The 115,858-nt window shown below is 45.2% G+C and overlaps 2 protein-coding genes across 9 annotated transcripts; one reads left to right on the top strand and one right to left on the bottom strand.

Annotated features, from left to right (window-relative positions):
- The first annotated feature begins 13,045 nt into the window (after window positions 1–13,045).
- On the top strand, window positions 13,046–46,386 carry INAVA (innate immunity activator). Of its 4 annotated transcripts, XM_081010530.1 has the most exons (11): window positions 13,046–13,163; window positions 18,758–18,922; window positions 29,064–29,176; window positions 31,334–31,458; window positions 33,290–33,412; window positions 35,651–35,879; window positions 37,958–38,011; window positions 38,979–39,213; window positions 39,749–39,922; window positions 40,762–41,479; window positions 44,662–46,386. In XM_081010530.1, the coding sequence occupies exons 3-11, from the start codon at window positions 29,122–29,124 to the stop codon at window positions 44,752–44,754; spliced, it is 1,806 nt and encodes a 601-aa protein (XP_080866656.1). In that variant the 5' UTR covers window positions 13,046–13,163; window positions 18,758–18,922; window positions 29,064–29,121; the 3' UTR covers window positions 44,755–46,386. The 4 variants fall into 4 exon arrangements, with proteins under 4 accessions (XP_080866656.1, XP_080866658.1, XP_080866657.1 ...); XM_081010532.1 differs by lacking the exon at window positions 13,046–13,163 and having other exon boundaries at window positions 18,654–18,922; window positions 39,752–39,922; XM_081010531.1 differs by lacking the exon at window positions 13,046–13,163 and having other exon boundaries at window positions 18,657–18,922; window positions 29,061–29,176.
- Window positions 46,387–48,838: 2,452 nt separating this feature from the next.
- KIF21B (kinesin family member 21B) lies at window positions 48,839–112,641 on the bottom strand. 5 transcript variants are annotated; one of them, XM_081010508.1, is made up of 36 exons: window positions 112,273–112,641; window positions 87,448–87,670; window positions 81,253–81,435; window positions 80,243–80,392; window positions 76,726–76,860; window positions 76,457–76,624; window positions 75,378–75,493; window positions 74,473–74,668; window positions 73,495–73,684; window positions 73,120–73,183; window positions 71,364–71,585; window positions 70,832–70,916; window positions 69,569–69,683; window positions 69,010–69,201; window positions 68,456–68,655; window positions 68,153–68,260; window positions 67,592–67,660; window positions 66,810–67,039; window positions 66,321–66,468; window positions 66,004–66,198; window positions 64,907–65,008; window positions 64,465–64,630; window positions 64,244–64,304; window positions 63,842–63,899; window positions 62,687–62,892; window positions 61,681–61,755; window positions 61,414–61,527; window positions 60,102–60,140; window positions 56,727–56,863; window positions 55,713–55,893; window positions 54,741–54,905; window positions 54,394–54,511; window positions 53,640–53,810; window positions 51,779–51,978; window positions 50,863–51,077; window positions 48,839–49,997 (listed from the first exon to the last, which is right to left on the bottom strand). In XM_081010508.1, exons 1-35 carry the CDS (start codon window positions 112,314–112,316, stop codon window positions 50,978–50,980), a joined length of 4,926 nt encoding a protein of 1,641 aa, XP_080866634.1. In that variant the 5' UTR covers window positions 112,317–112,641; the 3' UTR covers window positions 48,839–49,997; window positions 50,863–50,977. The 5 variants fall into 5 exon arrangements, with proteins under 5 accessions (XP_080866634.1, XP_080866635.1, XP_080866637.1 ...); XM_081010509.1 differs by having other exon boundaries at window positions 69,010–69,198; XM_081010511.1 differs by lacking the exon at window positions 50,863–51,077.
- Between the last annotated feature and the right edge of the window lie 3,217 nt (window positions 112,642–115,858).

Genomic DNA, 115,858 nt, shown 5'->3' with positions numbered 1-115,858 from the left:
ATCAGCTGGAAACTGCTGAATTCCATTCATTTCAGCAGCAGAACCAAGGAGTGTAGAAGCTGGAACAGATTCATGTGTGTGTGTATCAGCAGCAGACTTCCAGTTTGAAGTCTGAAGCTCCAACAACTTTTATAGAGTGTGATTTGGTTGTGCCACCCATAACTGTGTTTGACATAATTAGTGCTGATCAGCAGACAGCATTTGGGAGAGTTGGCCCAGGGGTGTTGGGATCAGTTGGGGATTCATACCAGGAGCCTCCTGGTCTGTACCCCTTGAGCCTACAGAGTGGAGGAAGCAGCAACAGTATAGTATAGTTCTCTTGGGTCCCAGCATGGTTTTACCTAGGCAGCACACTGGTTCCTTCTGACTTGACCTGGCTGTAAATGCTTCCAGGTCAGGGATGATCAATGCCAGACTTGCTAATTTGGTGGTCTAATCGAGGTTCATATTTTCAGTGCAATGGGGAGCAAAACACAGTTAGTGGGAAAAGATAAGCACCCACTCAAGGTAGTAACTTAAAACGAATTCATCGCTTTGGTGATGTATAATTCTTCATCCAAAGTACAATACCCAACTGACCTGAAGATTTGGCCTCCTCCTAGCATCCTCCAGCCCATATAATTACTGAACAGAATTTGTAAGTTCCCTAGCATGACCTAACTTCTAAGTCACCTAGCATCCGAGCACTTAGAAATAAAAGACATAGTTACTTACAGTTGTGGGCCAGGATCCTGTGGCCTTCAGCTGGGTAGGAGCATGTGAAGGACAGACAGACAGACAGACAGACAGACAGACAGACAGACAGACAAAGATTCTTGAAATACATTTATATTTATCAGGAACTGGACCAGGAAGATGGAACTTCCCAGTTTTTACAACTATTTCATTATTTCTGTAGGCAAACTCACATAAGATAAGGACCAGCCTGCCTCAAGCTGGCACCTTCCAGGTGTTTTGGACTACAACTCCCATTAACCCTACCCAGCATGCCCAATGCTAAAGCAGGTCTGGACTTGGTCAGTGTCTGGATAGGTGACTACCTGGGAACATAGCTGTCAACCGTCCCTTATTTGGCGGGAAACTCCCTTATCCCAGCGCTGTGTCCCACTGCTGTCCCTTATTGATGATGTCCCTTAAATTCCCGGGTTTCAAAGGAAGCAGCTCCTCTCCCTCCCTCCCTCCCTGCCGGCCAGGGAGGAGGGAGGCTCCAACTGTGTTGCTTGGCTGCCCAGCCCGCCCCCCTCCTGCCTCCTCTCACCAGCCTTGGCCCCCGGGAGTCCCTCCCCGCCAAAACTGGCTGGACCCTCGGGCCCTTCCGCTGCCATCCTCCTTGTGGCCGCTGAACTCAGCGTCTCTGCCTGGGGCCTCCCCTCTGCCCGCCGCCGCCGCTAGGCCGTACTGTGGCTGCACCACCAAAGGACCCAGATGAGATGGGCAGCCTGGCGTGGCCTATGAATTGCTGAGGAGCCTTGAGAGGAGAGCGAGGGCAACCATAGAGAAAGCAGTTCAGAGAGAGGAGGAGGAGGAGGAGGAGGAGGAGGAGGCGCGGGCAGGTGTTCTAAGGGCTAACCATAGAGGGGGAAAGCGGAGGAAGGACCGAAAGCGCTTCTCCCATAGATTTGTAGTGGTAGACTAGCATAGATGGTCTGATCTGCGGGTTTACTTTGGGTGCTATTTCCCCCCCCCCACTTCCTCCCGCCCCGCCTGATGGAACTGAGAGCTGCAGATGGAGCACGAGAGAAAAGATACAGAACTGCAGCAGCATCTTCGTAGCTTGGACTTCGTTTTGCGCGAAAAGTGGTTGCTGCTTGTAGTTATTTAATTGCAGTGTTTCATCAGCTGGTGTCTTGAGCAGCAACCTCTGGAAACGATGGGCTAAAAACTGGCGCTGTTCTCCAAAATTATCTGGTCCCTTTTAATTTCATATTTCAGCTGGTTGTCTAAAATCCCTTATTTTGGCTGCTGATCCCTTATTTTCAAGGCTGCTGGTCCCTTATTTTCAAATCTGTAAGTTGACAGCTATGCCTGGGAACCACATATATGTTGCCTTGGGGGTCCATGCTGGAAGGAAGGCAGGATATAATAAGCAAGTTTTTAAGACAAACTTTGCAAGAGGTTGGTTGTCAAAATTAAAGGTTTAGAATTTACAGCCACACAGAACCAAGTTGTTAAAATAGGCATCTAATCAAAATTGTAAGTCAGTACACAGTGTGTGTAAGATAGTGGAGCATGTTTACCCGCTTTACTTTATCAGATGTTGTTAGTACCCCAAGGCGGTACTCTGGAAGGCTAGCACAGGAAGACAAGACACAGGCAACTATTTTTTTCATTCTAGGTTGAAATTAAGCTAGATTTTTAAAGTGCCAGCTTTTCACTAGTTTTGGTCTTATCAGTGCTGTCATCATGTTACACAAATGGACACATGTCTCTATATATGGCAGGGTTGGAAACCCCCATGTCATGCATAAACACTACAGTTGTATATGTGGTCAATGCACTCTAGACAGCTACATAAACCAGCCTAAAACACTTACACCACCAGCACAAGCTGAGTATATTTTTCAGACACCGCAAAAACCTTCTGCAGAGGTTTACTGTTTCCTTATGTGAGCTAACATCCATTCTTCTAACCATTACACAAATCCCTAGTAAATGACAGGTTGTTCTTCAAAGACATTGTGTTCCACAAATAGGATTAAGAAAGCTGAAAAGGATATGGACTAGCACCAGGCAGCAGATTAGCGGCAGAAAGAAGAACAAAAATGTTTGTAATTTTGCAGAATCAGCAGCTCCGATTATGAATTTGCTGAGCTGGGATCCATTTCAAGGCCTTTTCGTACATAGCGAAAAAACCTCTCCCCATGTTTTGCTGCTGTTGTGTGGGAGACATGGCACATCTGGAAAATTTGCAGTGGCATAACTGCTTTTTAAAAAGTGGGTTAAAATTTATGTATGCAAGTTCCTCTTATCCCACACCTCACTGAGCTTCTCCTGTTGTAAGAGTGGTATTGGCAAGTGCACACCTTCCATTAAACAGCCACACGAAAAATAAAAGCTACGTCAAGAACTCCCTATTTGTCCCTGCCCTGAGTAAGCATCTCTACTCTGCCGCCATGGGCATTGGTGCAGGATAAAACACAACCCTTGAAAGTGGAAAACAAACAAAATCTCTACACAAAACCAAGATTCTCACTAAAGAAGAAAAAGTCAGCAGGAAAAAAGAGTTCTAAGCTGCCCTTCTTTGTACGGTACTGGGTAGTATATTTAGGAGCAAGAGTCTCCTGACTAGTAGCCAGACTGAACATCTGCCTTCTAGCAGAGCTCTCTGGGTAGTCATAGAATCAGAGAATTGTAGAGTTGGAAGAGACCATGAAGGTCATATAGTCCAAACCCTTGCAATGGAGGAACCTTTCTTGTTTTTTTATTTTGTTTTTGCATGTACAGTATTTAGTGCTGTGAGAATGAAGGAACTCTGGAAGTTAATCAGGGAAGCAGTACGAAGATAAATCCATACAGGGTGGAAAGCCTAACAAAGTGAGGTAACTGAAAGTGCTGCATTACATTTTACACACACACACACACACACACACACACATATGCATTTAGTGCATTGGCTGCCTGTATCTCATACAGTACACTGGTCAAGAAGCAATAATCAGTGGGGGTCTCTATTAGAGGTGACCTTTCCATTAAGCAGGAGACAACCACCTGGACAGCAAGATGCCTCCAGCTGTTCCTTCTGAGTGCCTCAGCTATTCTCCTCTGCTGCCTCAGGTGTGGCGGAAGATGCTATCCTGTCACCAGGGTTGAAGGAAGATTCGACTGCCCTTCTTGCTGGCTTCTGTGCACAGGAGGGAAGGCAGTGCCATCTTGACTTTCATCTCAGGCAGGAAAAAAATATTGGGCCAGCCCTGATCCCTATTAAGTGTAAATCATCTTGAGATGCTTGTTTAGAAGGGGGTTAAAAACAGATAATAATGCTAATAATAATAATAATAATAATAATAATAATAATAATAAACAAGTGTAAACTCAATGGCCACAGCAGCAGGTGTGTTTGTTTGCTACCATGTAATATTGAAACGGTCCTTAAATCTAGCATAGTGCTTTACTTGTGGGGTTGCTTTTAAAACAACAATAACACGCAGGCCTCCTGTGTCTTAGTAACTGGATGAATGCAGAAATTCACTAGATAAAAGCTTTCTTATCCTGGGAATTCAGTGATGGAAAAGCTTCACCTGTTGCATTTCTGCTCGCAGCTTTGCTGGTCCTCACTTGGTCCACAGACAGAGATTTTAGAGATAAAGCCCTTCCTGTAATGGGTATTCAATGACGGATAAAGCTTCACCTGTTGGATTTCTGCCTGATCACTGATCCACACCTGGTTCATGGGCCGACTCAACCCATAAAGCTTCTGACAGCTTCACCGGCTGAATTCCTGCTTGTTGCTTCGCTGGTCTACAGCTGGATCTGCAACCTTCCTCGGGCCAGACCATTTATTTAGCGACCCGTGTCAACTAGCTACTTGGAGGGTTTAAAAAGGATTCGGTGTGGTTGTTTTTAGAGGGTTCAAAGATAGATCTCAGGTGGGTGACATCTGCCATCGCACACCAGCAGGGCTTTCCAGAGAAATGCAAACGAAAGCGCCTTGGCGCCACAGAGCAATAACATGAAATATCTCTTGCTTCGCAGGGCCTCCTCTCAGTGTCAACCTTTCCTGGCTACCTTCTCGCGGGGAGGCGCCCCCCGCCCCTGCCCACTAACTTCTTGTTAGTTTGCCTTTGTGTGTTGGGCCGAGAGTGCTGCTAATCCATCACTAATGCGACATTAATAGCCAGCTGCCGCGCACACTTTCCTTCTGGGCTGCCCTGAGGGAGAAGCGCCGCTCTCTCCCCGCGGCCATTCTTTCGCACGTTCGCCCCGGGTCTCCCCGCAGAAAAGCAACCACAGGGGGGTCATTGTGTGGCTTGGAAGAAGCGCTTTGATTCAGCAAATGACTCTTTCCTACCGCCAGGGCCGAGGCAATCCTGGCTGTGGAAAAGGGGGTCCCTGAAGGGAGGCTGTTCCCTCAAAGGGCGAAATTAATCAAAACCACCAACCTAGCAAACAAAAACTCGGTCGGGTCTGCCGTGTTGTTGTTTTTTTACGCCGCATTTCAGAGAGACGCTCTCGGGGATTTCACATCCCGGTTGGAAAAGGAGAAGGGCAAGCAAGGCATTCACCCCTCTTTCCTTGGAGGGAGTGGTATGCCCCAGGGACAGATGTCTTCAGATCTTTTTAACATTTGGGATGCCGCCGATGCCGAAGTTAAATGAAATACCGCAAGGGGGGTGGAGAATTTAAGCAAGCGCACCAGAAGCATGGCAGCGGAGAAGCTCGCGCTCCCGGGGGGTAACGGGGAAACTCAAATAAACTGAGCAAATCTCACACACACACACACGGTAAGTGGAAACAGAGCAGAACTTTTTGTAAATGTAAAATTTAGAACTTCTAGCAGCTCACACCAGGTGAGTAAGCGTGCATTCCTTGGAGCTAAAGAGAAATAAGCAAAGAGCACTGCTGAATTAGCTGGTTCCTGGAAGTAATCTGCGACTGCCCAATTGTCGTTTTCTGCCCGGTTGTAGTTTCCTGAAATTTTCTGATTGGCGCTGCAGTTAATGGAAAGAGCAGACTAAAGCTTCTGCGGGGTTTCTTTGGCTTCCAGAGATTTAGGACTTGAACAAATGAATGCCTTAGCTCTGCAGGAAATGTTTTCAGGTTTATGGTTGGGGAGGGGGCGGGAATAGGCACCGTGATTTCAAATTACTACTTGTAAGATACATGTTTAGGTGAGCAGCTTGTCTGAAATTGCCTCTTCATTTAGATCAGAGGTGGGTGAACTTTGGGTTTGTTGGGTCTACTTTGTTTATTGTTGCGGGTTTTCCTAGATCTCTCCAATATCAACCAACCAGAGCCAGATGCAAAAGACATACAACTTAGTATTAAAGAACAGGGTACCTCTGAGCCTTGGGATTTCATTTATGTTGGGGTTTGAATTGCACTTACAGCCCTTTCCCACAGAAGTTCAGTCCTAGTTAGCTTTTTAAATTTATTTCAGCAGTCTAAATTGGGGGGGGGGGGAGTTGTTATTATTGTTAAATGATTGGGTGTCAGAGACACTTGCCAATCTCTTGCAAATCAGTTGGCGGTCTCCCAATAGATCCTGATCTATCTACTGCCTTCTCCTGATTTAAATCAGCTGCCCTGTATTTGACTGCTCCTCCTGAATAGAACTGTGGCCTAGTGGTAGCTTGCATGGTTCCTTTGTTTTAAGAAAGAAAATTATTGTTTCTGACCACAAAAGGCTTCTTAAGGGGGCAAATCTCAAGGACATATTTTTCCTTGTTTGTTTTTTACTGTGTTCTGCTTTCCATGTGAGTTAAAAGTTCTGAGGGTTGAATCTTCAGGTGGTTGCTATAACATTTTTGGCACATAGCAACAAACACAGAAGTTAAGGACTATTACTGAGAAGCATGTGTGAGGCTTAATTTGATCCAGGGCTGAATGGCAGAACCTAACTGGATAATGGGGCACAGCCTAAGTACATGTACAAAACTAACTTAAAAGTCCCTGTAAGCATGTGCAGAATGCACATCCTTACCACAATGCAATGTCAAGAAGCCCCCACACATCTGGGAGTAGGGCAGGAAATACTTCTAGTCCTGAGCTATATGATCTCTCACACTTACCACACACAGCATTTTTGTTCCTTGCATTAAGGTTACATGTTGTAAAGTTGGGCCAGAACTGTAGCATTGGATCTCTGATTTCTCACCCTGCTTGTCATTCCTTGCTCTAACATCTCACTAAGTGATGGAAAGGGTTCCTTTAAACAGTGCACTTTTACTTTTTAAAATGGATTTGCATAGTAACTTTGCACAAGGTAATTTTGGGGTGTATTTTTCTAGTGCTGTGCTTCTATGACCTGTGACCCTGGGCTGTTGCTTGGTCTGTTTGCCTGCATCAGGGGCTCAATGCAGTTGCAAGTCGGCAGAGCATGAGACTTAATCTCTGGATCATAGACCCCATGTTCAGCAAAAGATTCCTGCATTGCAGAGGGTTGGACTAGATGACCCTTGTGGCCGCTTCCAACCCTACAATTCTATGATCATTTTTTAATGCACCTGTTTATGAAGAGGTTGAAGGACCTTAGTGATAGAGTCCTCAGCATTTTATTCAGAATTAAATCCAATGGATCTCAGTGGGCTTTTACTGTACTTCCTAGTAAGCATGCTTAAAGGGACGCGGGTGGCGCTGTGGGTAAAACCTCAGCGCCTAGGACTTGCCGATCGCATGGTCGGCGGTTCGAATCCCTGCGGCGGGGTGCGCTCCTGTCGTTCGGTCCCAGCGCCTGCCAACCTAGCAGTTCAAAAGCACCCCCGGGTGCAAGTAGATAAATAGGGACCGCTTACCAGTGGGAAGGTAAACGGCGTTTCTGTGTGCTGCTCTGGTGCCGGTTCGCCAGAGCAGCTTCGTCACGCTGGCCACGTGACCCGGAAGTGTCTGCGGACAGTGCTGGCTCCCGGCCTATAGAGTGAGATGAGCGCACAACCCTAGAGTCTGTCAAGACTGGCCCGTACGGGCAGGGGTACCTTTACCTTTTAAGCATGCTTAAAGTTACAGCTTAGGTATACTGTGTTGCTGACTATGGTACATGCTATAGCTAATGTATGTGGAATTCACAATGAGGTGGCTTAGGCTGCAATTAGGCAGCCTAAAGTCTGCTGAGTCCCATAGACTTCGGAGGTTGGGAAACAGGTTGGCATAGCAGTTCACCCACAAAACAGTTTTGCAAGAGATGAGACTTGAAACCCAGATTTCTCAGATCAGACCACCACCTTCACTTCATAACCTTTTCGCACCCTATCCCAGCTTTTCCACCCTGTATCATGCACACAGAAGCCTTTGCCTACAGAGCACTGGAGCATTGGCACCAAGGCGAAGTATGACAGTTCCTTGAGATCCATGTGCAGACTGAGGCTTCTCTCCCCACCCCCTCAGTTGCTGAAAGTCTTCACCATCAGTTCTGAAGCTCCCGTTGCATGGGGGACAGCAATTCATCAAAGCCTCTGCTAGTGTGAAATTGGCTTGGTTGGTGGGTGGAATATTGCAGGTTCCATGCAGGATGGGAAGTAGGCAACTGCAGTGGCCTTTATCTCTCTGGAGCAGAGAAGTTGGCCTCTCCTCCCGGCCTTGATGGGATGATGGATGGCTTGCATGCAGGGGGCACTAAAAGGGCATTTGTCCTTCAGTGTTCTTTATTTTCGGAGGGCACGTCTGGCAGCCAGCGGAGAGAGCGAAATGAATCCCTTCAGTGTTGTGGCGTTCCCTCCTGCGTGGCTGTCGAAGCCGACAGAGCCTGGGAGAAGGGAAGATGGGACATGGCTCTTTGGGAGGAGAGCCAAGAGGGATGATTGGAGTATTTATGATAAACTTCCTCCTCATAGTGTGGCTGGGAAGCCTCTCCGGAAAGCGCAGTGTAACACAGGTTATTTTGTACAGTGCTTCCTTTGGCAAGGGGAAGCTTGAAAGGGAGGGGAGGAATAGCTGGCTTAGAAGCCAGCCCAATTCTCAGAGACAGGCATACAAAGCTCAAAAGAAGAGGTCGCTGTTTGCAGATCAACAGATTCTTTATCCAGTGGCACCTCCACAGAGTGTTCAAAACAGAATGTTTCACATGCATCCTCCAACGCTCATTTGTGGTTGCTGGATAAATACCCCAACAAAGAGCCAAAGGAGCAAGCAAGCGGGGCCTTCTATTTATTTTAACAGGCCCTGTAATATATGATTCCTAATTTTCATAATGACTGTTGCCCTTTCATTGAGTGAGTTAGGGAATTAAAAAAAAATGGTTTCCCATTGATAGAAGTATTGGGGAAAGTTCAGAGTGTTCTTTGTCCTACATCCCAGAGTCATGAGGTACACATATGACCATGCTGACAAGGAGAAGTATAATGTGTGAACTGTGGGTGGCAGATGGAGTTGGCTGGTGGCCATTTCCGTTCTTATACTGGGTGCACAGTTATGTTGTACTTTGTGAACCCCCACATTGTTAAAATAACTACAGAGTCCCCTTTTTAAAGTACAAACGAAAACATCACCATTCCACTTCTCTCAGCAGCCCCTACAGTAACTCTCACAGGGCCAAACGACACATTACGTTAAATGTGTGGCACTTAAAATGAACCCAGCATCCAAAGGAGGCTCGATCAAGATTGGTACCACAGCACAGAGGGAGAAGTTGTTATTATCTTTAAATTTATTACCTGCCCTTCACCAGCAGGTCCCAGGGTGGGTTATAACAATTTAATATTCAGAATTAAAAACAATTAAAACAGATTATGCTCCCCCCTAAACATACCATGCTCCCAATTAAAATATTGCTGCCTCCCAGGGTTGCCACCTTTGGTCGGGCAAAATAAGACACAGGTTGGGGGGTTGAGGTCCGCACAGAGGCCACATCCTCCACCACTTTGGGAAGGGGGCTCCCTGCATTCACCTTCCCTCACCACCCTGGCCCCGCTCTTTCCCTCAACTCACATAGATGGGCAGGGGCCAGGGATAGCCGGCCAGCTCCCATGGGCAATTTGAGCCACAGCTCCAGCTTTTCGCCCATGCTGGCATCGGAAGAGACTTGAGCGCAGAGGAAGAGGAGAGGTCAGGTTGGGGTGGGGGAGGGGGCCAAGCAGCGGCAGACCCACACCATGCTAGACTGTCAGGTGGGGGCTGAGGAGAACCAGTGAGAGGGAAGGAAGGGGAGAGGGAGGAAGAGGAAGGTCACTCTGTCCCTCTTCTTCTGTTGTCACTCTCACTGGTCTGGGCTCCTCATCAGCCGCCATTTTGGGCCGGCTGAGCTTAAATATGGGGAAAAGGCTTGAAGTCCAAACAGGACAAGGACACTTTTTAAATATATATAATAATTTTTATTAAATTTTCCAAATATTTTTAAACATGACATACATCTTACATATAATACATAAAGACCAATTGACCATCTCGGCCTTAGACTTCCCTCCTCCTCGACTAATGGTTTTCTTATTTATGCTCCAATATTGCATTTTGTTATTATTATCCTTAAATCCTATTCTTAAATAAATCAATTAAAAATCATACTTGATAATAATTGATAAATTTGACCCTACAAAACTTCTTGTAGCCCTACTTAGCGTTGTTAATTGTTTACAATTGTCTTTCAAATACAACATAAATTTATTCCAGTCTTTCAGAAAGGTCCGGTCCTGCTGGTTCCGAATCTTCCCAGTTAATTTTGCCAATTCGACATAGTCCATTATCTTCATCTGCCACTCTTCTTTCATTGGAATTTCTTCCTGCTTCCATCTTTGGGCCAATAATATTCTTGCTGCAGTTGTTGCATAAAGAAACTATGTTTTATCTTGCTTAAGCAAGACAGGACAAGGATGTCCTTGTCCAAAAATGGGGCGATTCCCTTTTTCTAGGGATGGGTGGCAACCCTACTCCCTCCCTCCCCTGCCAAAATATTATTTACTGTAGGAAGTAAGCTGCTCTTGGGACTGGCTTAGAGAGGAAAGGCTTTAAAATCCCTTCGCCTTACAATCTTCATGGAAGACGCCCGGAATTGCTATTTTTGAAATACATCAAATGCAGTCGCACATTTAATGTAATGTGTAATTTGGCCTATCAGTTCACCAAGATTCTGTTCTCTTAAAAGTAAGTGGAATGAATATATTGGTCAGACCAATAGAAAAGTCTACCAAATTGCAAGGAGCAATTGCCACTCCCAGCCTCCCTCACCCTCCCACCCACTCCAAGGCCAAAACATATAGGTTATCATCACAGTAGAAGGCATTCACCACCTGTCCAGGAGTAATAAAGGTAAAGGGACCCCTGACCATTAGGTCCAGTCGCGGATAACTCTGGGGTTGCGGCGCTCATCTCACTTTATTAGCTGAGGGAGCCGGTGTACAACTTCCGGGTCAGCATGACTAAGCCACTTCTGGCGAACCAGAGCAGCACACGGAAACGCCATTTACCTTCCTACTGGAGCGGTACCTATTTATCTACTTGCACTTTGATGTGCTGGAGCTCACCCCGTCGCGGGGATTCGAACCGCCGACCTTCTGATCGGCAAGCCCTAGACCAGGGGTCAGCAAACTTTTTCAGCAGGTGGCCAGTCCACTGTCCCTCAGGCCTTGTGGGGAGCTGGACTATATTTTGAAGGGGGGGGGGGAGAATGAATTCCTATGCCCCACAAATAACCCAGAGATGCATTTTAAATAAAAGCACACATTCTACTCATGTAAAAACACGATGATTCCTGGACTGTGCATGGGCCAGATTTAGAAGGCAATTAGGCCAGATGCGGCCCCCAGGCTTTAGTTTGCCTACCCATGCCCTAGGCTCTGTGGCTTAACCCACAGCCCCACCCTCACTGGAGTAATAAGCATAATCTAACCCCGCATTTCTTACTTGCTGGGGACAGGGCGGGAGGAATGGAAGATGCTGCATACTAGCGACCTCTACTGGCAGAAGTATAATCATTCAAATAATGCAAATACAGTAGTAGAAACAGAAAGTGCTTGAGGATTTCAGTCTGCAGATTTTTTTACCTGATCTGTATCTCTTGACTTAATATGCAGATTGGAGTTTAGCTCTCCACCAAATATTGGAATAAATATTTGTGCTGATGAGTGTTTCATTTATTTATTAAATAGATTTCTGGACTGACATTCACCAAAAATGACCACAGGACCGTTTGCAACAAAAGAAAAGCAATATGAAACATAATACTGTACATTATAAGCAGAAACATTAAAAATAATTATCATACAGCACATAAAAAAACATTAGCAGCATCACAACATAAAAAAATGACATCAGCCTTTAAATACCTTTTTTTTAACGTGAGTTTTTACCTGGTTTCTGGTAATATAAAGTGGATCCTCCAGTGTCCAAGATATTTGGAGTCTACACGTTGAGGAAGGTTGGTTTAAACATTTTTAAAAATGCATTTAGATACATATTTTGAAATGAACCTGTATATATACGTTTAAATCGTATTTTGAGAGAAAATACACATTTAAATATGCATCAAAGTATGTATTTACATACCTGCTTTTGAGAGGAAGTTAAAAAGAAATTTGCAGATCGTTGCAACGTGCAAAAATGTCCTGGACTGGAAATACACGTATAAACCCATCCCTACTATATACACTGCACTCCTGTCTGTTTATTTGCCATGGATCAAATAGAAGTTCTCTAGCTTGTTTGTTGCACAACCTTGCCTATTTATTCTTTGAGAAGAATCAAAGAGAAGAAGCAGAGTTGGAGGTTATCTAAGTCATTTTCAGAAGACCTTGGTTTCATCAGGAGGTGGTTAGATCCCAGACATTGTTTCTAGATGCTCCTTTAAGCACTTGGGAAGTGAAAATTGCCAGGGGCGGATCAGCTTATCAGTACATATTGGACAAACAGTTTACTTCTGGGGCCCTTTCTTGCATATGCTTGCCACCTTTTTCCTGCAGAAACTCCTTTGCCTTTAACACCTGCGTTCCCAGCAAACATTTAAGAGAGTGAAGCATTTCTAGAAATGGCTAGCCAGGTGAGGTGGAGCTGCCATGCTAAGTTCCTGGCAGGAGGGTCTCTATTATTTACCTGTGCGAAGGGTGGATTGGTACAAATGCACCTGCTGGAATGCCAAATTGGTGGCATTGATGTGCTTGCCAGGCAAAGGGCCTTCTTGGTTGTGGCACCCACCCTGTGGAACGCCCTCCCATCAGATGTCAAGGAAATGAACAACTATCTGACTTTTAGAAGACATCTGAAGGCATCCTTGTTTAGGGAAGTTTTTAATGTTTGATGTTTTATTGTGTTTTTAATATTCTGCTGGGCGCTGCCTAGAGTGGCTAGGGAAACCCAGCAAGTTGGGCGGGGTATAAATATTATTATTATTATTATTATTATTATTATTATTAATTTTATTTATTTATTTGAACTCTACTGACCTCCTCACCTCTCTTCTTCCCAGTAAGCCAAGAGCATCCCACCTGCCAGGAATCTAGCATAATCAATCCACTTCACCCAGCAAGCTGCTTTTGAGCATTTCTCATCACTACATCTTGGAAAAAACTTTGCCTGTGTTGCAGGTCAGTTTTATTTATTTATTATTATGTCTGTATCCCGCCTTTACTCCAAGGAAGTCATTTTATCCCCGCAGCAACCCTGTGAGGTAGGCTAGGTTAAGTGATAGGGAAGGGCCCAAGGTTTCACCGCTGAGTAGAGATTTGAACCCTGGTCTCCCAGGTTCAACGTTCTAACTGCTGCACCACACTGACGCTCTCATCAAAAGAAAACAATTTGGTAGTGTTCGAAAACAGTTGCTCCCTTGTTGCCCCGCCGTAACCCCCCCCCCACTCAAATATTAAATATAAAGAAACAGATTAGGGCCAGAGAGCAGATGATCCTGCGCTGTGTTTGTAAGGTGCTTCCAGACATGGGGGTGTTGTCTGATGGGTGCTACACATGCATGCATTTTTTTTCAAAACACACGTTGTTGGCATCAAAATGCTGGCCTGTATTTCCCCCCATTTAATCTTTAGTTATCCTTTTCAAGGGAAATCCGAGGGTGCTGGAAAACCTGTTTCCAGTGACTCATTTGTGATACCTAAACAGCCTGTTTGCAACATAAAACTGCTCTTTTTTAGATTAAGTAGCTAAGTCAGAAGGAAGAAAATACAAGAAAATGAGAAATCTAAAGGAGAAAGCAAGAAAAAACTAAAGAAAGATAGAGGGTAAAATAAAAGGACTTCTGGCTCTCTGCAGCTACCTGTACATATGATATTCATTCTTTAAGATCCAACCATTCTATATTCTATAAACCAGTATTTTTTCAATCTTCAAATCCAGATATTACAAGGTCATTTTCTCTTTCACGCAAAAAATCCATAAGAAATTTCCAATCCTTAGCAAACATTAGTAATTATTTTTCTCTAATTAAACATGTTGGCAATTGTGTTTTCTATGGATTGCTGTTTGCTCCGATTCAGCGGTAAAGCATGGGATTTCACAGAGAAAGAGCCAAGGCAAACAAAAACAAAAACCCTGCTCAAATATGGAGCTTTAAAGTGCAGACCTGTGCCTGGAAAGCGCAGCGCAGAAGGAAGTCTGGATGAGCCCTGCGTTCAAGAGGCGCTTATTTGGTAGTTCCTCATTAAAGTGCTTTTGAAAAATTATTTGTCCTCCATCCCTAGCAAACACTTATAAAAGTCTTGCTGTGCCCTCCAGACACCAGTTCCAGATTTTAGTGGTCACCCCCACCTCCCATGATGCTGTCTGAACACACATCACCCTGCTGTGTGGCAGGGCCAGTCCAGTTTTGCACCTAGACAAAACTTTCAAATTCTGTCTGGGAAAAAGATGATGATCCATCCCTGGCCATGTGCTGGGCCTTTCTTTCTGTGCTTGCTGTCTGCATCTGTCTGCGTGATCCAGGAAATCTTCACACCATCACCAGAAAAGGCAAAAGTCATGCATCAGTCACTGTCTCTAAATAGGTACACAATGGGTGATTAGATTAGTCGCTGACTGTTTCTTTGAAATGATGCGTTCTGTTGGCTGGCACTTTCGGAACTTGGTTTGCACACTGACTTTAGAGCATCCGAGTGGAATAGCCTCTTCGGATGCTATATATCAAATTGTGTGGCCTTGTCCATTGGAGATGTAATACTCTCTGGTAAAGAAAGAACATACTACACCTTCCGTAAACGTTTGAAAGTTCTTAGTCACCCTGCAGCCTTGTCTGTAAAGGTAAAGGGACCCCTGACCATTAGGTCCAGTCGTGACCGACTCTGGGGTTGCGGCGCTCATCTCGCTTTATTGGCCAAGGGAGCCGGCATACAGTTTCTGGGTCATGTGGCCAGCATGACTAAGCCGCTTCTGGCGAACCAGAGCAGCACACAGAAACGCCGTTTACCTTCCTGCCGGAGCGGTACCTATTTATCTACTTGTACTTTGATGTGCCTTTGAACTGCTAGGTTGGCAGGAGCAGGGACCGAGCAATGGGAGCTCACCCCATCACAGGGATTCGAACTGCCGACCTTCTCATCAGCAAGCCCTAGGCTCTGTGTTTTAACCCACAGCGCCATCTGCGTCCCTTGTCTGTATCTGCAGCCAAATACCTAGCTGGCTGGTGGCATCCACTGTTTCCTCAAAAAAGTGCAGTTAGGGGGACGTATGCATGAATTAGGGTGTTTGAGGTAGAAAGATAATGGGGCAATTGGGTGCAGCATGTTGCAAATGAGCAAAATATGTGAGATTGTAGTATGTGTTTGCTGCTTATTTCAGGCCCAGGGGCCAAATGTGGTAATCTGGGTCCCTCCATCTGCCCTTAGGGCTCTTTTCAGGCAATACCACCCACCGGCTTTACCTCACACCCTCCTTGAGTGTTTTTTGGCTGGGCTGCAATGTGCCCTTGAGCTCTCAGACTGATTATCGCTTGCCTAAATGGAGGAGAGAGGGAGATGTGTATGTCGAAACTAGCGTACTGTACAAAGGTAAAAACTACATTCATTGTTCTGCCCACTTTGCCAGAGCTAAGGCTCCTGCTAGTGCAATGAGGCTTCCCCCACTTCCCCCCAAATCCACTCTGGAGAGTCATGAGAACCCCCCAGAACAGAACGTAGGGAGAAGAGAAACAGAATAGTTCTGTCTGGCAATTACAAATGCTTATGCTGATCTGCCTCAGCAAGGCAGCGCCATGTAAAGTGTGTTACATTAGTCTAGTACGTGTGACTGTGGCAAAGTCTGCTTTCCTCAGGACAATTTGCAGCTGGCACATCCCCGATATTGTGGAAAAGCACCCTTGGCCACAGCTGTCACTTGTCAATTCAGAAGCCGCAGTGGACTCGGACGTGCTTCCAAGTTGCAAATTTGCTCCTTAAGAGGGGACTGCAACTCCATTCAGAATGGGCTGGATTCTGTGAAAAGCTGCTCTGCCAGAACCTCCATCTTGCCTTGATTGAGCTTCAGTTTGTCTGTTACATTATACCCCTTGTGAGACAGATTCTTCACACTTACAATGAGCAGAATTTTCAGGCTTTATAATGATATAATATGGAAAAAGCCAGCTGCCTTAACTCTACAGCTGCTCCCACAACTCCATAGTATATAGATAGATTACTGATAAGCCTAATCAGTGGCCGTATTGTATGACGGTCAGAGTTGAAGGGAAGATTACCACAAATATACTTTGGCATTTTACCTTGAAGTGTGGTAAACAAGCCCAAGGAGTTTCTTCCTCTGAATAAACACCACACATTTCTTCAGTAACCCATAGAGCAGAGTGAGTAAAGTTTCCAGGGTAAGATTTTTGAGCTGTTCTGCGTGTTTGCCTGAACTGCAAATTAGTTGCTCAGAGCGGACTAAGAGGAAGCAGTTGTTATGACTGATAATCTTAATTAAAATAAATTAATTTATACCATGCCTAAGTGGCAATCATTTTGCAAGCACCATCTTATTCACCCAACACTATAGTACAGGTTATTCCTGCTTTGCAGATGGGGGATGGGGGCAGAGAAGCAAAATTTGCTCAGGGGAGCCCATTGGCTGAATTTTTGAAGTCTTCAAAAGTTCCAAGGTTCACGTTTTATCCAGTGTGGTCTTGCAAGGGCTGAGCCAAGAGCAGCAGTCTGAGGTGGGAATCAAGAACTGTAGAACTAAATCGTCAGAACCAAAGGACAAACTGGGAATCAGGGTTCAGGAACAAGACGGGAAATTGGCTGGATCAAGAAGGAGCCATACCTTAGGGCTGAAAAGCAAGTCAGGACTGTAGGAAAAACAGGGAGGCAGAATCAACAAGCAAGCCAGAACCAAAGAGCAACCAAGATATCAAAAGCATGCAAAGACTAGGAAGGTATTGTTTCTCAAACAAGTTTCAGCTGCAACAGGAAGCCTTCTTATACTGGAGTTTCCAATAACTAGCCTGGGTAAGCCTTTATTGAGCACCCAGGGCCTGAGAATACTTACTGTGAACCTCCCCCTGGAGTTCAGCTACCACTATGGAACATCTACCCGCAGATCCCACTAGTGGTTAAGTGTTGGGTATGAAAACAAGGAGCCCAGACTGTAATAGCAGCTTGTTTCCAAAGGGCAGTATGGGGAATCTATGCTCAAATAACTGTATTTGTTGTTTCTGGTGTTTGGTTGGGAACGAGTGAGGAAACAGCTGCACAGAGAGCGACTGGGTCTTGGCAATATAGGAAACAACTTGATTTTCTGCGCCCTATTCTGAAGTACACTAATGGAGCAGGTGTCTTAAAAATCATCTCCAAGCAACGTCTCTTCATCAACGCTTCACTTTCTCCATGTCAGCACAGGCTGCAAGGCAGCTTCTGTGTAGAAGTAGTGAGACCTTTGAGACTGACTGGGGACGGTATAACCAGTGGGTTTGAAAAATGATAGGAAATGCCCTCCTCTTTTTGCCTTTGGATTAGCTGTCACCCACCCACCCACACCCCCCTCTTGTTTGCAGTGGTGTCCAAAGGGAAATGCAGCTGGACCCACACAGCTTCTGGCCTCAGTCCCACCTTGAGCAGGCTGGATCAGGCCAGTGCCCCATCTAAGTCAGCATCCTAATGGCCAGCCATATGCTTGTGGGAAACGAGCAGGACCTGAGCACAAGAGCACTCTGTGCCCCCCCCCCGAAGTTTGAAACAGCTGTGGGAGGAAGGGGGGCTTGACCCTTCCCCGCCTATTTCTTTCTCACTGCAATTTCTGTCCAAAGGCTGTTTTCCTTGCTGGCAAAGGTAAACATGATCAGGAAGAAAAAACATTGGAGAGGAAAATGTATTGCAGGGAAAGGGAAGGAGGGGCAGTGAAATAATGGCAGATGTGGGGAGAGGACAGCACCCCTCCTTCGCTGCTGCAGATCACCATCTTCCCTAAGTTGTTTTTCCTTAATACAGTGGTACCTCAGGTTACAGACGCCTCAGGTTACAGACGCTTCAGGTTACAGTCTCCGCTAACCCAGAAATAGTATCTCGAGTTAAGAACTTTGCTTCAGGATGAGAACAGAAATTGTGCTTCGGCAGCGCAGCGGCAGCAGGAAGCCCCATTAACTCAAGTGGTGCTTCAGGTTAAGAACAGTTTCAGGTTAAGAACGGACCTCCGGAACGAATTAAGTACTTAACCCAAGGTACCATTGTAGTAGCAGTAGTAGTAGTAGCAGCAGCAGCAGCTGTCAGGGTATTGTTAAATGTGTTTGAATGTAATGCATAGTAGTTTTACCCTCAGTACCAAGTACAAAACAGTGTTATAAAAAGTGGCCCCTGAGCTTTCTGAAGTGTAGCAACATCTGGTATCCAAATACTAATGATCTCATTACTTATCATCGGAGGGCTCAGAGTATGTTTATATTGCAATGAGTTATAAGTGTGGAATCAAATTAATTTTGGGTATGCAATGCCTGTGTGTTGGTCTGGAGCTGGCTGAGGTGAAAGCAAACATACTGCTGCTTTCTCTTTTTCTTAAGGATCAGTTCAGGGGCGAGGGAGGGATTCCTGGTAACCTTTTGCAAGAAAGAGGCTGTCCCTCTAGTCCCTCCCCTTTGGTGCCATGTGTTGGCTTGTCCTTCTGTGCCTGGAAGGATTTGGCTGTGCTGATTCCACTGTGGCTGAAAAGGTATTGCTCACCTGCCCCTCCCCTCTGACTCAAGTCAAAACAAGTAACACAGTTTCTTTGGCAGAGCAAGACAGTGCCTGGAAGAGGGAAGCAGCCGAGGGGTCGGAAGTGTGAACTCAACGAAAAATCCAGCAGCTTTGGAGATTGGAACACCAGGGCAGAACTGGCTTCCTCTCGCTCATTTTTCTCCTGATACCAGCTATTCTGAATCAGAGACCGAGCCCAGCAGGTAAGGGAGTCCTGTTGCTTTCTGATTCGAAAAGGGAGAGAGGGCTGTTGTTTATTGATGATCAATATTTCCAAATCATTAGAAAATGTTGTGGAGTATTTATTTTTCGGAATGTAAGTATCCAGCTTTCTGGTGTTCATGAGATAATTAGACATAGAATGGGAACTGCTACTTTATTGGGGTGAATCCATTAATACTTGGTTACATTAAAAAAAAACAGAGCTCTGGTGAAATCAGCAATTCTCTTCCTCTTCTCTATGGGTTATTTCACATGTTGCAGATTCCCTGCTTAAAGGAAGTCACAACTATAGCATTAAAATCCACAGATGGGTTGCCATGTGTTACATGTGCAAGCTTTTTGTCCTGGTTGTGGCTTCTGAGTGTATGCGGTTACATCTACATGCTGCCTGCCTGTGATTTCTTACATGGAAGTTGCCTTTGTATTGGAAATCCATAATATGAGGTGCAGCTCTTGGTCTGCTGGGACCCTGGGCGCTGCCCTGTTGTTCTCTCTCTCTCAGTCCTCCCTGTTTCTGCGGGACAATACAGAGGAAGCTCTCCTGGGCTAAAAGGTGGGAAGGCAGCCCGGTGACTAGAGGCAGAACAGAGACAGAAAGGGCCTCAAGACAAAATCACTTTCCGTGCTGATTATCTTGCCTGGTGGGAGTAAGCAGCATTTGAGGTCTTTGGCAGGGACTGTATGCACATAGGAATGTAGGGTCCTGCAAAACTGAGGTTATTTCACGAGGCTTTTATCCAGCCAGTAGTAACTGGATGTATTGGGAAGTAAGAGGCTGCCACTAATGAGGGATTACCAAAGGGCTGGTGTGCTAGGTGCCTTTACCAGAGGGATGTGGCAGCAGAGATATAGGGGCTGCTAGGTCTGCAGGCATATGGCAGCTGACTAGCTGGCACCCCCCAAGTGTGGGCATGAGCTATGATACCAGCAGCCAACAATGGGTGTCAAATACCGTCGTACCTTGGATCCTGAATGCCCTGGAACTCGGACGTTTTGGCTCCTGAACGCCGCATACCCAGAAGTGATCGTTCCACTTTTTGGAACCCGAACGTCCAACGGGGCTTTTGCAGCTTCTGGTTGGCTGCAGGAAGATTTGATTTTCGAACATTTTGGAAGTCGAATGGACTTCCGGAACGGATTCTGTTCAACTTCCAAGGTATTGCTGTACCTGCAAGGTGCTGACTTAGCACCCTCACATGCCCCGGGCACTAATTTGTCAGATAGGGGCCCCTTACCCCTTGGCCACCATTCAATGTCCTCAGTGCACTGAGCGCCCCTTTTAAGCGCACTGCCTCATCTGCTGCCAGCTGCTTCAGGCAATCTCCTGGTCCTACACATTTGCTGGCCAACTGCACATTATGGAACTGGGCTGGGGATAGTCTTGGTATGGCTGGGGTTAGTGGTGGTGTTCTTCATTTGTAGGAAGTGTTTCCTTGAGCAGCGCAAATGGGGAACACACAGCCTTCAGTGGCAGTGGGATTGTGGGGAGGATCCCTAAACATTGGGGGGGGGGGAGGGCGTGTACATATAAGCCATTTCAAAATGGCACAGGGAGTAACTTGACAACTAGTATTGTTGCTAAAGGCACTATTCGCTTGCTATCCAGGACACCAGACCTCCTCTTCCCTGTACTGAAGGAAGTGTAGCAGCCATTCTTGTTGGAGGCAGGCAGGGCCTGCCCTGCCATTGCACAGAGTAGGGCCACCACCTCAGCCAGCTGGTTGTGTATGTCATAGAATCATAGAATCATAGAACGGTAGAGTTGGAAGGGACCCTGAGGATCATCTAGTCCAACCCCCTGCAATGCAGGAATATGCAGCTGTCCCAGACGGGGGCAGCAAATTCTCAAATTTTGTTTTTCCCATTATTATATTTTTCCTGCTATAGGGGTTGCTTTTGGGATTTGCTGCCTCGGGTGTAAACATAACATTTCCAGCCTGGGATGCAGTGTGGCTTGAGGTGGGACGGGTGCCACTTGCTGCTTCACCTCGGGCAGCAAAATATATTGTGCCAACTCTGGGCTGGTGTTGCTGCTTCCCAGCAATTGGGGTTTGGTGGTTTCGCAGCTGCAACGCCACAGAATTCATTTTTGGTGCAATCATTTTTCTGGTTTTCTGAAGTCTGTGGTATTCTTCCAGGCAAACAGATACATTTTGAAGATACGCTTCAGTGCTGAGTATATTTTAGCCGCACGTTGGCAGCTGATACAAACAGGGAGAATATAGCAAAAGAGGTATAATGGGAAGGTATTGAATTGTGGGAGCTCCCACCTGGCTATGTGGAACCCTTCCTTCAGTGGAGGCAAAATAGACAGCCAAGCTTTTCAGGGTGTGGGGTATCTGGGAGGCTCCTTGGGGGAAAGGTGGTGATAATTATTGCTTAGTATTGAGATTTTAATCTCTTAATTGTTCAATTAATCAATTAAAACTGCACAGTTAATTAAAAATAATAATTCAGCCAGTTGGCAGCCCTGTTTCTGCCTTGGTGTGTAGAAGACAAACGAAAAATAGCTCACTCAGCATGAGTTACTTTTAAAACTGCCCAGGGGGTTGTTTAAACATCTCTGTGACTATGGTGGGGGCAGGAGGAGGGCTTTGACTCACAGTCTGGGATTGGGCACCTGGAAGACTTTTCCGGATTATTGGTTTATTGCACGATAAACACACAGTTGTCCATATTATGGTGTTAAATGTCTGACATGTCTTTCCTGAAGTAGGGGGTCTGTTCTGGCCAGGGATATTGTGTTTTCTGAGCACACAAATTGCTGTGATGTGGAATTGTAACACACTTGTCATAGCTCGCCCATCTATTTGTAGCGTTCAGCTCTGTCTGGACTATGATACTGTTTTGTCTCTATTGCAGAGATGGGTAGAGAAACTGTGGCCTTCCAGGTGTTGTCATGGGACTCCCACTCCCATCATCCCCAAGCTAGTACGTCCAATAGTCAGGAATGATGGGAGATGAAGTCCAACAAGGAGGGTCATAGGTACACTGTCTATTGTTTTTGACATTGCTGGTGGCAAGCAGCATTCGTCATAGGGACATGGGAGGCTTCCTGAGCCCAACAACTGGTGTGCTTAGCTCATTACTGTCTACACGGACTGGCAGCAGCTCTCCAGGGTTTCAGGGCTCTCTCCTAGTCCTACCTAGAGATGCTGGGATTGAATTTGGAACCTTTTACATGTCAAGTGTGTGCCACTGAGCCACAACTCTGAGATTATGTCTCAGTAACACTGCCACACATTTCCCTTCCCAGTCTTGCACAATTCTATAAACTGGTGTGTGTGGGTGGGTGGGTGGTGTGTTTTGTTGCTGCTGCTGTACTTATTTCTCTGGAGTAGAATGTGCCCTTGCTGTATTATTCCAGCACAAGAGAGCTTCATCACACCCATGTCCCACCAGTTTGTTAATCTTACCACCACCAGTCTTTTCCCCCCCAGTTCCAGGCTGCGCACTTATTTTCTTCAGCCCTGGAACATCTTGTGTTCAAAAACAAAAGTAGTGTTCTAAGTACAGGGGGAAAGGTAGGGGGCTTTCGGTGAAACCACACCTGCCTGCATTTTAGCTAAATCACAGTTTCGCTGCCACTTCTAAAAATGATAGCTATTTGGCCTCCAGGCCTGAGGCTCACCATCATCCCCTCTGGCCACCCTGAAATTTGAGCATGGAGAGCAGGGAGTAGGACTAAGGATGGATGGATCTGCCAATGTCCGTTTCCCAGAGTTTCTCATTATTCTGTGCTTCTTCCTTCAAATTCTTCAAATTCCTCAAGTCCTCATAAATGTTCATCAGCGTTTTAGTGCAAATCTCCCCTGCTAAACACATTTTTGTGGGAAGCAATTATCCCTAACATAATGCATTTTGTATGTAGTTTTCACATGTATATGCATTTCATGCACACTGTTCCCTGATGTACCCATTTTTGGATACATTCTTTGGCTTGACAACTGCTTCGCAAAATCTGGAGAAATCCAAATTTCTAAGGATAACTGTGTTTCAGTTTGCATGTTTTAGGAAGTGTGGAACAGGGAGTTACGGATTAAAATGTGAACCAAACGTAATTTCTCTCAAACCCTTAGGCAGGACATTGCTCCACTGAGTCCAACTAATAACCCCTCTTATTTAAACAAGCAAACCAAACTTTATTCATTGCTGTTATCTGGAAAGCCCCTGAGTATGTGTCAGTAGGTCAAAGCTGCAAACATATCCCGGAGGGAGTTTTGTCAGGCTGAGTAGTTGGGCAAGAAATTCGTAGAAGATATTTTCTTTGCAGAGCTGCAGGTGAGACACCACCAGCCCTTTGGAATTTTGGCTCCGATGCTTGATGGTGAATGTGCTTCCCCTGAGTAGGCATGTCCAGCATTTCTAATCTTCCAATGGGGATTCTGCAGACATAGAAGGATACGGAGGCTGATTCCCATAACCATTAGCCTCATATTGGTTACTGCAACTCCACATGAAATTGATTCATGCGCTGAGCTGGTTGTGTGCAGGCCACCAATTAGGTGGGAAAGTCACCTGCAATTAGCCTCACCCACATGGTTCTTCTGGTGCCAACACCCATGTGCATCAGCATGGGACATCAAGCCAAAGGAAAGTGACTCCCACATCACACATGAATGTGAAGAGGGGCAGGCACTTAGATGTTGACTGCATGTTACGCACAAGTGAGCCCTGGTGCTATATTCCTCTTCTTCTTTTTTTGGAAAAGCCACTTTCCCAGCTATTTGCAGCAGTGAAACAACAGGCAGGGAGATGTTTTGGCATGTCGCCTCCCACTACTCCTCTGAAATGCTTTTCTTTAATGATAATGATGGTGGTGGGGCTCTAATAGATGCATTTGATTATAATGAGTTGGCATTCCCTCCGTCTAGCTGACTTCCAACCCTGAGATTTCCCTTCCTTGAGGAGGGGGAGTCATGTGGTTCCATTGCAACACGGCGGAGGTTTGAGTACTCAATTATAAAACATCTTGTTTTGGTTCAAGACGCCAAGGTTTATGGCATGAGCACGGTTTCTCTACAGGAGCATGCAGACACACCTTTGGGTGCTAAAGTTTTCAGAGGGCACACAACTGCCTTCCAGATTTTGCTGGGAAATGCTTGGAGTTTGCCAGTGATTCCTGCTAGTTAGAGCGGAACTCAGGAAGAGGGTAACCTGGACGAGAGCAGACCACCGAGACAACTTTTACAATACTTCCTATTCCAATCTTGCTCTTTTACAAGGAGCCTGGAATTCCACAGTCTGCTTCCCAGCTTGATATATTTGATATTACGTACATGCTCAGGAGTTAAATAAAAACTGGGCTCTGTGCCCAGGGAAACTAGTTCTTCTCTGGTAGAAAGGTTTATGCATCTACTCAGCGGCTGCCTGAAGCAAACTTCCTCTTGGCTAGCAAACAGGCAGCGTGAGTCTAATCCACAGGCGAGATAAGCTTATTTGGCACAGAGGACCACACTGGAAATGTTGTTTGCCATCACATATCCACACTTTTCTCTACAACCATGAGTGTTAGAAATGTGCTGGTGTTTTTTAAAATGAAAACTGGGAAGTCTCGGGATTCTAACAAGTCCATAGGTTGCCTAAGGGACCTTGCCTTATATGTTGCACAACCCTCTTCTCGTCTTTCCCAGGCATTGAGAGCTGTTTGTGCAGCTTTAAAGAGGCCAAGTCAGCAGGGTAATAGCCCAGTGCGGGCAGAACAAAAGAGAGGGTGTAGACTTGGAATATTTGGATAGGAATTGGGCAGCTGAATATATTCAGGAGGGGTGTGTGTGAATTGTTGGAACTAAACTTGCTTAGCTGCCTAGCATCTCTGCTTATTTTTGCAATCAAACAGGGAATAACCTACTTAAGGGCTGCATGGATTCCTGGTAACGTAATGTCTCTTCAGAAGAGAATGGGTCTCTTCAGTTTTGGTGGTGCTTTAACATGCTTGGACATGTCATTAGGATGGGATTGGAGGCAGGAAGGACCAGTTAGAAGTATGTAGCCTTATCGTGTACATGGATGATCATGTCATTCTTTGAATTCAGAATAGGAGAGAATGGAAACTGACTTGAATGAATGTTTCCTTCAGAAGCCCCTTGACTTGAAAACTTTGTTGACTGAAAAATTGCAGCCAGTTCACCTTACAGAGCAGATTTGGATTCAGGGGTTGTGGCTTTATTGCTCGCTTGGATGTTATTCCTACACGTCAGTTTATTACGCTGTGTTATGTTTGTATTTTCAGTGGACTGCAAAAGTTTCAATATGCAAAGGTTGCATCTCTTTGTTCAAGTAGAATTGCATTCTGGATTTTATGCTGATCTTTGGGGCCTCCCACAGGGCTCTTCAAGTTTGGATTATCATCCTTTTCATTGGGGCTTGCAAAACACTGTGCCTTTGCCTGTGCAGTTTGATTAAAAACCACGTGGACTAAAACAGGTCACCTGGTGTCATTGTGATGTCATAGGAATATAAGGGTCTAACCCATGGGTAGGCAAACTAAGGCCTGGGGGCCAGATCCGGCCCAATCGTCTTCTAAATCCGGCCCACAGAAGGTCCAGGAATCAGTGTGTTTTTACATGAGTAGAATGTGTCCTTTTATTTAAAATGCATCTCTGGGTTATTTGTGGGGCATAGGAATTCGTTCATTCACACACACACCCAAAAAATATAGTCCGGCCCCCCACAAGGTCTGAGGGACAGTGGACCGGCCCCCTGCTGAAAATGTTTGCTGACCCCTGGACTAACCTAACAGCCAGATCCAGTTCCCCACTCTGGATTTTGGCTTGGATATTTCTCTTTATTCATGCCACTTGATCCCTTAGCAATACAGTAGAGTTTGGAATGGCTGTCCTTTTTGTTTGTTTGGAGTGTCACTCTCCAGTCATGCCTATAATCATAGACCATAGGTAGGCTTCATCATCAGTGAACGTTGCAAATAGGAAACAGGCAGTTCATGGTACTGCTTCAGCCACCCCTTCCTTGGTGGCTCTTGTCTTTCTGCTTGTCCATGTTAACTAACTTCTGCTTTGTTTCATGGTGATATCTGTCTGAATGTGTGAAATTGTGGGTGTATGAACTGCACAACTTTGGTGAAGGAACACTTTGAAGCTTAATCAGAGTAATGGCAAAGGAGTGTTGGCACATGTTCACAGGGCAGGATCAAGTCCTGCTGGTTTGACACCTGTTTGGCCTATGTAAGGATGCTGGACTAGATGGTCAGATCCAGCAGGGCTCTTAATACATGCTTATGTGCTTATCTCAAAGTGCAGTAAGTGATATCTGCAAAATTGATGGAGGCAGCAAGGGTGTGTTCCTTGTCTGCTGTTCATCTGACCTGGCCCTGCAATTTCCCATGTCTGCCCATTTTTTTATCCGCATTGATCAGATGTGGAGATTTAGCACATGTGAGCCTTGACAAACCCCATGTGAGCATGCACACTCACATTCATTTTGAAAAGAGATACGTAGCATTGTTTCTTTCCTCCCCACCTTTTTTTAAAAAAGCTAGACTGAAAAGCTTGACCATCTTGGCACCAGTCTTACTGTGGATCTTTGAAATATAATAGGTTTTGCTATGAAAGCCAAAGTCAAAACCCAACCTTGTTGAATTGTGAGTGCTGTGAATAGACAGCTCTGAAATGAACAATACTTTATTAGCGTTCATGGGAAGCTTATGGAGGCATATTCACTGTTACAGGAATCCCCGGTAAGGTGCCTACAGGCACAATTGTGCCCTTTAGGACTTTCCCTGGCCCCCCAAAAACCTCTGACCCCTACTGCCTCCTTTGTCAGTTGTAAGCAACCCCATAACAGGAACCCTGATTCACGGAACCTGACATTCAGCATGCCTCCCTAGGCAGCTTTGGTAGAAGAGGGAATTTTTGCAGGTAGAGGATGTCCACGACAACCTTCTGATGGACTCTCCTCCTTGACATAATTACTGAACGTGCAGCAGCCCTGTCCCCTTTTGCTTCTGGCCACTTTCCCGTAGCTGCATTGGGATCAGCTGCAGAGTTGTGGCATTTTGTAGTTCTGAGGGGAGTACACTCTGCCATTGCAACTGTGCCGCTTAACTCAGTTTTATGGATGGGAGTACCATGGCAGGCAGAGGAACAAATTCGCATCCACACAATCTCCTGATTGGAGCGAGGAATAATCTACAAAGATCTGAAGCAGTGTCACCCTATAGCAGATCTCTTTTCAGTGCTGTGAACCTTGTCCACCCAGGCCCAGCCCCCTTTGCGTTTTGTTTACCAGGAGACTGATAGGGCCAGGATAAGCTCCAGACAGAAACTCAGTGTGACTCTCAAATTGACTCACCCAGGTTGGGGCAGGGGAGTGGCGTGTAAACACCAGGGGTTTGCTGCAGGAGGTAGGATTGGAGCCACCCCCAGCTGTAGGGAAAGTGAGAGACTATCCCTGCTGAATGACATGCCCCAACATCTGCAATGGGACCTTGAGCAGCTCTTCTGTTACTGGAGCTTGGGCTGGAGGATGGAGGAGTATTCTTGGCATGGGGAAGCTCATTTCATTCATTGCCAGAGCTGAGGAGCTGCTTGCTTAGCACACCCTGCCAGGATTAAGAGGAGGCTCCCCACGACTTTTCCCCTCCCAGCCTAGCAGGAAAGAGAAGAGTAGCAGGTGAACTAGTCAAGCACATGGGGAGCTGAGAATTGCCAATCAGGTTTCCTTCTGGAAGCCCTCATAAATTGCAGTTAACTGTGACAGAACACAGCATGAATATTTGCTTCAAGGACTATGTAGTGCTGGTAAGACATGGACCTGAGGCCAAAGAATAAATCTGCCCCTGCCTCCCCACAACTTTCCCCAAACCAGAAAATCTGCTTTCTGGTGTAGATATAAAGAGCTGGTGGCGCCTAGAGGCCAAGCTACAAACCAGGATGTCCCCAGTTTGCTTCTCACTCTGCCATGAATTCACTCTGCAGCCTTAGGCAAGTCTCTTTCTCTGAGGCCAAGCCCTTCGCCTCCCTCCCATCTGCCATACAGAATAATAGCACTGACCTACTTTATAGGGTTGCTGTGTGATGTGCAACAACAAAAAATGTAAGTGAAGTGTTTTGAAAACTAGGAAAATGCTATATCAATTCTAAATTATTATCAAGTGTCTGTTACAGTCCATGCTCTGTGTGCTGCTACACTTGAATTGGGTTGTAATATGAATGTCCAACTTTGTATGCATCGAATAAATATTACCTGTGCAGTGGGGTTACAGACAAAGATTGATAATTCTGCGTGTTCGTGTGCAGAAGTTTATGGGTGTTTCTGAACAGGAGCTTTCCCTGCCTTTGTTTGGGTGCCCCAAACAAAGTGTCAAGACATCTGCTGTTGTTTTGCTGTGTGGGCCAATTTTGGTCTCACATAGTGCATTGGATTGCACAACAGCCAGGCTGTAGTGGCCCAGATGAGCTTTTATATTTTATCTTTGCTGAATAGATTGATAGATAACCAGCATGGAATGCTGGGTTTGGGTTTGCCAAAGGCCCAGTTTACACAGGAGCCCTAAAGTGAGGCTCCACGTGGTCAGATGCTTCTAGGTAACTATTTCATGTATCACTTATGACAGCTGCTGCAGTAATTGATAGAGAGCCCATATCTTGCATTCTCTCAGCCCTGTTATTGCCACTTGCCTGCTCCCTTCTTCCAGGACCTGAATTTCCTCCTTGTAGTAGTCGGAACCAAGGAAATCATTATAGGAATTTCTGCAGCACTGGGCTAAGGCATTTTGTTCCCCAAGATGTAGCCATGAAAGCCCCTCCCACCGTCATGGTGCACAGTATTCAAGGATTGTGGGGTGAGGGGAACAGCCACAAGCACTTCTCTCCCTGCTTTCTGGCAGTCAAAATACAACGGTCAGAAATTAAATAGCTAATAATTTGCTGCCCTTTCATGACGGCCAAGTTCAGCTGCTTGAGGCAGTTGCCCCACTATACCTAAGCGTAGAGCCGGCCCTGAATTTTGGAACTGTTAGGTCCTTTAGCAACATGGAAGCTCTGACCGTGTGGAAGCTCTATAGAGGGGTCGTATGTGAACTGGAGTGAAGATGTGGCATAATTATATAAATAAATAATGTGTGTGTTGCACACCTCAGTCTTTGCCTTATTGTGTTAGCAGGAGACATCACGGCACTTTCCAGGTGTGATCCTACTGCCTCCCTCTGTAGAGCTCGGCCATGAAGAGTAAGGATGAGACCAGTGACACAGACAGTGGGATCATAGTACAGTCAGGTGAGTGACGGATGGGGAAATTCCTGCTCATTATCATGTAGTGCCAGCATCGTCTCCTGGATTTGTTCCTGTGTCAACAGGTTTAAGCAAGAATGACTGCACTGTTTGGGGTGGGTGGGGGGCCTTCTTTCTGCCCCAAGCCTGTAAACTTACCCTAGAAGATTAGACTAGAAGGTATCACCACAGCTGCACGGAGATCAAAGCACAGCTGTGAAAAGAACCCTCTGAATCATTAGTCATGGCTGGCTCCTTGTTGATTCTATTTCAGTCCAGCTTCCTCCTAGCCGGGCTATGATGTAGCCCAAAGTGTTCAGCTGGGGATGCCCAGGATACCAGAAAAGAGTGTGATCTTGCGTGGACACACGGAGACAGGAGCAAGGGCTATCAAGGGTGGTCTTGGATTTTGGGGACTGGTGTTACATGGTGGAATCCTAGTGCTTTAAAAGCAGGAGTGGGGAACCTGTGACATGTCAAATGTTGTTGGACTCCCATTAAGTGCAGCCAACTTGGCCAGTGTTAAGGGATTATGAGAATTGTAGTCCAGCAATATCCGAAAGACCACAGTTTCCCCCCTCCCCCAACCAGTTTAAAGTACCGTGCTTCTCAGCTGGTAGAGCATGAGACTCTTAATCTCAGGGTTGTGGGTTCGAGCCCCACATTGGGTAAAAGATTCCTCCATTGCAGGGGGTTGGACTAGATGATCCTTGTGGTCCCTTTCCAACTCTACAATTCTATGATTCTATCTTGTGATATAACTGGTTCCTCATCATAAAAGATTTCTTTTAAAAAACCTTAGTAGCATTGAAATACAGGCAGAGGGTAGTGTTCAGCTTACTCAGGGTAGACCCATTGAAATTAATGGACCTAAATTAGTCATGCTCATTGATTTCATTGGGATTACTCTGAGTAAAACTTAGTTGAATACCATCTGGGGTGTTGCAAAGTGGACGTTATCCCTACCGAAGGCTCCGTAGGAGACTATTTCACTAAAATCCTTCAGTCGCCCGGTATGTGGCATACTTTCTGCATGAGTAATACCCGATCATTGTACTTACTTAGTTATATATAAACTTTAGAAACAGCTTCCATGAACAATTAGCGTAAAAGTGCTGAACAACATACCGGCACTTGTGGTAGAAGTAAATAATCGGGCCACACTTAAGATGCGATGTTGTAATTACAACAAGATTCTCTCTCATGTAGGAAGCTATGGCATATGATGCATCTCTTAATGGTTTTGAACTATCTGTGTGTACAGAGGAGGAATGGTAATCTTTTTTCATAGGGTGGGCTCATGCCAATGCACAGCACTACTTTGGGATCTATAGTGCAAGGCAGTTCTTAGCAAGAGTTGCAGCGGGGGATCCAGACAAGCAAAATAATAAGCGAGTTCAGCATCCACTTCCTAGTCTGATTCCTTTTGTAACCCCAAGTGCTTCTTTAGATATCTCAGGGCACATCTGAATAGAAACTGCTCCCAGTTTAGCAAGTTAGTTCTAAACTGGAGACGTTTCTTCTACCATCACCACTCAGAAAGTGTTGTATAGTTTCACACAACCCTGCACCCACCCCTACACTTATGAGGGGATGGTCTCCTATTGTCCTGTATGAATGAGCTAGTGTGGGTTGAGATCTGACCTTTATGTGGCTTGTGAGGAGTCAACAATCTGGCCGAGTGCCTCTGATCTGTGGAAGAAGCAGCATGAGCTAAAATCTTCTGGAACTGCTGTCTTAAGGCTTACAAATATCAAAGACTCCTTTTTGTTCCGGTCTGTGAGCAGAGCAGCAAATCTGTTTGCTTAGTTCTGTAATAAACTTAATGATCAGGAATATCACCATGGAGTCTCCTCCTTATCTGATCTGCGATGACCTTGAGGTGCCTGCAGCTTGGAAGTAAGAGCTAATCAGTCCTGGCTGTTGTACACATTCCATACCCCACCTGATGAGCTGTCAGGACAGCCTCTCCTTTGATGTCCCATGCCATTTTTATGATAACTGCTAATGACACCGGTCTTTAAGATGCATTCGCAAGACCTGCAGCTGGCTCCAGAAAGTTGCCCAAGGGCATCTCTGTATGGGTCATTAAATATTGCTGCTTCCCCTCCCACCCGTAGCACCTGACAAGTCATCAGTCTGTGTCTGTCTCAATCCTTCCAGGACTAGACAGCCCCATGTCTCCAATGAAGGATCTAACGCAAGCTATGAGGAAGCAGCAGAAGGCGCTGGAGGAGCGACTAGAGGCCTGTGTGCAGGAGCTGCGAAGGCTGTGTTTGCGTGAAGCGGTAAGGGGCCAGGAAGTCTGCAGGGTTGCCACACACCCTTTGGGCTGCATGAGGTGTCCTGCGAAAGTAAAGAGGGCCCATCTTTAAGGGCTGTAGTTCTTTGGACTCGGACGCTCACAGAAACTGGAGAGGCTTTCCTCAAAGATCAAAGACACTCGGACATGAGGGAGGGGCAATGTAATCCAAAGGTAGTACTAGGAGAAAATATCTGGGGGCGAAGAAAGGGCAAAGACTATATCAAGAACACTTTCCCCATTGGAGAGTTGCTCCTGCATTATTCAAGACGTTAACTTCTAAAGCATCCCATAATTAACAAGCTTAATTAAGTGAGCCTAGCCATATGCTGCAAGTGAATCTGATGAGGTAACTTTTCCCTCCTGACCTGAGATACCGCAAATAGTTAAAAATTGAACATGGATGTTTATTCCCAGAGAAAATTTTCTGGGCCCCCTGGATCAGAACGTACCCATCAAACCAACCACTATTAGTTGTGGTATTTTAATGTGTCAAGGAGAAAATAATTAAAACAATAAACTATGCTTTCTAGCCTATTGCTATTACCCTCAGTTAAAAGAGTACAAAACAAATGGGTTTTTGTTTGTTTGGTTGGTTTTGCAGGACACCAGAACTGTACCTTGCTCTCTTGAATGTTTAGGGAATATTTTCCGGAACTTTCTATTACTTCCAAAGCCTACCGTATTTTTCGCTCTATAAGACGCACCAGACCACAAGGCGCACCTAGTTTTTGGAGGAGGAAAACAAGAAAAAAAATATTCTGAATCTCAGAAGCCAGAACAGCAAGAGGGATCACTGCACAGTGAAAGCAGCAATCCCTCTTGCTGTTCTGGCTTCTGGGATAGCTGCGCAGGCTGCATTTGCTCCATAAGACGCACACACATTTCCCCTTACTTTTTAGGAGGGAAAAAGTGAGTCTTATAGAGCAAAAAATACGGTATTTCCGATCTAACACTACCTCTTCATGTGCCTTGCCATTAGTTTTCAGGGGGGGCACTGGAAATAATTGGATTTGTAAATAAGTTTAGGGAAAATGTTTTTTAAAGGGAAATTTAGAGCTGCCCAGTGGTTTGCCATTGTAATTGGAGCACAAAGCACACACTGCTACAACACGCCTGTGCATCTTCTGTGTGTGTGTGTGTGCGCACGCGTGTGTGCGCATACATACTCTCTTGCTTAGAGACACATTTCATGACATTTGGAAGCCTACAAAGAGTGGGGGGAAATCCTCAGAACTGGGAATCTGGCAGCACTAATGCAGAAGTGTGTTATAGTCAAACTTCACACAAGAGGCATCTTGAACTCCCAGCTAGCAGTGGAATGAGGGGCATGTCTTTGGCAAAGGGAAGAGAAATGGGTATGATTGAACAGGACTTGGTCTGTGGGAGTCTGGACTACTTAAATTACTTTTCATATTTTTATCAGTCACTTTTTCATCACCTAACATAATACAACTTTTGCATAATTTGAATTTTTGAACTGCCCACCTCCCCCCACCCAGTAACTGTCCATTTTGGGTCTGGCTGCACTTAAAAAAAAGAAGAACCTTTGGTTTGGAATGAACTCAGGCCTGGTTATTTTGTGTGGCATCTATCTATGGCTGTCTTCTGTGCCTGAGGTTCACTTGATGTCATGGGACACTGAAGAAATAGAAGAAACTGCCAAGCTAACAAAATAATGGCATGAGATCTTATTTAGAGAGAGAGAGAGAGAGATTGATAGACAGGTATTTTGTAAGCTGCTCTGAAGACCCAGGGTGTGACTGAAAGTACACAGTTCTAGGAACTGAACCTTCCCTTTGCTGTTTTCTTGACAGGAACTGACAGGATTGCTTCCTTCAGAGTATCCTCTAAAACCAGGAGAAGTGGCCCCAAAGGTCCGACGTCGAATTGGTGCTGCTTTCAGACTGGATGAGAAGGCCTTTCTCTCCAGAGGAGTGGTAAGAGGAATATTGCTGAGGTGCTTGTCCTCCTGAGTTTAGGGAATATGGGCAGAAACAACATTTTCAATTATCCAGGGCGCTGCTTGGAAATCTGCTTGTGGTGGGAGTCACTATCAGCTGTCATGGCAACCCTGGCTGCGAGCACAGAAGTGTCCAGAATGAGATGGGAAGAAAAAGGTTATGCTGCTGATACTAGAGTCACTAGACCATTTTTTTCTGGCAGATGAAGCTGTAATTCAAAAGCAACTTCCCCTCTATACTGGCAATCGCCAGCAAACCACCTCACTGAGAATCAAACTGGTTTCTTCTGAGAGTCTTTACAGCCAGAGATAACAAAAAGCCACGCAATTTCAATTTGCACAGTAAAAGAGTTCTCTGTGTCAAGTGCAAGAGGGTGAAAAGCAAGTTTCCCCCTGGTGAGGGCTTGTACATGCCCATGTAATTTTCCATCTGTAATCCCTTTCACCAATTGCCTACATAAACCTGCAGTTCTTAACAGGCAGGCAGCCTTTATAGAAGTGGGGAATTTTTTTGTTTTCACCATTTTTGAAACCAAGTTAAACTAATCCAGGAAAAAACCAAACACGTTTCTTTGTTGAGAAGGGGTGGCTTGCATTAGGATTATGCTGTGAATTCCCACTGAAGACGATACAGTGCCAGGAAGCAGCTGTCAGCTAAAAGAGGACTTTTGGGAATGATGAGGTTGTTCGGGTTCAGCATCCTGTTAGAAACTCCCAAAGGGACAGAGACGCTTCAGGCTCCAAACACACAGAGGGAGTTAGGCCTCATTTCCATCAAAGGTGTGGGATCTGTTGACTCTTCAGCTATGCAGTCTCACTCTCTCTTTCTCTCCCCTGTCGTGTGTTTTAATAATCATCTTAGTAGGAGGCGGCCTAGGTGTGGTGCTGCTTATTATTTTTTTGCTGTGTGCCCATAGTGGGTGGCACAGGGTGTGGGCTCCAAGTACAGTTGTGTGTGTTTTGTACAAGTGTTCTTGCTTACCATAGCTTCTTTCTCTCACACACACTTAGCGTAACTTTGGAAAGCTTTTCATTTCACCTTCACCTTGCCGAATGTTGCCTACTGACCTGCCTTTTTGCTCCCTTTCCCCAGACATTGGGAAGCTCTTGCCCCAAAAACATAGAACATTTCCTCTTAGTCTGTGGATAGTTTTCCTCCTTCAGAAGCCTGCTGGGCAGGGCAGACAGCTGGGAACTGGGCCCAGGACATCAGTCCTATGGCTCATACAGAAGAACACACCCCTACGGATTTCTTAAATCCAGAATAATTACCATCCCTGGCTCAGGATTCGCAAATCCCTAAACTGGATTAGAATCTCCATTCTGCTCATAAGCAGGCATTGAAGGAGTGGGAAATCACCCGTCTATTGTTATTTAATTATCCTGACTGTGAGTGAGACAGGAAGATTTAGTTCAGCCTGTGATGCCTTTCTACACTAGTTGAATGCACTGGGGTGCTCAGATGCAAAAGAAGACATTTGGGCTCGTGTGCTTTTAATAGTTGAATTGCAGCTGGTGTCATGCAAGCTACATTTACTGAGGTTCCCACTTCTATGCAGCTATTAAAAATGCAAGAACCCTGCTATCTTTTCATCCGACCACTCTAGAATGCACATGGAATGTAACTGGGAGATGCATGAAAGTCATACTCAGTATCTGTTTTGATCTACCAAAGGACGTAAGGAAGGAGCCTATGATTTATGAGTTGAAGCAGGGGATGGGGTAATGGTAGTAATGTCTTGGAAGCATCCAGCTGCCAAGAGTGCCCTAGAAATACAAGAAGCTGCCTAATGCCCAATCGGACCATTGGTCCATCTAGTTCAGTATTGTCTACACCCGTGTTTCTCAAAACTGGGTCTCTAGCTGTTTTTGGACTACAGTTCCCATTATCCCTGACCACTGATGCCTGTTAGCTAGGGATGATGGGAGTTGTAGTCCAAAAACAGCTAGAGACCCATGTTTGGGAAACCCTGGTCTATTACAAACTGGCAGGCAGCAGACTTTCCCAGCCCTAGCTGAAGATGCTGGAAATTGAACCTAGGATCTCTTGCAAGCTCTTCCACTGAGCTGTACAGCCTTTCCCCAGGCTTCTCCATTGCTGTGATTTTGGATTCTGCCACTTTAGTCCTTGCGTGCCCCCTTTTGAAACGCTGGGTCGCTCCATCCTTTCCGAAGAGTTTCATAGTTTGGAATCCATGTCTGTTCTCCTCCGCAGGATCCTCTGAGCATGTTGGAGAGAGACCTAGCTCTGCAGCTGCAAATTGCTGAAGCAGCACGATGTCTGTCCCGGGAAGAGAATCTCACCAAGCAGGTTCGGAAGCGCCGCAAAAGTGCTGTGCTGAAGGAGGAAAAGAAGCTGAAGGAGCTGGAGCAGTCTGTCACAGAGTGCCGCCAGGCAGCCAGGCATTCGTCACAGCTGAGGGCCAGTGCGCCAGCCTTACAAGGTGAGCTGGAGCTTAGAGTGGCAGGTCTGAGAAATGGGTCCTTTGCGTGTGGTGATAATGACAATAAAAATATACAAAGGGAGGTACAGTGGTACCTCGGATTACATACGCTTCAGGTTACAGACTCCGCTAACCCAGAAATAGTGCTTCAGGTTAAGAACTTTGCTTCAGGATGAGAACAGAAATTGTGCTCTGGCGGCACGGCGGCAGCGGCAGCAGGAGGCCCCATTAGCTAAAGTGATGCTTCAGGTTAAGAACAGTTTCAGGTTAAGAACGGACCTCCGGAACAAATTAAGTACTTAACCTGAGGTACCACTGTATAGTAAAATTGTTCTTTGTGGCCACTGTACAGCAGGACAAAACTGAATGGTGATAAATTGAAATGAGTAAGTATAAGGAAGAGGGTTTATTAATTAAAAAAAAAACCCCAACCAAAAAACCTTGAGTTGTCAGGAAATGAAGACAGAGTCTGGGATTAAATATCTGTCCCTAGAAATCAGAAGTAGGTCAGACAGGCTTCTGACAGGCGTGGTTTAGTTGGAATTCATCCCAGTTCAGGGGAGGAAACTGACCTTTTATGGCTTCTTCCTGCCCCTGTAATCTACGCAAACTGCAGTTTTCTGTCAGCGGTTGCCAAAGTGAGCTCAATCAAGAACAGGGAGAGCCAGCTGGAGGAGGAAGCATGTAGAAACCTGCAGCGAATGACGCAAAGACCTGCAGTGCCAGATTAACCCTTAGGAAGGCGTAGAAAGTTAGATAGCTCTGGATCCAAATCTCTTGGTTTTATAGGGACTTGGGGAAGTTTGCTGCATAGGGTGCAGTGGGAAATAAGCATGCAGGGGATGGCATTGTAACATTCTACCCCCCCCCCCGACCTATAGATCCACTCTCATAACACTAGAAACTGCAGGCACTCAATGAAGCTGAACATTGGAAGATGAAGGACCATGCACTGCACTTCACACAGTGCATCGTTAAACTATGGAATTTGCTCCAACAGGAGGCAGTAATGGCTCCCAGTTTGGATGGCTTTGTTAGAGGATTGGACAAATTCGTGGAGGGCAAGGCTATCTAGCCATGGTTGCTATTTTCTGCCTCTGCTGTCAGAGGCACCATGACTCTGAATACCAGTTCCTGGGACCCACAGGTGGGCAGGCTGCTCATGTTCTGGCTTGCAGGCTTCCCTTGTGTGTCTGGTTGGCCACTGTGAGAACAGGATGCTGGACAAGGTGGGCCATTGGCCACTGGCCCGATCCAGCAGACTCGTCTTACATTCTGATGGTTCTTGCCCAGGTATTCCATTAAGGAAGCATCTATATTGATAATAGGTCCACTGGTGTGGGTGGGCAGTTGCTTATATTCTCTGTCCAGCGTTTTTTGCGCAAGACTGCAGGAAGATGCATGTTTGCACGTGAGAAATTGCTGCTTCCCTCCTCTGCCGCTTGCCTGAGGAATCCCACAACTGCCCTGCTGATGGACAAGATGTCTAGGCAGATTGGGCAAGAGGTCTCAGCTTCTGAATGAGGCCATCTGACCCTCCCGTTGGCCACAGAATCGCCTGGGGGCAGGCAGTAAAAGAAACTCAGTGGCTGGCAGCTGCATTTCAACACAGAGTTAAGCATGCTTAAGGCCTCCGAAAATCAATCAGCTTGAGGGCACTTAACTCTGCATTGGATTACGGCCAGTTTATAGCATCCACACTGCATTTGAAGAGTGAAAGAATTTTTAAAATATTAATTCATAATTAAGTGTTTTGCCTGTTTGGGAAGAAGATTCCCAAAATATGACTCTAAATCCCCCCCAATTACTATTAATTCACTGCATCAGGGAATATCTCTTTGAGGAGCTTAAGTGTGTGTGAATGCAGGGCTTTGAATGATGTGGTTTGAGGCTCTGGGAATTAGCTCAGAACTAAGAAGTGTGTGAGAGAGGGAGAGGGAGCTTTTATTTCCCCTTTCTAGAAGCTCAGTGGGATTTATGAGCACATATTTCTAGGGAGCATCAGAGGGTTCTAATAACTGCTTGAAAATCTGATCATTGTTCCTCCTTGTCTGTGCCAATTCTTGTGTCTTCCCCAGGGTTCAGTGCCTCTGATGAGAACTCCTTGTTGGATGCTGTTGCGGTAGAAGAAGGTAAACTAGATAACTGTGATCTCTGCACTGTCATTACCGTGTGCTTGTGACTTTCCTTCACCTAGCGTAAAGTGGTAGTTAAGCCTTTGAAGAGACAAACTGTATCTGATCACTGCTCTGACATCTTGTCGAGGTTTGGCCCTGATTCATACCACATGACTAAGAATTAGGCCACAGCAGCCAGCTAGACTTGCAAGACAGAGAAGAGAGTTAGTGAATGGATCTCATCTAAATTTTCAAAAGATTCAAGTACAAAGGTGACTGATAAGTGGGTCTTTTATGACTGTGGATATCTGCTAAATTCCACATCCTGTTTTGGTTTAATCTAGAGTGATAAGAGTCTGTGATAAGTGATTTGGTATATTTTGAATGATATAGCCTAAACCAGTGGTTATTCATGCTTTTTAAAAAAATCTATTATTAGATATCTTACTTGCCTTTTACTATAAGGTGCCAGGGTAGACTACAGCAATAAAATAAACAGTTTTGAAACAAGCAAAATAGTCACAACTATAAAACAAGAAAAGTGTAAAACAGTTAAAAACAGTTCCGTACATAAAACAATTACAAACAATTCCACATATGAAAACTGTTAAAAGTAGTTCCAGTATAGATGCAGTTTGGGATGAAGTCCTCCATTTAAATGGCTTGTTGGAACTGGAAAGTCTTCACAGTTGCTGAAAACACAACAGAGGGGATTCCAAGGGGCAGATTCCAGCACACTAAAGGCCCGATTCCTGTATTGTGCAGGGTTGACCCCATTACAATATGGTATTTGCAGGAGGCCCTCACCTGTAGAGTGCAGTGATTGAGTGGGTTTGTAAGGGGTGAGATGATATTTTAGGTCCCCTGGTCCCAAGATGCATGGGGACCAGTTCCAGCCCCTTGAATGTAACTCAGTAGATAATGCTACCATCCAGGTTTTAGCGTTGGAATGCTGCAGTTCTTTCCTTTTCCTTTTCTGAAGAATCCCAGGTGCTGAGCGCCCATCTTCCGCCAATGCTCACAGCTTCAGCTCGCCTCCAACCCCCGCCTGGTTCTTCGGCTCAGCCTCTGCGTTCTGCGCTACTAGAAGGGCAAACCCACTACCAAGCCAGTGACGTGGAGTGCTCTCCCATCCAAAACAGCCCATGGAAAGAGACCAGTCTGGACAAGCCCTATGAAAAGCCAAAGAAATCCACTGAGCCCAGCAGTGTGCCAAGGTCAAGACCTTTCTTCTCTCTCTCTCCTTTGGATATGCTTGCGTGGTCTTGAGATCAGCCTCTGTTAATGTTTGTTTGCATGCATGTAATATGGAAGCTACTGTAGAGTCTGTCCGTTACTTCACTTTAAGAACAATAAGCATTGTATTGTTTTGCTGCTTTATTGTGATTGTGCAATGTTTCCATTTTTTTATTTCCACAAATCCACCTTAAAGTTGCTTAATTTAATAACATGAAATGAAATTGCATGTAAATCCCAGCCAATATAGGCTTCACAATTGCATTGGGGAAAGTGTCGTTTGAGAACCACTGACCTAGAAACTTAGTAGTCCAATCAACTAAGCCAGAACAGCGGGTTTTGTGGACCCACTTGAGTCTTGCTTTCTCTTTTTACTCCTGTTTTTCACTCTTAGGGGAGATGAAAGGGAGGGGGATTTGACCCCTGACCAGAGCCTCTCACTCCTTTGCACACAAAGAAAGATGACAGGACTGCAGGCAGTTTCTTACTTGATGTTCTTATTGTGTTCTGTTACAGCAGTCCAGGCCTGCTGTCTCAACCGTCACCCAGCCGTACCCCTCAGACAACTGCTGAGGCATCGCCATGCCACTTTGTTCCTCCCAGGAAGCTGGAAGTAAGGAAACAGGCTGGTTCCAGTGCCCCACAGACACCTGAGTTCCTGGGAAGGAGAGGACAACCTCAACTCATGAGGTACTCTATGGACTTAGGGTCAATTCACGTACTCAAGCAGGTGGCCCTGCCTGTTGTTACCTAATCACTCTTTGAAGTTTGAACATGTCAGATACCTTGGGGTGAGGCTATATGTACGTTGTGCTTCTATTATCAGGCCTCACAAATGCAAAATTTAAAATTCAGCGTTTTGGGAATCTCAGCTCTCGGTTATTTTTGTTGTTATTATTATTATTATTATTTTGCAAAAAGGGTTTTCTAGTCCTCCTAGCTATGAAAATAGGCTTGAAGGCAAATGAGCAATTTTTGGGAATATGTTGGAAGCTAGAGGAAGGGCAAACAGGATTTCCAGCAGTTAAGGGTTGGGGCTTCAGTGCCCTGCATTTTTTCATGACCCTCCTTTTTCCAGTTGCATGCAGAATAAACTATACAAAGGAAGCATGTAATAATGCAAAGTAGCTCTAAGGAGATTGCTGTGGCAGTGTAAGCATTTCTCCTTTCTCCTCCCCACATCTGACATAATGTTCTTGGAGTTCTCCTGGCAATTCCTAGAGTGGTTTAACCAGTGCTGTTTTTTCTAAACTGCTCCCTTGTTCTCTTGTAATGGCAATGGCGCCCACCTGAGAGGTGCCATCACTGAGTTCCGGATGAAAAAAGCCCTGGATTTAACAATCAATCCTTCCTTGTAGGGAACTCTAAGAACTGTAGGTGTGTGAGGGGAAGGGGGCCTCCTAACGACTCTCAGTGCCCTGAATGAACTACACCTCCCATAATCCTTAGGGGGAAGTGCTTCAAAGGTGTTAAGGTGGCCATTGCGAGCTCCTGATAGATGGTCTTAACTCTCTCCTTCTGGCCTCCAGGGTGTGTTCAACCCGGGAAGGCTTCGAGTCCCGTGGAAGAAGCGCATTGCCAAGGCGGCGTCCCACCTACTACACTGTCACCGTCCCCGAGTACTGCTTCTCTGTGCCCAAGGCCAACCCAGCCGCCAAGCCCACCTACCACTCCGCCTCAGAAGACAGCAATTCGGATGTCTCCAGCATCTCCTATACCACCTCTGCCGGTAGCAGCAGCCCCGACATCTCCTTCCTGAAGCCAAGCTCCTCGGTCCCCGTGGAGGAGCCCCTGCAGCCGTTTCAGAACCAGACCTCCAAGGGGAATGGACCCGAATACCACTGCCAGTGTCCTCAGAAGCTGCTCTCACCGCTGGGCTACTTCTCTGCCGTAGAATATGACAACCACCTGCCGGCTGGGCGGGAGCTCGGCCACAGCCGGCCGCCCTTCCTGTCTGTAAGCTCCGGCCATTTTGCCTACAAGGAAGAGGCGGTGCCTGTGCGGTTCCACCGGTCGGTTGTTTCTCACAGCAGGGTGGTGCGCACCCCATCTCTGAAGGACTGCTCCCCGATGGGGCCCCGAGTCCTCTCCAAGTCGACCGTGACAGAAGAGCTAAAATCGTGGCACGAACGGACTCGGCTGCGTAATGCGCGGCCACATTCCCTGGACAGACAAGGGGCCTTTCGCATGCGCAGCGGGCCCGGCCGAGAGTTGCGCCCCTCCTGTTCCATGGGGCAGCAAATTCAGGTGAGGATCTTTGGGCAGGAAGGTGTCTTGGGGAGAGAGGAGCCAGCCTCTTATTTACTGTTTCGGCAAGAGTTTCCTAAATATTCCAGCTAGACCTGATTAAGGAGAACATGCTAATGTGTCATGTTCATAGATAAGCTCATTTTCTATAAACAAATTAGTGCTGAAGCCTCTTAACGGGTGTGGGGAATCTGGAATCTGCAGCCCCCAGATGTTACTGGGACTCCCTCCCATCAGCCCCAGCCAGCAGGGCTAATAGTCAGCATGATGGATCTTGTAGCTCTCCAGATGTTGCTAGACTACAGGTTTCCCTTCCTACTTTACAGGCTGTTAGTATCTGGGCACACAAGGAATTGAAAACTCTGTGTGTGCGCGCCCATGTGAATAGGAAAAATAGAGGAAGGCTTTCATGAGTACTAGCAGATCTGTAGAAGCATGCTATAGTGCTGCCTCCTGTAAGATGAAGGCAGGTGCCTCTCAGGTGCGATTCACTTCACTGCTCAGGTTGTTATGTTTCTTTTCAGTTTTTTGCGGCCTGCTATGGCTACCAAAATGTCGACTGTCTTACATATTCATGGGCAAAAGCTGCTGTTTTGGCACACCACCAGAATGTGTGTTGGTGGAAGCAGTATTCGCTCATGGCAACCAAGAAACATGGCCTGCTCTCCGTGAGTTGGAGAGCCATCCACAGGCTCAGGGAAAAGCAGATTCCACAGACTGCTGTCGCCTCACAAAGGCACACTGCACTGCTGGGCCGTTTTATAGCTTAAGGGCTTGGGGGGGGGGCAGCACTGGAGAAACATACACAGCTAGTGGGTTTGGCTGCTTCTTTTGTGCTATTTTCTAGCAATGTTGTGAAAAGCTTTTTTATTATTATTTTAAAAGTGCATTTACAGGTCCACTGAAAGCACTATGCTTTGGAACAGACATTTGGCACAGCCCTACGACTAATTAGAAGTTAAGCACAAATGCATGCAACACTACCACAAATTCAATTTAAAGTAATAAGATAGTGCTTTGGGATGGATTGGGATGGGGACTTGAGAACGGTAGATCATGGGAGGGGTGCCTAAGCCTTTTCCCAAGGGCCATTCAGCTGCTTAAAATCACCACCCCAGTTTCAGATGTTTGTTTGCACTGAGAGCTGTTTGAGTGTTCCAAATTACTCATGAAGAGGAGTCTTCTGGCTCAGAGCCTATAAGAGTTGACTCATGTTTGTGGCAGAGGGGAAATTTCCAAGTTCTCTGCCCAGGTAATTTTAAAAATAATAGAGTTGGATCCAGTGTTAATCCTACTCAGGAGTAGACCCATTGAAGTTACTGGACAAGACTAACAGGCTCCTTAATGGCGGTAGGTCAACTCTAAGTAGGACTAGCACTCAATACAACACATTAAGTAGTATCCACTTCCTTGAACCTCAGTAAAGTCCAGTAGTCCTTAAGCTTGTTCTAGTTCTTGGTTCTGAAAGTGAGATGAGCGCCGCATCCCATAGTCGCCTTTGACTGGACTTAACTGTCCACGGGTCCTTTACTTTATTTTTTACTGTATGCTTGTTGGGCAGTTTGTTAGATAGGAAAAGGTTATGTTGCTGCTCCTTTGTTCTGATGGTTGGTGACAACGGCATTGCCTTCTGGCAACTCTGCACGCTGTTCCTTGAGAAACATAGTCAGTGAGAGAAATTCTGAAAGATACGAATCCTGGTTTGGGGGGGGTGGTTCTGCTTGGAGAATTATGTTCTTTCGATGTGCAAAACTGTTGCACAATGAAGCACAGTTCTCTCCTCCTTGGGCATCTCCCTCGCCTGCAGCACAGGGCAGAAGCCCACAACCATGCGAGCAAGAGCTTGCCCTTGGCTTCCTCCCATCCTCTTCAATGCATGCCTCCCCTCACCTGGAAACAGAGCTGTGAAATTTTAATCAGACAACTCTTTGCTGTGCTAGGAAGCATTCGCATGAGCAAGAGAAGACAGCGGCCATAGATTGCACGTTACGTGTTTGTCTAATCCATCTTCAGCACAAGGAAACCACCCAACAACGCAGCATCAAATAAATCCCTGGCAATTCTATGCCCATCAGTTGGGGCACATGTGCATTTTCAGGTAGTTTTATTTGTGAGTCCTAGAGGCCAGTTACACTGTTTCAAAACCTCCTTTGGCCAGTTCATTTAAATCTGTGGTCCCCATTCAAGAGATAGGGGAGCTTTACTCACCTGAAAGGAGGAGCCATGAGGACAATCTCCTTGTATAAGCATCGGTTGAAATAGACTCCAGTCCACAAAAGCTCCTTACTTTATTAAGTCTTTAAGATGCCAGTTTGCTGCAACAGACTAAAATAGCCACCCCTCTGAGAGTGAGCTCACACTTCACGTTTGCAAGTGGGTTCTCCTCTGGACATGCCTGTGAATAATGGGTAGAAACCGTGGAAGCTTCACGTTGATTAATAGTTAGAAGCTGTTTTGGTTTTGCACCCATGCATGGCACTATAAATATAAGAAGCTGCTTTGTAGTCAGTTAGACCATCTTATGCCAATATTGCTACTTTTAAGAGCCTCTTTTAGTCCTTCTTAATGCATAAAGCTATGGCAAGCTCTGTTTATTTGCCTGCAGGGGCTCAGCTTTTTCCGTGTATTCTTTAGGATCCTCTAGACACCTAGTTGTTTTACAGCAGGGATGGGGAGCTTGTGGTCTTCCATTTGTTGCTGGATCCTTGGCCATGCCAGCTGGGGCTGCTGGGAGTCCCAGCCTCTTTGGAAGGGCCACAGGTCCCGCAGCCCTGTTGAAAAGTGCCAGAGCACCACCTTTCCATGACTCTCTATGTGGTGGGTCCTCTAGTCCAACCCCCAAAGGTGAAAGCATGAATGGTAATCATGGCTGGAAAACATCACAGCATTTTAAAGACACTTAATTTAATGGCACTGAATGGAAAGAATAGGAAAGATTGCCCTGGAAACTTTATTTTTACACTGCGCTTAATGGTGGGGGAGGAATTGATTTTATAGGCATGGAGAAATATAATGGGCCACATTTTCTTAAGGCAATCAAGATAGGAAGTGACCATCAGCTGCAACAAATGCGTTTATGTTTGATGAAGGAAATTGTATTTGGTGGTGGTGGGGTTGCTGCTACTGGGGAGATGTGCTGGTGCGGCAGTTCCATTAAGAGGCTCCTTTTTTTAACCTTCCAGGTTCCCCGTGTCCATATCCTGAAACGGTCTCCTGAGGGAGCCCCTGTGCAGGTCTACGTGCCAGAAAATGGAGAAATCATTACTCAGGTGTAGAGACTGCTGAATCACCGTGACTTCCTGCAATTCGGCAATGTCAGCAGGCTGGCTGCCTAGACTGACCTGTCTCCCCATTCCAGGTTGGAAAGACGAGGCTTGTGTCAAACTTTGGTGCGTTCTTCGACCATCTGATCCTGCTTTATTAAAGAGAACACTTTAGGGGCTATTCTGCAACCTATGTGAGACTATATAGCTCAGTCTCTTCCTTTGTTCCTGTGATGAACTGATGCAATAGACTACTGTAACAGACAGCTAGGTTTTCTGTCCAGTGTGGAATACAGAGCACAGCAAGATCCCTCACCCCTCTTAACTAGTGTTTGCTTGTCTGCCTATTTATTCATGTCTGTCTGTGGTGGAAAGATCTTGGGAGCCGGCTGTAGGTTATGAAAGCAAGAACTTGAGAACTTTTTATAGCTTTTCAGAAAAGAGCCAAGCCTGACTACATGAATTTTCTTTCCCCCACGGAAGCAGAATCTGCCTGCCCTCACATGTGCTAGATGTGGAGCCTCTGTTGTCTTCTTTATTCTTGCATAAAGTAGTGTGATGTAGCAAACAGGCAATGGAGGCAAGCAAGCTTCCCCAAGTGTAGTTTGGTGTACATGCCCTTTCCCTATTGTTTTCCCTTCACAACTGCTTTTCACAGCATTTGCCATGTTCTTGGTTCTGTATCTACATCACAACGATTCTTAAAAGGAGCCCTTTTCATGTGTGGCTCTATCTTTGTATGAAACCCATCACTTCGTGGAAGGGGTTTCTCATTATACAAGCATGTCACAAGGAACTGAGAGTGACTCTGTTTGGTCTCAGCCCAGATCCTTTTCAACTTACAAGACATGGCAAAAGAAATGGGCATAAGCCTTCGTGCTTTTAAGGCTAGAAATGTCAGTTTTGAAAAAGAAAAGCAGATTCTCCGGATGCCAGGTTTGTACTTAATTTGTTGTGCAATCCTAGACTGGACAAAGACAAGATGTTTTGCTTAACCTCTACTACTTTCTATGGGGTCTTTTCTAAGTACCCGTCTCTCTTTAATACTGGTCTTTGCTTCTGGGGTAACCTAGGGATGTTAAAGCACTAATTATGGTATCATGATGATCAAGTGTGTGTGGTATTTGCAACCAACACTGTTCTTAATATTAACTTATTTGTACAAGGTTTGCCAGTGGAGGGAGAGGGAATATGTATGATGTGCAACTATTAAAGTTACCTGGACTCAGCTCAAAACAGTGTTAAATCTACCTGAACATTTTTATATTGAATAGGATGCTTTTTCTGAGTCCTTGTGTGTTCTAATCCTTGCAAGTCATCATTTGGGAATTGCCTCTGCTTTAATTACTTCTTTAGAAACAGTCAAAAACAATGTTTTGTTGTTGCCCCAAAGTGTGCTGTTAATTAAGTACAGAAAAGGCAAAAAGCCAGGTCATGAAGATACAGTTATCAGATGACACTTAAATTCTGGCCAGGCTTGTTGCTTCTGGGTTTGTTTGTTTTCAACTTCCTAGATCAGAGCCACTTGCTCATACCTATATCGATATCCATTTCCTCATCAGCTCAGTCTTCATACCACTGAAAGAGCCTTTTGAACTTACACTTAATGGCCTGTTTTATTTTTATTAAAAATCATTATTCTCAGATCTTGTTTTGATGTTTATTTATTAAGAGGAGGAACAAACACATTCATTGGAAAACCATGTACAGCGGGAGCTTTAAATAACTTACACTATTTACATAGCGGTATAAAATAATTACACACCTTATCATGTGCACACGCACACACACATACATACATGTGACCATTTTGCCTGATGGTACAAAACCCCCAAAGAAGCCCTGAACACACACGCCAGCCTTGAGGGGGAGAAAACACCTTTCAGGGCAAGAAAAGGCACCTGTCAATTGAAACATGATTATATATGTATACATAAACCAAGAGGTGGAGCAAACGGGCCTATGGTGTTGATGCACTTTAGGGGGCGTCTTTCACCCCAGCTCCTTTCTTGGAATGCAGGGATGGTGCATGTTATCCTACCATCAGGAGCAAAGCCTTAAGAACACCAGGAGAACCTGGCAGAGATTTTCCCAGGGCTGCTAGATGAATCAAGCAGGTTGTGCAAACCCACTTTTGAATCTCGTTAATGACAGTGTCCTCTTAATGAACATGCACATTTACTCCCAAGGGCTACTCAAAGCAGACGATGTTTTCAGCTTGCTTATTCTGACCCTTCCCACCTTGTGCTTCACCTAACTGTTCATAGGAGGTAAAATGGCTCTCCTGGTTTGCACCCAATTTCATTTGCAGGGTTTTGCACTTTGTCACGTTGCTTGGATCAGGACTATTAAAAAATAAAGAGAAGGGGGTAGCTTCTTCAATATGAGAAAATATAATCCCATACCTAAAAAGCTAGCAATAGCACTGAGGCACATGGGACTATATGGCAATATGGTCAATAATTTAACAGTTAAGCAGAGTGCTGTCAGGCACAGTGCTTTCAGGTATATCAAGTAATACTTTACAAGACATTTCATATTTCTTGTACTAAACAGACTTCCTCCAAGGAAGAATGGAGGAAGTTTTAGGTGAACTGTGTGCAGCTAATTCACAATGTATTCCTAGAATATATTTTTTTACAGGCAACTACATTCACAGGTGGACTACAAGCTTCTGAAAATATCGGACAAGATAGCTCGTGTAGCCATGTGAAGGCGTGAGGATTGTGCTGATTTCATTACCGATGGAAGATGGTCCCTCTTCCAAGGCTTGAATCACTTGGACCTCTCTGTTATTCTCAGTTGAGAATGCTAAGTCACGAGAAGACTGCAAAGGACACAGTGATTCAATAAATATCAGTCTTAACATTTAAGAAGAGCTTATTAAAATTGGTGCTGCTGGTGGACACAGTACAAGCTGTGAGCTTGAATGTAAATTAGTCAACAGCGAAGGCAAAGCACACTTGCTTTCACCTTGTCTTCATCTCACTTTTGGGACTTAGGGGTCAGTGGTAATGTGCGTTCCCCAGACTAATTCAAGTTTTATTAACATAAAAAACCCCCGAAGAGTAGAACTAGACACCTTGGACCATGAGGTAGGTTAACTCAAAACAAGCCCTCACCCTTTTTAAATTTCACTCATGCGCGTGCACATACACACAACCCTCTCCCTCCTGCTCCCCCAGCCCCAAATAATGCACAAGACAATACACAGAACCTTTTGAACACCCATACAGAATTACAGTACAATAACCTACTCCCCAGGGAAGAATCTGCAGCTTCACTGCATGGAGTGGATGAAGTTCACACCCAAACCCAGTTTATTAGAGCAGAAGACTCCTATAAACCAGGGGGCAGAGCTGTGGAATGGTCCACCAGTGTGCTGCTTACCCCAAGTCTGCTGGTTGAGGCATGAACTTGGTCCTTGGTCAGGAGAGCACAATGCATGTCAAAAGTCCATTTATACCACATATTAACAACCAAGTGAGGAAACGAAGGTTTTGAGGAGTGCTCTGCGACTCTCCAGTGAGGGCTGGGACAGCCCTGCTGTGTTACACACAAACAGAAAGCTTCATCTCTTGCAAAGTGATGCTCACACAGGGTCCATGAGAACACTTAAGTGGGCTGAAACGCCACCAGTGAAAATTCAAGTTGATTGAAGCACAGAGAGAGAAGCTTCTCCTGCTTATTCGTTGCAGAGTCTATTATAAAGACATGAGTATTGACGTGAACGGATGCCAAGCAGGTGTAAGTAAACAGGTGATGGGGCAAGACTAAGAGGGCAAGTCTCATCATCCCACATCTGGGGAAATGTGAATACAGGAACGCATCACCACACGCTTGTTCAAGTGTTTCTTACCCTGTTAAAAATCTAAAGAAAAAACTCACACATTTCTGTTCCAATACTTAAAAGGGTCCTTTCTCCACCTGAGGGGAGAGAGTTTCTGTTGCCATTATTATTTTCTCGTATTGGAACAGGACAATGTAAACAGCTTCACAGATTGAAATAATGCATGTTTTCCCCCAGGCTGCCTGTGAAGACTTTCCCAGGGAGAATCCAAAAACATATTCCAGTAGCTCACATCTTTTTTTCCCCCTCCTGGGATATCTAGCACTATGAAAAAAGGGACCAGCATTACAATTTCAAGTCTGAAGCTGGAACACAGAAAGCAACCATTCTTCCAAACTAACAGAAATCTTGATTCCACAGTTGAAGAAAAAGTGATAATCCAAATCCCATATTATCCATCACCCATTTGACAGGCCTCACTTATACAGTAGAGATTTTTCTTTTTTATGTTCTCTTGGTAGGGCTCTAAGCATTTGAAAATGAAAACCTTTGGTGATTCTACTTTTGGAGTGAAAACTGAGAAATATCACATGTGCTTAACATTTAAAAAAAGGTGGCTAACTTTGCCACCCACCCTTCCCCCCCTTCATAAAATCACACACACACACACATACACACAGCCCATCAGTGGTGGAAATAAGAGAAAGGAAGCCAGCGCATTAACACTCATGAAAGATCTAACTAGAACAAGAAATACCCTCTAAAACACAACAATCAACTATGCAGGAAACACATCCAGGAAGCAGCTGGCATATTTAGATTTCCTCTGGTCAGTTTCACTGTTAAGCTCTGAAGGAATGCCATAAGCAGGGCACAGGCGGCCACAGGAGTCGATGGGTATGGATTGCTCAGGCGTGATGGAGTGAGGAATGAGGTTTCTTGAATCTTTCCTTGATAAACCTCCTTGGTCTATGAACACCTAAAACCACCTATTTTGCAGAGCTTCTCACATAGCCTGGGGGGGTGTGCCTGTTTGGGTGGCATGTGGATTCTGATGGGAGAAATGCTCTCAAATGCCTCAGCTTGACCTTCCTCCTTGGCTGGCAATGCCATGGTGGGAGTTTCACAGTTCAGTGTCATTGCAAAATCCTACCAAGCAAAGAGACATGGAGCATGGAAACTGGAAAGGAAAGAAGGCTCCCTCACACCATCCAACCAACTCACTCACTGGGGCACATGGTACCAAAAAGCCAGGGTGCCATCTTTTCCTGAAGCCCTGAGTGTGTGAGATTCTGGTGGGAAGCTAAGCACGTCCTACCCTTGCAAGCCAGGCTCAACAAGAGCGCCACATCTTGTCTTCTCGTGACCTCCACCACAGTCACCATGTCCAAGTAGTTCCCCAGGTTCTATCTAAGTTGTGCTGTTCAGTAGCTTCCTTGCACTCCAGAGTTTCACTGTCCAGTCACTGGGGAATGAAGAGGAAAAGGTGGGAATATACGTTTAGAAAGTCAAGAACAAAACACCGAACAAGCTCAGATAAAGGGAAAACGGAGGTGCAAATCACAGATTACATAAATAACATGCTTGTAAAAAGTGTGCTTAGTAGATAGGTGACTTTTATTTTGAAGGAAAGGCAGCCACATGGGCTCCCAATCTGGACCACACTCCTTAATCTGGGCACTGTGCTGATTTCCCACCCAAAATCCTTCCCCTCCTGCCTTTCACTCTCTTGCAATGCCCAAGGACACCATGAAGGCACATGGGCTACTCCAGAACAAATGCCCTGTTTAAAGCAAGAGAGAAAGAATTCAAACACCTTCACTTATTGCAAAACCAGAATTCAAATTGGGACCTGCCTTGGGGGTTGTAGTCCCCCACCCCCTACATGATCCCCATTGACATTTACACAAACAAAACACACACATACACACAATTTTATTTGTATGCCACCTTTCCACAGTTCAAACCATGCTCAACGTGGCTTACAAGATGAAAGGAAATGCGTAACTGCAACATAACAAAATTAGTCATAAACAATAAATAAAACATTAAAAAACACACAATCAAACTGAACAATTTCCACATAAATCACGCCAACCCTAAACATAGTTTATTAGAGGTTAGCTTCATTGATTTCAGTGGGACAGGCTTCCAAGTGAAGCATGCAGCCTTAATAGTGCAACCAAGCAGGCATGTCAGGGAGGAAAGTGAGATGGGGTGGTTTTTTTTGCATGCCCACTTTGGAGGTGAACTGGGAAGTAATGTCTCCCTTGGAAAACACCTCCACTTACTGCCCTAAAGGGAAAGAAAAGCAAGTAAGCATTGCATACCGTTAAGAAGCAGCTGAGATCAGCTCGCAGAGAAAGGGGTTAGGGACGAGAAAGAGGGGAAGGGGGAACACAGCAAGAAAAAGTGAGCAGGAGAGTAGAGAAGACAGGAGGAGGGTCAAGGCAGACTGGTAGCACGGCCCTTGATGGCAAGGACGCGTCGTGGAAGGCAGGGGGTGAGCCCAGGCACGTAATTCCATAACTTTACCCGGCAGTCACTGTGGCACATAGAAACAGAGAGAGAGAAGAGAGACAGAGAGAGGAAGAGAGAAAAGGAAAAAAGAAACATGGTCGGAAAAGAGGAGATTAGAGACTCCAAAGGGGAAGAGAGTGAGTGGTGGGGCCTGCGTTGCCCTCCCTGGGGAAGCCCTCTTGCCAAGTCTTTGGCCCTTGCTCTGCCAGAATCTCCATGGGACCGTGATGGGTTACCAAGAGCCCCCGCGGCTCAGTTCAGTTCGTGACTGCTGGGACAAACCAGCTTGTTGTGCCTCAGTTGAGGAGCTATGTCCTTAGGTGCTAATCACTGGCTTCTACAGCAAGGCACCCTTTCATAAGGGGCAGTGCCAGAAATCAACCTTAGCTACAAACAAGGAAGCACCATGCAGAATCTCACTGGAGATGTGATGAGGAAGAGGTGAACTAAAGAACCATGAAAAAGCTGTCCCTTGGTCTCAAGGATGCACAGTAAGCGACTCTGGGAGATCGGTGTTGAGATGGACACCACTGCACTATGGCTCTGTGAGCACGGCAGCCACAGAAGCAATGGCTTCCTCTGGCTCCTCCGTCAACCAGGTGCTTGGGCCTGTAACCAGTTCATCTCTGGTGGCACCTCATTTTCCTGAGCAGCTTGACTACACATGATGGGATGCAGCGGGCAAAGAGTTCATGGTAAAGAGAAGCCCTTGCCCTCAACACTCACCTGGAAGCTGTGAATATGTGCTTAGAATTGGTGCAGATGGCATTGATGGGGCTGTCATGCCCCTTGATGTCCCCAACGGGGGTGAAGTTATCGACATTCCAGACCTTCACTGTCCCACCACGGCAGGCACTCAGCAGCATGGGCCGGCTAGGCACAAAGGCCAACGCACAAACCCAGTCTTTGTGTGCGTTTGGGATTTGCTAGAAACAGGAGTCACAATGAGCTGAGTTAGCAAGGGCCTGTTGCCACACCCCAAAAACGTTTCCACCCACGGATTTCTGAATGAGATGACTTGGGAGTTAAAACAAAGCCCAAGGGAGTGGACTAGATACTAAAGAAGAACTGGAATAACACTGCCATTCATTGTAGGTGTTGGTTGTGCCATAAAAATAATGCTACCATGCCATTAATTTGTCCTGAAGGTTATGGCACAGTGGCAGCTAAAACCCAATTGGCCCACACACCAATCTTGCAAATGCAGGGGAATTCTTTCATTGGGCTTGTTCCTAATAATGCAAACAGTCTTAAAATGAGGACACCTAGCTGACACACCTCAGAAACCTGAACAAATGTTTGCAGATCAATATCACCACCTGAAATTGAGGCTAAATTTGAAATGGGGAACTGGCTATGCAAAAGCAAGGCCACACACTTGAAAACTGTGAAGACTGCAGCAACAAGAGGAGAATTCTGCATGAGCAGGGCCAACCCTTTCAACAGGGATTCCAATCCTTAACTAAGCCAAGACAACTTCCTTTCTTTGGTTCTTATGTGACACATTTGGCGAAGACAGAAGTTACTGGATTGCACTCAGAATGGCTGTTGGCTTGGCCTTCCCATGGCTCTTGCCAATGGCCACCCATTATAAGATCCACACAGAGGCTAAGAAGATTAGGATAACACCAGAGGTACTTGTCCTCTATAAGCAATCTTATCCATTTGCACCAAAGGGCATAGATCAGCAGTGGAATATCTGTGGCTTGCTTGATGTTTTTAGACCCCCAACTCCCATTGGCACCAGTCAGCATGGCCAATGGCTAGGGATTATGGGAGTTGCCCCAAGCTCCCCAAACTTGGCACACACATGCCTTGGGACTAATTGTGCTTGTTACCAGTAGTAAACTAGATAACCAAGTCAAGGACCACTAAATAGCTAGAATAATAAATAATACGACACATAGGCAATAAATAAGACCCCCAACAAGACTTTGAGGGCCAATGTTGTTTGACTGCTGGGAAAATATACAATGAAAATATTAACTTTTTAAAGGAAGATAGTAGGATTCTTTTACAGCTGCTTTCCCTAATCTGGTAGCTCTAAACATCTGGAGAACACCAGGTTCTACTAGATACTGCTAGCAAGTCAGTGTTCCAAGAGATTTGGTCCTTGCTCACCCTCTCTCTAGAACAGGCATAGGCAAACTCTGGCCCTCCAGATGCTTGGGACTACAATTCCCATCATCCCTGACCACTGGTCCTGTTAGCTAGGGATGATGGGAATTGTAGTCCCAAACATCTGGAGGGCCAAAGTTTGCCTATGCCTGTTCTAGCATAACCACCCTGCTTTTTCGAAGAGGCTTACTGAGCTCAATACAATCATGGCTGGTACGCATATGCAGAGGCCATACTTGCTGCAAATAAATTTAATGTGTATGGGGTACGTGCACTATCTGAATTTCAGCATCTAAAATTTCCACTGGCCTCATGGTCCGCCCTCTTCAGGGATGTCAGCATGGGGCCTTCTTACCCCTGCACTACAGGAGGAATTTATGCACCAACTGTATATTGACACCCTCAGCATAATTCACACCACACAAATGGTATACTGCCTCTGTCTTTGAAAACCCAGCATCCTTCATACCTGGATGAGCTCCTGCTGGTCCAGGTCCCATTTCTTGATTCCGTTGTCCCTGGAACCGCTGAAGAGAACATCTCCCTGAATAGCTAGGCACTCAATGCCATCATAATGTGGGGGTTCAAAGTTGTGAGTGGGGCCGATGTTCCCAACAAAGCCTTCTGCAATCTCGAACATCTGCAAAATGAGAAGTGGCAAAATAAGAATCCACAGCCTGGGTTCAACCTGCACTTAAACCTGGGCTCAGTGTTCCCCACTTTCAGAAAAGTAGGCATTGTGCTAGATAGTCCTATAGCTTTCCCTGCTCCAGAGTAACTCTTAAAAATAAGGGAATGGATTCAACCAATGAGTCTTTCTAGTGGAAGGCTGTGCAATGACTTCTACTGGTGAAACAGGGCTTTTCTCCCCCTTCTCTGCCCATGCACCCCACCCAATTTACTTTATTGGGGAGAATAGCCCCTGGAATGGCATATGGTGGGAGGAGAGGAGAACTCATTCCCTCTATCAAGCTGAAATCCTTGCACTGATGGAACAACTGACATAGCGCTACTCTGAATTCTTCCCTGTGTTTGGTTATGTGGAACAAAATGTCTGGAAACTGAAGCGTGTATTGGGGGGGGGGGAGGGTTTGGGCCTTGAGTATTTTGTAGGGCTCTGTAAATACAAGAGACACAGTTGGGCTGCTAAAAGGGGGGGGGGGGGGAGACTAAGGATGCTGCCAACAGTGAACTCAGCAAAATGTAATTATTATGTCCAATACCTTGACATAGTGATCTTTAGATCCCGTGATGACTAGGTCATGGTTGCTTGCAGTCCTGTTCACCGTGAGACACATCACTGGCCCAATATGGCCTGTCAGCTTCCCAATAGGCTGCAACCTAATCAAAAAAGCGGAAAGGGTAGTGTTGAGAAATTAACAGCAGGAACACCCCCCCCAGGCTAAATGCTCCCCAAGTAATGCTCAAATACTAAATGTTGAGTTTCAAGTTCTTCAGTGTGAGTAATTGAGGAGTTTGGGTCATGGCAACAGTCTCTTGCCATTCTCTTCTGGGCGTTTTTGCAGATTTCCAAACAGTTTGGAATTGTAGGCAGTTCACCCCCTCTCACCTGTTTAGCTCCCAGATGCGGACAGAATTGCCAGTGGCTGCATAGAGCATGGTGCCTGTGGGGTTAAGGGCAATTTGGTTGATCTGGTGCTCTCCTTGCACACTGGTGATGGTGCGGGTGGAGGTGCCAGCACAGGCATCCCCGGCAATCACCTGGCCTGATGAACTAATAGAGGGAGAGAAAGAGGAAAAGAGATATGAAGGGGAGTCTCACAGAAGCAGGAATGGAGTTCAGCTGCAGGGCAAGAAAGAGACTGCAGATTTGCCTTTGCCTTTCGGAGGAGGCTACTCAGACAAAAGCAGCTCCAAAATAAAGAGCAAGGAAAGGTTCAACTCCATGAGGGCCAGGAACGGCAATATGTTTTCAAACCCACAGATCACCTGGAAGGAATTATTCTTCAGAGGAACAGTTCTAGCAGATTGAAAGGAGAGCCTACTGAGGGTTTGTCACAGGATTAGACCTGGTGTGCCATTTTTTATTCTTAAGAATAGTCAGTGCAGGAGCTCCTTGACTGGGACTGTCCTGATGTGACTTTGCTATGTTCATCCTTGCACATTGCACAGTAGGACTAAGCATGTGACAAATGACATGCATAATTTGGCTTGCAGATGTTGGAGGAAGCAAGTTTGGTGGGTAGAGAGATGGCCCTGTGTCAGATGTCAAGGCAAAGGAGCTGTGCCCTGTGGAGCATTGCGTTCCACTGCAAAACAGGACATAGTAGACCAGCAAGCAGGTGAAGAGCACCTGCAGATACAATGCTATCCAAACATCAGCAATCAGAAGCAGCTTGTGGGATCTCACAGTTCACTTTCCCCTGCCTTATGGTGCAATGGATGATTTGGCACAATGTTGTGTGACCATGGATAGCAATGGCTTATGCTCTTAAAACCCACTTTGTTAAACCTTACAAGGCCACAAATGAAGCTTCGAAAAACTCAAAAGCAGCAAAACAGAAAACTGCCAAGCACTTACGTGAGAGTACGAATACACTTTGCAGAATCCCGGATGTCCCACACTTTGATGTAAGAGGTAGAGACTGTGAACACCAGGCCAGAGTGGTTACTGTACTTTATGGAAACCACATTGTTTGGGTGGCCTTTCAAGGAGGCAATTTCCTGGCCAGTCACCAAGTTCCACATTTTGCAACTCCGATCTTTGGAAAGAAGAGAGAACTTCAGTTGTGCCAGCAGTGTCCTATTTTCCCATCTGAGAGCAGAAACCACCACTCTCTCCTAAGCAACATATTTCTTCAGTGATTCTAAGATGTGACTAATATTTTAAAATGTGGACATACAGCAGATAAGATGGAAAGCAGCTGGTTTTAATTCAAATTTGAAAGATTCAGCAGTAGCAGAAATTTCTTTTTTTTTTCTGGGGACAGCCATTGTCTTGTCTTTATAGTCATCCTTAACTTTTTTGCCTCCCACTGCACTTATCGGAAAGAGACATGACACTTGTTATGCCCATGTTTGTGAGCAGGCACACGCATGCTTGACTTGCCAAGGAAAATAGTGGGAGTGCAATATATTTAGAGGGCACTTGTCACATGATATACCATACAGACTGAGCCTGCTCAAAACTGTCTCCATGCAGCGGCTACTCCACATGTGAAGCACTTTAATGTCACTGCTCTGCTTGCAGGGGTGGGGAGAATGGCTGTCCCAATTGCAGCCATGGGGGCAGCTTAGTTCCGTCAACCATGTCCCTGGGGTGATGCAGCTACATCATGACACAGAGTCCTTCAAACAGAGGTACTGGGGCAGGGGGGAAGGTTGCTGGGCAACTTGCTTCAGCAGCAAAACTAGGGGAAAAAAGGCGGGGAAGGCAATAGTATACCTTTTTTTCCACCATCCCTGAAAATGCTAAATTTCCCCCCCTTTCTGAACATTGTTAGAAAAGCTCCAATTAGAACTTCTGGCTCAGTGTTCATTCATACCAGGCTTAAGCCACCAAAAGCAGCTCCTACCCCCTCTCTCAAACACACACCTTTGGATCCAGAGAACAACAATTCATCTGTAGCATCCAGGCACAGGACAGGCTTGGTGTGTCCTTCTGCCACAGAGATGCATTGCAGTGGAGCTGTCCGGGCACTCCTGGACCCTCCCACAGGGTTGATAATGCCCCTTGCATGGGAGAAAAAGAGAAATGCTTTGAGAGACGGTTCCTGCAGCTGCAGCAATCAGGCATCCTTAGAGTAACCGATCATGCACCTGGGAATCACACTGCTCAGGAGACACTGGCGTGCCAGAAGGACCAGACCCACATTAAGCTTAAAAGGGGGGGGGGGAAGGGGGGAGCGACAGGCAGGCAAGCACATGCAGAATCAAGCTGAAGAGTATGTCACAAAGTTCTGGGCACAAACATCTTCAAGTTACAGAAAGGGTGAGATGCTCCATCATTGGTTATATACTGGTGTCAGTATTATGCTGAAAGCTGATCCACTCAAATGCTCTTCAAGTGTCTTTTCCCCAAGGGGCAACATAGGTAAGAGCAGGGCTACAGGACACATGTTTAGGCCCCTTTCCGAGCACAATTCAAAGTGCTGGTGCTGACCATTAAAGCCTTAAACAGCATCGGCCCTGTATACCTGAAGGAGCATCTCCACCTCTAGCCTGGACACTGAGGTCCTCCTCCGAGGGTCTTCTGCTTCTTCCCTCATTGTGAAGCTTTAGGGGAAAAGGCAGAGGGCCTTCTTGGTAGTTGCGCCTGCCCTGTGGAATGCCCTTCCATCAGATGTCAAGGAAATAAACAGTGATTTGTCTTTTAGAAGACATCTGAAGGCCGCCCTGTATCAGGAAGATTTTAATGCTTGATGTTTAGTTGTGTTTTTATATTATGTTGGAAGCTGCCCGTAGTAGGTGGGGCGTAAATAAACTATTAGTTGTTGCTATATTAAAGCCAACTATTGTTTTGTGTATTCATAGAAGTTCTTAATGGAATTGAAAGCTGCAATGCACAACCCTGAGCTCCAGAATGTGTGTATTTACATACAGCTTTGAATGGAAACACAAGAAGCTACTTTATGCTATCTGTTGTTAGCCGCTCTGAGCCTGGCTTTGGCTGGGGAGGGCGGGATATAAATAAATAAATAAATAAATAAATAAATAAATAAATAAATAATAACTACTATTATTATTATTATTATTATTATTATTAATCCATCCAGCTCAGAACATTGACTGAAAGTGGTTCTCCAGGGTTTCAGGCAGGAATATTTGCCAGCCTCACCTGGAGATATCATTGAACATGGAATCTGATGCATGCAAAGCATCCATAGAGTGACAGCCCCTTCCTCATCAACAGCTCCATGTTACTGCATTGGCTGCTTTGTTTTTGAAAGATTATTTCAAATTTCAGCCTCCAACTCTCTTTGTGCAAGAGCAAGGTGCAACGTAACTAATATAGTTTTGTTACCACATGCCAAGAGAGGCACTGACCCTTTGTAAGTAACAAAAATCTCCTTTATTTTTTGCTCTGAAATGAACACATGGGTCCAAATGATTGTAATTATTTTAATAATCCAATTGGCCCCATCTAGCATCATGTCATGTTATTCTAGACCTATAATCTTTGTAACTTTGACAACTCAAACTCCTCTTCTCCAGAATGTCTCCATCCGAGTCCGGCATGGAATCGGTGCACCACCTTGTGGTCAACATGGAGACACTTCAAACCTTCCCAGCAACAAGCTTTGTAACAGCTCTGAAAGTTGGCAGCAGTTTCTTATTTGAATACATGGGATCACCAAGACACAAAGTTTAAAAAAGGAATGGAGCCCCTTCCCCAAAAATAAATCACATAAGAGTGAGTTAGAGGCTTGAACACGTCACACAAAACTTTTCTCCTGGATCAAAGTTGAGAAGCGGTAGTGTACAATACAGTTAAAATACATATCAAATATAGAAATGTAATGCAGTGAAAAAGTAGGGCAGAATTAAAGTGATAATATACTGAAACCAAGCTCCAGCTTGGGAGTACAAGTGAGTTTTTAAAAGATGCCTGATCAGCATCGATAGGGGCACTCACCTAAACTCAGAGGGAAAGTGGTTCTATAATAAGGGTGCCACTGCAGAAAAGGCCCTCCCGTTCTAATGGCCACTACCTGTATTTCAAAAGGCTGTAGCACAAGCACGAAGGCCTCATCAGACAAGTGTACTGATTATGCAGGGTAGCCTTTGCTGGGGCTGAAGGAAATGGTAGCCCTAAACACCAGGAGGACACTAGGTTGGCAAAGGCTGGTGGTAGGTCAACAGGGAGAAAAGGTGATTTCCTTGGGTATTCTAGTCCCAAGTTGTTCATGGATTTATGAGTCAACACCAAAATCTTAAACTTGGTCCAGTAGTTTATTGCCATTTTCAAAAAGTACGCATTCTTGGTTATTAGGACAGAAATAAACATAACAGATTACATTTCCCTTACACGTGTGCACCCCTCCATCTTCAGTGGGGTTGGCTAACGTCTTGAAAGTTTATTTTACACCCAGAAATAAGGGAAAGGCATTGCCGCTTGCTGGAGTACCGCTTTAACACGAAATCCAGTGACCAGAATCAGCATTCAGGACCTCCTATGTATTCACAGTATGAGGCTGGACGCCATTATGCAAATTTAAAAACCACCATCCATCCATTTTAGCAACTATGGCAAAAATAACTCGCCCCGGATAAAAAGAAAACAGGGGCTGGACTTCTGGGCTGTAGTGGCAGATGGAAAAGACATGGGGTGCTCCCATAGGCTTCATGAGAGCAGGACTGCCAAGAACTGGAAGCAAATGGGAAGTGTGGGGGAGGCAGGGAGCTGTGCCTGAAGGGCATGGAAATGTTCTCAACTCAAATGACTCCAAGACTCTGAGCCTGAAGGGGAGCTGCCTGGACATTTCCCGATATTCTCTCCACCACGAGGCCTAGAAACTACTCAAAAGCCACATTCGTGAAATCATGGCGCAATTACGACACATGCAAATGGTTAGCTCCTAACTCCAGGTTATAGACATGCACTACCTGCAGGTGTATGCTTGGTCCATTCCAAACAAAAACATGCCACAGGATGGCGTCTATTAAGTGCCGGGGGAAAGAGACTTGAGATTTTCAGATACACGTGCGTGTTGGTGGATTAACCGCAGGATGTGTCCTAGTGAAGCATGCTGAGTGGGGTGAGCCCTACTGTTTCAGTTAACATAGGAAGGGGTCCCAATGGAGCACTCTAATCAGCTGGGAAGGCAAATCTACCAGCAAGTAGAAGCAGCACAAGGAAAGAAACATCACACCGGGTTCAGTTACAAGCAGGTTTCAAATGCAGGGAGGGGAAAAGAATGAGAAAAGAGGAAAGCAAGAAGAGTTATATAATAAATAGTAAGTTTTATACCTCAGCACCTCCGAGACAGAGGAGTCACTGTCATCAGACCTAGGGACAGAAAATTAGCAGGATTATGGGTAATTAAAACCAGGAGAAGGAAAAGCAGCAGCATAGTCAGAAAAGGAAGGGTTGTTATTGCATCCAAGCTAGCAGGGCGGGCAGACATAGGAGAGCAGACCACAGACAGAAGGGATCAGGAACAGGGGGTGGGTGGGTGCGTAGCAGAAACCATCATGAGTTTTTAACTAGGTGCTTCACCACACACTTGCAAGCCTGTCATCGCAGCCATAAGGCTCGGAGCTTGGATTAAGAACAAAAAGGAAGTGGAGATTCTCAGGATGCTGAGTTATTGTGCATGTGTGGTTCTTCTGCAAAAAAAGGGAATGTGCACACATCTGGGAATGCCTGCCCAAGGCTCCTACATAGCTATGGGTGGGCCAGCTTCTGAGAATGTTGGCGGTGACTCCCATGCCACCTCCAAATGGGAATATGGACCCAATGGTCACAGAGGTCACTCTAATGCCAGCTTAGCCCCAATAGGTTCCTTTGTTCCTTTGTTCATTTATTTATTGGGCTGCTGTTCTGTGTTTTGAAAATTCAGCATCATCCCTGTGTCCTTGAAGATCAAGGCAGCCCATGTTAGAGGAATCCCATTGTGTTAACTGAAGCTCTGTCAATGCTGCCACCAGCTGTCGTTCAGGAGGCTTGTGGAACACACTCCAGAAAGGGGTGGGGAACCCAAAGCTGACATGCTGGTATTTAGAAAGCAGGACTCACATGACCTTGTTTTCCAATATCTTTCCAGTATGAAGACATATCTGGAAGGCTTAACTTACACCTGTGCTGGAAAAAGCATACCAATTCCTCCCCCACACTAAAACAGAGGTAACCTGTTAATAAAGGGGCACCAGAGCAGATGGCCCCTATAGGTTGCAGACAGGGTTGGAAAGAGATTCAGAACTGCTACCCATAACATATGGGGAGAATAGGGTGCTTTTGAGCTTAAAGCACCGACTCAGGTACTTGGCCTCAGAGACCAAGGACTTTGATTCACATGCCTCCACAACAGCGCATAAGAGGCTCCCTGAACGATTTGGCAGGTTTCACAGTAATTGCACCTAAGTGTCTAGCACCTAAGAGGCATGGTGCTAATTCCAGTGCAAATAGGCCCAAACCTGGAAGTCAAAGAAAAACATGCCATTCTTGGTGCTGGGTAGAGTGGGACATAAGGGGACGATATCCCTGGCACTGCCAGTTTATCCATTCTGTTGTCACCTTCTATGGGGATACAAGTTTCCCCAAGTTCCGCAGGCGGCCTTACTTGTCTAGTGCTGAGCCCTGGCTCTGGTTGCTGGTGAGGCGGGAGAAAACATTCCGGTCGTTGCGTGGCCTGCTGGGAGGGGATGAAGGAGGAGTGAATCCAACGTCTGGGTTCCTAGGCAAGAAAGAGAGAAGCAGTGGGTTCCACTAATTATAGAACTATAATCTTGCAGCACTGTTAGATCCTGCATCACACAACAGTTCATTTTCTGCATTATGAGCAAAGTGTAAGAACTGCTGCCAATTGCACTCACTCACTTACACTCACCTGATAGGCTGGCCCCGGTCATATGACTTCCTCCTGGTGAGGGGTGATGTGTCTGCACCACGGGACTGTCTAGGGCTAGATGAGAGGCAGCCATGGTTAGTAAATACCCTATCCAAAGTTGGGCTCCCTCAGCTTTGAAGGAAACTGGGAGGAGCAAAGCCTTGACCAGCTGGTTCTCAGAGCAGATTCTAATATTCTCCAGGGCACACAGAACAGTCCTGCATCACATGCAGGGAATTCCTTCTTTGAAAGCTCCTCCACATCAGAATCTCCTTGCAGATGCCAAGCGACACAACAGGGAGGCTAGGATAAAAACATTCTTACTGCACGTGCCAGCTGTGTGTGCGTGAAGATTTTGATGTGGAAGCACATTCTGGGACACGTTTCTCTACGTGCATTACAAGATGGCACACTTCTTGGGAGGGCTGTACCAAGTGAGTTTCCATAAGGTCTGAAGTGGCCCTCGTTCTGGGGACTGGGAGGACTATTTCAATTTTCAGCACTCTTGGTGTCCACAGGAGCTGCCTGCCCTGGTTCCTGCCTGGCCGATGGTGGGCTGTAAAGGCTATGCAGTTCACACCACCTAGGTTTGTCCACCCACAGTAGCAGCATCTGGGGGAAAGGGTGGTGTGTCCCTGCCTTTCAAGTCTTTCACTATAGTTTGTAAACCAGAAGTACTTGAAGCTGCCAGTTTATAGGTCTGGGGAGAGGACTTGGGGAACAGTTTCACAAGAATGAGGGATCCGATGCAGCCATGTCACGGCTACACGCCATGGAAGACTGTGCCAGCGAAGAGGGAAACTGACTCTGACCCCAGAACAATGGGGTCAGAACATAACTTTCTGTTCTTTCCTTGGTTGCGCTCCCTTTGCCCACCAACTCTTCACCCTCAAGTAGGGCAGAAATCATGGCAGAAATCCAACCGTCCAAAGCCAGCAGTCACCTACACCACAGTTTTCCCAACACGATCCATACACAGATCACCAAGTAGACTACCATGGCTTACAATGTACTCCCTCGGATGGGCAGGCTGATGGTGCGGGAGACCTTCTCCTTGTAGTAAGGATCACGGATGGAGAAGCCAATCCCATCCTCTTTGATCTCCATGAGGGATGCCAACGACTTGGTGATGTTCTTGGTGGAGATGTCCAATGTGGGCCCTAGACACTCTGCAGACACAGCTTTCATCTGGCCAGACAGCTTGGGCTCCCCCTAAAACAAAGCACCAGAAAACACAAAGCAAACTAAGGAGCAGCAGATGGCAGGGCAACACGGGAACTATTCCCCGGTTGCCACTGTAGCTGGTGCTCAAATTCAGCCTGGGAAGGCTAGCATTTCTTGGTCACCTCTGTCTCAGAAACCCCTGCAAACATCCCAAGCAGCTTTCCAAGACCTTCCCACTTCATTCTGAACTTAATATGTACAACAACAGAACGCACCACCTACCACTGAGCAGCAATTGCTGGTCATTCAGAAGAGACCTAATGAAGTTCCTGTGCCCCCCACCCCCTCCATCCCACTAGAATTCAAGTAGGCCAGTCTGGGGCCAATTGTTTTCTCTGGATAAAAGGCTTATTCAACAGAGCCACGGCTAGGACAGACAGAGACATAACACACATCAGTCCAGGGCTTTGTTTTAATTTCATTGCCAATTCACTGGAGGAGGGCCAAAGCTTAAGAATCACCATCTGGATGTACAGCACCACGGCTAGCTGCCAAAATGCAGTACAAATATCATAACTTGGCCTCAGCGAAATGTAGGGGAGATGAAAAAATGGTGCATATTTCCCCACTATTTGGAAAGCTACAGAATAAGAACGTGGCAAGGTCAAAGTGCCATGTTCCGCTTTAAAAACAAACATATATAAACAAATATAGCCAAACATAAATCTGACCACATGGGGCACCTTCAACAAGAAAAAGCATTTCTGTACAAAAATGACCAGGATATCCTACAACGTTGTCAACATTTTCCTGTCACTGACCATTGTTTAGGTTGGTGAAAATCTTAAACTCCTTCCTGGCTATTTGAAGCTTTTGTTAATTCTGGATGGATCTGCTAACCATCTTTCCTGGGAATTTCCATAATGAAAATGTATAATAACAACAACAACAACAACAAGAATTGGAAGTGTTTGCCGACTCAAACTTTCAAACTTACCCTGCACTTGAAGTCATCCTGACTGGCAGAGCCCTTCATGGAGAAAGACTGGGAAAAGCTGCAGGGACACAGGGAGAGTTTTGTGCACACATATTTTCAGTAAGAACTACAGAGGTGCAAACTAACTAAGAGACTCTCTATCCCAGCAGAGCTTCAGTCCTTAACTCAGGAGCCCACTTCATTTTTGCACCACAGGTTTTCTAGCTTAATTCCAGAATTTTACAGAAAAGAACCATGTAGGGGCTTCTTTCATACTCAAAGCTGACTTTGGAGGGTGGCTACATTGGTCAACACATGGAATTTACACCCTGCCCACCTTTTAAAGGCCACCACAGCCTAGAGGGAAAACAGGGGGAAAACGCTCAACCTGTGCCCTGCGGTCTCTTTGGGTGCACAACTCACCTCCCTTCTGAGGCCATGCTGAATTCAGAGACTTCTTCATCTGTGCTGGCATAGCCATTCTCTGTGCAAAAGGATAAAACAAAAGCATCCACTAGCACATGGGTACTTAGCTCTGGTGCTGGACCAAAACATACCCCTGCTTCCCTCTGACCCAGGCCATGGATGAGGGTAAGCAAAAAAGATTCTATCTCAAAGAAGCAAAAGCTACTCCAAACTCCCACCTTGCTGCACGTTGTGGATGAGCGCCTGCAGCTCAGGGTGGGATTCTGCCTTTTCCCGCAAGGCATCCAGGATGTGGTGGTTCTGAGAGGAGCCAGTCACATCCGTTTGTCTCAAGCGGCCTTCCAGCAGGCGGATCTGGGCTTCCTTCTGGGCTACCTGCAGGCTCTGTTTTGCAAAGATTGGAGGATTAGGCACAAGCTCAGCAGCAGCTTTCCCACTTGTGGAATGCCCTCCCTAGTGAAACACCTCTGTCTCCCTCACTCCATTCTAAAGCAAAACTATTTGAAGAAGTTCATTAACCTTGTCCAGCAGGACTGATCGGTCTACTTGGGGTCTTTGAACAGACCAACTTGCTACTGAATAGTTGCAAAGCAAGATGTGGCTATCAGATTTCTGGTCCACATGAGAGAGAAAGGCTGCTTTTAAAAAATAATAACTTACCTTGTCTATGGATGCCTTGAGGAAATTGTCCAGCAAAAGCCGTGCCTCAGCCAAAGAGCAGGAGCTGATCACCACAGAGGTGTCTGTGGAATCCAGTTCTTCCTAGAGACCCACAGGAGAAAAACAACAGAATGAGAAAGTCTGGGAAGGGGCAGTTGCAGTTTGCTACCCATGCCAGCAGTTGGACTGGTTCCTTTGCTAAAGATTTAGCTCCACAGGCTTAGTGGCTATGCAAGAGACCCATCCAGCATATTTGTGCATAAAAGTAGTACGGTAGTCAGTTTCATATTATCAACTTGCTCCAGCCCCTGAACACAAATCGTAGGCACTACAGAGTGGCCTTCCCCAAATGTGGTGCCTTTCAGATATTTTTGAACTATGACTCCCATCATCACCCCTGACCATTGGGCATGCTGGCCATGGTTGAAGGGCATCAGGAGTCCAAAACACCTGGAGGGCACCAGACTGTGGAAGCTGTTATAGGCCAATCAGAAGCCTTTGTATGAGATGTCTACAGACCAGCGAGTTCACTTAGGATGCTGAGACTTTCACACAATTGCCAAATTCTCAGAACTCTTAATAATGGATTGATACTATTTTGTTAAGAATTTAAAATGTTATAATGTTAGTACCACTGATACAAAACCATTTGTTTGGACTTCTATTTTATGCTTTTGAAAGGAACTGATACACAACCGTTTATTGTGTGTTCGGGGGGGGGGGCATACATTTATGTGGAAAAGGAACATACCAAATAAGAAGGGGGAGGGGGGAAGAAATAGCAGTTCCTCAGAGGAAATAGCAGAGACCCAGGACTTTCCATATTCTACGAGTTAACTTCCCAGTCTCTGCGTCTTACATTTCTCCAGCCCACCCCTTTTAAGGAAGCAGTAACACACTGAAACAGCCCACTGTAAATGAAACAAGAGTTTAACTCATTAAGGTAAGATCAGAAGACATAGTGCTTCCTGATCTACCCACTGTAACCGATTATCTACACAAGAGCTCAGCCAGCCGACCTCAGCTCATCACCAGGTCCAGGTCCAACAGCATTCCACCCTCCTAAACTGCTTGCATCATGGATAGATCAGACGCACCTTGGTCTCTTCAAGCTGCATGATGGTGGCCTGGCAGTCAGAAATGCCGTCATTGATGTAGTCAATGTTGGCTGCCAGCACCTCAATCTCCTCATTCAACTCCTGCAGCCCCTTCTGCTCTTCAGGGTTCTCTGTCTGAAGCTTCTCCCTCTTCCCCAGAAGCATCTCCTGCATCAGTGACAGCTCCTCACGTTTCTGAAAATGGGGAACAGAAGGCAGAATGTTTCCTCTTTGCCAGTGCTGTGCAGCCCCTTCTCTGGCTCTCTTCCCAGGCCCTTCGCCTTCTGCTCCAGTGAGAAACAGCCACTTTTCATCACCTTGATGAGTCGCTCCATATCCGACTCCAGATTGATGATGGTCATCCTCTGCATGACAATGTCAAAGACACGGCGCTCCAGGGACTGCCACTTCATGCGGGCTGTCTTACTGAAGGTTTGGTTTGCCCCTTTCTTTGCGAACTTCTTCCTGCAGATGGAAGTCATGTATGAAAAACTGAACAACATGATCTTAGAATTATCCAAAACCAGAGATGGAAAGGCTCCCGGATGTTGCTGGGCTCCACCTTGCATCAGTCACAGCAAAATGGCAAAGCTGGAGTCCAGCAATATCTGGAAGGATCCTCATCCCCGTGCTAAATATTCTGGGTCATTCCTACCCAAGCATACTGGGTGGATGGAAATGGGGGCACATAGAAGCCAGTGGATTAGAAGTCAAGACAGGCCTCAAAGGAATCTATATCAGATGGTTTTAGACACCTAGGTCAGTCTGACTTACTTAGAAAACTGCTAACTGGGCCAGTGTCTTACCTGACGGTTCGAGTCCCATTTGTGGAAGGAGGAGGATCTCCCAGAAAGGTGTTGATTTTCCGATTCCATTGGCGCACAATGCTGGAGACAGAACGAGAACTAGATTCTGGCTCAGAGGAGGTGGTGCTGGTGGAGACCTCTACACCTGAGTCCAGCATGGTTTGCTTCTGATTCATTCTTCCAGCAACCCGATCAGACATAGGTTTGGCCAGACGGCGCAGAGCAGAGACCTAGACAACAACACAACAAAGCAGTCCAGAAGAATGGAAAATATAGAGGTGATAACAGACAGATACAGTCTTAAGCAGGGCTGCTATGTGAAAATTTATTCAAAGTGTTAGCTGCTCAGTCTCCAGCCTCAACCCTAGTCTCTACTCATGCCTAACAGAGATCCACAAGTGCAAAGTGTCTGCTCACAGTATCAGCTGTTTTTATGGATGTTCCCAGTAATGTTGGACATTCATGGTAGAATGAGAAAAATGCCACAAGTTACCTACATATGAGCTCAAATGGGTAACGAAATAAAGAACCATGTTGGCAATCACACACTAAGCCATGTGTGACACAGCAGGTATGACGCCCAGTTGGATGACACTGAACAACAAAGTTGCTCTGGATAAAAAGAGAGTGGGCATCCTAAAGGGAGAGAGAGAAATAAAAATATCCACAAGCCTTTCTGGATGACAGTGAGAGGCTTTCAATATAGCAAAAGCCAAGGCGAGTGTATTTTTAGAGGAAACTAAACATTTGACTTCCTTGTGAGCAAGAAGGTCACCACTCACCTCTTGGGTTTTCCTGCGAAGTACAATCTCCTGCTGCCGCTTCTGAGATTCTAGCGCTCGAATCTGAAACTGCAGGCACAGCATGATAAAAGTTATTAACAAAACCCACAGGCAGATGATTTCAATGGGGTGATGTCAGTCTTGACTTAAATGGAGACAAATGTGTATTGGTGTAAAAGGAATGTATGGAAGGAAGCCAACTCCTCCTAAACCACAATAGGTCTCAAGTTGCTTTGGAGCACAAGAGGGGAGAATGCTGCTGCTCTCATGTCCTGCTAGTAGACTTCCCACAGGCAACTGGGTTGGCCACTGTGAGCACAGGACACCACACTAAATGGTCCTCTGGTCTGATCCAAGAGACCTCTTCTTATGTATAACTTGTAGACACACAAGTTATTTTTGTGAAGATGGCTGAAGGCACAGCTTCGCTTTGCATGATTGCTCTGATTATACTGAGCGTCTTCCCCTCTCCTGTCCACCAGCAGTCTATGGGTTTTTGTAAGCTCTACTAGGAAGAGGCTTCTCAAAGCTTCAGCAGCCACAAATGGTGCTCTTGCCCACCTCCTGCCTCCTCTGCTCCTTCTTCAGCTGGGCAATCTCCCGGTTCCTTTTCGTCTCTGCCAATCTGCGCCGCTGCTGCTCCTCACGCATTTGTTTCATCAGTGCCACCTGTAGGGCACAAACAGACTCAATGCCAAGCATAATAACTGAGAAGCTGGCTTGCCCCAGTGACCATCTAGGGCCACTTTCCCCAGTTGGGTGCCCAAGCTGGGTGGGCTGAGGGTGGGAATCCAAAACACCCAGAAGGTGCCCTGTTGCTTGAACTTAGCCAAATGAAGAATTGCAAATTCCCAGGCAAGGTACCTTGGCTTTCTTCATCTCTGCCACTTCTGCATTCAGCTTCTTCAACTCTCGCTCATATCGCGACTGGTTCTTGAGGAGGCGGGCATGCTCCTTCTGGGCTGCCTGCAACTTTTGCAGGTCCCTGTTCATCTCCCTTAGACGCTTCTCATAATCTGCTTTGATCTTGTTCGCCTTCTCCTCTGTGTAGCATTCCATGGAACCTGAGGGAAAGAACAAAGGAAGTATATAGATTAGGAGTGATGGACTACAGCTCCCATCATCCATGACCAATTGGCCATGGTGCCTGGGGCTGATGGGAGTTGGAGTTCCAACAGCATCCAGGGGGCCACAGCTTCCACATCTCTGATGCAGATTTTAAGTACAGACAGACTGTACTCAGTGCCAATGTCACTGATTACACTTTAAGTGTATGGGTAGAAATGTTGCTTAAGCAATCTTTCCACCCTTGTATCACAGCCTCAGTTGAGAATCCAAATGCAAAATCTTTCATTATGAGCAAACAGGTGCTGTTTGAACTGTCAAAATCCAATTTCACCCCAGTGGCATGCCCTTACTCAGGTTTTGCAGGACCCTGTCCCTCTCTTGCTGTGTGTCACGGATCTTGTTCTGCAGTAGAATCAGCTTCTCCTCATACTGGTGCTTCAGAGTTTGCAGGCGCCGCTGGCTGTTCTCCAGCTCATCTATTAGCTTCTGTTTGATCTCGATCTCACAGGTCAGGTCAGCCAGATCAGCTTGGAAATTTGCTGCTAGATAAGACACACACACACACACAAACACAAAAAAAACCCCTTCACCATCTTGAAGATAGTGGTATCTAAACTCATTACAACCTCCACTAAAGACTAGAATAAGTTGTATCCCTTTTATGGAATTGAATGCTAAGAGAAAAAGCCTAGCATATGTACAGGCATGTTTTTTGTGCTATTAAAAGGATTACAACAGTAGTTCCAGGTGGAAAGCATGGGGGCTGTGGATTCAACATTTCAAATCCAAATGAATTAAAGGCCATCCCCTTCATATATCCTGAAGACTGTGTGCGTTGTGTTCACCTAGATCCCTGCAGAGACTGCACTAAGAGTCATCAGCCTTTCAACACATGCTGCAGTATCTTACCCTTTTCTTCAACATCCGAGTCAGAATCCACCAGGCTTTCTTCACTTCCCGAATCATCTTCCTCTTCCTCCTCCTGGCCGCCTTCTTCCTCACAGCCACTCTCATCCCGTTCCTCCTGAAAACAGAAGGTACAGTGATGAGAAAAAGGAGAGTGGTGATGCAGCTTGTTCCAAGGCATTGCAGTCCCAACCCTGCCCAACTTTTGGTTGCATATGGCAATCTGCTTTCCTTGGTTCGCTAATTTGTTCCAATGGCAATCCTTAATTCAAAGCATTTTGCACTGCTTAGGAACACAGGCACCATGGGGATGTTACTTCTTACAGTTCATACTTCCTTTCATGAATCCAACCTTCTGTTCTTCTAGCTGACGAATTAGCAAAATACTAGAAGATCAGCGCTTACCATTGTCCTGGACATGGATTCAGAAATAAAGCCGGATGTTGGGAAGTGAAGGCAGAGAAGATCTAACACACATCACCAACAACTCAATCAAACCATACTGTATTTTTCCTGGCCATTCATTCTACTAACTTCCAAGCCTTTGTCTTTCAACTCTGCTCTTCAAAGGAAGGACCCTAGAATGTAATCCCAGTGTACACAGCGGGCCTACTGCATTCCCAAATGTTCATCTTAAATATATCAATATAACAACCCCCTGCCCCCAAAACAAGAATCAGTGCAGAAATAATGTAATGACTGTGCACAGTCAAAATTATGCCTTTAGCAGTGCACTGTTATTTCCTCCAAAAATAAACAAGTGTGTCAGTTTTAACCAATTTATTTAACTTTATTTAAATCAAAGAATGTTTCCATTTCGTAATGTGCACAGCCCCAGGCTTTTAAGAATCCAATGGAATCCCACAGAGACATTCATGTTTTGAGACAGAAAAGCAAGACATGCTTCACCTACTTAAAAAACACACCTATTTGTCAGCCTATTCTGCTCCATTTATCCAAGGGCGTTGGATTAAAGAGAAGCTTGCATTTCTCAGAGGAGATGGCAGGAGATATTTTATTGAGACTCAGGAGCCTAAGGAATTAGTATGGCAATTGCTGAGGTCAGGAAACGTTTGAAGCAGATGTTAAATCTGGCTGAAGGGAATAGCACTTGAGATGTCCTTTACGGCCAGTTTCTCATTATGCTGAAAAATTGCCACAGGGCTCATCCTGATGCCACCAAAGGCCAGCAGTAAGTTTGGCACCCTTAATAATTGCTCAAAAGAACCCAGAAGTTGTATGCAAGAGAAGGGCAAGATCTCTTACCTCTTCCACTTCATTCTCATCTGTCTCATCCGCCTCATTTCCCTGCTGCATCCTCAACCTCTTCTTAAACCCTTCTTTCTCTGGGCTGCAGAAAAGAAGGCAGTTTTACATGAACATCTGTTTCTAAATCATTCATTTTTATTCCAGATTGCAGAGTCACAAAAACAGGCCGTCAGGGCAGCTAAGAAAACAAACACCACTCCAATTACAACAAATCAAAACAAAACATTTCATCTGCATAACTAATGGGAAGGGGACATTTGGCTAAGCTCTTTGCCTGCAGTCACTCTCACAAAGCTTTCTGCAAGACAGCAAGTATTTACCATCCTTACAATACAGAAGGGAAAATCAAAGCTCAACACAGAAAAGGGTGTGTATTGTAGATCATGAGAGCTGCATTACAGGAGTCTCATAGAGTGAGAATGATGGAAAACAAATATATTTTGATACTTCTAAAAAGTTCTGAAGGCCCAGCAGCCTAACCAGAGTAGAAGGGTCCTGAGCAGATGCAAGACAGAGGAACCCATTTTACCTTTTCCTTCGCAGCTTAGTCTCCTTCTTCAACCGTTCTATATCTTGCTTGGCCCACTGGATGACTTCTGAGGCCTCAGCTTGCACAGAGGAGACAGGGCTATTTGAAGCTCCCAACCCAGGAGATGAAGATAAGCCCAGGGAATAAGGAAGCCTAGAGGAAACTCGTGATAGACCGCGACGCAGTGATTCATTCATAGCTTCGCTCTCTAAGAGCTTTGTCCTACAAAGAAGACAAGAGATAGCAGTCACCTCATAGTGTCCATTATACACTGAAGTGCTGACATGAAGACAGAGACAAATTCCTATGGGAACTGTGGGGAGAGGAGTATCTGCTAGCCCAGAATCACATGGATACAAGTCCATCTGATGCCCTTGACATGCAATTAAGGGACTCAAAAAGACCATAAGGGAGGATGCTCAGCTCTTAACTCTTGACAGCACACAGCTTCATTAACAGGAATGAGCAGGACCCAAAAGGCAGTATAATGTATAATCTCTTGACTCAGCAGAAAAGAAAATCTGAGGGGGGAAATACTCGGGGGAGTTTGGGGAAGACCTGAGAAAGCTGCTAGTTATGATAATCCTTGATGTTAGGGGGGAAAGAAGATGGAGTGCTGGGGGACACACACTCCTTCCTCATGATGTCTACAAAGCAGTTATCTCGGATAAAGGGAAGGGGCCATTGCTCTGCGGTAGAACACATGCTTTTCAATGAAGAAGACCCGAAATTCAACTCTTGGCATCTCCAGTAAAAAAAGAAGCCCAAGTGCAAGGTGCTGCGGAGATCATGGAGTGACACTGTCAACTGGAGCCATTTGTACTTATCAAATGCAAATTTTGATATCCTAAATTCTGTTAGTCAGAACATCAGAAAATCAAGGAAGTCATGCTACTAATATGATTCTTTGACATTCTGAAGCAGAATATTCCACTATCTTATTACTTGCATCTGCTTCTATTCCCCCAGCAACATGCTTGGCTATCTGCATCCCTGTATCACTCCTGTTGCATGCCTGGCCAGCAGGGGGCTCATGCTGCTACATGCTTGTGTACTTGTGGCAGCTTCAGCTGTTTGTTCCTGCATCTGTGGCATACTGCTGCAAGCTTATGTGCATGTGGGACCTGCAACTGCTGCTCTCAACGTTATTGCCTTTGTGTGGCTGTGAAAGCCACTACTGCAGACAAAGAGGTTATTTTAGGCACCTTTGTTTACAATGCCCATACCTTGGGAGTGCACAAGTGAATTTATAAGTACCACAAGTCTCTTATATCAAAGGGTTGTTTCTTTCTTCTTATTATTAAAGATTTCTTAGTTTACAAAAATACGTGCATTGTCTCTTTTTTTAAGTTGTGTTTTCTGCAGATCAGTTTCATTGATGTGAGACATTAGTGTTGCATGCAGTATTAGGTTGGGAAGAAAAGAGGGGGAAAGAGGAGGACAGGGGATGGTGAGTGGGGTGGGGTGGACAATGCTTCTATTCTTCTCCTTAGTGTATGTGTGGGGTTTTGTGTCAGCATCACTTGTATGGGTTCTCTTATTACTCGCAAAGGGTTGTTTCGGATCCTAAAGTGCTCATCATTTGAAGATTACAGTACACAAAGGGCGAGACGCCACAGGGGTGAAAGTACTGGCTTAGAGCTACTTGAATAGTCACCAGTTTAGAAGATAGATATATTTCTCTTTCAAGAAGGTATGGCCACTTGCAAAAAGAATAAAAGTGGATGGGGGAATCCAGAGGACTACTCCATCTTACCTGAGCTCCTCTATTTCCCGGATGTAGTTCTGAATCAGAGCACCAATAGCCTCGTTGCCATCACCTGGGAGAACAATGACGCAAAGACACAGAAATTAAATTCTAAACAATAATGGAGAAAGCTAGACAAGAGCAAGCAAGATCCCAAAGAAATCAGAGAAGCCCAATTGCTATGGAAAACAAAAGCGGCCAGGCTAAGCATGCTTCACTGAACATATGGCTAACGTCATGCACAGTTTGGTCCTTCATAAAACCAACCCTGAAAACTGTAAACACAATTTTTCTCTTGTGACTTTAAAGAATATATAGTGCTATTTGTATGCTATCTAATGAAATGGTCTAGAGACCCCAACCAGTTGCCCCTCTCAGCCTCACCTGCCTTGGCAAGAATCAAGTTGGCTTCCTGGCTCATCAAGTGTGTGACACGGACATTGATGGCATCAATAGCTTCTTGCATGGCCTTCACACGCATACGCAAAGTGGTGTTCTCCTTCTGCAGCATGGCATTCTCCTGGAACAGGTCGCTGTAGCCTTCAGAGCCATCCTCTCCAATGACACGCTTACCCTTTGGAGACAGAAATGAATGAAAACACCAGTAGGAAGGGCTGGAGAGAACATGGACTGGGGTGGAAGACAGTCGCCCTGTGCACATCCCAATTAAGGAGCATAATCATCACAGTATACTTCAGTCATCTCAAGCCTTCTGCCTGTAATGGTAGTCTTGCACATACAGGAAGGCTCTGAAGTTGGGGTACTTTTCAAGTATTTTATAATCCACCTTTCTGCAGAAATAGTTCAGTGACTGCCATGTTTTTTTGAACCAGCTCTTAAAGAGTTGCATAAAAGATTTATATTTATGTTTATACGCCAGTCTTTGATCATTGGGGCTTCTCAAAGTAGAGCATTGCATTTTAAAAGACAGTAAAATCTATCACAGGAACTTTTTAAAAAGAGAGATTAAAAGACCACCAATAAAAGTGCACCACAAGCAATAGCTTGTGGCAAAATCATGCAATGGTGGGCTTTGGGCTCTCAAATTTCAGCGGTGCACTATATACTGGGTTTGCTCTCTACAAAGTAGGTTGCTAGCATCCCTATTTTGAAGATGGAGAAACTAAAGCTTAACGAGACCTGCCAATGTTCATCTATAGCAAATCATCTGCAGAATTAGAACTTTTCAAATAAAAAAGGGAGTAGGCCAAATATGGCATCAAGATATTTTCTCCAGGGGAATTTAACTGGGTGTGCAACATTCCTAAAGAGAGGGGGAGAGAGAAAACACCACTAGGGACAAGGGACTTCAAGTACTGAAGTTGTGCCACTCAATGCAAAACGCTCCTGACATCTCCTTACCGCCTTGTACTCCATGAGCTCCATCTGAAGGCGGGCAATTTCAGCTCGCAGGGCGCTGATCTGCTGGCTCGTCTTATCCTGGTTCACCACCACTTTGTTCTTGATGTTGCGAGCTCTGTTGGCATACTTAAGGGTATTCAGGGTCTCCATAAAATCCCGATCAGAAGGGCTCACGCAGGCAATCATTATGGTTTGGCTACGAAGGTGGGAGAACAAATAAGGTCAAGCACAGGAGGGCTGCTAGTCTCCCTGCCACATCAGCTACCTCCCAGGGAGAGCAGCAGTGCAGAGGTCAAGCCATTTCCAATGCTGGCAGTCTGGCAGTTCAAACCAACCAGCTGCAGAGGGCTCCAATTTGCTGAATGGTGAATCAGAGTTCAGACAACGAGTTCTGAACAACCTTGCCCACCCCCCCCTTGCCTTGGGCAAATTACCAAATAGTCTGCCAAACAGAAAGCAGGAGTTCCCAAATCCAAAAGGCCATGATAAGACAGACAAAGAACATGAAGGAAATTGGGGGGGGGGGGGAGAGAGAAGGGTAGCTGTAAAAGGAAGCAGACTAGAAAAGAGGGGGAAAGAAGAGATTACAGTGATCCCATGTTAGGAGGTACAGCTGCCAGAATTCTGGATCAAAAACAGCTTAGGCATATTATGTAAGCATCTATTCTGCAAAAGCCAATAATCACATTTGGAACCCAGGAAGAAATGAGGCCCAGGATGTGTTTAAAATATGCTCCTTGGCACATCCTGCTGCGGCCTTGCCTTGGGACTTCTCATTAAGGGCTCCCATGGCCATGCAGCGTTAATTATAACACACAATCCAGACAGCCTCCTCACCTGCAATCCCCAATGCCAGTAACCCTGCAAAAGCTACAAACAGCTGTTCTAGTGCTTCTTTCCATTACCTGTTGCCACCAAGGGAATCTTGGAGGAGCCGAGTCAGCTTTGAATCTCGGTAGGGCACATGCAAAGCTCTCTTGCTCTGGTCCCCAAGGGCGCTGATGACGTTTCCCAGTGCTAGCTATCAATAAAAAGGACAAGTCGGCGAATAAGAGATGGACACTTTCCCTTGTGCCTTTATTCTGGCACCATACATTCCTCATATAAAAGTCAATGCAGCTTCAAGCAGCTATTCCCTTTTTGAGGTCACAAATCAGCCCCCCACCCCCACTTACTGGACTGAAGCTTATACTGGTAAACACCATGACTTTTCCATTACAGGGATGAACCATATAAACCACATAAACTTTGTTGCTATATCATCATGACTGAACCTTAGTCTACAGAATCTGGCTTTCACAGAAGCATCCATCCAACCCTAGAGAATCTCAACTCATTTTTAAAAAGATACAAGCACCTATATTATACCTGTATTATATAGGTGCTTGTATCTATACATGCTTGCAAATGTCACTGTCACTTTCAGACTATACTATAATTTTATTTCTACAATTCCCTGTCTCTTAAATTTGCAGTGGCTTCAGGGACAGAGCCTTGCCCACCAGAAACAACATAGATTTCATGGCGTATCTCAGGGGTCAGCAACCTAAGGCCCAAGGGCCACAAGTAGCCCATGGGGGTCATTTAACTGGCCCCTGAGCCACCCCCAAACTGAGCCGCCCGCTCAGCTAAACCAGCGCAACACAGCGTGGGGACTCGCTTCCGTGGCACCAGAAATCGCGTCTGCGCAGACACAGATGCTGGAAATCGCAGGTGCGTGCGCTCCGGACCACGGAAGGATCTCTGCTGGAGTGAACTGGTTCAGGCGAGGTAAACCTTGCCAACCCCTGGCATATCCCATTCCATGAAGCCTGCATGCTACAACAAAGAGCTCTTATATGCCTAGACCAAGCCATGGCTTGTGCAAACTCCAAAACAGTAACAAAGGTGCTGGACAATACTTGGTTTGCCAGGCAAAATATTACAGGACCTGGCACTTGTTGTCGTATCCAATCCTGACCCATTTGTATGATAAAGGCCATACCAAACCACAGTTGATGGAGATCCCTTCCTTGGCTCTCTCGCCAGTTGCACCAGTCCGCTTCAACCTCTCTGAGCCAGCCAGGTCAACAAAGTGGAATTTGGCTGTTCGCGTCTCATATTCACTAGAAGGCTGGGATCCCTCCAGGAGACTGTTGGAATCTCCATTCACCTGCAATCGGAACACATCCCAGAATCATTTCCTGAGGTGTAATGAGGTGTAATGGATTCTGCAAGTGCTCCACCCCTGTCCTCCCCTTCTCACGTCCTTACCAAGTGTACAGGGGAGCAGACGCGCATTTGGCAAAGGTAGATGGTGAAGATGGCATGGGAGCGGGAGCTCTGGACATTCATCTGGGTGCTGGCTGTGGTTCGAGAGAGAGCTCCCTGCTTCAGGCACTGAATCAGCTGCAGGGACAGAAGAGAGTAGGGATGGTGGTTACGCTTTCTACCAAGATGCAAGGCAACACATGCACACACAAAAGCAAACTGAATCATTTTTCAACCTTGCTTGAACAGGCGTACAGCTTCCTTCTGGACGCTATTTCATCATTAGCTCTTGCGAAAGTCAACCCCCTACAGGACTATAACAATCAGGATCGAGCTAGATCTGACATGCAGTTGTGTGTCTCTTTCTCCTGACAGGGCCAGAAGGGAGAGTGACGAGGAGGCCAGGCTGGTGGGGTTGTTCAACTCTGTCTCCTCTGGATTTTTCTCAGCTCAAAATCGCACACACTCCTAGCTCCAAATACAATTTAGTACTTTGTTGAGGAGGTGTTCATTATTACCATTGGATCACTTATATAAAATAAATTATACAGCGACAGAAAACCTGGCGAGACAAGATTTGCAAATTTATCTGAACTTACAAGATTTCTTGGAAAGACTGGCTTTCTTTGATAAAGTAATGACTGTGGTGCCTGTTTTCTAATGCTTCTAATTGCTTCCTGTTTCACTGTCAATATGTCAATTACAGAGATAGTGAGATACCGATTTTGTCTGTTTCTTCTTCTAAATATGCAAGAACACACAAAGGAACATACACAACAATATAAATATTTATGTATAAATAATATGTCTGACACACAACCCCCCCCCCCCCCACTGCTTAGGGTCACAGCCACCTCAGGCATTTCAAGCACATGAACCACAGCTCTGTGGAGGGGAAACTACAGTTCTCAGTATTATCTGGAGGAATTCTTCAAAAGTATTTTAAGTGTATGGTGTGGGTGCAATTCATGTGTGCATGCACACACACACACACACACACACACACACACACCCCTCCTATTGAAGATTATACTTCAGGCAAATGTCCACAGATGCTTATCCCATAATAAATTTGTCTGTCTTAGTTGTTTATTATTGAAAAGAAATCCACTCAATATTATATAAAATTAAGCTTGTCCAACAAATGCACTAGTAGTTTAAAGCACACGCCAGAGAAGACACCTAAGAACGGAGATCTGAGATTACCTATTCAATTAAATGACAACACTTGTCCGATTCAGATGATAGCACAAGAAAACTTCGTATGTAACATACTGAACTGAGTCAAACACTTGGGTCCCTCTAGCTCAGTACTGACTGGCAGAAGATCTTCGGGGTTTTAGACAGGGGTCACTCCCAGCCCTACCTGGGGATGTCAGGGATTGAATTTCGGATCTTCTGAATGCAGGGTGCTGTACCACTCAACAACAGACCCTCTTCTCAAAAGGGTGGGGAGATACAGAAAGGGCAGTTTGAACAGAAACGTCTTTACACCTCTTTCAGGGGTCTTTATTACAGACACCTGTATGGCTAAGGACTCCATGAACTAATAGGAAGATAAGCGTTTTATTAAAGGTCTGAAATGAAATACAAATGTGATCATCTATATCTCCCCTTGCCACACTCTTCTTAAAGACTTTCAACTACCAAAATGAGGCATTTTTCAATACTGCAGAAATTGCCTTGGTGAGTTTTAAGGTATTGTGGCAGGACAGTAGTTTCACTGCACATGAAGACCAAGCGCCAAAAGGGAAAACAGAAGGAGAGTGCCAGTGTTTCAACTTCTTTGTAATTAAGACACTCTCTCTTATCTAAACTATGAAACAATTGCCTAAGAGCTCTGGCAATATATGAACTGTGCATCTGAATCAAATGAAGGCCATGATATCTAGAAACTCAAGGCGAATTATGGGAAGAGATATTAATTTCTCACTGTAAGAAATAATTAAATGTTCAATTGAATTATAATGGTTAGAGTTCTGAAAAGGGCTTTTTTGTCCTATTTGCATAAGTAAATTATTTCCTATAGTTTTAGCCTGCTTTTCAGACAAATTATTGTATCTGAAAATGACATGCATCAATTAAAAAAAGAAAGTGACACACAGAAAAAGCCTGCCCATCAGGTTTGCAAACTGGAAAAAGACACATACAAGAACTCAGTGAAGAAAAAAATTATGAGGGGGCACATTCTATATGGATTGCTAGATGGTGTATATTCCTTAGTCTTTGGGGAGGTGGAAATATTGTTCGTGCTTGGGGCTCCTGCTGGAAAAATTGTGGTTCAAGGGGAGCATTTTTACCCATGTGGTTGAGTTGGCTCAAAATTAAATATTTCTGGTATGGGATATTAAATATAATGACTTTAATTACTAGTTATGTACTGCCCTTCAAGGCCAAAGGAATTCTGACTTGGAATATTAAAATTTCATATTCAAGAAAAGTATTGTCATATCTATTGATGGTTGCTACGTTATGCATTGCAAATGTCTGGAAACATACAGAAATTCCCAGTGATTAAATGTGGTGTAAAAAGATACCAGACCCTAGCTGTTATGGAGAAAGTGACGAGTATCTTTCAAACGAGAGAAGTGAGGATTCATGCGGATAAATTCACTAGAGTAATGGCAGATGTTCATTGCCTTCCAGAAGAATCACACTCACAAATAGATATTTGCAAATATGGATTATGAATTATTTGATTCGTTTTATATTGTGAATGAAACTCATAATGCTCCCAACCATATTCTATATTCCAATATATAGGATATTCTATATCCCAACATATAGAATAGCAGCTAGAAGAAAGGGATCATCATTTCCACCAAGGGGGAGAAATGTGGAAAAACCACCAGAAAGTTTAAGGAGGATATTCCGCATTATTAAAAGCAAAATGCATAAGAATTAGAGCGCTGACTCATGGCTGAAAAGTGGGTTATGTTATGGACTCCACCCAAATAAAGCACGCAAACAACTAAGTTCTGCCATGCAGACTGGTAGCATCTGCAGTGAGATCAGGATACAATTAAGCAGCAGCCTGAAACACAGCTAAGGAATTCTCATCTCATAAAGTTTCCATAAGAAAACAGCCATGGCTTATTCTTGCAGCACATACTCAAGATCACTTACAGCTTAGAACTCTTTAGCCACCTCATAAGATTTGCACCACATGCACACCAACACACCCACTCACTTACATTAGACGCATAATGATGGCTTAAGTGGAGACTGTCATCTTAAGCCCTCTCCAGGCATTCAAAAAACTCAGGAGGGCATAAACAGTTGAGTGCCAGTAGGGCTGCACACACCAGCACTGCCTCCAAGGTCTCTGCTGGCTCCACCCAACCTGCCCCCAATGTCCCTGTTCCTGTTGGCTCCATCCAATGGGCTGAACATGCTTAGAATCCCACAATCAGGAATGCCTAAAGAGGACTTTCATTGAACATGGAATCAAGACATTGTAGCTACTAATTAACATGAAACACAAAGCTGAGGTCTAATGTATGAGGAGTTGGCCACGTACCTCGTCCTGCGAGCCAATGAGACGTGATGTGACACCTGTGGTGTAGATCCCACCACTCGTATCTTCATGGATTTTGATGTTTGACTTCCGGTGGCGGCAATCAGGGTCTCGTGAGCTATCAAAGAGGTCCAGGATCTCTTCGTTATACAGCTGAACAAAGACATGGGGGGGGGGTGGAATTGATACTAGGTTCATTGATTCATGAAGGGCTCCACAGGTACAAAATGACAGAAATGGGTATTTGGGCTTGCAGTGTGCCTTGAAGATCAAAGCAGAGCTTGACATTTAGCTAAGGATTGGCCCTGTTGGTTACAGCATGAGAGGTTGGTGCTGTAGTCAACAGCAAATCTTCAATTCTCTTCTAACAGGAATTCGAATCACAGCAATTTTACGGGGAACAGGGCTAGTAACAGGAAGAAAAACTGGAAGAACTGGAGATTCATAATTGTCTGGAGCAATAAATGTAAAAGCTGCATGGAATTCTTCACTCCTCTCACCACTGACAAGCCTACCAGAGAGATGAAATCTTAAGTTGGCTGAGGCTGCTGCATCCCCAGACAGAACAAAGCAAGCAGGTCTGCATCATTATTGCGATCTGTTGACTGATGCATGAATCAGCTGCATTTCCTCTATGAAAATGTTTACTCATTGTCAAGGTCAAGCGACGTCTTTAATGGGTCTTCTGTGCATGATAGCATAGTGGTGGTATAAAAGGAAGCAAGTGCCAAGTTCCGCCCCTGAGTGAAGGAGCATCATGCCCCCTCATTTTCAAATGCAAATTCAAATTTAATCTCCTTCACTTACTCTTGGATGTACAGGCATGAGCCGTGCTGTAATTTGTATGTTAACCCAGATCCACCACCGATGATTCAATGGTGCCCCCACACTGCACTTAACTGCTGCAGAAATTAAAGAAGCCCACTTCATTCAGTAGCCTCAGGCATACCTGTATGTGAGCTTATGCCCTCCTTCTCACACACCCCTCTTGCTACAGACACCAAGGCACCTACCTCCAAGAACTGTGCACTGACTTTAAACTCTGGTACTGGCACACCCTGTTCCTGTGCTGCCCGCTTGCGCTCCTCTATGCCAGAGAATAGGTGGGTAATGGCCCGTGGAATTATGCCATTCTCATCTTCGGAAATGTTCACGTCAAAGCCGGTTCCCATGGTGTATGTCTTACCTGCACCTGTCTAAAAGTAAACGGAAGAGATGCTTTATGAGAGCCCAGCTTCACTGTGAGGTGGTGAAAAAATGTAAACAGCAACAACTGGGAAACACTGGCCTGTGAGTGCTCCAATTGGAGAACAGCCTTTACCAAAGGTGTCATGGGCTCTGAAGATGCTCAAACTCAGGACGAAAGGGGGAAACATGCGAAGAGGAAGGCACACTTGGCAAACCCTCACTATGATCAACTCCTGCCCAGAAAACTATGTTCCCACTGTGGAAGTAGGTGTGGATCCAGAATTAGCCTCCACAGTCACTTACGGACTCACTGTTAAAACCGTTTTTATGGAAGACAATCTTCCACTCGGCTACAAGTGATCGCCAAAGAAGAAGAAGAAGATTCCCTGGGACTCTCCACTACTCAACTCTGCTGCTCCTTAAACCCACCACACAGAGGGAGGTACTTGAGCAAGTTTTACTCAGAGGAGACCCACCGAAATGAATGGACCTGAGTAAAACTTAAGTTGAATAGCACTCAGAAACTTTACAAACCCTTCATTGCACTTTATAATTCCAGTTCAGATACTCCATTCCCAATACTTACCCTGGTTATTCAGCGGCTTAGAGTCCACGTACATCGATTGCAGAGCAGAGGGAAATAATATCACCATGGCAGGTAACTCAGTGTAAAATTAAAGTGAGCATTGTATTCCATGCTAATTTGCAATTATTTTATTTTGTTTACAAGGCACTCTTCTTACACCTAATTTGTTCATTTCAAATTCTCTTCTACCCTTTCCCAAGGGGGTGGTGAAAGCCAGTGTGGTGCAATGGCTAGGGCAATGGGCTGCGACGTGGGAAACCTAGCTCCAGATCCTCACATAGCTATGAAACACACTGGGTGGCCTTGAGCAAGCCAATGTTTCTCAGCCTCACCCACCTCATATGGTTCTTGGGAAGCTAAAGTGCCACTCCTGAGGTGGTGTCTCTTGGAAGAAGGGTGCAAACCAACAAAGGCTCAGCCAATGATTGTTGGAGGGGTGGGGAGAAACAACAGTGGGATAAACACAACAACAATGCGATATGAAATGGCTATGAAATATGATATGGAAGAAAAGGAAATGATCCAACAGAAAAAATGATATAAAAGCAGAATATAATGCCCAGGCTAAAATATGCTATATGTTATAGTGTTGGACTAAGACCTAGGACACTGGGGTTCTGGTCCCCACTTGACCATGAAGCTAACTAGGTGACTTTAGGGCAGTCACTCTCTCTCTGCCTAACCTACCTCACAGGGCTGTTATGAGGATAAAATAGGTGGGGAGAACCATGTACAACACCATGACCTCCTTGGAGGAAAGGTGGGATATATAAGTGCACAAAATAAATTAAGAAGGACAAAGAGAGAAAGAAAAAGACTTGGACAGCAGGACATTTCATTTTCAACCTTGCATGGCTGAAGTCCTGCCAGTTGAAATTGTGCAAATTAAATGCACACAAGGTGGAGAGTTTAAAAGCTCTTTCTGCATCAGGTTTCCCCAGTGCAGAAGGTCTTTGGCTTGTTTGGAAGGGGAGTGGGGTAAAGTTTTCTCAGAAAGGTAGGGAAGCTCTGCAGGGGCAGTTCAAGAACACACATCTTTGCATGTATGTGCCATCTCTGGAACATAACCCCCACACAATGTATGATCGTACTGTACTTCTTCATATAGTGCATAGTTTAACTATGCAAATTGCTCCCAGAAGCGGTAGTAATGTCCGTCAACTTGGAAAATAAGGATATCAATGGCTACTAGTCATGATGGCTATTTTTTATCTGCCTCTGAACGCCAGTCGCTAGGAATCACAAGTTGGGCAGCACTGTTGCACTCAGGTCCTGCTTGTGGTTTTCCCACAGGCATCTGGTTGGCCACTGTGGAAGCTGACCCAAATGGGCCACTGACCTGATCCAGCAGACTCTTCTTACCTTCTCAAGGTTGGCATAATTCTGATGCAAATGGTAGCCTGAACCACTGCACTAATGAATTGGGTGTGTCCACCAGCTACCAGCTAGCTTTTTGTCATCATCAGCATTGACTCCAGGTATTGCAGTGTCCTTGGGCAAGATACCTTCAGTGTGGCAACCCCATGTGTGGGCCCTCCTCCTCCTCCTCCCCGCTGTCACCACTGCTCATTTGTTGACCATCTCCCATTGGGCTCAATCTGCTCAGCTTCCCAGAGGGATCAAGCAACACAAACACAGTATGCTTATCTATTTCCTCACTCATTACACAAGACAAAACCTCTGAGGCTGACATCTTCAAGTGATCTCCACATTTAAAAACAAAACAAAACAAAACAAAACAAAACAAAACACAATTTTGTGAAGCAGCCCTTTGTTTTGTTATCAATGGGTCTCTGAAAGGTGATAGAAGGCACTCACTGTATGTGAATGCACCAACCTTACAGAATTAAGGTCAATTTTAAAAACTGCAGTCAGAAGATCTATTTTGCTGCTATTAATATTCATGCCTCTGGAGAAAACCTCTGTTCCAGCTGTTCAGATGCAGCATATGTCACTCTTAATAAATATCTATGACCAAGACAGCCTTCAGCAGCTAAATACTGGAGGAACTTGCGGGGTTACTGGCAAAAAAATCTTGGGAAAGCCCCAGTGTGGTTCTTCAAGTCATACCAATACATTGGGTTGTATTTAATTTAGCACTCTGGTCTCTCTTCAGATCATATAAATCTTTTGCCTTTTTCAATGTAGCACTAAAGAGATTTTCCCATCAGTGCAAGCATTTCTGCTTGTGCAATGGAACAGGCTCTTCTTCTCCTGCATGTTGTTCTAATGGATCTCCCCACCCCCCACCCCAGCAGCAGATTTGGGGAGAGAACAGAGTAACGTGCGGGAAAATCCCATTGTACCAGCTTCCACTAACCCACTGGCTTGTTCTGCTTCTCTAAGCAAGTGTCTGAAGTGGGTTTCACCTTTTCTGAAGGTTTAAGAAATTAGGAGACTTCCGGGGTGGCGCCATCGGCAATGGCGGACTCCCTCTGAACTGGAGGGACTAGCTCTGCGTGAAACGGGTCTTTTCCGCTACGGCGAAGCGGGGACCCTGTTAAAAATCACAGGCAGATGAAGCCTGTGACCATGGGACTCGGCGGGCACCCTTAGCACCCCCCCAACCCACAGAGGAACCCACTAACGGGCTCCGAAGTGAAGAGGGGGAAGTGGCGCGGTGCTGTGAGTCAACTGCTATTTCCGTGGAGCGAAGTCGCATAGCCGTTGCCGGAGAGCGCTGCCTTTTTCCTGGGACAATTTGGCTTCTAAAATAAGCACCCGTGAGTACTTAAACTTTGAACAATCAGACTTTAAATAAGGACTTGCGAGCAGAAAGGAATTGGACTTAAAAATTTACTTCAATTTGGTACTGAAACGGTCTAAACAGTCTAAATGGTACTGAAGGTCTAACCAGGAAGTCAGCCTTCCGTTTCTTTGTAGACAGAATAAAGCAAAGACAACGTAAGCTAGAGCTCAGAAAATCGCTTCTAAAGGATTGGCTTTCATCATTTAAAATGAACCCCCCTTCGGCAGCAGGAGAGGAAGGGGGATCTTTTTTGGACTGTTTAAACCTGCAGAAGTGAGTTTAAAGTAAAGTAACTTTCCACCGTCCTGATCCTGGAGCGGGGTGTCAGGACTGACGTTTGAAGCTCATTGACCAGAGACAAACGTTTTTGACAGATAGTTAAAAGAAGAGAAACATAGTGATTCCACTGTTTCCTTTCGCATTTTAAAGGAACAAATATTGACAAAATATCTCAAAAAGGATACTTTGTTGCAAGAACAAATAGAAGTTCTCCCCCTAGAGGGAGACTGTGAAACTGTAATTAATTCCAGGGAGCTTGCAGCTGTCACAGATTACAATCGTGGGAATGGACTTGTGACCTTGTAGGACAATGTATTCAGAGGCTCTGTTGTGTGCTCTCTGTAAAACAAGTGCCCTACTGGAACAGTTAAATGAGAAGACGGATTTGATGACTAATGCGGTCAGAATTTTTGAACAGGCAGTGGGAAACTATGTGGAGCCCACCCAGGAATTAGATCAGGAGTGTGTCCTGACAGAGCAGATGAGAGAAGAGGATGTTGCTGAATCTTGGGCGCCAGAGATGGAGGGAGCTGCGGCCTTGCAGGAACATGAGCTTTTGGATTTGACAAATGAACTTGGAAAAAGCCAGATTTGGAAAGATAAAGTTTGGATTGGTTTGGAAATGGGGGGTTGGATAGACCCCCCTATGCAGGGATGTTTGGACTTTCCGAGTCTGGCAACGGGCCGTGAGATGTTTGGAGCTGTGGGGGCTCTCAATTTTGGAGGGATTCTGAAACATGTTTTTAAATACCACATGGAGTTGAGTCTGGACTATAGAAAAGGGGCTGATTTGTTGAAAAGGGTCAAAAACATCACCAAGCTGGAGTTCCCACGAGTGAAAGGAGAATATGAAGAAGAGCCGCGGAAGGGACATGGAAGAGATTTAAGGGCCTCGGATATAAGGTTACCAGGTTAATGCGCTAGATCGAAGGGATAAAAAGGACTGACAAAACCCGGGACCAGGAGGAAGGGACGCTGGATGAAGATTGGATTGTTTTTATTTCTTTTTTTTTATTACCAGGATTGTTTTATAAAATTGATGAATGTTAGAAAAATGTTGGAACGAAATTACTTAGCTCTAGCAAAAATGTTTAAAGAATTAGGTAAGAATATTATGGTTGTGAGAAGTCGGTAAAAATAAGATTTAAGTTTTAAGTTTTTAAGGTTTTTTATAAGATAAGATGAAAATAAATTAAGGTAATGTAATGACAGAATATTATGAAATATGGAAAGGATTTGCTGCGATAATTATTAACTAGGATACAAAAAAAGGGAGGAGGAGGAGGTCAAAGAAAGAAGGTAATGAGAGTTGAGGACTTGAGAATGATGGATTTATTTTTGTCTGTTTGCGGTGTATTTTTGTTTTTTGAATTTGTATTGTTTGATGTGGTTTGCTTTTTCTTTGTTTTTTCTTTTTTCTTTTTCTGCTTTGTTTTTTCTTTGTAATTCAAAAAATTTTCAATAAATATCATTTTAAAAAAAAGAAAGAAATTAGTTTATAATGCAAAGTATCAACCCTTCCCCAAAAAACATTTCCCCACTACCACCGCCCCTCAAGCCACCACCATCTTTGAAGCAATTATTTCACAGACATAAAAACGTGGTTCCATCTTTGGGCAATTTGGCCTCAGGAAGCACCTGCAGGGTTTTGAAGAGGTTTAGATGTGCACCCACCAAATTCTAGAGTACAGTATGAAGGCATGTGATGCAGCAACTTTGCTGGTCTGTGCTTGGATGGCAGGCTACCTGGGAACCCCACCTTGAGTTTGAAAGGAGGAAAAGATCTAAGTGCACAGAGGCTTAGTAACCACCATACAGTAAAACCACATGGTCCCCTTCAAAGAATCATGGGAACTATAGTTTACCCCCAGGGAGCTACCACTCCCAGTACCCCTAACAAACTTCAGCTCCCAGAATTCTTTGGGTGGAAGCTTGTTTGGTGTATACACAGCCATAATCTGACCCCCAGAATAAATTCAGCTTTTCCCTTAACTATCAGCAATGCAGACAACAATCATGACTGGACTAATACATGTGTGATCCATTCATGGCAAGCACTGCACATGGAAATACAACCTTGCTTTCCCCCAGGTATCTGCTGTGTCCTCTTCCCACAGCCCCATTGTCACCACTGTCTCTAGCACTCCACAGATGTACTCCAATCAAATAGTCATTTGCAAAAAAAGAACAGCATGAAAGTAGCTTCGGGAGCCTGTCAAAGTTCTGTTTCCTAGTAACAACGACCAAAAAAAGTCAACCAACCACTAATAGTGGTTGTTCCCTATGTTTTTCCTCTTTCAGACAAAGACTGTTCCATGCTAAATTAAGATGATAAACCTGAAAAGGCAACAAATACTCTGAACAGCTCCTGGCAGAGACTGTGAAGACAGTAAAGGAGCCACCTACCTGGCCATATGCCAACACAGTCGCGTTGTACCCCTCGAAGCAGCCCTCGATGAGTTTGCTCACACAGGTCGTGTAGATTTGTTCCTGCCACGTATCCAGGTCGAAGACAAAGTCGTAGGTAAAGGCTTTGTCCTTTCCCAGGAGCACCTGGGGTTCGCCAGGTGTCACTGATGTGCAGATGTGGCATCCTTCTATCTTCTCCTTTGGCATCTGAGGACGGATCCTGGAGAGAAAATGGAGGGGGAGGAGTGAGGACAAGTTCCCTTTATTTCGCAAGCCAGGGATGGGGAACACTTATCAGCCGAAAGTCTGATAAACCCTGGTTGTTGACACCTGAGATGTATATACTTAGGACCCATCTTCTTTCTTTGATTGGAAGTTTTTAAACACTGTGCTTTAATTATTGTCACCGACCTGTCAGGGTGACACTGACAGATAAATAACAATAATAATCATAATAATAACAACTCCTTCATGGGCAACCTTCCTGAGGCTGCATATCCATGGTATGAGTGACAAAACTGGGTGTGGTCAGACACACAACTCTCTCCGTCCAGGCAACAAGAGGTATGTGCATCAACTAATTCTGCAGCAACACTAAAGAATTCATTAGGGAGTGAGATGTCACATCCAGTAGCTATTCCAGGGCACAAACACCACAGAGGATTTGGGGCATATTAAAATTAATATTGATTGAATCCAAGTAAACAGATTCTCATGGTGCATCCCTAGTGTACAAATTCTGAAATATATCATCAACAACACTGTAGTTTAATCTGCATGCTGCCTTTCCACAGTTAAAATCATGCTCAAGGTGGCTTACAACGTGAAATGATTTACATGATTACAAACAAAAGTAGTCATAAACAATAAGGAAAACATATCAAAAAGTACACAACCATAATTGAACAATTTCAGCATAAATCATTATAAGATCTAAAAACAGAGAATGTATTGACTAATTTCCGTGCAAAACAAAACAAAACAAACCTCTAAGCAGTTAACAAAGTGCCATATATAAGCTTGGCACTATGTTAGTAATGTGGACTAGCCAATTTGCTATTTTTTTAAAAACCCAAAACAGAGTCCTGTGGAACCTGAAAGACTTATCAGCTTTCAGGGGCTACTAGAGACATGAAACGTTAATCTCAGTTGACATGTTATATATAGCTGCACACGGGTGTACACACAGAAGAGGTGCATGCAGAAAGGAGGAATTTTTAACAGAAGGGCTAAAGGCCTTGAAATGCATCTGTTACACTGCTATGCAAATATCAAAATGTAGACAAGATAGATAGAGTGATTCATGTGTTATCTCAGGGAAGGGGAAATCAGTATTTTCTATCGTGGACTCCAGGAAAGGGGGTGTGGGAAAGAGGGGAGAATTAAAACATCCCATCCTGTCCGTGGCACTCGGGAGAGCAAAAGGAAACGAGACAACAAAAACTGCCTTGCATTCTGGTGCCCAAAAGGGAACAAAGCAGCTCCTTCCTACATCTGCTACTTGTACAGATCCTGCTCAGCTTTGACCATGCGGTGTTTGTGCTCAGAACCAAGGCTCTGGACTTTTGTTTCCTGGAACTTCAAAAGCTAGCACCACACAGAAGCCACTTACAAAATTCAGGGGGGTTTCAAAATCCATTTGTGATATGGAATGGGGTGGGGTGCCAGATCGGGGTGAGGCCTACTGTGCCAAAATAAAATAATGTCAGAAAGTCCTGCTGGGGATCCAAAAGACCTTTGACAAAATGACTCTAATTCAACAGGTTGTGGTCTTTCGAGCTGTTCACTAGGAAGGTTGTAGCTGCTAGGAAATCATCTCCATGATGGGCTGTTAATCATAAAATCAATAATGGCTTAGAGTCAAAGGGCAGCAGGTTGATGAAGGCCGGCTTTGGCTCTGAGGGTGGGGAACATATCCAGTAGGATAAGGCTGTCTCAAAAGGCTGTTTAATGCCCCCCCTTTACCTCAACCCACCCCGCCATCCCAGAGCATTCACCACCCTACACCACCTGCACCTAGAAGAACTGGCAGCTTTGCATTAGAGAGATGGAAGCAGCTAAGCTATTACTCCATGTAACCCAGGCTTAACGAGTCACAAGGTGACTGGTAATAGCACTAACATGACCTGGCAGGTGTCACCCTTCTGAGCTGTTATGTCATAGCTTGGTGAACACAAGAGCACCACAGGCACAATAGGCTTTATTCATCCAATACAAGGACCTCACAAATCCGCATTAGAAAAGACCCATTGACGGCTCATTCCACTCCAAGCCCTTTGGCCAAGCTGCTGTCCCTTTTTCCTCGCAGGAGGGGGAAATAAACTGGTATTTCACCAACTGGCTAGCTTAACCCTGCTGCATGTGGGCTGGAAGTATTAGACAAAAAACGAGGGTCACGCCAGGACTTGCTTTAACACCCTTGCTGTGGAGCCATCTGCCATTACCTCTTCATTAAGAAATGGTGAGGAGATGCGGTGGGATTTAAAGGTCTTCTAAGCATTGCCCACAAGAGGGTGTTGGGGTCTCAGCCTCAACCCAATCTCAATCATGTACATGCAGACGGCTCTCTCAGCTTCAGGGTCTGACACAAAACCCCAAAGGGTGTCTTCCAAAGACTTCAAAACCCACTTGTTAGCACTCAATAGGAATTAGAAAAGGCCAGAATTAGAGAGGTATCTCATTGTCATAGGAAGCTGACTGACTGTGACTGACAGTGGCCCTCCAGGATATTGGGCAGGAGCCTTTCCCAGCCCTAGCTGGAGACGCCAGGGATTGAACCTGGGACCCTCTGCATGCTAAGCATGAGTTCTACCACTGAGCTACAACACTTCCATGAAGATCAAGCGAGGAAAGCTTTGCACTAAGCTTGTTGCCTGGCCCACAGCAACTGAAGTTATCCAAGCCCAACTTCAAAAAGCAACCTCTCATTGGCAAAGGTAGGCACCTGACTGACAAGCACCTCCATGGGGTGGAGCACCACCAATTTAGTGTCACTCTAAACTTTTGAGTCCTGCAATTATCAGCTCACCTTTCATGCAGTCTTGCAACTGTGTACCAACAAAACAAACACATAGTATATGGTTGTTAGGCAGAAGCACTGTCTGCTTCACCAGAGAAGAATTCTTGGCAATGTCATATTCCTGACCTATAAAACTAGAATGCATGAAACCAAAACCCAGATGAGCCGTCCTGGCAGCAATTGCTTTTTTGACCTTTTAGCACCCGAATCATCAAGCGATGCATCATCTATCATCTCTTGAAACTGCTGATGCTAACAAGCCACTTCCTCTGTTCCGAATAGTTTTTTATTTCTAAAGAAGCTTGATTTCCATTATTATTATTATATAATGGCAAATTTTCATTTTGGTATTTCCACCAACAGAGACACTCTTTGAACAACTGGGTGAGAGGCATGGAAACTTTCCTCAGTGAGATGCTATTTGTGCAAACCTGTGTTCAGCCTCCTCTCCTCAGAGCCAGGTAAGTTGCCAAGAACACCAGATCTGATGCTTTGTGGAAGAGGCATACATTGCCATCTGGGGCTCTAGTCAAGCCCATGAGTGTGGTGGCATCGGGTATGTCTGACACTGACAGTCACAAGACTGCAACCTCTAGCGAGAGGTTTACCATGTGCCAGCAAGCCCACGTCCACTTTGCAAAGGATGTTCAGAAACGGTGGGGCTGCTCCCTTGCGTAGGCTACATATGAGCCTTTCTGTGCCTCCAGGATGGAAAAGCAGCAGTCCCCATGACATGATTGCCATGACAACCGAGTCTCGGCAGCAGGAGGAGGGAATGAGACAACCCAAAAAGGGAACACACACTGACACACTATACAAAACACCACTCGGGCAGTTTCTCCAGTGGCCCCGACACACACACAATGGCCTGGCTGTTTAGCTCCATCAGCAAAAGCCAACATTTATAGAGAGGGGAACCAATTGGGCTGGCATCCAAAGCACAAATGGGCTCTAGTCTTAAGAGTGAAAGCCACAGCCCTGAGGCCAAGAAGGAGCTTTCCCCCTTCCCCACCTCCTTGGCAGCCTCGCTACATAGAAATGTCTGATCCAGGAAGATTCCCCACAGAGAGGATTCTGTCCTCTTATTTCCCTGTCAGCCCAGACTCTGTCCTAATCTTGTTTTTGACAGCAGAATGCATCCTAAAACTATCCCTGCTAAAAACAGAGATCAGATTCTTTCTCACATACGGCTAGTACAGCGCTGTGCCTAGCAACTGCCCGCCAGTAATGAACAGCCTGAGTTGTGAGTGAGTTTATTAAGAGCTTCGGCTCACTGTTTCATGATCCACCATGGAGGACGTCTCCCTTCCTTTGCTTTCCAGTCAGATCAGAGGGTTTTCTTGCATTAGTCAGAACAGATAGGATAACTTGGGGACTCTTGTTATCAACATAAGCTGCTCATTTCCCTGTTTTATTCTGCAGCTGTTGAGAACTAGAAACTTAGGAAGCAGAGAAGCACAGTCTAGAACAATTTCAAAGTTAAGTACCTAATTGACATGGATAGAAAGCCCAAGTAATTGGAGAAAAGCCTGAGCCTATCAGACTCAATCAGCAAATGCTTTTTCTTGCTACTCAGCTTGAGAGAGACCATTAGCTCTTCTGTAAGAGCATTAGTGCTATCCTGAAAGTGCCTGTAGGAAGCCATTTCTGACTTCATCAAAGAAATGGGTAGTGGAAGTACCGAGAGAGAGCCCGGACTTTCAAGCACTTTTGCTAAGAGCATACATAATGAAGGCAGAGTCTAGAAATAAGCATGGGTTGCATCATGCCGGAGCAATGAATATGGCTCAGTAGACCATGTGCTTTTATTTCCCCTCTCCATCACACCTTCCCATCTCATCACAAGCACACAGAGAGAGTGAAACAGAAGGAAACCAATCCACACTATGGAGGATAATGACACGGGGAATTGTGCTGACCATGCTTCTCTTGATATATCTGCAATACAAAATCTAGCTAATGTTCAACTTTATGGGAATGAAAATTAGACCTTTCAGTGGCAGACATAGCTATGTACAGGGAATGCCAAAGCATACTTTTGGATATTTTTCAGTGTGTTTGTGAATTTCCATCTAGCCTGGAGTCACGAATTCCTTATTTGGTAAGAGTCAGCCTTATCTTTTATCACTTTTCAAGGAACCAAGCGCTTTTCAACAAGGCATTATGCTGATATAGAAGTCAGCAAGCAAGGAAGACTTTGTTAATAAACCATACAGTACTAACTTTCAGGACTGCAATTTAAACATAAATTAGAAACCTCTCTCCTCCCATGAGCAGGTACCTGGTAGGGTACTCTATATGCTCCTAGCATGTCTCCATGCAAGTAGGAGGAGGGGTTTTGATACGCTCTAGCAGCTATTACTCTGTGAAGGAAACAATCCCACATTTCCAGCTGTATCAAATAACTAGGATTGAAAGAGACAATTTCCTACATCAAGCCACTAGGCTTAAGCAGACAATTAAGAAACATGTTTTCCATAAAAGTCAGGTGGCGATCTGTTTTAATTTTTGTGTGGTTTTTATTGCATTGTAATACATGTAGACTGCTTTGATGTTATGAAATTGCAGTATACAATTTTTTTTTATTATAAATGGATAAATATTTTGGACTTCGCCCAAATGAGGGAAGCCTTTCCATTAGCAGTAAGAATAAAAGACATTCTCCTCATTAAAACCGGCTGTAGAAAATCGGCATCATTTTGCCATTACCGGCCTGCAGACCTCTACAACCACTACTCCAAAAGGCAGGCCCCTGGACAGGGCGGAGTAAGGCAAGACTTTATGTAGGGATTCAAATTTCAAACAGAAACAAATGTACACAGTTTGGGGGAGGGGGTGGAGCTGGATACAAAAGAAGGAAATTAGTGTTTTGTTTTGAATTACCCCTGCCAGTTTTACACTAGGGGGCTTGTTGGAGGCCTCTGCTTATGGGTGTCCTTGAAGGCCGAATAATACTAACCCTGATCGATCCTATACAGTGGTACCTTGGTTTACAAACTTAATCTGTTTTAGAAGTCCCTTCTTAAACCAAAGTGTTCTTAAACCAAGGCATGCTTTCCTATAGCAGCCGGGGACTCAATTTACAAACGGAACACACTCAACAGGAAGCAAAACATGTTCTGCTTCCAAGGCAAAGTTCACAAACCAAAACACCTACTTCCGGGTTTGCAGCATTCTTAATCCAAGTTGTTCACTAAACTGCTCTTAAACCAAGGTACCACTGTACTGGCACTGCCTTATGGAACAGAAGGCCTCAGAAGATCTCTCTTTCAGGATATTTTCAAAACCTTAGGGAAAGGCATTGATTCATATAGATTCAGCAGTCTACTTTCCACAGGGCATTATGCTCACAAATGCTTCTAATTAACACAGACTATAAAAAGCGGAGAAATTCTGAAGTAGGCACTCAGGGCAGCTTCTGCAATCTATAAAGCACATTCAGTGGTACAGTTAGGTAACTTGGGACTTGGGACTTAAAAGTCTTATGGGGTGGGGGGGTGCCCCTCTTTAGATGGATTTGTGAATTACTTCACTTACTTCAAACTGTGGTAAGCCAGTCCTGCTGTATTTGGAACAGGGCCCTGGACTTTTCTGCACTGCCGTCGCCAGGGCTCACACTCCCAACTTCAAATACAGTGTCTGAGTTACCATTATCAAATGCACCAGTTGCATGCAGAACCACATTTGTATCATTTGTACGAATTGGAACAGAATTCCCCCAAAGGGGAATGCCACTCCCCGATGCCACACTTCATGTCAAATGTAAGGACAAATTGTGATATAAGGGACAGCTGGAGTCAGAACAGCTAATATTATTGAATCACTGTACATTTCCAAATCTTTGCCTGGATTAGTCAAGGCTATGAAGTATTCTCCTAAGGATACTAAAATAGAGGTTATACAGCAAGACAACAGATTCACTGCAACTCATAAGAGAACCATATACTTCAAGAACCAGCCAGGTCCTTTAAACAAATGCTCCATCTTCCCTGGGCATAATTCAACATGTAAGAAGATCAAGGAAGAGGCTATTTAAGCCATAATGTCCATGACCAGGGGACTATTACCATGAAATATAGATTAGACAAGGCACAAATGATGAGGCTTCAGGGTCCCATTTATCATGGGAAGAGCTATTATCATCCCAAATGTAGGCTGGGAAACAGGAATGGCAGATACTAGCATAATCTGGGATGGTTGCATAAGAGGCATAGCCTGTCTTACTTCTAGTGCTAGACTTCTGAATTTTGTTCTTCCACTGGATAGGGCTACATTAAAGGTTTTCCACACATCAGTATTGGGCTATGTTTACTTTATTAGGTAACTGGACCTGGAGTATCTATGCCATGAACCCCCAAACTCGGCCCTCCAGCTGTTTTGGGACTACAACTCCCATCATCCTTAGCTAACAGGACCAGTGGTCAGGGATGATGGGAGTTGTAGTCCCAAAACAGCTGGAGGGCTGAGTTTGGGGTTGCCTGATCTATGCTAACAATGTTTAGAAATGACTGGACAACTCAAGAGTGTCTTTACAAGGGACATTCTCTTATAAGAGAGCAAAATTTTCTTGCATGGCCATCTTCTTAAAACTGCCAATGTGTCTCTCTGACTTCAGTTTTCTTCCCCCCACCCAACCCGATCCTCTTAATCCATTCTGCCTTGCACCATGAAGACAACTCTTCCAGAAAAGTCTGTTTCCAATCTTGTTTATATTATGATCTTTGGAGCGGACATGCACATTTCTCTTATTCTTCACAATGAGTTTTGATCAGCTTGCATTTTTAATGCAAACAGCTGCTGAATCATGTCACCCAAGCGATACAAATTGAGCAAAATGGCAAAAACTAGCACCGTTTGCAAATGATTTTGCTTCTTCCAACCATTAAGAAGGGAAGGAGCTATACACAGCACTGAAGCACCTTTTCCTGACCACTGAAAGTTCTGCAAAGCCCCCATGTAGGTTCTTAGGCATTCACGGTGTACTGCCAAACAGTTTCAAGCCTTGAGAAAAAGGTATTTGCATTTTTTGAGCCAAGATCCTCAGGACATTGAATTCTGTGCTCAATACAAATTTCAGAACTGACCTAGCTCTATGTCATTTCATTTCTATGTACCTAAACACACAATGTTTGCAATGGAAACATACATGTAGCATAAACTTCAGAAACTTAACTACATGTTGGTGCTAAAATGCTTTTCCATATATTTATATTTAAAATATAGAAATATATAGAAAATATGTTTTAAAAACTGCTTCCATGAAAATAGCTAGCAAGTGATAAATGAATAAGTATTTTGGTGCTGATTTAAAAATTGAGTTTAATGGATTTCTCAGGATTTATTTGTTTTTAAAGGGCCCCTCAGGGGAACTGGACTTTCTCCCTCTTCACCCACGGGGCTATGTCATGGTCAACAGTATGGATGAAACGCAGCAAGATACAGACACAAAAAAGTGTCGTATTTCCAATAGCATAGAAATCGATTGCCGTTCCACTTGTAGCTCGCAGCAGAAGAGCAATGCTTAGTAGCTCTAGGAACTCCCAGTCTGGAAGCAACCCTGGGTTACAACATGCTTAACCTCTACACATGTCTGCGATTGCAAGGGGAAGACTGTTCCCATTTAACAGGAACAGAAATTGCACAACATTCACAGCACCACTGCCTCCTTGCTTATACCTCCCAGGAGAGGGCATCTGGGTTAGATTTGCATGTAAAACTCCTCTTTGCACACACCAAGTCCCAGGCCTGTCCTTAGTTTCATGTAACAACGTGGAATATTTTGACAGCATCTGGTACAGGATACTCCCTCAGAGCCCAGGAGGTCAGATCAACCATGAAGAAAGAGCTAGGGAATAAATAGCCAAGCTTTCCTGCTCTCTACAACCCCAAAACCTGCTGGGGAGGAAAGCCACTTCTCTTCCACAGACAACTACAAAGAAGTGTGTTAAAAATATCCTGCCCCTCCCCTTAATAGTTTTGCCCCTATACTTCTCAGGACAAAGGCCCTGTTCATGGAAGGATTTATGTACTCAGTAAAATACCGCTTAGATTCTGAGTAGTGAACAGTATTCTCTAGCCTTAAGAATGTTCAAAGTATTTTACACAAACACACACACACATAAAGAGAGAGACAGACAGACAATATCTCAGTCATTTTAGTACATATGTTAAACAACATGTATTACATGAATTCTCTAGGCTGAAGTTGATAATACCATATTTTTCGCGCCATAGGGCGCACCGCCCCATCGGACGCACCTAGGTTTTTTTGGGGGGGGGAATATTTTCCCCCCAGGCGCGGGGCTGGCGCGGGGGAAGCCCGAGCTTCCCCCACCCCCAGAACAGCCTGCTATCCGCAAGCCTAGGGAGCCCGGCGCGAGGTCGCGCCGGTCACCCCAGGCTTGCAGAGAGGTGCGCGAAGCCCGGGCGCGCTCTTCAGCGTGTCCCAGGCTTCGGAATGCAGGCACCTCCGCGCAGCCGTCGGGAGCCCGGCGCGACTTCGCGCCAGGCTCCCGAGGGCTGTGCAGAGCTTCCTGAAGCCTGGAGAGCAAGAGGGGTCGGTGCGCACCAACCCCTCTCGCTCTCCAGGCTTCAGCGAAAGCCTGCATTCACCCCATGGGACGCACACACATTTCCCCTTCATTTTAGGAGGGGAAAAAGTGCGTCCTATAGGGCGAAAAATACGGTATATCTTCAGAATGCAGTGCCACAGCTACAAGCAAGAGCAGTTAAGACTGATATCAGCATACTCAAACCAACATTACTGAAAAACTACCACCTATTGCAAATTTGGATAACAGTAAGCAAACCATTCATTTACCTCTAACAACTCATTTTTTTTAATATAAAGCTATGGAGGAATAAAGGGATGAACCTTAAATTTCATTCTTTTCCTTAAACCAGGAACAACCTTTTAGACCTTAGGGCCACATTCACACTCTGTCAGCTCTCTGTGGGCCAACAGTAAATGTGCTTAATGTCTAAGATATTTGTCAGTTAAAACAAGATGTCTCGACAAATGTCTCAACGGCTCGTAGGATGTGGAAGCCTAGCAACATTTTCCCATTCCATTTACGTATTCAAATATTGCTGCAACAGAGTGAAGAAAGAAATGGATTTGAATTTGGCATTTGCACTTTTTCACTCTGGAAAACACCTTAGGCATTTCCTCTATTCTTTTAACCAGCTATCATAGATCAATCAGAAGATGCATTGTCAACCACGCACAGTTTAAGAACTGCTACCACAGAAAACAACAAATGTCCTGTATTGCAGATTTTGCATCTCCTAAAGGTATAAACTACAAATATGCAGGAAATCAGAAATTGGATCCCACAATGTGTGTGCCTGCTTTCGTTGAAATGCAGCTGGGAGAAATTGCCCTTTTTTTCTGAGCTACAACTGGGATGGGGTGGGGAAAACAGGATTTTGATTAGGAAAAGCATTAAGTATCACTTACTAGTGATCATAAAAACAAAAACAAAACCCTAACAACCCTCACCCCCAGGTGAGTAACAACTTTTTTAAAAAGAAAATGAATTGGAAGTTCTAATTATTATTGCCTCATGATGTGCTTTTTGGTCTTAAGGTAAAGGTAAAGGGACCCCTGACCATTAGGTCCAGTTGTGACCGACTCCGGGGTTGTGGCGCTCATCTTGCTTTATTGGCTGAGGGAGCCGGCGTACAGCTTCCGGGTCATGTGGCCAGCATGACTAAGCCGCTTCTGGCGAACCAGAGCAGCGCACGGAAACGCCGTTTACCTTCCTGCCGGAGTGGTACCTATTTATCTACTTGCATTTTGACGTGCTTTCGAACTGCTAGGTTGGCAGGAGGCTGTTTGGTCTTACACTGGTCTTACACGCCTCTTATTTTTGAACAGCTCTATCTGCCTCACCTGACTATTCACAAATTGGTATATGAAAGTAGGACTTGCTGGCCCAGCAGCATCTACTGCACCTACTAAACAATATATCACCCTCCCCAGACACTGAGATCTCAACCAGAGGCCCTCTTGTATTCACACACACACACACACACACACCCTAGGTCTGTGAGGTGGTACCCAGAGACAAGGCCTTTTGTGTGGCAGCTTTTTGAGGCCTTTGGGGACCCCCAAAAGATTTATGCAGTTCAAGTGGTCTTCCCTCAAGTAATTTTTGTCCCATTTGCTGGACTGGATTATGTTGTGGAGGATATGAATGAGTTTTATTGTTTTGAAGTGTACTGGTAACACTTATTTTAGTGTTGTTTTATTGTTGCAAAGCACTTTGGAGGGTCTTTGTCCAGAAAAGCAACAAAGAAATGTTTTAAAATAAATAATACCAAAAGAAATAAATAATACCAAAATAACTAAACTGGGACAAATTGTGCACCACCATGCTGCAAAAAGCTTTTATGTCTGGGACAAATGCCCTGGTGTGTCATCACAATGCCAGTGTGAAAGGGCATTCTGTGTAGAGCAGGGATGCCCAAACTGTGTAGAGCAGGGATGCCCAAAGAGGGCCAGATTTGATGAAGTGAACATGCGCGAGGGCTGACCAAAGTTGTTGTGCTTTTTTTTAGGATTTTACCCCAGGACATATACTGTCATGGGGGCCGGATTAAATTGACCAGTGGGCCCCCAAAATGGACTTTGGACATGCCTGGTGTAGAGGAATTCACCGATCTTAAGTGCTTGTGCTTAAGCATGCTTTTAAAAGGTCTACTTTGTTTTTAATGGAGCCCACCTTGTTCATGGAAAAGCACAAGAACTCTGTGGTGCAATCCTGTTCATGTATAGGCAGAAGTAAGCCCCACTGACTATGTCTCAAATAAGTGTGTGTAGAACTGCAGTCTAGAAGTCTGACATAACTTCCACTGTGCAGAAAACTTGACAAGAGGAATCACCCAGAGACGAGAATCGTAACTGTCATCAATCCATTCCCTTTATTTGTATCACATGTTCAGAGCCCTCAAGGCGAGATTTAGCACAAAGAAAAGCAGAACTGTCTGAAGCTCAGCCCAGGCAGGAACTAACCTCATAACTCTCACCACTAGAACTCACACTCTTCAAACATGACAGTCCCATTTGCATAGGGGCTAGAAAAATTAGACAAAGCGGATGGGGAGGTAGCTTTGTGAATGTGAGGCTAGTCAACAGCATTCTGGTTCCTACAGAAAGAAGCTTGCCAGATGGGAAAAGAGATTAGAGCCCTGCTTGAAGCATGATGCTTGAAGAGGGAACGGAAACATGAATGGGAGTGAGGGGCAGTGCGTGCCAGCTTCCCCCCACCCCACACACATCCTTGCATGGGGCAGCCGCACCCTCTCCACCACTGACCTTCTTGCATTGAACTGGAATGTCTGAAGTGGGGTGCTAAGCACATTTTCCATGATAAGAAGCTTCCTCACAACCAGGGTCCCAGTAACATCACAGGGCTCCTAATCATTGGGAGGCTTGAGACCTTCCCAGGCAAGGCAAGAAGGACAAGGGTGGAGTGGACAGGAATGTTGGGGTGTGGATGGCATGGACATCTCCCTGGTTGTGTTGCCATGCCCTGCTCAGGTATAAAGCCTGAAACAAGGCTTCAGTTCTCCAGGACAGAAGCTGGAGAGGCAAGAAGGAAAAGTGAGGGAGACCCGATCCAAATTACCATATTCTGTGCTGCTACAAATAGGTAATGCAGCCTGAGCCATGCAGCAATAGACCATGTAGAAATAGAGAAATGGCAGGAATATATACCCAACCCAGGGGCTCATGGGAATCTTTGAAGGGGGAATCAAAGTCAGACACTGAAAGGGGGAAGCAGGCTTATTTCTCTCTCACACACACAAAAGATAAGAAAAGTGCTTGTTCATTTTGCCTCATATTTCAGGTTCTACAAATGCTAGAAACTGACATTAAAAAAGAAAACTGTGGAGCTAAAGTTTTAGCCATTCAGAGGGGCCATTCAGGGGGCAACTTCTTCCCTTTGCCTTCCTTGTGGACCCCAATGACACTCCCCCCATCTTTTTGTGTTGCAAATGAGGCAGAATTATTGTTTCAGAAAGCATTTGGAGGAGCTTTATTTTAGTGTATGCTGAATTTTAATGGTTTTAATTCTGTGATTCTTATTACTATTTGTTTTGCATTTTTTTGGCTCCAAAAACACCCTGCTGAGTACAGATCTGTATAACAACTTAGAAAGAAATGAAAAGCTAGAGATGTGTATCATTGTATCAGAATGAATTAAACACTGAACCAAACTGTTTATTTATGAACCAGTGTACTTCTAGGCTGATTACAAAGTAAAAAAGCATCAAACAACAATACATGCATTAGAGCATCAGTTGAGAGTTTAATCTCATTTGTTATGAAATGAAAGCACAGACTGATGAACAGGTACATTTCTCATTGTTCCCATTCATTTTTCTAGTGGCAGCAGACCTGATCTCTGCAGCCATTCCTGGCTACCACAGCCCAGAACACGGTGCCCCAATTCCCTCTCTTGTTACATACTTTCTCACAGATCCATATTCCTACCTATTCCTAATGGCAATCCAATGGCCAATCCCACCTGCCATTCAAGAACAGCAGCATCAGCTCTGCTGGTTACTACATGAAAGTTCCAGAGCAGAGCACACAAGCCAGCTGTCCCTTGCTAGCTCCTACTGTGTCTTTCTTGCATGGACGGATTCAGTGATGCCAAATGAAATCTTGTTGACATGACATCAGGCCTTCCAAAACCCTAGGAAGAAAGGCCCCGTTTGTGCTGAGAGTTAGCAAATAGCAGCATTTACATCCCTTCACACGGGGTAAGTACTGTGTTAGACAGCACCATCCCCTTGGCAATGCTTACTCCAACTGACAGCTTTGTAGCCAAGGCAATAATATGCCTCCCAAGCCAGAGAAATAATGTCTCATCCAAGAAGCTACCATGATAAGACTGCTCCATTCAGGATTGCCATCCCCTCCAAACTATCCTTTGCATACCTGACAAGCATGCAAGTGTAGATCCCACATATGGTACATTATGGAACACTTGAGATGCTCCAGCAGCAGTATGGAGAGATGTTTCTCCATGGCTTCATTCCAATGCACTGCTATAATGTTTTAAAGGTCTGGTACCACAAGTTGCCACTGAACTCATTCTTCCCACCTTGGCAGGGAAATGCTGCAGCAGGGTCCTGGGATTAAATACTGCTGGAAAAGCAGATCTCAGCCTATTGCCAGAATACCTAAAAGATGCTTCTGTTTCTTATTAGGTGGTTCCTTCAGAATGCTATGATGCTGTAGTACCAAAGTGGGTTCCAGGTGGGCAGCTCTGGCCATCCAGAGGAGGACAGTTCTTGTACTGCTCCCTCATACCATACATATGCACTGGAAGGGTTCAACTTGCCTCTCATCCAAAACATGGAGGTATTTACAGCCTCTTCCATATGACAGCTACAAAATGCTTTGCAAAGATCTGATCCCTCGGTTTCTTTGTTCCAATTCAGCTCCCATCCTGTGCAGGTTCCATCTTTACAAGCAATGTTTTAAATGTGCTTTTGAGCCTCATTCACTATTTCTGCTGCATGTTGTTAACACGGTCACAGAATCATAGAACTGCCGAGCTGGAAGGCACCCACAAGGATCATCTAGTCCAACTCTCACAATGAAGGAATCACAGCTGAAAAATCCCTGACAGGTGGCCATCCAACTTACGTTTAAAAACCTTTTAAAAATCCGCAACTTTCCAAGATCAGAACATAACAGGAACATCAATGCACACTGCAAAACTGACACCAGCTACAATCAGTTTTACACACCAGTTTAACTCATGGAAACATGAAGAACCTGCTACGCCAGTGTTTCTTAAACTGTGGGCCAGCGACCATCAAACAAGCATTAGCATCACAGCCTATCCCCTGGTCATGCTGCAGCCTTCTGATTGGATGCACCCTAGCAGCAGCTCCCCGCATGTGCAGGGCATGAACATGCCTTGGAGCCGGAGTCAGGTTAAACAGCAGAGGCAAGAGTGAGAGCGTAGCATGCAGATTTGCAATGGAAGAAATCGTAGCGAGGGGGAAATAGATAATGTGCCAGGAAAGGAACAGGAAGAAGGGAGGTAAAAGAGTCAAAGTGGCTGTGGGAGGTGAAAAGGAGAAGACCCCGGGAGCAGCTGCTGAGACTTCTGGGTCCTCTGCTTCACACACATGCCCACAAACCACAGCTGGCCTCCTACTGAGCCAGGAAGCCTTTCCCGCCTCCTCTGAGGTGAAGGAGTCAAAGGGGCCACTGAAGGAAGTCAGAGAGACAAAAGTTGAATATTTTAATAAATAATAATAAACTGGGAATAGAGGTGAAGGGGATGCTCACTCTGCCAAGCTGTCAAAGAAGAGGAAGAAGTGAATGTTAAATGGAGCCAGGGAAGAGGAACGAAATAAACTGGCAGTGGAAACAGGGAACAAGTTAGAGTGTGAAAAGAGGATAAATAACAGCAGACAACTAAAGATACTTTTGAGAGAGATGTGCTGGGGTGAAATATAAAATAAAACAAACCCTTCTACACTTAGACCCTCTGGATCAGCAATTCTGCTTAAAATGGGAAGGCTGGATCACAATACTTCCAATCCCTTGACTTAGCTTGAGAGAACTGTGGAACTCTCTGCCACAAGGAAATCACCATGGCAAAGAATTTAGCGAAGAAGGATTAGATATCAGTAGAAAATGATGTAATTAATATTCTCTGCCTCCATCTCTCCCCACTATTTTTCCTGCATCTACTCTGCCATTTTGTTACATCAATTCTGAGCCCTCTCAAGTGGGTCCTCAGAGTAGACAGTTTGAGGACCCCTGTACTAAGTGCTTCCTGTTTCTGATACATCTTTTTATTTCCTGGCCTAAAGCAATCCAATATAATGGACAGCAACAGCTTCTACCTTTCCTGCGCCCTGTGGAAACAGACTACTTATACTGAAGACACACCTATTTAGGAAGAAACCAGGATTTTCACTCCCTCTCCCCCACTTCCATCTATACCCGCCAATTACATCCTCCACGTCTTCCTGAGGCTTGAATGACATCAGAGTAAATACTGGCAGCGTGGGAGCAAGGAGCTACTGGGAAGTGGGGGGCAAACTTTGTGTTCTTTCACCAAGCATAGCGCCATTAACAAGTTGGCAAGCTATCATCTGAAACCAATTCCTATGGAATACTCCTGCTTTTTGCCCCAAAGGGGCTAGTACTGAAAACTTGCCATTTCACCCCCGCCCCTTACAAAAAGGAAAAGCCACTTGGCATATGGTGGAGTAAGACATGAGGAGGGAGGGGGCAGTGTTACTAGCAGCAGGGGGCTCCATCTCTTGGAGAGATCAAGGACATGGCATGCTTCAGCAAGAATGTTTACAGAAGTGGCTGAGGTCTGGAGGTTGCAAGGGTTTAAATAAACTTGAGAAATCTACTTCCTTCCCCCAGTTTCACAAGCTCCATTTCCTGGCCCTCCTCAACTCTGACAAGAGCTCTCAGACACTTCAGGAAGTGCTCCGAGGCCAATCTAATTTTTCTAATTTTTATTTCTTGAAAGCACACATCTCTGGCAATTGGTATGCAACAGGTTTGTTTGTTCTGTTTAGCTCTTTTGCCTAGCAGTTCTAAACCAGGCCCATAGAATCCCTGTGATTCTCAAACCAGTGAAAAACAATGGCACACAATACGCCATCACCGCAGAGCAACCTTAAAACCGGCCACACTAAGTGCTATCATTCAGGTTTACTGATATCACAAGCTTGCATTTTCAGTGGAAACAACCCATCCTGGGTGACTGAGCTGGACTCTACATAGTTATTTGCTGAAACACTAAACAGCCCAGAAGAGACTAGGAGCAATCTTTGCGAAGCCAAGAGCTGAAGAATATGAGCATGCAACAATGGGCGTGGGTAATTTCTGAACTAAGGCGGGCAGAGCCTGCTAGATCATAGTGCAAGCAAGCAGGAAACCCACAAAGTACCGTAATCAGTTTATCTCCTGCAAAGCCACTTTTGACGACAGCCAGAGCCTGAGTTTTTATGCTCAAATTATTTCCACCTTCAAAACCAAACCGAGTTAACATAATGCCAGACTTAAAACAGCCTTCATTAAATTGGTCCCAAAAGCTACGCAGACATTCAGAATGACCAGAAATTGCACTGTGGTGTCTGAGATAGGTCTGGAGTGGACATTAGGCAGACTTAAAACTTAATGAAGCACATGTAAACGAATTTAAGCAAATAAGCTTTTAAGACAATCCACAAACAAGATAAATGTGATTATTTTTTAGTCTGCCCAGGGTCTGATGGCCCTTCTTCCTGCTGCGGGTGTCATTTTAAAGCAGTACAAAATGCACTTCTGTACAAAATGACAGTGTTTCTGTTTCAAGCACATTCAGATTGGGGGGTTGGGGGGGAAATCCTTGATCAAACTTGTTCTTAAGTATTTAAAAGGGGGGTGGAATGGCAAATAATACACACACGAGCTCTACACAACTGATGCAGCATGTATAGATTTAATTTTGCACTCTGGTCCCTGTATGCAAGAAAAGCTGCTCTTAGCTGCTTGAATTAAACTACTGTATCAAAAACCCTGATCTGCAGGAAGATTCTGTGTCATCAGTTAGCAAATGATGTCAATGGCTTCCCAAGTCAGAAGTAGGCCTGGCCTCCCTAGGGATGTGCAGTTCTCTCAGAAGATACAAACTAAACTCCATTCAGATCCCCCCATTGTTTGTATGTGGGACTTGATTGTTAGGAAGGCAGAACACCTTCTGTATCCTACCCCTCTTCAGTACAAAGAGCAATGACATGAGAGACTTTTCACTGGGTTTTGGTTTCTCTAGGATTTAGTTTCTCGTCCTTTGCCTCCACCGTCTCTCTAGTGTATTGCAGTCGATGCTCCCCTAACAACAACTCCCTTTAAAAAAAACACCAATCTGTCCATGTGCAAATCTGGCATTTCCCATATACATCAGTTCCATTGCAAGGTGCCTCTTGGACAGTTCCCCAACCCCCTCTTGTAAACCACTGAAGAAGCTGAAAGGTTTGACATCACATGCTATAGGATTGCAATTAAAGTAAGAACAAAAATCCTTTCTTTCTTTCACACGTGTCAGTTCCTTGGTTTGAGATGCCATCTCCTAAGCTGCATTGAAGTCTGCAAAAAAAATAAATGAGAGGGCATATAAAACCTCAATCTCTACTGCAAATGCAAAAAAGAGAGAGAAATATATGGAGAATGACTCAGATACAAGCCTGTTTGAAACAGTCCTCATCACACCTAAAGAACCAACAGAGGCAGAAAAGCAGATTTCTTCCACTTTCAAAGAATGTGTCTCTAAGTATTCCACACAGACCTCTCTCAGCCTGCAAGTTGGCATCATAAACTGAAAATGGTTTATTATTATTTTTTTAAATCATCATGTGAAAAAGATTAAAGAGAAATCTGGATAAACGGATCAGCTGGTAAGGCAAACGGCAACCCATTCTGTTGGAAACTGGCAGAGAGGCAGACATTGAGAGAAGGATGATCATTACCAATTTTTCTATATATAAAAAAGAAGGCCCCCACATAGAGGTATGTGGTTGCACCACTTGAAAGAAAGTGTTACTGTCCTTGCTGTTTGTTTGAGAAGCTTAAAAAGGCTTCTGCTTGCAGGACACACTCAGTGACAGACAGAAGTAGAACAAAGATAATTATTAGATGTGGAAGAAAATAACACAAGAGGCAACATGCAGTCACTGAAGGTTAATTGTGCAGCCACTGTCTGGCACAACACCACAGTCCCAGGCTACAGTCCCAGAACATTTATCCATCACCTGGCATGTCACAACAACACATGAATGGAGTGGCGTGTAGAGCTCTAGGGGAGGTGGGAGGAAGCGGGGGAGAGAGAGCGTTGTGCAGGCTTCTGCCAGACTAATCTGATATTCTTTTTTGAGAAGATAATTGGTTTTCTGGGCAAACGAAATGCCATAAAGCATTCGCTGCAGTACCACATCAGCAATTATTAATGAAACTGGAGGATATATATGTACAGTAAGATGGATAAGGAACTGGCTACAGTAAATGGAGAAAGGGTTTTGTTAAAAGGCAGACCTTCAAACCAGAGTGGAGTTAAGGGGTGGAGTTTCTCAGTGATCAATCCAGAAGTCCATTTTTAACCAGTATTTTCGTTCAGTTGGCAAGGAAACTGTAAGTGAAATCTGCTGAGGATGCAAATTAGAAGATGCTACCGATAAAATGGAGAATCAAGAAGCAACAAAGAATTGGCCCACTCCTTAAATATCAAAGCACTGGCATGGAGAGTCACTTTTCCATGGGTGTGTCCCACGATGGTGCTGCAACATTTAAAGGGACGCCATGTCTAGGACCAACTGCATCAGAACCAGCTGTGTGACAGCTGAAGACAAGGATCCACATGGCTGGCTCTGCCCACACCGTAGCTGGCCCAAAAATGTTAAAGCTGCACCAACTCGATGACCTTTTACTCACTAGTCTTATGACTGGTTCACATACATACACACTTTTATTGTGGACTGGAGGGTGAAAATCCACTGCAGACACTATGGACAGGTTACAATGGCCACAGAGAATGAAAACAACATGCCAATGGAAACTTCTCAGTGCCACAATTCTAATATGATGGCAGACTGCTGTACAGATCCTCATCTCTGCATAAGGAATTTCCATGGCATCACAGGATATCTCTAGAAGTGCTTGGGAAAGGTATGGAGGTTCTCCATTCAATGATGGCTGCCCATATGATAAGCTACTCTACATTACAGCTCCAGAATGGAAAACTCACCATGGGAATATGGTTCTCAGCAGCATCCTTATTCGCTACTGTAATGTGTCAGTCCTTCTTTTAGGTCAGGGTTGAGCAATTTGTGGCCCTCCAGATATTTCTGGAGTACAAACTCTTGTCATCCCTGACCACTGACCATGCTAGCTAGGGTGGACGGGGGCTGGAGTCCAACATCTAGAGCACCACAGGTTCCCTACCTCTACTCTATAGATATTAAGCAGTGTTTGATTTGCTTCTCAGATGTTACTATGCAACCATCTCCCTTCTGTCTGCTCCATATTCAAGGAGCTGAGCCACATTATTAGAAAGGTCCATCCACTGACTATTGTGCTGGCTGTTTGGCTGTAATAATAAATGTCCATTCAATCAATCAATCAATCAATCAATCAATCCACTGACAGATCCTTTCCATTCTGCATGTGTAGGTTGTACTACCCACCGAAGGCAGAGTGATCATCCAGACTCCCTTCTGTTTTTCACCCCACTTCCCACTTACTATTATTATTTATTAATTTTTATTAATTTTTTTATATCACCCTTCATTCAAAAATCAGAGGGTGGTTTAAGTATTAAAAATGCAAAAGTACAAAGCCTAAAAACAAACAAAAGCAGTAACCCCACACACAGTTTAAAAGGCCATAGATTGTTTCATTAGCCAAAGGACTGGGAGAAGAGGAATGTTTTTTGTCCAGGTCAATTCATATGGTGAGAGGACGGTCGAGGTATTGTGGTCCTGAACTGTTTTATAGGTCAAAACCAGCACTTATTACGTATATCCTGCATCCACTGCAAATACTTGTACATTGCTCAGATGAATAAGAGTTCCAATGAATTCTCTCAGAATTCTTAGCTCATCGCTCAAGTAGATGTAGCCTTGTAGCTGTCCTAAGAGAACAATTTTGCTTTCTGAACATGTTTCTCTAAGTAAGCTAGCACACTGTACATATCGACATCAGAGTGCTTGAATATTGTCAAGAGGAGATCTATGAGTCAATGGATGGAGATGTCAAATTCACTTTCTCAGGAAGGGAGCCCAAGACACCCCTCAAAACTGTCATCTGAACACAGGCCAGATCAGCTTCAAATACAGGGGGAAGGCAATTAAGGTTTCATACTTCCCCAAATATATTCCAAGTTATTCCCTTCTTTCACATTTTTCAGTCACAGTGTGAAGAATGAGCTCAGCTCTTGAGCACAAAGCATTTCTGATGTCTGCTTCAGTGACTGCTAAGAGCTTCTGAAAATCTATCCATCTATATGCATTGTTAGAAGATTAAGAACTGGGCTTTCCTGTGGCCAGTTCCCAATGGGAAGGAGAGAGTGGAGGGAGAAGAAGATAGGAATGGCTGCATTTTCTGTATTGTTTGGGCAGGATGCAGCCTCAATTTGCCCTTAAAATAAACTCATTCCCCTCCCTTTAGTTTCTGAAATGGTCAACAGCAAAAGGGGAAAAAAAGCAGTTTCTACTGGATTCAGTCAAAACAGAGAGCAGACAAAGCAGCCTACCTTCTGTTTATAAAGAGCAGAATTGCACAGGTGGAACCAGAGAGAGGGGCAGATGTCTGTCAAAGGCACAGGCAAGACCCCCGCCCATCTCTTCTCTAACTGGCCTTCTCACCTCAGCTCAGTCCCCTTCTCATCTCACCATACCTGCAGTTTCACCATACCTACACTTTCAAATGAAATGGATGATGCCCCATGCCAGTCCTTACGGCCCCCTGCTTAAGCACATTTAACTGAAACAGCACATCTTCTTCCACTGCCTCGTTTCTTTGTTGTCTCCCCAGCGTCAAATTATAGAATGTGTTTAAAAATCTGTCGGAATTATGCAAATTAAGAAGGCTTGCATATATCTGCTTAACTAAGTGCACTTGCAGAGGAGGGGAAAGATAAGGAGCTAAGATGAAAACCGAAGAATGACTTCCTCCTCACCTCAGGAAATCCTGCTGTGTCCCACTTGGCTTGAGAATGTACTCGACACAAGTCTCAGGTTCTCTCCAAACCACTAGCAATCTAAGAGTCCTGTGGCACCTTGAAGAACAGCACTGTTTCTATTGAGGCGTATGTTTTTGTAGACTAAAGCCCAGTTTGTTAGATGCCTGAAGTGAAATCTCAGTTAGGAGGTATATATACACACAAGAGTATAAATAAGAAAAATGTAAGGTTGGAGTTGAATGGCAATGACAAGGGATTTTTAAAACACATTGCCCTTCAACTGACACCTTACATATTTTTCTCTTTTATGCACATACCTGCCAACTGAGATTTCACTTCATGCATCTTTGGTCCATGAAAACTTCAGTCCATGAAAGCTTATGCCATGATAGATAGATAGATAGATAGATAGATAGATAGATAGATATAGATAGATAAATAGATTAGATAGATAGATATAGATAGATGATAGATAGATAGGTGATAGACAGATAGAAAGAAACGTGTTAGTCTTTAACCATAGGACTCTTGGTTGATTTTGCTGCTATAGACTAACCCATGGTCATCCATTTGGAAAGCTAAACCATAAGGTCTAGAAACTTGGGATTGTTGAAAATAAAAGCTGAGTTTCTTAGGAGGAGAAGTGTCTGCACCAAATAAGGAGCCCTGTGCTAGTGTGATGCAAATGTAGACACTAAATAGTCAGAACACTGATAGGTAAAGCCTGTTGCCCGGAGAGAAGTACACCTGTCTGGAGCAATAATGCCAAAATCATATGTAAGATCTGGTGCCTCCCCCTACACTCTGAGCAGGGAAAAAGAAGGGTCAATGTTCAGCACCAGGTCTGATGGAGGTCTGCCCAACTTTCTGTTTCATTATCTACACATACTCAGAGGCTCATCTGCTCAACTGAAAAACATTCTCCTGTATTCCTGCCACAGAAGAACACTAACTTGGCAAGAAGGAGGTAGTTTTGTAAACTACAATTCTCTCCTTTGACCTCCCTGCTTAAAACACCCAGATCTTGAGTATCTCAGAGATGCCCTACACACACACATACAAAGGTTCTAAGGGTGGAGAGTTCACAAGCCAGGAAAGAGAGGCAGGAAAACCACCCTGTTTTCACAGTCCTCAGGCCAATAAATTAATGGTCTTTGGACAAACCTGGCCAGATGGGAAGTGCTTGTGATCACACAGCAAGAGATTTCAGGATTCCTGCCCCTCCATCCTTGCTTCTGTGTAACAATGGTATCCTGCTATGAAAGGAGCAAAACAATACAAGGCTCCATTTCTCAGGCTTTTTTTAAAGGTGCTCTGTCACCTTAGATTCAAAATGAAGAAGCCCAAACAGAAACCATGCTATGTCCAGGTGAGCGTCTCTGCGGTAGTGGCCTCACCCACACTTGGCATGTCTGATCTTAATACAGGGTTTTGCACACAAATGTGCCTCCCACCCTGACAGAGGCAATGAAGGGTTGCCAAAATGGCAGCTCCTGGTATCTGTGCTCAGCATACACTAGTCTGGTGTTCGGATAAATTCTCCCATCACCGTTTCAATTCCATTTGACAAAGACCACTTAACGTCTCCAGATGACAGACTGCAGTGGGAACTGAAGGCAATATCCTGAGACAGCCATCGCTAACCCTCCCCACTCCAAAACACAGCTCTCCCTGTGCAGAGCTCATGGACTCCACTGGTCACAGTGCCTCTGTTTCTTTTATTAAAGAGCCTTCAAATGCACACACACATCCAAAGGGCATACATCTTCAGCGGCAAGAGTCAATACAAAGGAAGAAACCCTGGGCAGTGGGCCACTGCATTAACACCGCCCTTCTCCTGCAGTGGGGAAGCAAATTGCCTGGTTTCAGGTGAACCGAAAGGGGAATGTTGTACCTGCAATGCAATTATTACTTTCACAAGAAGCAAAACGGCTAGGGAGCGACAGCATTTGGCAAAGTGTGTGAGAGGGGGAGAGAGAGAGAGATGGGCGTGAAGCAGTCCTGCCATTCACAGTAGACACTGCATAGGCAGATTCACCCCCAACCCCACCCTAAACAAAAGGATGATGCTCAAAAGATATCAGGCACCTGCATATGGCAGATTAAAGCACAAACTCCGGTTAGAGGGAAAATGAACTGACAGCCAAACAAAACAGATTTCGTTGTTGTTGGAGGGAGATAAGAGCTTAACAAGGGGAAGGAACCAGCCAGCCCGTACGGAAACCTGACAGCAGCGGATTTATCTGAAATATCAATAACGGGGATAAATGGAGTGTGCAAAGAGAGACAGAGGCAGAGACGTGGCTGAAAGGAAAGGCAGCAAAACGCAGAGCAAATGTGCAAAATACAGGATTTCCTTGTCTCTCTTGCTTTGACTTCAGAAAAAAGGAGGGAGGGGCAGCTCTAGGTCTCTTCAGGAGACAAATACTCCAAACCTGCTTCTTGCACATTACTTATGGAAGCAGCAGAAAATTGGCTTCCACAGATAGCAACAGGATTTCATTGTAAGAAGAGATTTGGGTTTAAACTCACAGGGTAAAAGAGGAGAGGCAAAAAGGAGAAGAAAAAAGGACGGTGTGAGGTGCGGCGGCCAAAATATTGATGTGGCTAATCACATGCGCATAAACACAGAGACCGATCAGCCCAGCAATTGGACAGTGCAGTCCCCCCACTCCGGGTGACCCTCTGCAGCAGAGACAAAGAGGAACTGGACAATACGGATCGGAGTGTGTGTGTGTGTCACACATGCCACACAACCGGTAAAGCTCACACGCCCCTGCCTGCAGACGGAGGCGCGCGCCTCTCCCCAAGGATGCCCGTCTAACAGTCCCACAAACGCGGGTCCGTGTGCCAAGGGCAGGATCCCCGCTGTAGGCAAGTCCAAAAATGCCCATGTCACCTGAGGAAAGACCAATGGCACAAGCTCCCCTCTGCCGTAGGGAGGCTCCCCTCCCCACCCCACCCCCGACAGATGAATGGACCGGCCTGCAGCGAGCGGCGCGAGGGACACCCTTTGTCTGCGCCCACCTGCGCCGAACGTCTTTCTTTCCCAGCCCGCCCCCCCCCCCCGCTCTTTTCCTCCGAGCTCACCTCACGGCCACCTTGACGCTGCAGCTGTCCCCCTGGGCGGCCATGCCTTCCTCCTTCTCGTTCTCCTCCTCCTCTGCCGCCTCCCCGCGCCGCAGCAGAGCGCTGCCCCCCAACCACCATGGGGCCGGGGCCAAGACGAGGCTGAGGCGGCGACTCGGCTAAGAGGAGCGCAAGGCGTGGAGGCCGCCTGGGGCAGAAGAGGGCATGCTGGGCGACGGCGGCAGCGGCTGCTCTTCTTACGGCCAGCCGCGCTCTCTCGCTTCCTGCCTGGGAGAGGAGGCGGCGGCGGCGGCGGCGGCGGCGGCGGCGCGCAAAGCTACGCAGCGCCCTTCTCCCTCCTGCCCGCCCCGCGGCAGTAGCGGGACTGCTGAGGGAGCCCGCGCAGCCAGCGAGCCTCGAGCTGCCCGGAGCAGGGGGCGGGGAGGGGGAGGGGCGCCCAGAACGTCGCCCCCCCCGCCCCTTCCGTCGAGGAAAAAGGTGGAGGAGGGGTTGATTCGGATTTGGGGCGGGGGGAGGCGAAAGCCGAGGGGAGGCGCACTACCATTAGGACTCAGTTCGGAGGTAAGGATGGACTCGAGAGCGTGCTCTCCATGCAGTCAGGGGTTTTAAAAAACAAAACACCAACAAAAAGTCCTTTAAAGACGGGGCGGGTTTTTAGTGAGGCATAAGCTTTCGTGAGCTGCAGCCCATTTCGTCTCTTAAGCATGTGCAGAGTGTCTTGATCTACCCACAGCCGCCCATGGTGCATTCAGAGAAGAGCCGGAATGAGCTCGGAAGTTATTTCAAGTGTGAGCACATGGATCGTGGGACTGCCCCCCCCCCCTAATGTAATATATATGTGTGCGAACCGGGTGCAATGCGGAGTAGGAAGAGTGAAGCTGCAGGACAGAGCTTTTGTGCTCTGAAAAGATACGTTGCGAATCTCCCCTTCAGCGCGGTGGCTAAACTGAGACGGCAGTCGTAATTCCATGGGAATCATTGCCTTTGAACTCAGTGTGACTTACTTCTGAGTAGACCCACATAGGACTGCTGTGTGGAGATGCCCAGCAGCCTTTTCTCTTACTGAGATGTGAATTGTGTTAAATCCTAATAAGGGGGCAGGAGAGAGACACTTAAGTTTAGGGCAGTAGGAGCTTGAGAAAGAGTCTCTTCTGCCCCCTACTGGCCACAGGTGGCCAAGTTGCCCGCCTTGCATCCTAAATAACTAAACAAAAGTCTCCTCTTGTAAATGATTCTCTATACCAGCGTTGGTCAGCCACCTGGTGCCCTCCAGATGCTGCGTGGGGCTGATGGGAGCTGGAATCCAACAACAGATTCCCCCATCTCTGATGCAGGTGGCCTTTCTCCATTTCTGTGAGCATGGGAGGGATGCTTGTTTGCCCGTCCGGAGAGAGGGAGTGCATGTATAGTAAACAGGAGTGCCCAGTAGTTTGTAACTGGAACAGGAAACCTGTGCCTGCACACATTTCTGCTTTTTATTTATCATATTTATTGATCACTTGGTGTCCTACTAGTTTCAGTGGGTGGGGGAAGTGGGCAGGCGTCACAACAAGGTAGATAATAGATGAGGGAAGCCAAGGCTGAACAAGAAACACAATGCATGTTCCCTGGATTGGGTGCTGGCAATTCTTTTAGCGCATCTCTACCTACCATGTGTCTTCTTCATCTCACAATAAGATAAATGAGTGCGATTGACGAGTTCTTTGTAGGTTAATTAAAAGCCAGAGGCTCTGGCTAGTGTGTTTATGTTTAAGATGTTATAAATAATTTGTTTCAAGCAGTCATATTGGCTGGGATATCCTTCTGCTTCCCTTAGCTTGTCTTCTTGTAAGGCAAGCAATGTTGAAATCCTGGTTTATGATGACCATTATAGCCAGCTGGCTAAGCTGGTTATGTTCCTTCCTGGGGAGTAATTAATAGTTCCCTTTCACATTTAAATACTGAGCCTTTGTACTGATGGATCACAGAAAGCCCTGCTGAGAAGACAGAGATGTGGTAATGGGCCACTATCAGTTCCTGGCATCCTTGGGCAGCTGCCAGGGCCCCAGAAGGGTCACTGCTTATAGCTGCCCTGGAAAGCTGGACCCAGGACAAGGATAGGGAAACCTGTGGCCCTCCAGATGTTGTTGGATTATGGCTCTCATTGGGCAGGACCACTGGCCAAATGAGGCACAGCTTTAGACTTTCCCATTACCCAAACATTTTAGATATTTTAGGAGTTCTTTAGTTTTACGTCTTTAGTCTGATCTATAGGTTGTTGGGGATGCGGGTGGTGCTGCTGTCTAAACCACAGAGCCTAGGGCTTGCTGATCAAAAGCGATGGGGTGAGCTCCTGTTGCTCGGTCCCAGCTCCTGCTAACCTAGCAGTTTGAAAGCATGTCGAAGTGCAAGTAGATAAACAGGTACCACTCCAGCGGGAAGGTAAATGGCATTTCCATGTGCTGTTCTGGTTCGCCAGAAGCGTCTTAGTCATGCTGGCCACATGACCAGAAGCTGTACGCTGGCTCCCTCAGTCAATAAAGCAAGATGAGCACCACAACCCCAGAGTAGTTTACGACGGGACCTAATTGTCAGGGGTCCCTTTACCTTTACCTATAGGTTGTTGGTGGCTGTTTGTTTCTTTGTTTAAATATAACGTCAGTGCCCTGAAATCTTCCGATGGAGGGCAGTTTAAAATGTTATAAATAAAATGAATGCATTTACATAAATGTCAGGTGGTTGGTATTAACTATTAATTAGCTTGTTGATTTTTTTTTAACTTTTAGATAGTTATTTCTAACAGTCTTTTACTGATAATTCTACTGTTTTATTCTTTTTGTAAACTGTTTTGAGGTTTTAGTACAATGAAGCTGTATATAAATCTTGTGATTTTCTCTGGACGTTTATACTTTTGAAGCTCCCAACTGCAAACCCAGAGCTTCAAGACGTTTATCCTTTGTCAACATCCAGCGGATGTATTTTATTGTTATAGCACTGCGTGTGTATAATATATATGATGAATTGGTCAGTGTTTCACAAGCACTAACTGTATGATGGGTGGATTCATCATCTTTATTGTACTGCATGACACACTAACCCCTTTCTGATTGCTTAAGGATGCTTTTTTATGGGATGCTTAATTTTGAATGCCTAATGCCAGCTGGCAAAAATACTAACTTCGAATGATGGCGCAAATGATGGAGCATTTCCATCTCTGGAAATAACTAGTTGTCAACATGCATCTTCTCAATGAAGGCTAAGCGGACTATATATTGGCATCTCTAGCTTCTATCACAACGTTGATTCTGAACCAATGTGCTGCAAAGTCTTCTCAGCAAAGTGTTTTAATCAGTTGAGAGAAAAACTCTAGACAGCCTTTGGGGAGGGAATGACTTTGACAAGTCAAAGGAGGAAAGTTGATCATAATTTGCCTTGACATAAAGAGCACAATTGATTGATTTCCTCTCTTAAACAACAGATACTTTGCTTAAACGGTGGATACTGAAGAGTGCATTCAATTCCAAATTTACCCCAACCCAAACAAAAAAACTTTGCTGTTTATTTGGTAGTAATTATCAAAAGCTTCTCTATGCAAATGAGGCTTGAT

This window comes from Podarcis pityusensis, assembly GCF_964106645.2.
Source record: "Podarcis pityusensis genome assembly, chromosome: 6".
In the NCBI taxonomy this organism is placed as follows: domain Eukaryota; kingdom Metazoa; phylum Chordata; class Lepidosauria; order Squamata; family Lacertidae; genus Podarcis; species Podarcis pityusensis.
The sequence above is the reverse complement of the archived record's forward strand: the minus strand, read 5'-3'. Positions and strand labels throughout refer to the sequence as shown.

What these genes read in the sequence shown, in the direction of transcription:
- KIF21B (XM_081010508.1), bottom strand. Translation starts at nt 112,316, where the DNA reads ATGGCCGCCCAGGGGGACAGCTGCAGCGTCAAGGTGGCCGTGAG. An exon ending in CTTGATTCTTGCCAAGGCAG is followed by an intron (nt 73,184 to 73,494) that starts GTGAGGCTGAGA and finishes TTGTTCTCCCAG; the next exon opens with GTGATGGCAACGAGGCTATT. An exon ending in TCAAGGCATCCATAGACAAG is followed by an intron (nt 64,631 to 64,906) that starts GTAAGTTATTAT and finishes TTTGCAAAACAG; the next exon opens with AGCCTGCAGGTAGCCCAGAA.
- INAVA (XM_081010530.1), top strand. Translation starts at nt 29,122, where the DNA reads ATGAAGAGTAAGGATGAGACCAGTGACACAGACAGTGGGATCATAGTA. An exon ending in GGCTGTGTTTGCGTGAAGCG is followed by an intron (nt 31,459 to 33,289) that starts GTAAGGGGCCAG and finishes TTTTCTTGACAG; the next exon opens with GAACTGACAGGATTGCTTCC. An exon ending in GGACAACCTCAACTCATGAG is followed by an intron (nt 39,923 to 40,761) that starts GTACTCTATGGA and finishes TCTGGCCTCCAG; the next exon opens with GGTGTGTTCAACCCGGGAAG.